At 36.4% G+C, this 144179-nt stretch overlaps 1 protein-coding gene across 1 annotated transcript; it reads right to left on the reverse strand.

Annotated features, from left to right (window-relative positions):
* Positions 1-596: 596 nt before the first annotated feature.
* On the reverse strand, positions 597-55444 carry COL3A1 (collagen type III alpha 1 chain). The gene is made up of 51 exons (XM_013960568.2): positions 55247-55444; positions 37279-37490; positions 35133-35171; positions 34441-34557; positions 31525-31596; positions 27954-28019; positions 27260-27313; positions 27026-27079; positions 26251-26304; positions 26040-26093; positions 24569-24622; positions 24031-24075; positions 23778-23831; positions 22736-22780; positions 21987-22040; positions 21389-21487; positions 21220-21264; positions 21003-21101; positions 20156-20209; positions 19912-20019; positions 18629-18682; positions 18408-18506; positions 17331-17384; positions 16888-16986; positions 16673-16726; positions 16506-16559; positions 15917-15970; positions 15508-15561; positions 15276-15320; positions 15089-15187; positions 14878-14985; positions 14291-14344; positions 13213-13266; positions 13054-13107; positions 12357-12410; positions 11972-12079; positions 11738-11791; positions 11168-11221; positions 9527-9688; positions 9301-9408; positions 8212-8319; positions 7759-7812; positions 7458-7565; positions 6779-6832; positions 6559-6666; positions 5271-5324; positions 4953-5060; positions 3990-4272; positions 3279-3466; positions 2839-3081; positions 597-1756 (listed from the first exon to the last, which is right to left on the reverse strand). Exons 1-51 carry the CDS (start codon positions 55323-55325, stop codon positions 1610-1612), a joined length of 4389 nt encoding a protein of 1462 aa, XP_013816022.1. The 5' UTR covers positions 55326-55444; the 3' UTR covers positions 597-1609.
* Positions 55445-144179: the final 88735 nt, after the last annotated feature.

Raw genomic sequence — 144179 nt, forward strand, 5'->3', positions numbered from 1 at the left:
ACCACCAAAAGTACTGAGGTGATTGCCTTGCCTTGAGATTGGGCTAAGATCTGCGGATGACTGACTTACTTAGTAGTACCTCTCCAGTGGCCGTACACAATATCAAGGTGATTTGACTGGCAGCTTTGTCCAAATGGTAGTGCCTCAGGGCAAGTAAATAGTGTAGTAGACTCTTAGGCCATTTAAGCTGTCATCTGGAAAGATAACAGCCTGCTTATTTAGATCAAAGCAGCTTTTTGTTGTTCTTGTTGTTGATGGCATCTTTTTCTTAGGGCGATTCAGTTCTTCTACTCCCTCCAAATAGCTCTGTTCAGGTACACGGTACTATTTTGGATTTTGCTGTCAGCGCTGAATCTATGATGATAGTCAGAGATGCTCATCAGGCTTGAAAAGATGAGCTTCTGGAGGGAGAGGAGCAGCAAGTAAGAAAATTTCACTATATGATGCCATAAACTGCTTCCCGTCCTTCAAGTAAAATTACCTTAGAAAAAATCAGTGAAAATGGTGCCAGTGTTGAGGCCTGCCTTATTAATATGTTTGAGGAAAGAGATACATACAGCAAAATTTTAAAAAAGTCAGTTTTATGGAACAACAAGGAGTTTTAAAAAGATATTTTATTATGTGTCTCTGTAAGGAATAGACCAACAACCATATAAAAGCTTACAAAGATGGTTAACCTTCAACACTATAAATGTGTTAACGTGACAAAAGTAGTTCACAATTTTTGCACCTTTTATTGACTTTTACAGAGTGAAGGGAGAAAGTTCTCAAATATGACATGCCAATAACAGCCTATGACAGGAGACATTTACAATTGCTGTTAATCCTTTACTTTTTTTAAAGCAAGTCAAATAACCCTGACTTGCAGAGTTAGGAGTGAAAAATACATTAGCACCATCACGTTAGTCTTTTACACTTCCCTAATTTTAGTGGTCTTGACCAGCAATGACAGGAAAGTAGAGAAGCACCTTTGATAACAGAATACAATCCAACAATAAAATTATGGTGACTGTTGACATTAAGGTATTAAACTCTTAAAATACACTGTACTTTTTCACAGCTAATCAGTACAGAAATACACAATTTTGTACCAAATGATTCCACCGAATTGACCAATAGGTCCAATATGTTTTGATTGATTTGTTTGATTTTTGGTGTGAATCGTTAGACACATCCCAGTTTCTGTCCATGTTGAGGTAGTTGAAACAGGGAAGTCTTTCTAGCTTTATGGACTGCATCTTAGAAAGGAGGGTAAACTTTGGTACTGGGAGCAATCAGTGCTTTATAAATTGGCTAACATTCAACTAATAGAACACAGTGTTGTTTTATTGAGTGTTGAAGTTTTTTTATTATAGCACCACGGAGACATGTTTTGAAGATGGAATTTGGTGTAAAAAAAAAAAAACAGCAAAAAGCATTTTTATTGTACTTTGTGTAATAGCAAAAACATTAACCCTTGATATCAAATTAATTTTTCCCCCAGAAATTTTCTTAATAAATAACTGGGATACGGATGGTCACCTGTACTAGCTGACAAGTTTAAAACAAAGGAGCACAGTTGGAATGTGAATTTGTTTGCTGGGGTTTCAGAAAGAGCAAGATCTTTGATTTATAAGAAGCAGACTGGGCCAATGTCCACACCAAATTCCTGATCAGGACCACCAATATCTATGGGTGCAATATCAGTCACAGGCAACCTCATTGTCTTGCGTGTTCTGTATTCAAAGACTGTTTTACCCCATTTGCCAGTGTGTTTCTGTGAAATTAAAGAGAAAAAAAACATGTCAGAAATCAGAGTTGGGCCATATGGAAGTTATCGTACAGTTTACTGTATTCCATACTTGTTTTTCCCCATATAATGTGCTCTTCCCCACAATATGAAAACTTTTATGCCCGTTAGCTCCTTAGAAATGAATACGTTTATAACCATTCTTCATTTCTGGTCAGCCACTGGACCTTTTATGCGAGACATTGTGGTGTTCTAGCCCCTCGCTGCTCAGAAAAGATGTGTGCCTGTGGGCAGCAGAGTACTCGAGCTGTGCCAGCTCTCTGACTTAGGATCAAAATACACTGTGTGCTGGGAGACTGCACAGATGGTTACTTTCTTTGGAAAGTGGTTTTGCTCCTGGGAAAAAGTGGTAGCAGTAATGAGGTAGCTTTTCATGTTCATATTAAAGAAATGGCCACAAAGTAGATACATTCATGCATCCTTAAAATGCAGTTTTTGCAGTATATGTTGGTGTCTGTTATGCTTTTGGAACCTTATACAACACCATCTGCAATTTCTGCTTCCTGCTGTTTATTTTTTACAGAAAAGGCTGCAGATGCTCCTAGACAAGCATGCTTTTAGATTTGACTGTTCCTCTTTGGTACTTTCTGCTGCAGTAAGCAAGGCACAGTGACTAGCAATGTTCAGGGCTGAAAAATGCCTGTTTTTGCCCCTTCCCATAGTCATCATCCATGTGACTGGTTTGAAGCAGCTAGCCTTGATCTTTTTGCACAGCTTGATTTACCTACTACTGCTCCTAGTTTTAGAGTTGAGATGGGGTTTGGATCAAAAATTGGTCACTGTGACTTCATTGTAGGCCTCTGTCTGACTTGGGCTCAAAAGAGAGGAGATAACTGTAAAGCACGGATTTAAATAGCAGCTCACCTCACTTTCTACGGTTGCTACAAGAGCCACACTTTTGGTGTAACGAATCTACATAACCCCAATTAGGTGCAACTATGTCCTTTCTTTACCCAGGTCATGCAAAGCTCTCTCATCGATTATTCAGGGTCTAGTCCTCTAGAGGAAATCAGTTATTAGATTATCATCCTAAAATCTTGTTTACTTACGGTACAGCCATCCTCCAGAACAGCATATGTGAATTTGCTGTTTCCTTCAGCCTTGATCTCACTTTCCACAGAGCTCATCAGTTTCAGGGCTTTTTTAACATTTCCACTGTCTTGATCCATGTAGGCAATGCTGTTCCTGCAGTGGTAAGTGATGTTCTGAGAGGCCCGGCTAGAGAGGATCCTGAGGAACGCCAGCTGAACTTCCGAGACGTCCTCTGGAAGCTCAGGATCTCCATAGCTGAACTGCAGAATACAACACATAAGCGAGATCTTTGATTTAGTCATGTCTAGGGGCTGCTAGTGTAGTAACTATTTCACCCATTAAATATTAGCATGGTTTGATTCCATAATATTGCTTATTTCTTGGTAAGTTACAATGTATGTGAGTAAAATATATGTACTACCCTTTGGGCTGCTTACTGTGGTGGTATAGTTCTTACCTGGAAGCCTCCATTCATAGCTTCTCCAAACCAAATATGTTTCCTTTCACTGCTTTGACTGGTCCACCAGTTTTTCCTTGGCACAGTGCTGGGGTTAGCATTGAGGCATGTCTCGCCAGTTTCCATATTACAGTATACTTTAATAGCATCCATCTTGCAACCTTGGTTAGGATCAATCCAGTACTCTCCTATGGGTGAACAAAATATTGAAAGGCTTACAATATTTGGAGAGAAATTCAAATGTATGATGTGAGGATTATCTCTCTTCCAGATTCCTGAACCAAATTAGGAAGTATGTTATTTTTGACAGAAGAGATGCCACAGAAAAGAGTAAGATGATATACAAATAAACAAATATGCTCATTTGAGTAGTGTAAGGTGACTGACACTTGAAATAAATATAGAACTTTATTTTTTATAGTTCTTATCCAGAAAAGGATTTAAACATATACTTATATATATGTATAATATTATACTTACTTATAAGCACAAAAGGAGCAGAATTGAAGTCTGTGCATATACTGTGTATATGCATAGTCACTTGAATATGATTATTATATCTATCATCTTTATCATGACATTTTCAAAAAAAAAAAATCCCCAAACCAAAACTTTTTTATAGCAGATCTCTGCATTCCAATACTTAAGGACAATAGTATTCAGCAAAAATCAAGATCTGCTGCCATTGGTATAAATAAAAAGCTAACATACCGCTCTTGAGCTCAGGATGGCAGAATTTCAGATCTCTGCAGTTACGAGCTGGATTCTTCCGTGACCCATCAGGACTAATGATGTTTTCAATCTGGTTGTTAATTGATTTCATTGAAGATATAATGTCACCCAGGTTTATCTCATTTTCTTTTGGCTCATCTCGATATTCATACCCATAGCCCGATGGACCTTTTTCACCAGCACCCATGCCAACCACACCGCCGCCACAACATGGACCAGGAGGACCAGAAGGACCAGGAAGACCGGGTTGGCCTGGTGGACCCTGAAAAATAAAGAACATGATGCTGAGTAAAGAAAGATCACAAGTTCAAATTAGCAGTCTGTGTGGACCCTAATATTAAAACACATGAGAATTCTCACAGAAACATTTATTTTACTTACTAAATAACGCCATTTATTAGGTATGAACATTTGTTAGAGATCCTGTCTTCCTAAACTTGAAATTTTCTTTTCCTAATTTTGTCAGACTGTGACTGGCCTTCTTCTATCTGGACTTTGGGAAGGAAAAAGAACCTTTTTCACGAAAATCCAGAGAATGGCCATTCCTTGGCTTTAAAAGAAGTACCATGAGCTGTGCTAATGACCTTTGCAGTGTTGGCTTCCCTAGAGGTGTGTGGAAAACTGTATCCCTGTTCTGTAGCTTCTAAAACAAAATGGGAGTCTGTGATCTGAAGTAAAGAGTTCCTACTTTCCCATTGTACATGGAAAAGGTCAACAATTATGTGGAACTAACACAAAACCCAGTAAATCAATAGTTACACTGAGCTATAACTGATTTGTACTTTTTTGGACTTGGACACAATGGGTAGATACCTCCTACCACAAACTCGATCCCTGAAGTACAAAATGCTCTGAGGGAGATATTTAAATGGGGGAGAGTCCTATTTTTAATGAGCAATGTCTAAAGTATTTGTTTACATGGAGTGTGCACAATTTACTTACTGCAGGGCCACTTTCACCTCTGTTACCACGCGGGCCAGGAGGACCAATTGGACCGGGGTAACCACTTGTACCATCTTTTCCAGGGGGGCCAGCTGGTCCTGGGGGACCCTAGAACAATGGTGAACACATATAATATGGTCAAAATCGTTTACAAGATAATCTCAATTTTAGAAATGTTTTGTGAGAGATTTCAAACATTTCTGTATGATTTATCAGGCGTTTCCTTTTTCTTCAGTAGTTGTCTGTTAAGATCACCATATTTTTTGTGTGCAAATACTCTGAATCTTACAGTTATACCAAATAGGGAGTTTTTCTTACCCTTGCACCTGAAGCTCCTGGACTTCCAATTGCACCCTGTGGACCCAGAGGTCCCTGTGAAGAAAAGATAAATGATATACTTCTCAATTTGCTAGTTTGCAGCTAGCTGGATGTACCTTAAATGAAGACAATGAAAACATCTTTAAAATTATATAAAAACACATCATTATAGAAGATTGTATCAGATATAAGAAAGAATGATTGCCATTCTTTAACCAGAAAAAAATTATCAAATGCTCTCTAAATGAAAAAATATTAGTAATGGTTCTCATTCAAAATGCAAGAAAGCCAGCTGACTTCAACAAGCTTTGGATGAAATCTTATCTATCTTCCTAGTTATACTCTCCAAATGCTGCAGTTTTAATCATACTACCAAAGTTATTTAAAGAATTTGGCAAGCATCAACATGTTTAAAAGTGCATTAAAAATTGCTGGTTTATTTATGGATGTGCCATAAAGAACTAAACCATACATTTAAAAATGATTAATCATATCACTGTCATAATGTAAATGAAGAAAATTTATCAGATTTAATTTTATTCATGATATAAATAAGACAACAGGGTATGCTGTGTTGTTAAACAGGTTGGTATTTACGGTTAACACTTCCATCTTTTTGGCATCACTGATAGAGCACTAGATGAATTTTGGTTTCTTGATTATCACTTATATGAGAAGAAGCTGTGCTGTCATTGTTCTTTTCAATATAAATCCCTCTTTAAATTTTGACCTGTCATAAATACCTACGGTGTGCTGTCTATTACCCTTCAATTATTTTAGCTATTAAGAATTGTTCAAAATGGTAATGTCTGTTTACAATTCAGTTGTTCACAAAGTTTACAGTTTCATACCCATTTGGCCTAATTTTAATTACTGTAAAAGATGTGTGACAAAAGAGAAATATTTGGACTCTGAGTAGCTTTTTCATAAATTTAGATGTATGTCTAGCATAAATTTCTCATAGACATAGATATTTCAACCCCTATTTCTATCTTTGACAATTTAATCAGGAATAACCTATGAAAATGAGTGTAAAAGAATGTTTGTTCCAGTCAAAGAGAGAAGCATAATTCAAAGGGATTTTAGCAAACCCAGCTTTAGCTCCTAGCAGCCTCTTTATTTATCCTTATTTTAGGTTGAATCAGGGAACCTGGACCTCTGAATACACTTGACAATCAAAATACACAGGTTCCTCAGTAAATTAGCTAAGCCTAATTAGGTACCTGGAACCCAAACCACAGAAGATAAGAACACAACTGTAATTCCCCAAATAATGCAAAATACTCACAGGAGGACCAGGGAGGCCAGGGTTACCAGGAAATCCTCTGTGACCCTTTATGCCATTGCTACCTCGTTCACCAGTTTCACCTTTATCACCACGAGGACCTTGAGGACCCTTTAGAAGTAGATTTGTAATAAAAGCAATATGTAAAGAAATAAGAAAAAAAAGCCCAAATAGCAGAAAATAGTGAATATATGATATCACAAATACTTTAAATAGGACTTACAGCAGGACCACGAGCACCAGCAGGACCAGTAGAGCCAGGAGGGCCAGGTGGACCCTGTGACATGATAAGAATAAGATGGTATGGATCAGTTGCCATTGCCTAGATCACCTTTTTATTTCCAGATAAGCAGTATGGTCAAAGCCTAAAGCTGTTCAGAAACTAGGGGGAGCTTCATGCACTAATTAATCAGCTTTATCCAGTTCATTTTTCTATCAGTGTTTGTTCTACCCAGCTGTTTGTCTGCACCAAAACATGCCCATGTGCATGACACGTAGTTCTTTCTGTGAGGTGCTCAGTGTTCAGGCTGTGCTGATGTCAGCATTTCTTGGAAATAACTTGAAATCTTCCAGAGTGCTTAACTCCCTTAGTTACATAACATAGCTTGTGCTGCGTGGGCATCAGATGGGATGGAAATTAAGATAGGGCCTTGTGGGACGGTGTGCTTTTTGGCATCCTAAGAAGCATGTGGGTTTTGAGCTTAATCTATGTACAGTTATTAGCAATATAAACTGCGACATCTTTTCCCTCAGCAGTCTTGTAAGAGAGGTCCTCAATGCTAAGAAACTGACAGTAACAAATGATGGTAGCTGACTATTCCAAACTTACTCACACTGCATGAAATGGACTGTGCATGTGAAAGGTAAGTAAATAACCAGTAAGTTATTTGCTTTGGTCTTACCTGAAATCCTCTTTCACCAGCTTTTCCAGGTGCACCATTGTTACCTGCAGGTCCAGGGTGACCAGGAGGTCCAGGAGGGCCAGGAGAGCCACTTTCACCACGGTCACCCTGCAGATAGATAGAGTCACGGTTGACAGGATAAGGAATTTAATAGTTTATTGAACTACAATATAAAGTGTATATTCAGTGGAGGTTAAGAGATGCAAGGAACAAGTCACATGGCACAGAATTATTTACATATCTGGATATCTCTTTATAACATTTATTTGGCAATCTAAAGATATTATTGGTGGTTCCTTACTTTGCCTCCTGGGGATCCATCACGTCCAGGCGACCCATCTGAGCCAGGGTTACCCTGGAAAAACAGGGTGGCACAGTTTATTTATAAGATGAATTATGAATAGACAGAATGTTTTCCACTAAGCTGAAATAATGCTCATCAGAACAAGAGAGTTTTCAAGGAGGAAGAGTTCAAGGAGTTTGAGGAACCCATAAAAGGTCTATCAGACTTGTATTATTTTACAAGAGTATGGGCGGGGCAGTCTCTTGCTCGCTTCCAAGTGAGACAGAGACATGGTCCAAAGGTTGTAAAAGGTATAGCAGAGAGAGCAGGCTACACCATCTTACATGAGAATGTAGGCCCTTGCCCATCACGCATTTCAGGGAGGCTTTGTGAACCTTAAAGCATATTTACTCCCTGATTCTCCTGTATGTAATTCATAAGCTAGCAGGAGGATCCAAGACATCCACTCACATCTCTACCAGGTTCTCCAGGTAGACCTCTTTGTCCAACAGGACCCTGTGGACCGGGAGCACCCCGTTCTCCTGGGGCACCATTGGTGCCTGGTCTACCGTCTTCACCCTGAACAAAAAGGAAAAGGATTTCACTGAAGATAATGTGCTTATAAAAACGCCATCATACTACACAGCTCTAATTAAATAGGCAGTGATCATAAAGGAGACCCAATATTGTGATGGTCCGGTGTGCCTTTGGTGATAGCAAGTATTTGGAAGAAGAAGGAGAAAAATTTGTCCAAGCTGGTTTCTTTCTTGTTTACACCGCACACTCATGACAGCTACAGGTACTTTTTCCTCCCCTTGGTGTTGCACACACTGCTATCTATCTGGCTCACTGTCACGTACATTAAGAGGGTTCTACACAAATAGCTAGTAAATATTCATGCAATACCATTGAAACTGGTTGCTTATTGCTTTGTTAAATACAAAATAATAAGCAGGTACTGTCACTTGTTATGTGCTCAAAAACAATGGCCAAAGCAGTTAACAAAAAATGCCAGTCTATCACAATATTAGTGATAAAATAAAACATGCCGCACACCTCCTTTTCTTGAGGGAGGTGAAAGTATTTTCATATTTGGGTTATAATATTTGGGCAAGATATATACCGAGGAATAATCAAAGATAAACAGCCAACAGTGATGAAACTATTAGTGAAAACTTATCCCAAGGAGAGTTATCGGGCAATTACCCTCTTAGTGTAGCTGATATATATAGAATATACTTCTAGATAATCTAATCCAAGAATCTTGGTAATACAGGTTAAAGACAACCTCACATACCACAGCTGTTGGTTACTGGACATTTTAGAGCTTGATTTTATGGATATAAACCCAAATAACTGTAAATTCTATAGTCTCTGAAATAATTCAGAAGAGTGATCAATTTTCACTTATCCAAAAATCCTATGAATAAAAGAAAGATTATGATCGTTAAAAAGTGCTGCACATTCATTACTTTTTGTAACTCCAGACTATTTCTAACAGCGGAATTAGATTTGTTGCATTAGCTTTGAGGATGATTGCTTCAATAAAGGCACTCTCACCTTTGCACCTGCCATACCAGCTGGACCTGCTGGACCACGCAGACCTGGTAAGCCTGTGTTACCACGGCCACCAACGATACCTTGAGGACCTGGTTCACCTGGCGCTCCCTGTTTAAGAAAAGGTCAGTTCTGTCAATACGCCGTTGAGCCTCTTTTACATTCTTATTCTTGACAAACATAATCACAATCTATTGATACAACAGTTACTGGATAGACGTGTACATACCCTTTCTCCTCGTGCACCTGGTGGCCCTTTTTCACCTGGTGAGCCAGGCTCACCTCTTGTTCCAGCAGGCCCCGGACTGCCAGGAGAACCAGCGCTACCAGGGGGTCCGGGAGGCCCATCCTTGCCTGCAGGCCCTGCACTGCCAGGCGGACCTGGATTGCCCTAAATTTTTTTTTTTTAAAAAGAAGAGAGTGAGCAATATCATCTGAACCAGTATCACATGCTTACTGGTGTTGATCTTTCCTCATGAAAGCCAGCCAGACTTGATTCATTGCCTAAAGGTGGATTTAGGGCCCAACCTTTATGTACCTGAATCTGATCTGGTTTTATATAGAGAATTAATCCCTTCACCTACAGCTTTTGAACGCCTTTTAAACCAGATTTTTTTTTTTTCTCCCTTATGTCTGGATACATGGTTTTCATAATGCAACAAATGCACATTTGGGATGCCCAATGTTTGTAATTTCCCCACCCAGGGGAAATTCTTTATCCAGGGTTCTGACACAGAAACTTCAAACAGTAGCAGTCCCAGCTGATTTCTGGAATCACTCATGCCGGATACCCCTATTTATCCAAGACACACTTTTGAGGTGGTGTCTTAGACATGTGCAGAATGAAATGTTTTTCATTAAAATTCTTAGCTTAGCCAATCAATGGAAAGAACTGCATTGGCTTTAATGGTACCTTAAATAAAATTCCTGGTTTTCTTATTGTTCAGCAGTATTCTAAATTGCATCTGTCTGTAACCGTAAGACAGAAAATAAAAATCTGTTTATTCAAATCTAAAAGTTTTCTTATTTCATATCTCAGTGTTACCATACAACAATAGAACAATTATAATTTTTATTTAAAAATGTGACAATCCATTGTACTCTTTGTCCTTTCTTAATTTTTGAAGAATCAAAAATCAGTTTCTAATTTTTACTATGTAAAAGTCAAAAGTAGGTGCATGTTGAACAAGCAAATATTATTATGGAACAGCTTTTCTTCATGAACAGATAATGCATAAAATACTGGAAATAGTTGAGGTGCAAGCATTCATTTTTATAGAAAGACACTGCAGACTAGACAGGTAGATTAAACTTCACTTGTGGACCACATCACAAGAAAGGAGCTTTCTGCACCTTATTCATTTTAAACTCCTCTGTCCCAAGCTAATTAAATCTTATGCTATTCCATTCTCCAGATAACTAAAACCAACCTCAAGAGTGATCTACAAAATGTAGTTTTGAAAACTGTATTGGGGCAAGACCCTGAAATGAATATTTCTTGCATCATAAGAGAGCAAGGAGAAAACAGGATGTCCTTGACCAACAGAAATACGTTAGGACCTGATCCAAATCCCAGGGTAGCTGGCAAAAGAACTCCACTAACTTCCATGGGCTTTGGAAAGCAAATCCTATGAGAAAAAGGTGTACCAAGATAGTAAGTGAAAGAATTGCTGTCCCAGACAAGATAAGAGGAGAATAAGCCTGCCTTTGCATTTTTTTTTTTTTTCCCCTACAGCCAAATATCATATTCAGGATACTTTTGCTTGTATTGTATTTATGTCAAGGTACATACAGCTTTTTACAGTTTAATACAGTAATATGTTTAAATGCATCTGTAATATAAGAATAAAAGAATGGTAAGACAACTTACGTTGTTACCAGGGGGACCAGGTAGACCACGAGCACCAGGGAAACCAGCAGCACCCTACAATATATCAATGCTTTTAGTTGTCAGTTTCTGAAGATCAGAAAAAAAATGTGAACAAATTAATCTCTATATGAAAGCTGACTTTGGATTATATTTAGCTGTTTTGCATAGAACCTGAATTACATTTCCTGGAACTGAACATGAACTTCAAAATTGTAACTTTTTTTTTGCAAGAGGTGGTTTTGTATGTCCCTCAAAGGTGAACTAATGGGCTCAGAGAAACTGGCAAAGATAGCATGTAAATCTAATAACAACAACTGTTGAGATAAGCCATTTTATAGCTTCAGGTCATTATCCCAAAAGCTATTTTGGCACTTCACATATATTCAAACCAATGGAAGCCAGATCACTAAATACCTCAACCTTAATTACTCCATGTGGAATATTTTGATTATTCTTGAACACTTGAATTATTCTTGATTAAAGTCACTGAAGTTCTTGTGCGTCATTCACAGAATGTTTGCTGTAATAAACAGAGCCATTTATCAGTGACTAAGTCAAGGAGATACTCACAGGTCCTCCAGGAGATCCACGTTCTCCTTTTGTTCCTTGGGGACCAGGTGGACCCTATATGGAAGGAAGCAGATACAGTAACATGACTTACTTGAAAAACAGATAAAAAAGTTATAGAAAGTGCCATTAAGTTTCAAGCAGTTCAAATGCTTGCACTCAGACATGGCAGTGACCTGAGGGAGGACTGAAGCAGCCTCTCTTCATTTGTAGCATTGAGGAACAGTCAATACTTACTGGTGCACCAGAACCACCTTGGGGACCTGCAGCTCCGGGGGGTCCAGCCTCTCCTCTTAGACCAGTCGGGCCTCTTTCTCCTTTCCCACCAGGTTCGCCATTTTGGCCCTGTAGAAAAATTAAAATGCATACAAGTTCTGATTTGTTAAAAGTCTGCTGAGATCATGCTGCCTTCCTTTAGTATCCCTTACTATGACTCAAAAAACGCAGACAATATCACAATGTGTGACCAAGTACAGAAAGAGCAGCAAATGTAGTGAATGTATGTAGTGAACATGTAAGTTAAAGTGTGTCACAGTCAGTCTTTCTAAGATGGTACTGAATTTAAGAGAAATGAAATACAACCAATAATCACATTTAATTGCCTTTAAGTATTCATACTTACAGGAGCTCCAGGGAAGCCAGCAGGTCCTGGGAGACCTTGTTCTCCTCGCTCACCCTATAGAAAACAATATGCCAATGATGGAAAATGTTAGAAAAACAATTTTCACCTATGAAGTCTGAGGACATTCTCATGCATATAGCTGAAGCTTCTCTGTCATATCAATCTTTAGAGGAAAAAAAAAGAACAGTTGCTCCTGAGCTCTATAGACTGTTCAGTAATTATTTGATAATTATCTAATATGTGACAAACTGTTCTCAGTTATACCTGTATAAAGTCTCAGTATAATCTATGGTGTTCCCCATATACAGCTCAGATTGATGTTTTACTAGTCTGAAGTATAAATATAGCAGTATGATATTTTTAAAAGTTTACTTAATTGTAAGACAGAAATGAAACAACAACAAAAAAAGACATCCCTGTGCTCTGTTCGTGAACCACTGCCCACTGCCCCTTGAACCGCTTGCCCTGAACTGTCACCCCAGCAAACTGGTCCCTTTACAGCATTAAAAGTATTGATTTTCTGAAGTTCTTAGCATCTGTAAATCCCAGGAGTCAACAGGAGCTGAATGTGCTTTGTCTGACTTGAACTCAAGCCATATATGTTCTTGATGATAGGAAAAATTTACACAACTGATGTCTGGACCAGGCTAGAGGAGCTGCGGTAAGATTACGATGGAACAGAAGTACTCTTACTTACAGGACCACCACGGACACCCATTGGACCTGGGGCGCCTGCTGGACCAGTCTCTCCCTGCAAGAAACACAAATGTTCACTACATAATTCTTTCTCTTCCAAGGAGACAGTCACTAAGGCGACTGTTTACAGCATCACACATCACTACAGAGGATATTTTACCTTATCTCCAGGTGGGCCAGCAGGACCAGGAGGGCCGATGGGACCTACATTACCCTATACAATTAGAAAATAACATGTTTTGTATCAAAATATGACAGTGTTAATTCATCTATTATGGTCAGCTTAAACATGCTGCTAGAGGTATTTAAAGGAAAGTAAATCTACAATGCCATTGTGTTATTCAACTTGGTATTTTGGATTGCCACTTTGCGATCCAACACTTTGTGATGCGAGAGATCTCTGACTGATTTCTCATTACTTTTTCCCCATACACAGTTGATCCAAAGCCATCTTAAGTTAATAGGTCTCTTTCAATGATGCACAATGAAAGTCATTCATTGGCCTAACTTGTCGTACATACACTTTATATATATTTTTATTTATTTATTTATTTATATAAAAAACTGCTCTGTATTTCTTCAGGATGGTTTAGACATCTCTTGACCAGCTCCTTGACTTTTTTCCTTGAGAATTTAATATGTATCTTATACTTTGAAACACATTTTTTATCCTCCAACTCAAAAAAGCCGAGCTTTTATATTTGTTCTCCCTCATTATTTCAATGTACTTGCATATACTTGCTTGTATGTACTTGTTGGACATATGTCTATATTTTAAGCACATATTTTATGTGTATATACACTATATGTATATGTATAAATATATCATATATAGTATGCTGTAGAAATATCCTGTATGGGAATCCTTACAAACATGATGTCTTTTTGTGCTCTACTACAACCAGCATTTTCCTCCTCAGTCAACTAGATTAAGGAAGCTAGGAGCATTTTTCCTACTTTTATACTGGTGCTTTCTCTCCAAAACAATCTCCTACTGTGTTGTAGCCTTCCACTTGCAAAAAATTTTATTTTATCTACCCAGGCAGATACAATCACAAAAACTAGTATTAAATCCGATTTAGTTTACAAACCAAATTTGTACTCCCAGAATGAAATACAATGAGATTAATACTTTACATCACCTAGATAATATTTATTCATTGTAAGTTTACTCATGTTGTAAGTGTAGACTATGTGAAGCTAATTCATAAATTGTTAGACCTTCAAAGAGTACTCACTCTCTCTCCTCTTGCACCAGGAATGCCATCAGCACCTTTGCCACCAGGTTCTCCCTATCAAGCATAAGACAAAGAAAGAATAAAAACAATGCAGAGGAAAGCATCCTAAGAGTATCACAGTAACTAGATTTTCTTACTGTGGTCACACAGATCTAAAATTGAGGATGACATTCCACCGAGTATTCAGTGTCAGATACTGAATACTTTGATGCAAAAAAACCAGTTAATTCATAAAGGTGTCCATACCATGGGCAAACAGTTTGGCACAAACTATTTTCATTGTTTATTAGCTTCATTAGTACTGTTTTGATTCACCCCCACACACACACACACCAAAAGATCTAGCATAGCAGAAGAGGTAGCATAGCATTTTTAATCTGGTTTAATATATATTTTTGAACATATATAGCCCACCTATCACTGCTAAATCAATAATACTTATGTGTAATCAGCACCTCTGAAATCTGGCCAAAAGTGAACATGTAACAAATGCAGTGCATTGTGGGAAGCTAAAACAGAGTTAGCATAAAACTATCAGTGTGTGTGTGCACACGCGTGCCAGTGTGCGCGTGCGGGGGGGTTGTTACCTTATCCCCTTTTGGTCCAGGACTTCCAGAAGCTCCTCTTTCTCCTGGCATTCCTTGTAGGCCAGGGAGTCCTGTGCCTCCAGCAGCTCCAGGGGGTCCAGGAGGCCCCTAAAGAGTGACAAAAAATAATTAGGAACTCCCCCTCAGAAAAACAGAATATGAACCTGAATGCTGCACATGATAACTGGAAAGTATGCAAGTCTGTTGGTACCTTGGCACCTTCTGAGCCAGCAGGACCTGGCCCACCTCTTGCTCCAGGAGGTCCTGGAGGGCCCTGTGCACCACGTTCACCTGGAATACCATTTTCACCCTGCAATAACAAAATATGTTACTCTTTGTTCTCAGGTTCTTAGTTTGTTAATTCATTTATATATTTATAGAAATGTTGTATAAATTACCTTAGGGCCTGGGAATCCGGGTCCTCCAATTTCACCTTTTGGCCCCTGTTTATGAGAAAATACATGTAATTCATCTATGCGCTTCACATCATAGTAAAACTGCACTGTGGTTGGCACCCTGTTTCTCTCATCTCTTATTCCCTAAGGTAGACTTGGAAAGGCAATCTGGGAAGAATTGTCTTCCATGTGTTTTTCTTCTCTTTTTTTGGTGTAGAAAAGATGTATTACTTACCGGTTCTCCAGGCTTTCCATTCTCTCCAGCTGGTCCTGGTCCACCAGGCAATCCCTATATGAAGGAACAGTACCATCTTGTAAAAATCTATGGCACGTAGACAAAATACACAGTTTCCTAACTGGCAAAATTTTTTTGACACGGAGATGCGTATCTAATTCAATCTAATCCTTTATAATGGAGGAGGCTCTAATTTGATAGCCAGAGGTTTGTGTGACATAATCCACTGAGCCAGTCCTCTCATTTGTAATCATAAAATACTGGGCAATCAATTTTGTCAATTGGTTCATCTGTCTTACATCAAAACACGACAGCATGCGTCCTAATCAGATATTTAGATGTCTTCTTTCTTTTTTTGTTAGTCCATTAAAAAAAAGTCAGAAAGCAATAAACAACAAATACGGAGTACCTGGAGGCCAGGTGAACCTGATGGTCCTGGTTCTCCTCTCTCTCCAGAAGCACCCTAAGAGGAAACAAAGAAAGAAACCAAAACCATTTGACAACATTTGAACACATAAACACTTCCACATCACCTCTACTCTAAGCATCCTTATCTCAAATGGAAGACAACATTGCACAGTCCTAAATCCTAATGTATCTTGGTGTATTGGTATGTACTCTTTTCACTCTAACCATTAGATGTAATTCAGCCAAGATATTTATCTCACAGGAATACCTGACACTAGTCTGAACTGCTAGCTCTGATAAAGTTGAAAGGAAACACTGTATATCTCAATCTGAAAAGCTGTAAATTGGCCTTTAATTTCAACTTACACCGGGCATATCTGCCTCAGTTTTCTCATAACAAAGTAGCGAGTATGTATTTATTAAAAAAAAATGAGGAAGAAGAGCTCTGCTATTTCTGTCTTCATAAAGAGATATTTCTCTATATTATAGAAAAAAATATTTTTTCCCCAAAATTCACAGACTCTTTCCATAGGTGATAGACCAGCTTGGCAATAATTGATGACTGAATCTTACTAGAGTTCTGCACTTACAGGAGGTCCAGGAGGACCTGGGAGTCCAACATCACCATTCTTCCCAGCAGGACCCTACAAAAAGTCAAAATTAGGCTGTGGTTATGGGTTGATATCATTTTTAGGTGACTGACTAAAAAAAGGATATTCTGCAATATTATTGAAAATAAATGATTAATGAAACTTACAGGTGTTCCAGGTGGTCCACCAGGGCCTCTTTCTCCATTCTTACCTGGTGCACCCTTACAAAAGAGAAAGATCATATTTAAAATACTTTTTCTAGTCAGGATACAGTAATTTAAAGCTGCAGCACCAGATTGTCCCACTGTAGAGCTACATCAACTTATTTTAACAGTTCACCAATCAAGGATAAGCACAGAATAAGTGGAGAAATCATACTAACCTCATTCCCCTTAGGACCAGGGAAACCCATTACACCTGGTTGACCACGTGGGCCTGCTGGGCCAGGTGGACCAGCACGGCCAGATTCTCCCTGCTGACCCTGGGATAAGCAGAAAAGAAATGAAGACACAGCATTCGTTAGGTGAAATAAATGAATATCCATGACTCAGGGAGCTAAGGCAAGGTCAGGCTAGCAACACTTCCACTCAGAACTTTGTATGTGTTTTGATTTTCAACTAAGCTCTTCTGTATACTCTGTATTTCCAATAATATTAAATGACAAGATTTACACAATGCTATTACAATGAGAAAGCACATAAAGTGCTTTGATAATTAAAGCAGAAAAAAGAGACAATGAATCTTACTGTGGTCCACAGCATTTGCTGTGGGATCAAGCAAGGTCAGTAAGAGGACTGGGATAAAATATTTGCACAGTGTACGTACTGGAGGGCCAGGTTTCCCATCACTTCCAGGACTTCCTGGAATTCCAGGCAAACCCTGCAATTGAAGGAAGAAAAAAAGGTATTATTATTATTATTATTATTATTATTATTATTCTTTTTAAAATGTGTATTATTAGGTCACTATATATAAAAATACAAGTATTTTAATTATATGCCTGGTTTTAAGCTCTTCAATAAAATCCTCTTATTTGGGGGAAATAAAATGGAGAAAGCTAACAAATTCATTTGTTAGGAGTTCTTTCCCTTCTCTTAGATTCATTGTAGATAATCAAGGCATCAGACATTAACCACCACACAAAAACTCTGTTCTTTCATTATTTGGGAAGACAACTCATTTCAGAGGGTAAAATCAAGGAATGAAACAATTTTCACTGTCCCTCTAGTTAAGAGCAACACATATGTTAATAGCATATTTTTAGTAACTTGTTTTATAGTCTTTATATTCTTTAAATGTGATTATTTTTGTTATATTTTAAAATTTATTCATTTTCATTTCTAATAAAAACCTGTTTAGCTCCCAAAAGCCTGTGTTCAGAATCAGTAACTGCTGACTTTCAAATTTAGATGTGCTGCTGTCAGCATTTGCTAATTCTTTGTATACCTCACAAAATGTTATTACATTCTGTATCTATTATACCATAAGTTATCTCTGAAAATCACTGAACGTGTATTATGAAAATCTGACCAACCAACATATTTGCATTATAAAAGACAAAATTTGCTAAAATATAAATAGACTACACAGAAGATCATCCAATGATAATTCACGTTAAAGCCATATTCTCATGACAGTGCATGACATAGTCAGAGAACTGTGGAACATGTTCAGCTCCATATAAACTTCCTACATTCACTTGTTACAGATGTTCTCTGAATGCTCCATGTTACTGCATGGTTATTTATTGCACTATGAGCATATGTACTTTACTTAAAGGAAGCAATACTATCACTAGAAAAATTTTATATTTGGATTTATCTATCATCTGTTGTATCAGCTCAGATTAGGAATCTCTAATAATGTTTATCAGGTGATTTTCTTAGAGAAATTTTGTCTTACTCTCATTCCTGGAAGACCTGGGCCTCCGTCTTGTCCACGCTCTCCTGGAGTTCCACTTGGGCCAGGAGGACCTGGGCTACCACGTTCACCTGCAGGACCCTAAAAAATAGACATTGAAATTCACATCAAGTAAATAGGCATCATTTTGAACCTGAAATTGTCCATTCAAATTAGCATGGATTCCACAGAAGTTTGGGGTGTTTTTAGAGGAAGACTCATACCTTTTCACCTGGAAGTCCATTGCTACCTGGTAAGCCACGGAAGCCAGGGGAGCCCTGCCAAATAACATAACAAAATAAGGATTATAGTAAATATGCCTTAGGTAATAGCAAATATTTTTTCTGAAGTATTTACCTTTAGACATATTATGAGAATTAATGAAAGAAATACATGGAAATGAGATTTCACTTTGGTAAGAAAGTCTAAAGAATATTTTTTCTTTTTGTATATAACTCTCCTGTTGAAATCATAGGTGGTCCTTCATTTTATTTCAACAGGCACTGCATTAGTTACTTTATTCATAAGTGGTTTTAAAATTCATACCAAAAACAAAACAAAAAAATCTGTCTTGAAGAATTATTTTCTTCTCATTCAATACAGAAAATAGCTGTGTTGTATTATTTTAATAACTATATTTACTATCTTCATTGTTAACAAGAAATTTAGCAATAAAATTTAATTTGCAGCCCAATTTATATATTTAACTTGATTTATCTGTTCACTGTGCATCTCTGCTTTCCTAATAGCTTCTACAAATGCTGCAACCAATTATTAAACTAGGAGTTATAAATAAGTCAGTTCAACTTCATTTGGTTTAGATGGGAACAGAAAATTAAAATTTGTATGAGGTTGTTGCTATTTATCTTGTTCAATAAATCAATTAAAAAATTCCTTTGTGAAAACACGCTTTGTAAAGTTATTGAATCTACCAGCTAAAAACAGTTGGCAATAAAGACACTATTGACATATAAGACCTATTGACAAAATTGTCATTATTGATATTTAAAATGTATTGACGATAAAGATATGTTCACATAAAGGCAAATCCTGAAAGTACAAGAATTTGCTCTAATTTCATTTTCCAGAGCTGAAATTTTGTGATAAATAATTTTTAGCTCTTTGTATTAATTAACCAAAAGAAAGTCCTTCTGAAAGCTGTATATAAATTGAAAAAAATTTTTTTTGATCTCCCTTGTAGATCTCACATTACACGGTTCCTTTTCAGCTCAAAGCTTTAGATAGGACAACCAGTTATTTAAGATCACTACTTCCGCACTATCGAAAAATGAAATTATTTTGGACTGAGACAGAACCAAGCTGTGCAATTCAGATTAGGAACTAATCTGGAATTTTCCCAAGATTAGTAAAGCAGTTTCACATCTGAAATTTGTCCAGAACATATATAGAGCCAAATTTTCCTTAAAGTACTTTGAATACCAGATTTTGATATCTCCCTATTAACTGAAAATGTATCTAGTGTGCAGCATCCTCTATAGTGGCTTACCCTTTCTCCAGGTGTACCAGGTACGCCATTCTGGCCTGGTTCACCATTTGCACCTCTTTTGCCTTCTTCACCAGGAGGTCCAGCAGCACCTGGGGTGCCATTTTCACCCTGGCAACAACGACAACCAAAAAACCACAAGTGAAGTTAGAAGTCCTCAAAAGTAAACTCCTGGTTTTGTATGGGGGAATGACTGAGGATTCAGACTTCCTGGGAAGGTCTCCGAATACATTCTAAAATCACTTACTCGCTCTCCTTTTGGGCCTGGATCTCCTTTTGCACCATTCTTACCAGGTTCTCCCTAAACAAAAGAAAATCACACTAAAATGATGGATTGCATCAGGATATTATTCTAGGGTTATTAGAAAGTGCTCATATACTAAGAAATAGATACAATATCTTTCAAAGTATTGACTCATTTTTATTATTTTACTCTCTGCAACAGAATTAGCAGACTTTAGTTGAACCTGGATGTGGAACGTATGGGGCTCTTTAAAAAGCCAGCCTAGAAAAGAAAGGATGAGATCTTAAACGCGACTATATTGACCAAGTAAAACTGCAGGTATGTTTTTGAGCAGTTTCAGAAATCAATGTGACTTTTGCTTGAAGTCACTGAGTGTTTCTCTGAGAAAGAAATTCATGTGGTGTAAAGCTGTCAGGAGAGAGCATACTGGGGTAAATGGCAGTATAGCAGTATGTACAACTCACTGGGTGTAGGGGCTATAGACTCAGGCCCATGGGAATTTACAAATTTAAACAGGTGAAACTGGGATTTTGAAATCACAGATTCTGTTCAGGGCAGCCATTTTAGACAAGTTATTGTTTTGTTTTTTTCTTTCTGATTTAGTAGGTAACAGAGGAAAGCAAATCTTATCATACTTATGTATTACCGTTATATATAATCAAGATACAAAATAATGTGTGAAAGATAAGTATGTTATACATTTATAAAAACAATTGCATATCATTATTATAAAATAATATATTAGACCATCTCAAATGAATAGGCAGATTGAATGGTGTTTTTTAATGGTATCAGAACTTCTTCCAACATATCTGTTTGTACAACCATGTAATGAGTATTAGTGACTCACCGGAGAGCCTTTTGCTCCAGGATTTCCACTTGTACCTGGAGGACCGGGAAGACCACGGCCTCCTGGCAAACCAGGAGCACCAGGAATACCAGAAGGTCCCTGCAGAGAACCAAAAGATGCCAAGATGAACAGAGCATGGCATTGTTGGATTCTACTTGGTCAGAATGGTAACCCTCACCAACATGTAGCAAAAGACAGTGACATAAAAGGTACCCACCATTTCACCCTTGTTGCCAGGGCTTCCAGCTCTTCCAGGAGGACCCTGAAAAATAAAGGAATAAATAATTGATGCTGCTAACCTAGTGCCCTTAAACCAAAGGATTCATAGGGCTTTGTGAAGAGTAGCTGGCAAGGAGTTTCCAAGTTCTCAAGTGGTGTTTACGCACCTGAGGCCCAGGCGGCCCAGCATGACCTTGAGGACCAGGTTCCCCTCTCTCTCCAGGAGTACCACTAGCACCTGCAGGACCAGGAGGACCAGCTTCACCCTATGGAAAAAACAGTGTAAGGGGAGAATGAATGCATTTTAATCTTGTCTCCAGTGCAAACAGCGTTAGCTTCATTGCTTCTTCCTCTCCTGGGGCATCTTTGGATGATTTAGGAAAAGGGCTGTTACTACCATCACCTGAATGCAAGGATCAGATAAGCACGGCTTGCATAACACTGAGGTACATGATACTAAGGCATGCCAGAGAGTACATGCTTCATGTTTCCTCTAATTGCTGACAGTTCAGTTGAGCCCCTCCCGTAATGTGACATAAAGCACGGGGTCTACCACTTAACTGTGTTTTGGGGTGGGTACTCATGAGGGTGATGAAGATAGTCTTTGTCTCATGCTACATAGGAAGATACATCAGTTCTAGCCTTGCAAACACTGCAATAGCAGCCAGAGGAGAAGAATCCATCTAATTAAGATGCATAGTAACATAAACTGGCTAACTAGAGAAAGGAGCAAATCCTATGTTAGTACACATCTTAGCTGGATACCTTAAAACCTGGAGAGCCTGGAAATCCTGCAGTTCCAGGGGGACCTGGGGGACCCTTAAAAAGTGAAGGAAATACTATTAATACAAGAGGTAAAAGCCATATGGAATTAATCTTAAGTTAAAAAAAGTCTGATTATGAGATTTTTCTCTGAATAAGGAAGCACCTGGCAAAATAGCAAATATAAATCATGCTATAGAAGATGAAGTTTGGCTAGTCTTAAAATATCACACCTGCAAGTTAGTTACCCTGACTTTTATGTGTTCAGTTAAATTTCTGTGTTTTAAAATTTAAAAACATGAAAAAAATCATTAAAGAGATAAAGTTATGAAAAATGGTCAAAAGTTGATTTTAATTATAAAAAAAGGCGCAGAAGGAAAAGAAGCCAATATAGCTGTTACACAGACACATGGACACAGTTATGTTTCTGGGCACCTGGAAAATAAAAACTTTTGCCCATCTCAGGTGCCTGATAAGCCCATTCAAAACCTGATCTGTGTAGAGAATAGCCATTCTCTTCATCAGTAAGTTCTCTGAGAATGATTTAGTTTTGCATTCACACGTTTTCTGATTTACAGCATTAAAACTGTCTTATTTTCAGTGTATGATTCAAGTGTCTTAACCAACACAGTTATGAAATATAATTCAATAAAATGTTTATTCCTAAACCAAAGCATGTCAAGTCTCAGGTTTGCTCGCTCTACAGAACACCAGCCAGAAATAAATAGTCAAACAACAGTAAGTCTTCTTACAGGTGGGCCAGCTGCTCCTGGAGATCCATCTTTGCCATGGGCACCCTATGGAAAGAACACAAGATGCTGATACAGAGCACTCCCCTTGGACACTTTAATGCCCCTGATTCACAAATCGTGTTTTTGAATCTGTACATTCCCACTTAGTTTACTAAGGCCCAAGGATTCCTGAACTGTGAAATTCTAAAATAAAAATCAACTAAATATTACTGAAGGAATGTCCATCACCTTACATGACTTGCACTGTAATGATGAGACAGCATGACATAAAAAACATATTCATATCAGATTTCTTAAGTAAATAATGGCTACAAAACAACACCTGTGTAATCGGTTGCTGAGGTTTAATATATAAGATCCAAATAGATGCTGTATATTTCAGAATAAGTTGCTTACAATTCACACGAAAGACTAAAATTTCATTGCAAGAACCTGACAGTGTTCTGATTTAAATCCTGTTGCCTATCTTGCAAATACGTTAGATCAAGAGGTCTGCTACTCAGGGTACATAACGCTTGTATAAACAAGTTGCTGGTTATTTTAAGTTAGCTGTGCTTTGTTGATTGTGCTGGAAGCTATGAAATATGACTTCCTTCAGAGCATAGAATATAACTCCAAATCTTTGTCAACACATAATTTAACCCTTTTCCTTCTAATTAATTTAGAGGTTGTATTTTTACTACCTTTGCCTTCTCCTGCTGCACTTTGCTCCCATTCCTTCTCCCTATTCCTCTCAGCTGAACCTAAGCCTTTGCTGAAACCTTGAACTTTCCTTCAAAGTGTAATACATTCATGTAAAAAGAAAATAGAGAATAAAACGATGAACAAGTTGTGAAATTAAAATGGGTGTGTCATGTGCTACTTACTGCCATCTTTAATTGGGGCTGATAAGTTTTCACATGTGATTTTACAGACGATATATAGTTTTCTAATCCTTTGCATTGGATTACAACTGTTTTAGGACATAAATTCTATGAGGCAGAGAATTCTCAGCAAATTGAAACAAAATATTTTGATTACAACAACAGTTGTAGTTACTTACAGGGCCACCAGGATTCCCAGGTCTTCCTCTTTCACCAGCTGGACCTCTTGGTCCCTACGAAACACAAGAAAACTAATCTGTGGTATGGCTGCCTAAATACATATGGTTTAGTAAAGAGACATTGTTCTTATTTGCACAGGTCAATATTGTTCATTGCCTGTGGTGGGGTAATTAAAAGAAAGATGAGTCAGTCTGTTAACAGGAAAGTACCATTGGCACTTCCATTTAAATACTAGAGAATACATATATTTACCGGTTGGCCTGGTGATCCATTTGCGCCAGGAAGACCAGTTTCACCCTGTTATGTAGAGAAAACACCGAACAATGACAGAATGAACTTTGCTGAGAACATTTTTTGCTTTATTCATGGGGATGAGCTGTAGAAACAAATTAACCCAATTCTTTGCCACTTTATGTCTGCTGCTGAGTGTACTCAGTGTGTACTGAGGTCAGCAAGGTCTGAGAAGTTTGAAGAAGTGCTGGAACAAAATATTTAAATTGAAAAAAATCGGGAAGATTTGATCTTTTTCTATTATGCAATAAAGTCAAATGATCAGGGCATGTCCTTTCATTGTAGAATCTTGTATTTGTTACAATTAGAAAATGAGGATAAGATATGGTTCTCACAGTTTGATTCCTTTGGAGCTACCAATTCTTTATATGAGATGTGCAATTAATTTCTTCAATGCTTAAGAGATTTTATAATATCCTAATACACAAAGCTATATAACAAACAATTGAGGGTCTAATTCTATCTCCTACAAAGATTATACTATTAGCAGTTATTTTACCTTCGGACCAGGAGCACCACTGTCACCTTTTGCACCATCTTTTCCATCAAAACCCTGTGGGAAACAAAAAACATATCTATGAATACTATTTATCTCACAGTCTACAAAACTTGATTCCCCATGACCAAATATTAAAGTGCATCATTTCTTCTTATCTTAAATCTGAAGGATTATAAATACTTTTAAACTGTAGGAAGATATTTTGTGGGTTCTTTTGGAATTGCAGGAGGAAATCAAGATTGCTTAACAAAGTGTTACAGGAATAAAATAGTGTAACAGAAGATGATTGTGTGCTTTGGTTAAATTGTGAGCTCCTGTTTACACTGCTGAGAACTCAGTATCAGGAATTTCAGCTTCAGTTTTCTAGCCCTGATCTAAAATTTATGCAGAGAGGAAGTTTGAAGTACTGTTGACTATCTCCAATTATAAAAAAGTTTGTTACATATGCTTAATACAAATTCTCATTGTTTCATTAGTATAATGTGTAAGCTGAGTGCTCAGAGCAGGCATTAGAAAAAAAAGCATTTCTAGAATCTTAAATAACTTTATAGCTATGTTTAATCTTTATTTTTGAAGGATAAATAGTAGAAGTAGAAATAGTGATTTTAGAGTACCTGGCTTTGGTTAACTTTTACATACATTTACTTTCTTTTCCTTTATATTCAAAGCTGTAGTATCATAAAATTAAGAAGAAATAATTTGGAAAGAGACATACTTAGTATAAATCAGGTGTTTATAAAAGAACAGTTAGCTTAAATCAAGTTTGCACAGTTATCAGTAATGTTTATACACTATAATGCTTAATTCCTCTGTTATTACAATTGTTTTTAAAATAATTATGTTTAGACTGTATATTGTCTTACACTTTATAAAATTTATATTAAAAAAAATGCTGTTACCATGGATTAGATAGTTGGCTGACATGCATTGGTTTCTTTCTGTTGATTTAGTGAAGCAGCATAAATTTCCACTGAAGGTCTGTCATTACTGTTCTTTTTTATTTATCATTAAATTAATGTTTAGCAATAACAACTATATTTTATTAAATGCTGTATTATCACTTAAAATTATAACAATATCATATTTATATTTTTAATCATCATTACTTGAAATCAGACAAATTCTTGTTAAAGGGACATACTTCTAAAAACGAGTGCTACTAGCTAGTGGAACACTTTTCCAAAGAAAATGCTGAATCCTCCATCTCTCTCTGCCTGTTAGTTAAGACTGGATGTTTTTCTGGAAGGTATGCTTTAATTCAGAGTTTGGTATAGGGCTCTACAATTCAGCTAACTAGATAAAATTCAACAGTTTATGTTATGGGAGGTCAGACTACATAGTCCAGAAATTGACCTTTACTTTTATGATTCAATTTCTTTAGCTGGGGACTGATAACAAAAGAAAGCACAAGAGTGCAGCACCACGATTCAAGTGGAGTGACAGATTCAGTTACACTCTTATCAATACTTACTCTTTGACCCTTCGTTCCAGGCATTCCAGGCACACCAGGGTGTCCTTTGTGACCCTAAATATACAAATACAGAAAGATGCATAAATAACATAAACACTGAATGAAGGGCACAAACCAATGTACATTACATGTCATGTTCACTTGACTAATTTAAACTTGGAAAACAAAACTTTTCATCAGAAGATCATTGTTACTGGGGGCTTTTTCATACCGGTATTCCAGGAATTCCTCGATCTCCATTTCTACCTGGTCTTCCTGGTTCTCCCTGTGGGAAAAAAAAAAGTAAATTTTCTGACAGTCACCAGCAAAGAACTAGTCCTGTTGGATCAAGATGAGTTGGAATAAGCAGATGAAACCTCCACAACCAGACAATGGGGAAAATTATATCAAGGTAAAGACGATTTCACTACATGAAACTACTTTTGAAAAACATTTGTCACAATTTATTAACTCTGTTTTTAATAAGATTTTGATAAGATCTAATATATATCAAGTCAATCTTTAGGAAAAGATAACAGCATCACAGAAAACTGATTTTTCATGGCGAAACACCCAAAATAGACCGAGAGTTTAGCTGATTGCCTCTCCTTGTACTATCCCTCTTCAGGACTCCCAGCTGTGACTCAAAAGATGGTTTTCATAAACAAAGTTTCAGAGCAATACTTGAAGGGAGCAGACAGCCACCACTACTATCTGCTTACCTTTATAACCACTAATTCATTTTGTATCAGATCAAAAGAGCATATTTAATGCTTAGGTTTTCTTTTCTAAAATTGTTTTAATTAAATTGCCTGCTAAAATTGAATGGACATTTACACCTAGTTTAAGCTAAATCCAGCTTCTTACAGTCATTTTGCCAAATCTAGAAATCAGGAGACATTAAAAACTCTTAAGTGGAGCAGTACCAATTCGCTCTGCTATTTTATCATTTAATCAACTTTCACTCTTCCCATTCATTATCACTGGATGAACAGTAGTGAACTTACATCTTTTCCTGGTGGACCAGATGGGCCTATCAGTCCAGGAGGGCCTGGAGGTCCCTTTAGAAAAATAATAAATTTTAAGTTTCTTGAACTTTCTACAAATTAAAAATGTATTAGGTGTTACAAAATATTAGAACATCTGACACACACAGTAGAAAACAGACAGGATGAACTGTCAAATTCATGCCTGAAAGATCAGGCCTTTGACACATATAATGATATGTAGCGTATACGTACAGAAGGGCCAGGTTGTCCTGGTTCTCCAGGGGAACCTTGGTATCCATTAGCACCCTATTATACAGAAAGAAACAGCTAATATATAACCAATTCCATGCATCATTCCATGGTGCTACCACATTTCATAATGATTTCATAATCATAAAGAAAAAATTATTCAGAACTGTCACCAAATGACCAAAGGAAGGTGAAATTGTCAGAATCAAGCAAGATATGCCTCTATGAAAAAAAGAATTAAAACTGCTTCTCTAAAAGGGCATGTACATTAAAAAACTCAAACCCTTTGTGGGCTCATAGAATGTGTACTGGGATTTCCAGTTTCCTTTACCAACCTTCCTTTACCATTTTTGTATGAATAAACATTTAGAAATTTTAACAGAAGATCATAAACAGCAGTATATTTTAAGAATCTCTAAGGGCAAAATTCAACCTCAGCTGACAACCCATGGAATGTAAGTGAGCTCAGGGGGAGCACACGTACTTAAACAAGTACAGCATATGGTCCTAAGTCATTGATTCTTGGTGATACATAGATAGTACAGCCCAAGAACAGAACATGACATTTAATCATACAATCCTTGTTCACGGTACCTAGATTTTTTTGGTTGAAAATGTTCCTAACATTTATGAGAAAGAAAAGGAGAAGCTCATACAAAGGAATGAGATACTTATGAAAAGAATTAATTTTACTTACAGGTGGACCTGCATGACCAGGTGGGCCAGGGGGGCCACTGGGGCCAGGAGGTCCTGGAAAGCCACTCTATATTGTGGATTAAAAAAATAGTCACTATATCAGCGTAGTGAATATATGAAGCTTAATGTTACTGCAATAGTCACCAGTAACTGTGAAATACAATTTTCAATGTAAATGCTTATTAGTACAGAGAAAAATCTGCAGTGACACATACTTGGTGCAGTAAAAAGACCAAAGAGCGCATGTATATTGCTACATACATTGCCTAGTATTTACAGTACCTTCAGAAAATAGACCACTGGGTTTCTTTTTGCAGTAGCATGCAGCTTTAGCTATCCAACTCCAAAAGGAGACTTTTTCAAAGCTGCAAATTTTCTTTTTGGTCACTGTTTCACTTCTCTAGACCTCTGAAAAGTTACTTACAGCTTAGCTTTACAGCTAGCTAAACTGACAGAACAGATATCTGGAACTCTTAATTTGTTAAGCAGAGTAAATGAGGTTCTGTTTCCTTACCATGGAACTGAGCTGTATTATCCTAACCCTCCACCCTCAATGGTGTAGTTAAAGCATGCTAGTAAACCTGCATGCTAGTATACTGATGCCAGATGTTGGTTTCTAAAACTAATTAAAAATTTCTCACCTGCATTTAGGAGTTACATTACATATACATGTAGAAACCATTAGAAGAATTCTGTTGGAGAAGTGAGTCTTTTGGCTTCCTGTAGCCATAATATGTTCTCCTTTAAGAGAAAGATGTGTCTTGGCAACATATGCTGTAAGCAGTTTACGACCCTAGACTTCTTAGGACTTACAGGTATACTGAATTAAGACCATATTTTTGTTACTTGTCAGCAAGGCATGTGTTTTCGCCAATGAACTCGTTTTCTGAAGTTGTACAGTATTAAGCCATAAAAAATAAATGCTGTCTGGACTAACCAAAGGATTCAGAGGATGAAACCTCATTTTACATATGGAAAAACTCAAATCATATAACTGTTCCATATTTTAGCTGGTAAAAATGGAATAAAATATAACTAAGGAAATTCTAAATTTTGGAAAAATGCTAGTATTTCTACCTCTAGTAGCAACAACCTCAAAAGTATTTGATACTGCAAAACAGAAAACATTTGAAAATTAGCACAATGGTTTATTGCAGCTACTTGTGGTCCTTTAAAAAAAGGTTTTATTAAATTAAACTCCTCATGGACTTGATACAGCCAAAACAATTGAAGATATGAGCTATGTGAAAAACACTGTATGTGCTGCAGTACAGCCAATATCAGGAATCATGTGTTTCGTGGATATTGTCATATGGTGTCAGAATATGTCATATATTACAGATGTTACATTGAGTGAATTTTCATAATATAAGGTTAATTGCAGAGCAATACTACACCAATATATGTAGTATAGTATAATACTATATGTATGCTATGTTAATACTATTTCACAGACTTTCTTTTGTCAGAAAGAGAGAATCACTGTAAAAATTGCTATTTCTAAGTCAGAAAGTACAGAAAGTGGCAGAGCAGTTAGTGTTCATTGTTAGAACTCATTTGGTACAAACTAAATCTGGACTCAACATGGATCGGAATCATCAACTCATCAGTTGCAATCAATTGATTAAATGTATGGCTAAACAAACATGACATTATTTTTTTCAAGATGCACACTGAGGAGATAAACTCATAGTTAGGAATGGTATTTGCTTGCTGTCAGTGTCTCCAGACTGTAAATAAATGAGCATACTTTAGTTAGAATATGTGCATTGGTAGAAAGAGAAAAAGCCAATATGTGAAGGTAATAAGAGTAAATGAAGAGAAACTGAGATGTGAAGTTGAAAACCAGTGTACATGGAGTGGAAAGCCACTGTAAATACAGTAATGGAGAGATGTGCAACTAATGAAATACCAGGCATGGTAATGACACATGGAAAACTTTTGATGCTATAGCTGACTTTTTTTTTTTTTATTACTCTTCCAAATTATTTCAGTTTGGGGTATTTATTTAAATTAACAGGAAGAATCTATATAATATTAATGATAAATGCTCTTTAGTTCCAGCAAGTTTAGTCACATCTGCTCTGTTACTTACTTTGGATTCATGTATTGCATGATGCAATGTAAAAAAACATATGACATGAAAATATATAATCAGTTCTTGTTGAAAACTTTTTAGGGTGCCCAATTAATTTTTTTTTAACCAAAGGACAGTGAATAAAACACAAGAAATCACTAAGCATCTCAGGAAAAAATGCCAAAATATGGAGGAGCAACCATGTTTGTCAAACTGAAGGGTATCACTGCTATCTGCCTGGTTCAGCATATCTGATATTAAGATGCCAGTAGCAAAATGCAGATGATATGGTAAGCTGTGGGCAAAAACTGTGAGGAGCTGAAAAATGAATAAATGAACAAATGAGTAAGAAAAAGAATGGCTGAAGGAGACCAATGCATGAATGACCATATTAGCAAGTGAACGAAGTAGAAATAAATGGATGAAAATAAAGGTGAGAAAATAATGAACTATAGTTCAGCAAAAACAGCTGTCGTGATTAAATACTATTTACTCCATAAGATGATCTCATGGAATCCTGACAAATAACGTTTGCTTGGAACTATCTTCATATATTACAACATGTGATACCCAAACCTTGTTATGCAGCTTGAGATTAGAAATCACAATTATACTTAATGAAGCAGCAGCCAATCTCAAATGATAGTAATTCAACACATCTATTACATAGCAAATTTCCTGAATCAAGAAAGACGCTTTTATGTATCAGTACAATATCACTACTGCAAGAGCACTCCGTGTCATTGGTGGTGAATGTCTATAAATTCTAGTGCCTAAAAGAAAAATCATGAGGTGCAACTTTCACATTTGTTTTATAGAGGAAGCATAGTTTAGGCATAACTGTTTCGGACAATCCATGTTTTGTCTCACTAAAAAGCCCATGAAAAGCTTGTAGCAGGCCTAACAGGTACATACAGCATCCTTAGTACACAGTCTGAATATCTGTGGGTATAATAATAATTTAAAGACTGAAAAGCTTTGGCTGCATCTAGGATGAAAAGAAAGGGTTTACTCACTTGTTATCAGGCAAATTTGAGTTGTGGAAGTGTACACAAGTATGGAATCATCATATCATACTGAGGAAAGACAGAATGCAGCTGAATGAATAAAAGAAGATTAGAGACAGTGGAAGAGGTAAAAATGTGGAGAGGGAAGCAATTATCAGAAGAATATAAAAGCAAGTAAGTGAGGAGGTATGCAAGGGAGAAAGATATAAATGAAGAGGAAGCACAAGAGAGAGATTAGGAGGAAGAAGGTGAGAAAAGAAAAGGAGAGAGAAAAAGCAGAAAAAGACATCATCTATACTTACTTTCTAGAATGCTATTGCAAAGCAAATTGCTGTCTCATATCACATTCCACTTGCAGGCATCAATTAAATTAAAAATTAATGTTTTAAATTCAAATCAGGATACAAATAGACATCCAAGGTATAATCTACAAGCAGAAAAATTGTTCTTTTAAAAAAGAAAGGAAAGAGAAAAGACTATCGTCTTACAATGGGCTGAGGGTAACCAACACCAACTGAACCGGCCTTCACATCATAGGAGTCATACTGTGGAGAAAAACTCTGTAACAGAAATAGAGAGAAAAAAAAGAAAGAAAGAAAAGGTGTTTGCTTTTTATTTCTAAGCCTTTTCTTACTTTGGTAAGGCAAATGTATGGAAATAACTCATTCACATACACTGAGTAGCACTTTTTTAACATATAGCTGCCATAGTTCAAAATCATCCACGAGACAAACCCAGCCAATATCTTTCTTTTGCGATCATGGCAATGTTAGCTTCCTACACTGTGTGCATTCACTTTTCATGCTGACAGCTCGGCCTCAGCTGAGCCAACAAACTACCATTATTTCTCCTCCTCTCTTTCTTGTTTGACTCCTTTTATAAGCTTTTCCCCATTTTCTTTATCAACCTCTTTTCTATCAGATTTAGTTGTCTCTCAAAGAAGTTGATGAAAGATTTTTCTTTTGGGCCAATGGTCTAAGCAATGCAATAATTTATTAATTCTTCATTTCTTCCACCTGTGGCTAGTGAATGTCTCATTTCAGAGCATTTTGTACCAGAAAGTCTCTCACCTACATGTATGTGTGTACTTCCGTGAGCTACAAGTAAAACTTTTCACCTCATAACCAGGAACATACTCATCTGTCCTTTTCTATCTTTCCCTTTCTCCTTTCCCATTCATTATATCACTCTGGATAAATCAAAAACAATCATGACTTTTGAGTCCCAGCAGCCAAGCCTCATTGCTTGTGACAATTCATTTTGAAATCAGTAAAAATTCTGTACAAAGCATGAAGAGAAAACATGTCCTATGGGGCTTTGTGACAGCAGATAGCATTTCTGATATCTCCTTTTGCATAAAATACTTCTTAAAAAAAAAAGAAAGATTTTTGCAGTCATTTATTCAGGAAACTCCTAATTTAGACTTTCAATTGACATACAGTGATTTTGTTATGCAGATGTTGGGGAAAGGAGTTGAATAATATAGCATTAATGCAGTTTAAATATCTTTGGCACATATGTGGTTGAGCAGAAAAGCTTAAATGTATACAGTGTTCTGTGTGATAACGCAGACCATTTGGGACCCAGCTCCTTCACTGGTTAGGCACAAGAAGAATCCTGCGCTATTGATATCAGCCAAGTTGTCAGGATTCAACAGTGTAAGTTCAGTAGAGCACTGGAGTAGGTGACTAATTCAACCTATAATCCTCGCTTATATCTGCATCTTCCAATCCAAAATAATAGCTCTTTTGATATATTATTGTGATGTACATTGAGACTGGTTAATCAAGCAAAGGTACAACTCCCAGAAGCTCAGTCCTTTAGTAGCAATCACCAAGAACTAAACAAAAACAAGGCATCTTTCCTCAGTTTTTGGCTTACCTGGAAGTGGGAAGAGTATATGGAAACTATGAATAGTGGCCTATGTTCACAAATAACAATTGTTACGTCATACAATTTTTAATACTTTTGTGCTAAAGCAATTACATCTTGTAAAGCCAGGCTTGCTCAATTTCGTGAGACTGAATGTGATCTCTTAACTAACCACTAGCTCTGACTCAACTCTCTTAACTAAATTAACTGCACAGAATCTTTAGTTAAAAATTTCCATGATATAGCATGAACCATTTATAATACAAGTAAGAACTCTGCCACATGTAGAAAACATTAAGATGAAGAACATGTTTTCCTTAATTATACTACCTTGCTAAGCATAACTAGCAAGGCTGGTTGTGCCTAAAAATCATGGGCCATATTCCTAGAAGATGTTCGAAGTGGAACTTGCACAGAATTTTAGGCATCTAAATCTGAAGCTGCAATACTAAAATCTTCTCTTCACTAGCCAACTAATCATGGAGGTGTCTATGCTGCATAGATATCATAGGGTTTTATATGAAATGTTCCATAGGTAGCTGACACTTCTGCTCTTTTTCTTAACCAGAACCCTGGGAGTATTTTGGAGAGATAGGGAGAAGATGGTGAACAGCTTGGTGCCTAACTTATACCTATGCACTGTCAGGAAAAAGAGTATATGTATTCTTCTGCTTATATCCTCTGCAGGGTTTTAGCCTGAGACCCAGAACTGCCTAACATATTGAGCTCTCTATAAAATGTAGTGATGGTCACTGCTTTCGTATAGCACAAAGGGGCTACTCATACTTAGCCACTGATTACAGAAATTGGCAAGGAAGTAGGAGACCCAGGTTCAAATCCTTTACCTGTGTGAAGGAATTCAAACCTGTATCGTAGACATCCCGAAATGACAACCCAGCCACCCCTTCAGTGAGAACTCATGAGCTCTCTTGCTGATACTGCACGGCTTTTCAGAAGAGAATTCAAGATTCAGTGGGCCAAAAACAAAACACAAGAAGTAGCACGATAAATAGCACTTACATGGCATTTGTCTACAGGAAGAAGACCTGAGTTTCAGTCCAGTCTTCTAGAATGTTTCTTTATTAAACAGGATTGGATAAAATATAGAAATGTAAGAGTTCCCTAACCATTAAGCTTGAATGGACATACTTCCTCCTGCAGAAATTTTTTCTGGTCAGATTAAGTCTGAGTAATATAAAGTCTTACCTGCTCTGGCCCCAAAAGATTTAAGAAATAAGATGAGACAGAGATTTAATTGCACTCCAACCAAACCTTATAAACCATCCCCCCACACATTTCTCAGCTGTATTTTTCAAAGGCACGAATGAGACATGCCATTGAAAGCAAAGTGTGCGAGGAGGTACAAGGGCTAGGTTCTCTACTGCCTTGTAGCACTGCAAGTATCAGCCCAAGGGAGCCTAATCTTTGTGCTTCCTGAAAAAGGAGAGGTGTCCACTGAATATTGTGCTTCACAATATTGTTTTGTATGCTTATGAGCAACAACACAGTAGCTGAACATAACGATTACTTACGCCTCCATTTACACTGGGACATGACTGGCAGATCCCTGGGGCACCAGGAGCTCCAGGACTCCCTGGCTGTCCAGGAGGGCCAGGGGCACCATTTCTGCCTGGAATACCAGGAGAACCCTGCAAAGACACAAATAAAACAAATACAGACATTGTCACTTGCTTCTAAGTGCAACTGCATGGGGGACAAATCCTTTCCTTTGTAATAAATTATGCAAGACTGTGATAGAGAGCTTTCTCCATTAGACATAACTAAGGTCACACCTCAACAATTTAAGAAAGATAAAGAGTGTAGACAACATTCACACAAGGAAACACTTACTAGCTGCTTGAGCCTTATTCCAGTGGATATTGAAGGAAGCACACTATAAATATTAAACAGGTCAATTGCTGAATGTGAAATTAACACTGCTAATGAAGTCCATACAATTTTTTTTTTCCTACTGGGAAGGAACGTAACAAAAAAGGTAACAAATGTAATACAGTTTGGACTGAATTCTTCTCTCTCTCTGTTTTTCACAGTTCTATTGAAGCTAAAGAGGTTACTTCAAAATAACTATATGGCACAGTCTGCAGACAGTGCAGATATCAGTGAAAGCTGGATATTTCAGCAGGCTGAATGGAATATATAGCACTGTATGAATTGGCTCTGGATTTTGTTAGTTTTCTTGGAAAAAAAATGAAGTTGCACTTACAGGATCTCCCTTGGGACCTCGGACAACGGGTGGAGGAGTCTAGAAAAAAATGGAAAAGTAACTAAATTAAGAAAGAAAATAAAAACAAAAAACAAAACTGAAGATAAATACATAAGTGAGAGGAAAACACAGTTAAACACTGGAATACAGTTTTAACAAATGAATTCCATTTATTCTCACTTCAATATTTCAAAAAGCTGGAGGGTTTGTGGGATTTTTTGTCAGTCTTTCATCTGCATTTTCATAGTGCATCCCTAATGTTATATACCCACTGTAGGTGAAAACCTGGCACTAATAAAATCAGTAGAGCTTCACCATTGACTACAATGGGGACAGGCATGCACTGTGAAAATCTGTAAGGAACAGGTTTCTTGTATCCTTCTCAGTCAATTAACAAACATATTAAATAAGTGAAATAATGGAATTTAAGTTTCATTTTTCAGACCTACTTCCCCCAATTTATTTACTTTTTAATGAATAATGCAATTATAAGGTACTATCTAGATTCTCAATTAATAGTTCAGAACAGCCTTTTATGAATTCAACTACTAATGGCAGCAAAATATATTCAGCTGAAAGATCTCGGATCTTTCAAGGTAGAATTTTCCTATACATCATCCAAAGTCAGCAGATGAGCTTCCACAGGGCTGACCAAACCTGTACATAACAAAGACAGGCTGGAGGAAGTATTCCACATCCTTTACTATCAGGAACTGGAGAACTGATTAAATAGGGTTTCATCTTGGGAACTTCAGTCCTAAAAATAACAACCTTCTATCCCAGGAGCTAAAAAAAAGCCTTTGCTGGAAGGAAAGTTTGCAACTGCTGCGGTCAACAACATAGGAACTCATGCTGAACTCTCCAGTATGCTTATATGTACCAGTCATTCATGCCTGTGCAAACTCTTCAGTGAACTAACTCAGGTAGTTCTGGAAGCACTATAGTTGCACTAGCATGGTGCAACTGATACTAGGTCAGTTATTTGTATTTGACATTTCACATTTGAGCAGATACACTAGCTATATAGCTGTAGTATATTGGATGCCACACATCCGCTCCCTTTCTCTTCCACGTACACATCTCTCTCTCTTCTCTTTTACACAGATGTAGTGTCTCCTTTTTTCATGCATGCACACGTGCGCCCCCCCCCCCCGATCACTGTTTATATTATTGCTCTGTAATTCTTAGTCCTACTGAAAATGGGGATATTGAAATACTGCGAGAAAGCTCATTCTTTGGAATTTTTTTTTAATACAGCCCAAACTTGGAAGCAATGACAATCTCAGGAGGCTATTCCAATTAAGAATCTTCAATATCTCTGAGGGAATCCATATACCCCAACAGAATCTCATGGATCTTAAACCAGCATGAAATGTTCAGGTAACCTGAGTATTTCTACAAAGTAGACCTCAGTATAGCTAGCTCAAACCCTGAAGGAGTTTAGGTGGTGGAGCCTGGCATGCACTAATATTCTTTATTTTCGAGGTTAAGTTGCTGCAACTGCTTTTAGATAATGTTGACATCTAAAAACAAGACAATGACAAATTACAGCTGTAGGGTCTGAATCATCTTTCCTTCACTGTGCATTAAATCAGTTTCATGGATATAGATTAAGCATGACTTCAACAAATAAGCTGCTTGCATTATTCCTGTGCTTCTCCTTAAAATGAAATATGTAATGGCTAATTATTGTCTTCTGCCCTTTTTTACTATTTATCTGAAATGGATCTGTGCCTGTTTTCTAAGTAAAATTGGGTTGAAGCACTCTTTGAAAGCTTTTTGTCCTGGGACTTCCTGCCTTCAGGCTGCATAAACCAAAGAAGTAACTGGTATCTTATTGAATCTGGTACCAATTCTCTGCTAGAATACAGAAGTACAGAGATATAAGGGGAATGGGGGGGGGCAGGAATGATGTTTTATGAATTTAACAAAAAAGATTTTTGAATCTTGATAAAATTCTAGTTCAAATTCAGTGAAAGTTCAAATTATTTTTATTTCATTTGGCATAATTTGCCCATCCTAAATATTTACCTGAAGTCAGAAGGTGAAAAACACAGTTGAGAGTATTTAAATGAAAATTAATTGAAGTTAACAGGGATCAAGAAGAATGCAACTCTAAAGTAACAAGTATCGAAGAGATACTTACTCTAGTAGGTTGTGTTGTTGTTTGTGGACAAACTGGACAACACTCTCCAAAGGGAATCTCTGGGTTGGGACAGTCTAACTCTTGATCGTCGCAGATGATGTCATCACAGAGAACAGATCCGGAGTCACACACACAGATCTGGCATGGCTCTGGTTTCCAAACATCCCTGTCAGCATAAACCTGGCCAAGATGGGTACATGTTTCTATGGTGACTGGAAAGAAAGACAAAATAATATTCAGTAATAGTTCAAATGGATTTTCCAAACGAAGATGCTTAAAATGAAAGCCCTTGGACAGTGTATTTTGTTTTCTACCATAATATGGCTTGTCTGTGTGAAGTAAAAGGCTAAATACTTCTCTTCAAACACTGGGAGGATCTGCTACATCAATTGCAGAGTCTGCTCTGAATCTGTATGAGATTCCTGTAGACATCAATGGAAATCTCCTGGAGCTGATCCAAAGCCCACTTAAATCTGTGGTAATCTTCTGTCTAGAGCAATTTTAGTGTAGGGCAGAGATACTGTGTAATTAGCAATTGAATTCTCTGCTGCAGATGATAAGCAAACGTGCCCAAACACTCAAATGTGTCATTGACGCCCATATGCCAACATTAACACTAACACATGGCTACAGAATAAGCAGTCTATCCAGCATGAACTTTTCTTGTTAGCATCTTGCATTAGTAAACAGATTTAAGTGTTTTCAAAATATTTTTTGAAAGCTGACATATGGGATAGATCTAAAAGAATGTTCACATTAATCGCCCAAATGGTTTGCAATAAATATGTCATCTGGACTGGTCATATGCTACACATGTCTGTATTTTCAGAAAAATGTCATTCATCTGTGATATTCATGGCATTGTGAATTCCTTCCAATAGCTATTCCAGTGATCAAATTTGTTGTAGATAATGAATTTGAAGAGGATGCTGAAGAACAGCTTCAAACTTTAAACTTTGGGGTCATATTTTCTTTGAGCAAAAAGATTCAGAAAGCTTCAGTCATTTAAGAAAGCAATATAAAAATAACACTACTTACACTTTCAAAGTTAGGTAAGTTCCCAGTAAACTTTGTAGAAATTATAAGAAGTCTTAGATTACAAATGTAAGTATCAGTGAATGTCTTGATTGATGAAATAAGAATTTTTCCATGAATAATTACAAATAATTTAGATTTAAAAAACAAAATCCTGGAGAAATAGCTATTTATGTACCTACTTGGTCCTTATAGCTTTGATAACTGAGTAAGTAATGAAGATTAAATTAATCTTTAAAAAAAAAAAAAGAATCATTCAAAGCTCTGCCATTAAAATTACCACTGGCTCCAGATGGAAAATTCTGAATACCATCAAACTGTCGTAATGGTCCTAATCATGTAGTGCAAGACTGAGTCCAAATTTATTACTGAAGTCCACTCTTATGAGTAACGTGTTCCCTTTTTCTTTTCTCACATGTGGTATTTTTCATCCCCATTACTTACCTTTTCCAATACAGCTTACAGCACATCAGTCTATCTTTTTTTCTTTACATTTTTTGCTTTGCTTCCTCTGTTTTTGTGAGTATCCATTTCTATACCCATGACCTTTGGCACTTACCAGCCTTCACATCCCACTGATATGTCTCTCCTCTGTCTTACTCCTCTCTCTTTGTTCTGTTTCTACACATTTCCTCTGTTCTCATATTTCTTTTGTTTCAGCCCCTCTTTTCTCTTTACTCATATTCATCTTTTCCATAATAGATAACTTCCCATTTCACCTTCCCTTAATCCTCTTGTCTTTTGCACCTTAACAATCCACCTTCTTTTCTACCACATACTCAACGGAACTTATTTTTGGAGACTTTGATCCCTTCCTAAAGTCACAGTCCATTGCTTTTCCTTCCTGTTAACCTGATTTTTTTCCCCTATGTCATCCATGAAGTTCCTCTCCTCCTCCTTGCACTTTATCTGAGCTCATACATAAGGGCAATGGGCAATACAGTTGAGATCTCCTGGCTATCTGAGTGGAGTAACAGAATGGGGATCTTGGAACCGGGCCCAGCATTAGACAGAGATTTTTTTTTTTACTCCATCTCCACCCCCCTGTGGACTTTCTGCTTATACCAGCTTATGTTAATTCTTCACTTCAATTATAAAAGCAGCAAACTAGAAAATATTAACTTGTCAAGACTGACACTACTTGTGGTTAAGAGTTGTTCTTGACCACTAGCTTGATTAGAACAAAAACAAGATGCAAAAAAGCTTTAAGTAACCTTTCCAGACATTTTCAAGCTGATTTTTTTTTTTCTGTGCCTCATGTTGGGGGAGTGGCCAATATTTCAGCTTCAACAACATAAAAATCTTAAAATCTAAAGCATTCCAGTGGTATAAGAAAACTAGTTCCCTCTTAGCTGTAATTAAAACTATGCTTTTTATCACTTAGAAATTCACTTATTCCTATTCCTGTTGCTTCTCCACCTTTTGGACATCACCAGAATCTTCAGATTATACCCAAGAGAGGTGGTGAGGAACTGTTTGTTATTTCCAGGATAGCATCTTCCTAACACCTGCCATGACTCAGGGTCACAGCATCAGATGCTGCTTTAAAGCACACAGCCTAACAACCACTAGTTCTAAAGAGAAGTTTAACATTTAATAAGTATCTAGACATTCTTGATCAGTCTGTCAAGTCAGATTTAGTTTCTAAATAGAGCTGCTTGGTTACCCACCTCTCGCACTGCAGAATCATTCTGGTGGATCCCAGGCAAAAAACTGATTTTCTGCTTAATTAATTGCTGACTGTTTCTGTGAGAAATGTTTTCCTCTTTTAATAAAGCAGTAATTCATGTCAGACACTTACAAAAAAACAAACTGCCCAACCTTGACAAAAGTAATGACAAATGTTTCCTGATAAACATTTTATATTCATGGAAGAAAGATGATGGATAATGTTTTTATTCATCATACACTAAGAAGGCTGAAATGTATTTTAGAAATGAAAATTGCAGCATTATGAATGAAATTTTCTTTGTAGCCTCTCTAATCACCCATGAAAAGAACTGAATTATAATGCTGCAAAAGATGAGTAACACTGTTCATGAGTCGTTCACAGTATAAAAGAAGACTCAGAAAGCATTACACTGAGCAATTTGAAAGCATTACTTTCAGAACTTGTTACCCATGTAAAAGTCAGATACACTCTATAGAGCACAGATGGACATAGACCAACTTCACTCTAGAGCAATGTACTCAGCAGTCACTCCACTTACATGCTTTCCAGCTCCACAGATTAAAATATCCTTTTCATTTACAAACATAATGAGGAAGCAAAGAAATAATTTTTCCTTAGTTTAAGGCAAAACATAGTTTACACAAAATTGTTAGAAATATCATTATATACACATAAAAGCACTTAATATTGTTGTGTGTAGGTGTGTAATGTACAGTTATATGAATTGTATACACGTATATAGAAGTGCAGAGTGTACACATATACTTCTGTACCCGTAAGATGTCTCCCTGTTTGATGACTTTATTTTTTAATGTTCAGATTTTCATCTCTCAGCATAACTCTTTTCTGCTTTCAAAACCACAAAATTTCTTTAACTGTAAGTGTTTAAGACTGCAAGGTTCTTATGAAGGAATATCCAAGAATTTCCATTTTTGTATTTCAAATTTTTCTTAATTCTTATTTCACTTTCACTGATTTTTTCCCCTTTTTTTCCAGAAATGTCATCCTGCTACCTTGCAATTAAAAGGACACCTCCAATGGGGAACAGAAAGGGACTGTTATTCACATATTTTTCCACTGATGGTTAGAAAAGATTCTCTTTTCAAAATAACCACTCTTTTCTGAAACAGAGCCTTTTCTCAGTGATCTTTTTTTAATATTGAAAAAATATTCACCTTTCCCTATTTTTAGTCAATGATAGCAATGAAAATCAAAGACATTTAAAATGCCTCACAAAATGACTGCTATAATTTTACAGTAATAAGGAAATAAAATATTTTTCCTTGTTTTTACAAGGTTGTCATTCCGTTATTCCACAATAGATGGCATCATTCAACAGAAAGAAAAAGAAAGACTAAATAGACATCTGGATATAACGACATTCATACTTGTTTCTAACTCTCTGGACGTTGTTAAATGAGTTAAGAAATAAGCTAGGAGAATTGCAGTGAAAATCATTGCGGCCTTTGGCAGAATGAAAGTATTAAATAAGTTTTCCAGAGGAAACTTACATCTGGGATGACTTAGTCTGTTCAAGACACCCCCTCTGTGCTCAGATGTAGATCTGTGTGTCAGCATGTTATGACATAATGCATTGTACATTGCTCATAAAGATTAAATATTAGCTCCAAAATACTTTGGAAAGCTGATTTGTGCTAAAGCACTGGCAAATAATAAGAATAATAAGCTTATAAAAAAGCTGACTTGCCTACTTCTAAACTTGTGGTAAAACAGTCACATATTTGCTTTAACCAATTTTTCTTACTGATTTCCAAACAGACATATTAGTCTAAGATTTCAAAAAAATATTAAAACTGAGGAGGATTGGCTTATGGCAATGCTAATTCTTATTCTACTTCTCAAAGCACTAAATATGGTGGCTGTATAGAACTTCATTTCTATGACAGCTTTTGCAACGGTTCACTGGAAGCTGTGTAAATTTCTGACTCATTTTACAAAATATTAAAGCTTTCTGTTTGAAAGTTTGAATAACTTAGCATATATGCTATTTCCTGAGCATTCACATTTTAAAAAATTTCTATGTCTTGTTATGAGTGCATTTCCCTGGGCAAGCCCAATATGAGGGGGAAAAAAAAAAGGGGGCAACACAATTATTTCCCATTTGCTAAGCAGACCGGTCAGGCGTAGCTGAAAGGAAAATTACCACTTAGTCTCAAAGGACCTGTGAAAGCAGTATATAAAAGAGTCCAAATATTTACAGGGGAAAACAAAATGGTCTTGGTAGGACTGACAGATGTCACACAGGACAGAATTCTGATTCCAGAGAGGTCAATGGGAATTTTTTGTCAAGTACACTGACCTGAAAATCCGACCTGTGTTATAGTTGCTTTTGGCTTTGTACCTGCTCAGGTACTCTGATCATGACTTAACCACGTTTATATGGCAAAAGGAAAAATCTACTAGTAGTATCCTCAAAAACCACAGGCTTTTCCACTTCATACACAGTGAAATCTCCAGCTCTTACACTAATAAAAGATTCACATATCCCATTTGCAGAGCTGTGACTAAATAGTTAGAAATTAAAGAATGTCTTGAACTTGTCTGCTTCTGTCTCAGAGAGGGCAATAGTCCACACACAGATGACTCACTATCTTTCAGCAGCAGTTTGATGATTGCTTGAGAAGCAAAACCGAGAAACTACCATCTGCTAGAATTTGTTCACAAACGCAATGAGTCAAGCAAGATTTCTGCTATTACTTAAAGTGAATCAGATCAAGTCTTTCAAGCTAATCAAAGAGAGATTTTTAAAAGCACTGAAGTGAAGGATCAGAAGCCTTGCCTCTCAATTTGACCAGATCCAAAGTCTATGGAAGCCAAGAAGAGTCTTTCTATTGCTTTTCATGGACCTTAAACAGAATGAAGTTTGTGTTTCCTTATTTTGACCTGTTTTTGGCCATTTGCTTTACAGCATGACTAATTCAAAATATGTTTTTGCATTTCTTCTATAAGAAGTACATCTCTTTATTATGTACTAAAACAATGTGGCATATATTGCTTAAACAATGGACAAAGAAGAAAGGAAATACATTATTCAGCTTCAATCGAAATGTTATAATTCCTCCATATACAGTAGTAGACTTAGGATTCCATTCCAGCTTCTGAAACATTGCTGCTTTCCATTTACCGAGCAGAAAAGAATGGCACAATGTCTACCTTGAAGCAAATGGTTTGATCTCTCTGTCTGGTATTGTGATGATGTTTATAAGAAAACCAAACACACTCATTCCATCCTGTGATCAGTAATGGAAACAATGGATTCTCATAATGAACTCACTGGCTTGCTAAGCCAAAATTGTCTAGCTTGTTTGAATTTTGTTCATTTAGGTAAGTGCTGAGAACTGGAAAAGTTTGAAATAGTTTCTTTTTCATAGGAGTCAGGACTAGAGGTGGAAATACATGAAAATAAATGGTTAAACAACATGGATTTTTTAAAATACGGAGCCCACAGACATCTCTCAAATGGAGCTTTCTTAAAACAGCCAGCTAACTAATTTAATCTGTTCTGCATGTTGCATGAGCACATAAGGGCCCATTTGGGCCAACCCATTATGACATTTTTAGATTTAACAGTTCTGCCAAAACAGCTGGCATTTGAACAATTCTGCCACTGCTCCAGTCCCAGCCATTTTCCTCTAAACTTAGATGCACAGCAAGAAAGAGGAAGCAGCACACAATAATGCTGTTTAGTCACGATGCTATATTTTTATGTCAGAGATACTGCAGAAAGGATACACATACAGTTTCTCTGGCAATGTACCAAAAAAGATGGATTCTGAAGCAAAGTATCATTATGTCATGTAGCCAAACTGTCCCTTCTCTGAGATCTACCCAATGTGTCTTTCAGATTACAAAATAGAAAAAACAGGTATACACTGGTGCAAACAAGCACTTGCATTTTAAACAAATCATTGCTTGTTCCGTCCATTCTTCCAGATAAGGCTCCAAATGCTGAAACTTTTCTGCGGCTTTTAGAAATTTCAGAATTAGGATTAAAAAACGTCCTTATGACAAATTAGCTTCTAAGTAAAACTCAAAATACTGTTATTTCTCTTTGCAGATTATCAGGTTTCTCCTGATCTTTTAAAGTTTGATTTATGTTAAGAACTATGGTTTCTTATTTTCACAAAACTATTGTTTATCTCAAAGGTAATGCCATTTAAAATAACTGAATCCGTCACAGTGTTCTGTTTGCACAGTTATGTTTCACAATTTCCTCTACTCAGTCATGCATGTTGACATTCTTGAATGATGTTCTTCATGAGACTTCTATGCCACGTAAGCATATGTCTCTATGGCACATAAGCATTGCTTTGAAATAGGGACCAGTGATATCCCACCAGTGATACTGTTACACAGTAGCCTCACTGGCTCCAGCTGGTATTCAGCATGAAAAACCATGGAAGAAAAGCCCTCTCATTTCAAAACTGCTCATGGCAAAACAAAGAGAAAGGGGTTTTTGTGTTTGGTTGGTTCTTTCTACTGAACTACTTCAAACTGACACATTCTAGGGGCAAGATAGAGCAGAATGCTGTAAATATGTATCATCTTGCTTCTTTTTTTAGGTTGCTCAGAGAATTGTTATTCCTGTTTCTGAATTTATAAATGTCGTTTAGAGAAAAAAGTATGACGGATGCAAGGGATGGTTGAACTCTTTTTGTTGTTAGCTATTCCTGGACAACATCATGGCTTTTTTTTTTTTTTTTTAGTAAGAGAGAAAGATATTCCTGACACCCATTCTGTATTGAGATGTTTTTCTGGGACTTTTTCTCTGAAGTCCTCTCTGAATATATTGACTCTGTAACTCAGATGATAATATTTGTACTTCTGCCTTTTTATTAGAGGTAGACTTGTTTAGATAAAATCTGTAGAATGTACATCATTCATGCCTGATTAATAGTAAACATTGTCTGACCAGAATTTAGGTTAATCTCCCTTGATTTTACTGGTCTTTGGATCAGACCTACAGAGCATAACTTCCAGTCATTCCAGTGGGAGATGAGGTCTTCAGTCTCTGAAAGGATCAAACATTTTAATACAGGCAACCTTTTGCATTAGAGCAGATCACACAGAAAATAAGAATCTCAATTCAGTGCCTTTAATGCCTTTAAGAAGGAAAATTGCATAATTTTTCAGTCACACTTCCAAACATTAGTAAAAGGCCTGTGAGATTTTTCCATCCCCTCTGTTCTCACATTACAATATACTTTTGGCACATCACCTTTTGTGCCATTTGGTGTCACTCTAAAAAGAAGCAGCAGGCTGAAATCAGTTTACTTGAGGCTATTCAATTGCAGTGCTGGCATAAATTCTCGCTACTCTGCAGTAACCTGATTTTGATGTGCTCCTTGTCTTTTACAGTGAATGATGCCAAATGGCACAAAGACTTGTGTCTGAATCCTAAACTAAACAGAAATTGACATAAATTCAAAGCTCTGATGTGATTGCTGATTATTTTATGGATTTGTTTATTAGTTTCTTTAAAACATGCATCCTGCCACTCCTTGGGCAGTCGATGAAGACTTCTACAGACAGAGTCATAGTGTCGAGGTAATCTTATCCCATAAGAAGCTGGCCTAACGTATTTCTAAGAAGAAGCAATAGCTCCATGCTCAACATTATTAGGAACAATTAAGCAGAAAAATGTACCAAAATGCAGCATAACATTTTGTCAGATGTTAAAAAAAAAACAAAAAACACTGAGGTATATGTTAGTGGCTTGTACTTCTGCATTCACGATTTTAGCTAGGACTACAAATAGATTGTAGTGTTGAAGAGTTTTTGCAGCATTTCTTGCAGCAGATCTAGCAAAAAGAAAGAAAAACTGGAAAAGTTATTGTGTGCAAGAAGGTTTCCCAGCCCAGTCTGACAGATTCAAAGTATTCTGAAAGTCACATTCAGATTCTTAGCCACATGAAAGTGAACCTCTTAAAACTGGTAATTGCTACAGCTTGCTCTACCTAGACCCTCATGTAAAATACTATGGAGTCTGAACTATAACTACTTAAATCAGGATACTTAAAGTTTTTTGCAAGACAAAACCCAAAGACCATGGGGGGAAAAAAAGGTATGATTTTGTTTTTCTTTGCCTAACTTTGCAATTAAAACAATTTTTATCAGGTAATTAAAATTTAAAAGGGGACATACTCTTTTTTTTCATCTTAGCTGAATGAGAGGACTAAGAATTTTATGTAATGCCATTTCTATGGTTTGCCTTGGAAGAAATCAGTTTGATTCAATACTTCTTTCCTGAGATAGAAGCAGATGGGGAATGTTATAGTGCAGGATAGCGCACATGGTAATATGCGCTATACAGTAATATGGTAATATGTCCAGATACACTGGACAAAGTCATCCCCAGTATAACTCCATGGCTGCAGTGAATTTACATCAGAGGTGAGTAAAGCAGCAGTGGGTCAAATCTTATGCTAATGTAACTCCCCGCACAATTCTATTGAATTTCATGTAACTGCAGAAGTTGGAAGTAAATGAAAGATTTGGTTCTTGCATTTTATATTCCAAAGACGGATTAAAGAATCCTGGTATATTGTCCAAAGAAAAGAATAGTATCTTTGACTGCCAATAAATTAAATGTATTTGTAATTAAGAAGTTCAGGGGGAAAAAAAGGAGATTCTGAATGCATAGCACATCATTAACCCAGTTTCATCTTTTAAACAATTTGTATTCATTCACTCCTTATTCCAGTTTGTATTAATTCACATACATCTTGGACATGTTATTGGATACAGATGGCAGTTATTTGGAATTCTTCTTAATCTGCCTCATAGTGGAAATTAAACAGCTATTTACAAAATGGCTGGGTACTACATTCTTACTGGCAACTTTCTCAGGCTACCAAAGTGAATATTGTGAAGTTTTTCTCAGGGTACCAAAAATACTTCCTTAATTTTGGGGCCACCTTCTAAGTTTCAATTTCAGTCCCTATTTTTTCCAGTATTAGCACCTAAGCATTTTCCCAGCTAATGCCCTTGTCAGGTAAAGAGCCATGCTTTTGGCATGGTGAAGCCTGTGCCTGCAAGCACAGAGCTGATCTTTATTAATATCAGAAGTCACCAGCATTGGCACTGACGTGACTGCCTGAGGCCTGGCACCATTAGCTCTCCCAGTGCTGTACGGCAACAATGCCTGCTGGCACAGACTGGGAATAAACAGTCCTGGGGAACAGGGGAGGGCTACATCGTCTTAAACAGATACAGTCAGATTTGTCAGAGGTTATCTGTTAGAGTGCTTAAAAGGTATGAATGGAAGAGCCTGAGCCAGAGAAATGTGATAAATGAAGAGGCTTTGTACCTATTTTTTTCTTCTTCACTGAAAAGTTTACAACATGCTTTCTCTCTTCAGCTGCTCTAACAGGAAAGGAATCAGTTGGATTTGAACTTCTCTTTTCTCTTTTGTATATTTATGTTATTCTGTTCATGCTAAAAAGAGGGATCTAAAGAGAGGACCACCCTGCCAACATCTAAGCCACCAAGAGACTTAGAATATTGTACGAAGAATCTTACAAATATCGGAGCAGATTTCAATTGCTCCTTCCAAAGAGTCACAATTCCCACCACACAGTCTATTGTTTGCTTTCACTAGAACATTCTTCTCTTCAGCAACTGGCACAGAAGGGCCACCACTCGGTAGGGAAACAAGCAAACACCATACAGCAGATCTAAAGCCAAATACAAAAAAATATATAAATTTTTAAAAGAGCCTCTCACAAACAAAGAAGTGTTTCTATGTTCACTGCTTATAGCTAAAGGAAAACATGGGGGATGAAGTTCATTCTCCCTTTGATGCTCAGTGTGGCTATTACACTGAACATCAAAGGAACAATGAATGATGCTTCCCGTATTTTCCATTAGCTGTATTCAAGTGAGCAATTGTTTCTGTCATGTCTGTTTGAAAAAGGAGCTGCAATTTTACTCTTGCATCCTTTCCAAAAAGAAAACAGCAAGAAGGAAAAGAGGGAGAGAGAGAAGCAGCAGCACAAAGGCAAAGAGTAGGGGAAAATAATAGACGTTTGCAATACATGGCTGCTAATGCACTGACTGGTCACTGGGTGTGATTTTCAGTGGGAACAAATTATGTCCTGAAATTTTCCAAGAATTGTTAATATTGAATTGCTGTGGGAAGCAGCTTCCAGCCACAGACCATCCTTTTATATCTACTACTGCAAACATGCACAGAGTATTCCCGTGATTCTAGTGTCCATCACACTGCTGGACCTGGGAGTAAAGCTGAGCCTAAAGCTAGCGTAGTTGCCCACAGAAGTTTTGCACACATGGAAGCAAATCTTTTACTGGCCTGACAGGAGAGCAGAGGTTTCCATGCCACCCTCCAGTGTGAGACAGAAATTAAATGAAAGCAAAAAACAGCAGTAAAGAAGGATGCTTTCAGGATTGGTCTCTTGAGGCTATGGATACCTTTGTGTTTCTCTGGCTTATGTTGAGGGCCATTCTGGTACAAAGTCAGCTACAGCCTTAAATGTACAATTTTTATCTCTCATTTCTTTAGAGTCATTGGGGTGCCCCTTTAGCTATAAGTGAAGGCTTAGTCTTTCCAAATAAGAAAACATATTCAGTCTTAAACTATACATCTTTCCATTATTATCAAACTCTTCCCTGTTTAATGCCCCATGCATGCTTCCTCCTCCCTGGCAGACACCTCTTCCCAGAGTATTTGTGTGAATCAAAGCAAGACAAAAATGTGCAGACATTATTAAAGGGGGTACTGTTTTTTTCTCATTCTGATAGTTCATGTTTAAATGAAAGATTTGACATAACTGAGGGAAAATGGAAGTAGTCTCTTAACTGAAAGGAAAGGAATCTCCTCTGCTGTACTTTCACTAAGTAAAGCCAGAAGTCCCAGAGTTGAAGTTTACCCAAACTAACGCCAACAAACGATTGTTGTTGGAGGGGGTTATATCATGTTTTCCATTGTCATTTTGACATGAAACAGGCAGAGACTTCAACTTTGACTCTGCAAACTCAGAGACAACAGGATTGATTTTGAAGTAAAAATAAACAAAATCAGTGGTTGGAAGAAGGGCTAGATTTTCTCAAGCAAAGTGGAAAGAACCTTTCCTACGAAATACAAGATGAGAAAAAATGATTATTTAAAAGTAAATATGCAAACTACAATTTACTATGCTTCTGTGTGAAAGATGTATTGCTCTACAGCCAAAAAAGGAATCCATTCTTCCTTGCATCCTTCCAGCATTTAAGATGGGGTTAGGAAACATCTTTATCACCATTAAAATTACTGAAGAGCCTTCCTGACTCCTGTAATGAATTACAAATACTCTAATTTGTTACCTCGCTGCAAAGATTATCAGTCCATCAGCCAAAACCAGGAGCAAAGGAAGGGTTAATCTTTGAAGCTATTATACTGTGTCAGAGCAACGTGAATAGTACTAATGACCTGGTCCTTACACATAAAAATGAGAATCTACACATAAATATGAGAAATTTATTTCCCCAAACTACAAAATATCTGATTCAGTACTGCATAGGGAAAGATTAGAAAATTCTGTGGGAATTCCTCAGAGATTTTCCAGGGAGACAGCATTTCTTGTCAGGAAAACCGTGGAGAGGACAAAAAGTAAAGTTTCGCAAAACCTGTGCAACGAAAGAATTAATGGAAGAAAGCAACTCCGTAGAGCTGTTCTGCAGCAGCAACTAAGCCAAACCACTAGCTCCCATACCTATTAGCAGCATGGTCACTGAAAGACAATTGCAGAGAGTCACCTTGTGGCATATATATAACAGAGAGAAGGTCAGAGAGAGCAGCACGGCCCTAAGCAACCTTCCCTCCAGCAGGAATCCCACGTGGGGATCCTGGGCTGGGCATGGGGCAGCACAGTGACAGCCACAGGCTGTGGCACACTTCCAGACCTGCCAACACTGCCCTCAACAGTGTCCGAAAGAACCAGTGGAAGGGCTGCGCTCCCAGAGAATGGAAACAAAACAACACTCTTCTTGCATCACTCCTGAAGAATGAATTACCTCCATGCTCAGCTCTCTGCATATAGGACATGTTATTAGGAATGTGTTGAACGAGGGATAGGCTGTAAAAGTACTGCTGTAACTACTTCAAGGTAAAATGATAACACTAAAATGCTTGCATTTTTCTTCCACTTGTGGTTTAAGATTATCCACATCTGCCAAAAATCAAAATCAGAAAATCTCAAGACATACAGGTAGACATACAGGTGCTATGCAGAAATCCTTTCTGCTGGGAGTAGGCCCTAGACTGAACCCTTAACTGCCTTAAAGTAGTGCAACCTACAACTTAGCAAGCTACCACAAGGAGGAGAAACAAGATAACAGCTTCACGTTAAATCAGAAAACATTTTATTCTACTCTTTTCATGTTCCAGCTTTATTTTCTAGGTATTGCCAATGATAAAATGGATTTTGCTTCATCACATAGAATTGCTACAGTTATGTTGGAAGCTAATCCAGTCATTGAAGCCCACCAAAAAATGTAGGTAAACAGCATACCTTTGGCATTGTCAACAGTTTTCATTTTCTTAGCTGTGATTTTTGCTTTGTTTCATAAACAAGCACGACTGAAACATAATAATCTGGAATATTAATAGACATAGCCATTGCATTAATTTCCATTCTGTGGGTTTTGAAGAATCATTACTTTAAACTGACGAATGAAAACATGCAACTGCTACAACAGTTGTGGTTTGTGCTCTTCTCCAGACTACTTAACCTACCATAAAAGCATTAAGAGTAACACAATTTTCATGTTGCCTGCTAGCCAGAGAAAGCATACTTTGTTATTGCTTCTCCCTATTGGTTGACTGAACCTTTCAACTCTGAAGAGATTGCTGCTAATCCAAAATGCTAAATATCAGTCTGCATCAATTCCATTACTGATCTATAGCATATTTTCCAGATTATGAAGCCAGGTATGTCCCATCTTCTGAACATTTCTGATTAAAACAAGGTTTGAACAACATCAGCACATAATCAGGATAATGACTAATAGATCCATGCCAGTCTGGTTTACCAGCCAATCTGTGAAACAAAAAGGTAGTAGTAATTCATTCTTTTCTTTCTCTTGAATAGCATTAATTAAAACTAACATGCAGCTGTCTCATTTGTCTATTTCAAACCTCAAAACTTTGGCAGCAACTGGAAGAGAAAATAGGACCTACTTCTAATCTGTAACACTAAAAAGAGAAAAAATGTAATGGCTTCAACTGAGGCATCAACAATAATATTAGTGCCAGAGGCAACACCCTTCTACCTCTGCCTCTTCTCCCTGTAATAAAACAATAGATGCTTCCAACTCCACCTCCACTTCCAAAAAATGAGTCTGCACAGCCTTAGTCCCAAATCAAAAACAAATAGGGAAAACAATGAGAGGGATATTTAATGGTCTCATTTTCTTAAGGCTAATTTCTTCCAGGGATGTGTGGTCTAGAATGTGTTTATGAAATTTGTCATATTTCCAAGAACATATATATAACTAGTTAGAGGGAGTGGATTCCCCAGGCTTTCGTTTAGTCTGATTTTTCCAAATCAGAAAGGGATTTATCACTTTTTCTAAAATTAACCTTGCTTGCAATGTACTTGGTATAAACCACTTAGCATATTTAGAGATGCAGGGGACAAGAACAGAAGACCCCTGATCTACCATACCTTCATGTAGTCCAGGCTACCTATGATGGTGTAACAATCTTTTGGCACACAGTGAGGGTACCAAACATGCGTCATCTGGCTTTACCTTCAAAAATCTGGAGGAGGAGTTGTCTATGTCACCAAAAAAACATGAGGAAAGACAGTCATTAGCATTACCCAATTACTCCAGCTAATTTATCAATAAAAATGTATGTGTACAGTGTTGCATGTAGGTAAGTGCTAAAAATATCAGGCTGGAAATTCCACAAATACACTACATGCCCATAGTACTATGCAGTACCCATCTACTCCAATAACCATCTAACCTTTTTGAACTAAAAAAAGAAGAAAACAAAATGGCTAAATTAATGGCTTACTTATTTGTAAATATTCCTAAAATAACATCCTTCTTTTCTGGGTAATTTAATCAGAAGCGGCTGTTCAGTATAAGGAATTCTTTGCACATTGGCTCCTGAAACCTACGTATGATGGCTGTATTTCACTCTAAAACTGTAATTCGGGACTCAGACTAATATGAAAGGTCACTAAGTCTTCTCAAAGATATTTTAAGATTCAATCATTATCTCAGAAATGAACTTCTTGACCAAACACCCAAGACAGTACTTACATTACAATGAAAGCACTAAATTACCTCAGAGCAGAAACTTAGCTGGAATAATAATGAAGGGTTTCTGGCTTGGCTCTCTGCCTGCTTTTAGAGCAGTAGAGTTTTTCTGATGACCTCTGAGAAGTTCCTCCCCAGTCTGTTGGGTGTTCATCTGAGGTTCATCAGGTATACGTGACTGAGATGTCCTTTTTCACTCAGCACAGGCCCACTCCCATTTCAGAGCCTAGGTGAGTGGAGCTGTGAGTGTGCTGCCTGACAAGCATCTCCAGTCTGCCTAAAACTTGTGCTCTCTTCAGGAAGTACCTGTCTTTACTGACCCTATGAACCTCAGTTAAATGGGATAAATGTAGGCCATTAGACTAGCAAATGCTTGTAGGAAATAGTGTTGTCTGGGTAGAAGATGGATTTGTTTCCTAAAGAAGTACTCAAAGTTCTTTTCTTTATTTGGTAGTTGAATATGCAGGATGTAAAATATGACTTCAAATGGTGAAACTGAAAACACATTTCTCGAATCTGAATCAACTGTAATGTTTGAAACACAGCTGTCAGCCACTAGGAGGTATTTTATCTTGAACACGATCAAGGCTTGGCAGTATCTTACACTAAGAAACTTAACACAAATCAGAAAACCTAAACTGTCTCAAGCTCCATTGCTAGCTATTATAGCAAGACAAAGAAACACATAGCCCAGAGGTACATGTGACTATTCTAAACTTAGTGTATACTGTTTCCTTAATATCTTGCCAAGTCTTGTCTCCTGGCAGGCTTTTCCAAGGAAAATTTTATATTGACTTACATTTGATACAAACCATACAAACATTTTTCTTGACAAGAGAGAGCATTTTAGCATGTCTGGAAATTCTCTTTTGACTCATGGAAAGTTAAGCTCCCCAGTCCATCACTGCACTGTACATGAATTAGCAATGTTAATAATCAACTCCTTTGATTACTAATTTCACTGTAAGAAAAGAATATTGAACTCTATGGAAAGGAACATTCCAAAGAGAGGACAGAATGTGATATATTAAGGGGTAACTTATGTTTTATCAGCCTCTCTAAGTGACTCTGTCTCTGTAAGAAGTATGGAAATTAGCCCAGTAAGGAAATGTTGCTACAGCATGAGCCAGGAATGTGGCAGAGAAATGAGAAAACTCCCTCACACTTCGCATGTATATTGTTTTACCACCCCAAATTCACCATTTCTTGAGTCAAATATGTTTTGCACTTCAGAAACGTTCAGGGATCCAACCAAAGTGAGGGGAAGAGACCTGGCACTCAGAGGACTTTGTTTATTGGGCCAGATGAAACTGAAGTTCTTTCTTACAGCACATGGTCCCTTAGTTCTCATCCCACTGAATATATATATAATATTTATTTATACATCTATGCATATTATTTGCTGCTGTAAGCAGAGAAAGGACTCACAGCATCCATTTGTTCAAGTTTTTAATTTTTCCTTCACTGAGAATTACTGAAGATACAATTTATATATTGAAAAAGCAGAAACAGAAAAGTATTACAGTTTACAGCAAATTATATTTATTCTCTATGGAATATCTTTACATGTACTTTTTCTCTTTTAAGATACTTTTCAACATTTAACCTGTGTCTATCCTTGGTGAGGAACAGTGGTATTCCAGATTCATTTGGGCTTTTTGTTGTTGCAGATTATGTTACCTGATTTGCTCATGAGCAGAGCATTCTGAGCTCCGATTGCTCCACTGCCAAAAGTCTGCTGGTAGAATCATAGTAATCTTCTAGGCAGAAGCTCCTTTCCAGGTATGCTTAGGCAGATAGATTTACCATGAAATGGCTAAAGTAATCGTTTTCATGATTTGTATTATATAAACTAGGATAGGATGTGGGTTTAAAAGCGTTTGGCTTTGCTTTACTGCAGTACAGTTTATTTGGCTGCCACTTATCAAGTTGTTTGCAAAGTTATTAATTTCTTTAATATATGAATAAATACAGTACAGATCGTTTTTTATCTATAAGGAAGAAAAATGTATCTTAAGGAAGGTCTTGTTTAAAATGTCTGGCAAGCAGGAGCAGAGCACAACCAAAAAAGGTCAGATGTACTTGTGGAATGTCATCTGTTTAACTTAAATATTCATAGCACACTTATCTTCACTGTAAGCTGAAGCTGAATATACTTGTAAGTATATTATTGTATACAAAGTTTTGTTCTTCTCTAAATTCCATGTTCTTTCATTTTTTTTGGTGTTCTTTCTGTTTCTCTCTGTAAACATATGCATACCACATTCACACAGACTCCCAGATACCATCAGCTGTTAACCAGTCTCATGAGGGACTAAAGCAGCCTGCAGATGCATGTTTGAAACTATTTTAGCTGAGGGAATTAATTTACCCTCCTGCTTTATGTCAAAAGTGAAAATCCTGTAAACTGGCTTATTTTCATGTAGCACTCATAAAAACTGTTTCATCAAAACTTATTAGAATTTTAAGGCTGTTTTCCATGCATAAATTGTTTAAAAAAAAAACCCAAAACAAAAAACATGCTGCCAGGGGAAAACATACTACAAGTACAAAGGAGTACTCTGACTAAAAAGCTGAAAGCAAAAACTTACTGTTTGTGACAAATAAGTTCCAGACTGTGCAGAGCTAGCATTTAAGATGTTATTCCAAGATTTAAAAGAAATAGTTTAAAACTCTCCAGTGTCTGTAATATGAAAACAAGTAAGAACAAGAACGAATGCAGCTGAGGCAGAGAGCACTGTACAGTCAGTCCATTTAACCACAGAAAAAGCAAAGCGAAGAGAAACCTTTGGGATGGTGATGCATATTCCTGCAACTTTCAGCTTCAATATTAATTATCTGACGCTGCTGAATTAGTGAAGGAAAAGTGTTCTGGTGAGATTTGTGAATACATTTCTTATAAGCTATTAAAATGATTGGTGAAAATAAAAATAAAATAAAAACATTAAATCATAAGAAGCTTGAATTACTCACCGTCTTGTTGTGCCAAAATAACTGAGGGTTGAAACACGGCAAGAATGAGCAAAGTTACTTTTTGCACAAAGCTCATCATGTCTAAATATTAGACATGAGACTCTCTGTGCAAAAATAAAAATGGGGGGGAAAGAAAAATCTATTCAAAGTAGCAACATCGGTTGTTCCCTGCCCTTCCAGCACCGGGCCATGTACAGAACTCAGCCACAAGCATTCCCCAGCTTTGGCCTTAAATAGGAAAAAAATTGGCTTACTTTACTTTTCCACCCCCTTTACTGAAATATGAGAAGACGACCCATCCCCTAACTGTAAATGAATGATTAATATTTCTCTTGGCTTTAGAGAAGAATAAAGTCAACTAAACAAGATAAACAGCACATCTGGAACTTTTGTGCATATATGAAATGCACACTGAGACTACATATGAACAGTTAGTGCATGCTGTGCGAGAGTTACATGTATGTGAAAAAAGAAGTTCTATGGTAACTTCTCTGTGGTAAAGCATTTTTCATGTAAATGAGGAATCAATTGGTATGGCCCAAATAACATTTATAAGTCTCAGTACTTCCTAACAAAAGTAGAAGGTAACTGATGTGGCCATAGAAACTGAAAGAATCTCAGAATTTGAAGAGCAATATTGGATATTTCTGCTGATGAGCAATCAGCACTAATGAAAGCGAGGCGTTAAAATTGCAGCACTTCTGTTCAGTGCTTTTCTCACCATCTGTGCCTCACACCATGGTTTTGTGTGACCTGGGGAAAAAGTAAACATGAAAGATTTTATGAAGAAGACAAGATCCCAAATTCTTCACAAACTAAAAGTTTTCAAATAATTCAAGTTGATGCTGTCATTACAGTATTTTAAAGGAATGTAGAACAAGTACCACCTTTTTCTTCACTGTTTACTCCTCAGGCAACAAAAAATTTCGAGACTACTATTTTTTTTAACTCAAGTTCTTTCTTTATTCCATACAACACTTTATTGAGAGTAAGAAGGATCAGAACACAAACTTATCTTCCAAATAAGACTGCTTAAGCAGGTTTTGTTAGGAAAATTTGTTGCGACCATAGTTTTATTTACAAATTTGGGAGATTTCAAAATGAATTTAGAAAGCTGTCACAGTGTGCATCTCTGCTAAACCAATGATCAACTTGCTGTGCTCAGTCAATTAATTGAAAGAGATTAACTTGGTCCAGTTTGTGGACTGTAGGAGTACTCATTCATTTGTTCTTAAGTATTGCTGAGATTACAGTAACGCAGGGAGTCATCTCTCCTATAAGGCATTTATGTTATGAACTGTCATCCCAAAAAAGGGACCTATATCTCTGTATGCATTAAAAAATATATATATCAAAGCAGCTTGAGGTTATCTTTATATCTGATAGGTACTGGACCTCATTTCAAAACCTATTTATTTGAAACATATTTGCACTTAAACTAGAAATCCCTATTCTGCCAGGGTCATTTGAGGTGGAAGCAAGTATGAAGATGTCTTAATTAATTTGAGGCCACTTATATTCTGAGTGATTCATCTGTGTCTTAAACACTCATAAGGTGCAAGTGGCTTGATGCACTTCAAAAAAATTACATGCCACTTTTTTCCATGAATTAAATACTCCCCAATTCTCTACATTGTCTGTGTTGGAATGGTAGAGTTATTTCATGGTGCTTTTGGTTTTTGTAACCAGTATCGCATTACTCAATAAGTTAGGTTATTTGATTTATAAATTTCAGGTAGCTACAACAAACAAATGGACAACCCCCTCCTATTACTCTATCCTAGTATGTAAGAAAAAATGCTTCTGATTTTCATACACATGCCTACAATTAATTAATTTATTATTTTTGTTCCAGAGTTATGCTCATGACATAAATTAGAACCATAGTACCTGTAATAATACCTGGAATGATTTGGTTGGCTCTCCAAGAAAAATGAACAAGTTTGCAGGCTTGTCCAATGTCCAAACAGAATCTGTTTGCCTACCTGTAGGAGGAAGCAGGACTTCTGTTCAGTATAAGAACATATCTATGACTAAACTGAATAGCTGTATTGCTGTTTGCAGTAAGCTCTCTGCTACTGCAGTCAAAAAGGTTTTATCTTGATATAAAGAACATGTCAGTTACAGCTTTGTTCATTTTTCTTTTATCTTTTACGGATAAGGTGAAGATAGAAATATTAAATCAAAACTGTACTGAAATCAGTAAAAACTTGAACCTAGATTCAGAATTTTTGGTCCCAGACTATCTCTGTAAGACTATTTGAACCGAGACACTGGATCCAAACCATTCTCAGCAATGGAATGATTTAATGACTTATCAAAATTGCACGCAGAGCTGCCTTTTACTTACACTCTGTTTTCTGTATTAATACTTACATGTTTGTCACAGTAATGATTTAATATACATAAAACATAATGAATATTAAGTGTTCACATTTAAGTGTCTAATGAAAAAATAAGTGAAATTAGATCACAGCCTTAAAGTCACCTCCAAAATGAAGCCTATGAACCTTTTAGCCCATTTGAGCACGCCAAACATTTCTCTATATTTCTTAAAGTTTATGCTCCCTTATTTTCACTTATGCTTCCCTTTAGTTTAAACAGAATCAACACTGGATTGTTCAATTCAAATTTAAATTCTAAGAACAGTTCTGGATTGTTCGGCTTGGACACAAGACTAGGCCCTAACTTGACTATAAGCCCTGATTTATCCATGTTATGCCTACTAATTCCTATAAGCATTGGAGTATCAATTTGAGTGTTTGAATTTGTACAGAAATTATTACAGTGGTAATTCTGAGGTTCCTATATATAAAAATAGCCAATATAGCTTAATGGATATATTCCATAAAAAAACAAAATAACCTATGGACCTTATCTTCCTTGGGTCCTGGAGTACCTTTGCTGTGATTCAGCAAATAATGAATGGCAATGATCAGCTGCACTGAAATTTCTCATTAGTGCTACATCTTCACGTGACAGTGGTTCTAGAACTGATTTCATAATTCTAGTAAAAAACAATGAGGTGGCTGCCATATACTGTCATGATTTAATTCCCTTTGACTGGATGTTCAAATTGCTTTGTTTGAACTACTTACCCTAAACAGACCGTGACCCAACTCCTTTCCTTGAACATCCATAGACACTTTATAAACAAAGGCTTCCTTTTTAATTCTTCTTCACAGAAATAGCCCCCCTATATATCCAGCTGTTGTATGCCTCAGCACTAGGATTGATTCTTGAGTCTAGCAGAATATTTTGTGAGTAGGCTTGGGTAATGCTCACCTTTTCAGGAATGTAATGGCTTGGCAGCTAAATTAGACTGTAAAAAGTTACTCATATCAGAATCAAAGCATTCATGCATGGAGGGAACCTGGAACAACTATTGAACAGTTACTGAATGTGATTGCTCTTTACAATGTGTACTATGAAAGATATGTAGACCAAAACTATTAACCAACCTCTATGTCAGATTATTCTGGAGTATTCATGCTCCTGCTTCCAAAATTAGGGATTCCTTCTGTATGTTTGAATCTTGTGGTCAAAGACTTTCTGCTTCAGAATAACAAATGAGAGACACTTTTATATATTTGTCAAGTGACTTCATGTTCACCCCTACAAATGATAAATCCTTTCACAAATGATCTGTTATTTTAAAAGTTCACAAAGTTCTGACCTGTAAAACAGGCTGGCAGCTATCTCTTTTTTTCCAAGAGAGCTTAATTTGAACTTCCAATATTCAGTATTTGTCATTGTCATTATACCTATGTCAGGAACATGATATTTATCTTTTGTTCTATGTGGATTTTAACCATAGTAAAGAACCTTGAAATTCAAAAGGAGTGTATAGTTTCACAGAAATACAAAGCTGTAAATAGCGACCAAAAGCAAGGGGTGAGTGTGGGAGGGGGAGAAAAAAGATATGCATTTAGATAAATTCCCCAAAATACCACATCAGTGAAGCCTGGCTTAAGGTTTTTAAGCAATCTTGTAAGGAAACTTTTTTCCCCCCAACATTGCACTTTTAGGGAAACAACATACACTGCTAAGTTAATGCACCTATGACACTGCTTTCTTTTTAAGCCCATTTAAAAAAATATTCGACCTAAAACAAAGCTGAATTCAGGGCCACTAAACAAAAAATAAACTAGTTTTTAACCATTTCTGTTTATGAGCTAGAAGTAATGCAAATTATGACCAAAGGACTGATGACTTATAGGACACTTTCAAGAATTAAGGTGGTCAAATCAATGGAATTGTTCTACTTATCTCCCAACTTTCCATTTCACTGAAATTGTTTCCTAAGAAGATGGGAAATTAGCTTTTGAGACACAGCCTCTTTTTCACATGCATTTTGTTTTGAGCTTTGCCCAGCTTCAATGGTTTTCACAAGTGAAAATTCTCTTCTTGCAAAAGTCCTGTGGATATTAAATACAATTCTTCATCTGAGTCACGCTGGGAACTAACTGTGTTACAGCACAGCTGTGAGGGCTCTTAAAACAGAGCCAACATTATGACTGTATATGGGTGAAGAAGACAGCACCCACAGCATTTTCTCTTCATAGCAGGAGGGACACAAGCCAAACTAGTTTAATGACCTTTGGGTGTACCAAATGCTGGGGAATTCAAAATCTGTGGACAGGGCGTGGATTTTTGTATTGAACACGTATCTACTCTCTTAGCCAATGATGAAATCTGTTAATTTAGAACATTGGCCCAAATCTTTTATGAAGATGCTCCTCCTTTTTACTGAGGTGTCAAACTTACACTGCAAGAAATATTTTCTTGTCTCAAACTCAGATTTCCATTGCACATTTGAAAAAACAGACTTCTTTGCACATTTGAAAAAACAGACCTTCACTTTTTAAAGAAATATCACAATCTTATCCACCTAAGAAGGTACTTAACGCAAAGGCTACAAGCTTTTGCTCTCTATGACTTGTGGTTGTTAGAAGGACATACATCATTAACATCCAACATTAAAAATGTATATTTAACTATTTATGAACAAACTTGTTTGGGAATTGGTGACTGATATTTAGTTTTACATGATCACACACAACCATGTTCTGCTTTACCTCTAAGTAACAAAAAACTAAGATCTGTCAGGAAAACAGTCTGAAACTGAATTAACATAAAAAGTAGGCTACTCTTCTGCCACAGAGTTTGTGCAGAAAGTAGGGGTGCATCACACAAATAAAACAGCCACTCTGTTGGCTTTGCACAAAGAATGTTTGCTGCATCTGTTGGATCTGCTCAAATTTCTGTTCTTCTGGATAGTACATGTAGTTCCCAGTATAAATCAAGTGTGCCGAACCTCGGCTATTGATTCATCTAAGACCTCAACATAGAAAGGTTCCAGAAAACAAGGTCTTAGCCTTCAGGACTAGCAATCTAGCACATTTTATGAATGCTTTTTTTTTTAATATAAAAAAGAACAATAACTGTAAGATACATCTAGGAACTACTTTAAATGATTGCTTCACATTTTTTTGTTCTCTAATTTGCTGTTTTTCTAATGAGTCAGTAAATGTTCTTGTTTGACTTTACTAAATCATAACAAAAGGCCATCCATACTCATATGACTCATCCTTTAGAAAAAAAGGAAAGTAGAAAAACACAAGATTAAGTGTTTTAACTCTTGATCTGTTCAGAATTAACCTTATTCAAAGTAAAAGAAACCAGTAGGGCAAAACAGCTGAATCTGTTGAAAAAAAAATTTTTTTTTTAATAAAGGCAACGGAATATGTGCAAGTTGATCAGAGAACATGGCAATACCAGATTTTTTCACAGAAAGTGAAATCCCAATGAAATCAACTGTCAGTCTTCAACAACATCATTAGAACGATTTTCACTGCTTGATCATACTAAGCAGGTATGATGCTCTCTTCTGGACCATAAGTTTATGTGTCCTAAAGAGCACAGACAATTCCTAGAATGGGGAAATAGCATCCAGCTGCTTTTCTGGAACCCCTGGAAGTATACCAAGCTAGGACCAGCCCTGCTGTTATTATTGTTGATGGGTGGGTAGCCTGGAAGGCTGAGTATAAGGATTCTCTTGACATTTTACAGGATTTCTTCTGATTGATGACCTCTTCTCACATTCTTTTCTCTCGTGTTAACTCTACTATATTCTCACAGAGCCCATGATACATCAGCTGTTGGAAAGTGATGGCACTTATGAATTAATCTGTCCATTGTCATGCATACCAGAAGAACTCTGCATCTTGGTTTAAATACGTGGACTGATTTCTTCTGTTTTTCAAAGACAGCTTTGAAAGTACCTTTTTGTTCAAAATGAATCTTGTCCTAAGAACGTTAAATCACCACCTAGTATTTGAGGGCCTCAAGGTCTGTACTAATAACATCAGGTATAATGGAAGACAAAGAAGATATAAAAAAGAAAATTATAAATAGGTACACAGTCATACTATTGATCTGAACCCATTTTATGACTAAGGTCTATATGGACTTGCAGGTTTTGTTTCAGTATTATAGAACAGAAAATCCCAGTTCAAATGCATCAACTCTATCTCCTCAAGAACTGCTTGGACTATGATAGGCAAATCTTGAGAAGTTTTATTAGGCGCTCTGACTAAAAAAGATGCCACAAAACCACCCCAAAGGAGTAACAACAAAGTTGTGGTGGAACCTGGTGACCAAGTTATGCAGTTAGCAAGAGTCATCTGGAAAACAGATGAAAATAGTGCATAATCACACATTCATTCTTTTTCAGCCCCACAAACTTTGTGGCACAAAGAATGGTAACAATGATATGAATCCCCTATAATGAATATGAATCCCCTATTTTTGTATGGAAACACCAACCTTTACTGCAGTCCCTCCAGCTTTCCAGCACTACACCAGTCTGTGATCATATCTTCATCACCAGCCAAAGATGCTGTAACACAACATGGGATCTCTATACAGAGTGGGGACCTTTGGTTTCAGTAATACTTTTTCTGAGACAATTCTTAAGATTTCTTCTCGCTTATCTCCCATATCTCCCTGAAGACTCATGCCTACAGCAGATAACATACTTACATAAATTTAATAGATTTACAACAGTAATACTTCCCAACTGATTAACATAATTTCATTTTCCAATAGTAGCAATGTAGTCAGATTTATACTGCTCTAAACCAGGCTTGCGTTGTTGTCAGGCAATCTGATGGCAATTGTGGCACAAACTTATTTTCTTCTAGGACAAAAGAACGCATAAAATGTTAACTTGACCTACTGCATGTCCACCTGCAGGGCCCATAAAACATGACACTCACTCAAAAAATGTATATATATTATTCTGTCATTCAACAATACTTGAAGTGCAGGCTATCTTTTCATTTTGAAAGGCATCTGATAGCAAAGATGAAAAGTAAGCTCATAATGTGCAGTCTCTCATGTATAATTTCCCTGGTACATCGCCCTCTCAATCTGCAGTACTAATTCTATTCTTAAAACAAGCCTTTTTAATTGAAATGCTCTTGCTACTCTTCTGTGAATCCAAAAATTGTTATGCCTCATTGATATCCATTTACTCCAGTAATTGTTTCCTGAAGATAATAGATATTGCCTGTCTCCTTTCCTAACCATTGTGCCTCATAGAAAAGTGGAAATAAATATAACTAAAAAGATATCTTAGTGGAACATATTATAACTTTTTTCTTAATAAACAGCTTTGAGGTATAAAGTCTTTTTACTCCTTATTATAAGAAGATATTCTTCTCAGAAGACCATTTTCTATACAAAGGAAAATTAACAAAAGTGTCTATTTTAATTAATTAAATCCATATTTGAAAAAATGAAACATCTCTTTTCCAAATGGCAAAACAGTGAATAGTCAGTTATGAATATACTGAAAATCTTGACCATGAGACTAATATTGTAATTATGGAAAAGTACAATAGCCATGATTTTGAAAATAAAGAAGTAGAGTGAGTATGCCTTTAAATGAAAATATGCTCAATCCAACCTTCCCAGCCACAACTGAACTCCCTGTCCTCAAAGGGATATTCTATCAAACTCTTGCTAGAGATCAGTCAAGTTCCAGGACCCACAATATTGAAGAACATCTTGCATACAGCAAATCAAAAGAAGCAGCCAGGGAAAGAATCTCTCAGTGAATGCCAGTATATCTGATTAGTATTTATTTTAAGAGTAGAGATTTGGTCTGGGTCACTCTTCCCTGATTGTAAAAGTATGTTGTTTGCTGCAGTCTCAGTATTTAAGTCAATTCTGTAGACACAGTAGGAGAGAAGAAGCATCCTGATTGCAAAGAGATTCCTCATTGAGAATTCAGGAATAGTCAAATGCCCCCTTTTCTGAGCAACTCTAGATCTCATTGACATGAAATGAGCACAGATTCCCCAGCCATTTACCACACAGCTTCCCCTCTGGCTCTCATTCTCGTTCCCAAAGTCTGCCAGAGTATATAGTTGCCTGGAATTTATGAAACAAATGGACACATAGACAGGACTGAAAATTTGACCTGCTGCTATGGAGCATCTTGGGTTCTTTGCACAACAGAGAATTAAGCCTGTTTCCATTCCCAGAGTTTCTGATGCTGTCTTTGATTTAGAAATTGTACTTCCTAATTTATAAAGGCCGGAGGTCAGCCTTGTTATTGTACTATCTTTCCCACAAGCTGCCTTACTGTCTCTTTGTCACTGCAAACAAAAACACTGCATAGTGTTATTTTTCCAGCTCTCAAGATAACAACCATGACCACTTTAAGTACTCAGAAAGTGGAGGAAATATTTTATTTTGAAAAACTAATGAAAATTTAAATGACTAATAGCTTTACATAAATAATCTCTAGATCTCTTAGAACTTCACAAAGTGTCATCTTTGGATTAGACTTATGGGGAGCTACAACATAAAGAAGATAGTGAGATTTCTGAGAATATAAAACAAAGGTATGAAAAGAATGCTGGTCTCTTGTCTTCTGATCCAGTGCCACATTTACTGAATTAGGATAAATAAAGATTGCCACGTATCTCAAATTTGGTCCTCACCAGCCAAATGACATTTACACTTATGCTCAGAAACATGACTGGCATTCCTGTCAAGCTCCTAATGTTTTTAGAACCACAGCAACATTACGCTGCTGATTCGTTACTCTTCTGACAATGGCCAAACAGTGCAGAATACCAGATTCACAGATCTTCTATGCTTTTGGCTGGAGTTCTGAAGACAAAAATGACATTTCTTGAATACGGGGACAGAGTAGAACAAATTTTTGGAGGATACGTTTAATTAACATTCTTATTAGAATAGTTAACATCTCTACAAATTTGCACGAGTATAGTCTACAGCAAGCTGTATTTCTGGGGATGTTTATGTTCTGAGCTAAATCAGGCATTGAAATGCAAAAGCTATCAACAAACTAACTATCAGATTTCACTGACTGATAAAAAAGTTTTCAATAGAAATGGATACTGCTTTATAGCCCCATAACTCTTCTCAGCAGAAATAGTTCCTTCCATTTTCATGATTCAAGGTCATTGCCTTAGGCAAAGGGCAAAGTAAAGGATCTTGCCTGATACTTTGTATCAGTAGCTGCTCTGACGCTTTTTAGCTGGAGGGAGCCTCAACAAGAAATTTTACAGTAGCCTTCTGTAGGTACATGCACACACATATGCCTGGGTGCAATAGAGATTTGAGAGAACGGTATGATACAAAATAAGCAAACTGTAGGTTACTCCTTATGAAGAAAATAGTGACAAAACTATGTATTTTTCTGCCTCGCAAAACAGAATAGAAGATCATTACCTTTTCAACAACCGTGTGGCTTTCTCTTACACACCCTTCACATGCAGAGCCAAGCTGCAACAAGTCCATTTCTGCCAGCTGGGGACCAGCAAGTGACAGATGCACTGAGGGTTACTGCACAGGTAACATATTGCAACAAGTTGTTACACGATATAACATTGTTGTAAGACCTTTGCACTGTGCTATAGTTACCTCTGTTATACATTGGTGAAAAGTCTCCAGTGTGTTATGCCACAACCGCATGTCACCTAAAACTTTATGACCAAGAAAGAGCATAGCCAGGATCACGAATTTCTGCTGGGGACAGACCTCCACTATCCTCAAAGTAAGAGCTGCCTCTGCTTTATATGTTCGCGTATCTGAGACACATACTCTGTTTTGCCACATCAGACTTCTAACTATCACATGGATTGTACAACTGTAACAGAAACAACTGCAAGAGCGCGAATCGTCAAGAAAAGTCCATAAAATAGAGGTTGCATGATAAATCTGGTAAGAATTCATAATAACTAAGTATACTATATCATCTAAGAAACTGATGCAGGTATCAGGGATCTTATTATTAAAATGTTTTGAATATTAGTACCTCCCATTTATAATAAAATCTCACAAAACCAGAATATAACATAGCAAACCTTTAGTGTACCTACCTCAGTGTAGATGACTTTATGACACAAATAAACCGTTAGTTTCAGTATTACTTTTAGTTGGGGTTAGGTAGCTGCAGAGGCCCCAGATGGCTCACCTTCAATGTAAAGTTACAGACAGTATGAACATGACTCTGAAAAGAGTTAAGAGTCAGTGTATACTGCCATTATTCGACATGCTCTCCATAGGTTCATAGCAAAGAATAGTGTTAACAGGCTTATTTAGTTACATCCTGTAGTACAAGATGCATGTATGTTATCAGCCAATTTCTGGCATCGTCATTTTAGTGAACAAAACACTTTTAAATTCTAGCTTAAAGCAGTTTTCTAATGAAGATTAACGGTAGCATTCAAAAATTTTAGCATTGATTCTGGTCATATGTTTTTGCTAACTTGTGAATAAAACGGCATGTAGGTGAAGGAGCAACATACATTTAAAACAGAGATAGTAAACATACAAGCAAGCTGGCATGGGTCATCTTTATTTTATTTTTTCTCACTTTTTAAAAGTTAGAACAAGGTGGCTTTTAGAAATATTCTTCAAAACTTTTTTTAAAACCTTGCTTTTAAATAAATAGCAGTTAGGAAAATTCACCTCATCAGTTTCTTTGGAAAGCTGCAAAAGTGTCAGCAACAGTACTTTAATATTTATGAGATGTTTCTAGTGTGGTACTTGTAAAAGTACACAAGTAGTGTGGTTTGCAATTTCTGCTAGGCAAAGAATAAAAAATAATTCAAACCATAAAAAAATCAAAGAATTTGTCCTTGAATAACTTCTAATGTTATTTACCTAATAACGTGCACTAGTTTTTAATACATTGACTCTTTTGGAATATAATGAGCAAGACAGTTTTAATGTATTGGTTCTCACAGAAAGAGCAAGTTACCACTCAAAAGGGAAAAATAGTTATTAGTCCTTCTTAGAAACTATTCTCAGATGGACTCTTATTGAAGTCTGAGATTCTGATAGGTTTTCAAGCTGAAAGGAAATTTTGAAGACATTCTTCTCAGAATAAGTTAGAGAGAAGTCTAAAATATGTAGGTGCACGCTATGCAAGTATTACAGCACCTTAAAGTGGATGTGAATTACATTTATAGTCACATCAAGGTCTTTTTAATGAACTCAATAATGTGAAGAAGCCAAAAATAAGAATCTTGCCCTGTTTTCTACTTTTGAAAAAGTGTCAAGCAAGAACAGTACATGAAAGAAATAATATTCTCCCACCGTAGAATTATTCCTGCCACTTTAGGAATGATTGTGGGAAATACTGTGGGATATAGAATAAAATGAGAGACTTTGTTCTGCAGTCTTTAAAATTAATGTATTATTTTCAGTGAGCTGAATAAACATGTAAGTCAGACCCCTGAATATGTCAAATATAATATAAACATCATAAGACTTATGATGTCATTACAAAGAGACCTACCACATTTATTACTGTTGAATCACTTTAGAGTCCCCAAAAGTTACACTTATTGTACCTAAGCTGGCTTGATCTTTCTGAGAATCCAGGTTCAGGCCCATCCAAACTGTCCTGACAGTAGGTTCGTCGAGACCTATCTGTGCACAGTTCCTACGCATGCCCTGGTTTACACAGCTCAAAAAGCTCCTTCAGTCTGGACAATCAGTAGATCCTGCCCAACTTTCTTTTTTTCTCTCACAGAGGACTCTCCTTTGAAAAAGACTTTTTAAAAGGTTACTATCAATTTGTCTCTTGAGAGTATCAAGATACTTGGAGGTAGGAAAAGGAGCCCTATACATCTTTCCCTATTTCCAACAGTAGGAATCTGTGGCCACTTCTAAAAGACAAGGCTTACACAAGCCTTGGATGGAATATACACCTGTTATTTTTCCTCACTGCATTTTCTTTATTAGAGACTGTGATCTGGTTTTCCCTCTTTTTACACATCATCTGATTAACAAAGAGCACCACTGAGCACAACATCTGGAGTCAAGTTGGAGGAAAAAAATAAATAAAACCCAACCCAACAATTAAGTTTAACGTGAGCTATTCAGAGCTGTGATAGCTGAAGAGTCAGCTCTCAGAACTCTTTCCCCCCATCCCCAGAGAGATATAAAGCAATACCACAGTCAGCCAGGAAGGCACAAGTTAGACACTTTGCATCAACAAGTCACTACTTGGCTGACCCTGCAGTCTCTCAGCTATCTTGAGGGAATCAAGAAATAGAAGCTGCTCTCGTTCTTTTAACCTTTCAGAGTCTCACAGTCATTACAATAATGATTTTTCTTCTTTTCCTTTTTTTCCCCTGTTTATTATATTAAAAAGCTAAGGACATCTAAATCAGTGCTTCCTCGTGTGCTGCTATTTTGTTGCAAGTACATTTGTAGCATGAACAAAAAAGTTGGCCCCAAAGACATTATAGTATCTCTTCTTTGCATTTTTCTTTGACAATTAGGTCTATTCTTAACTACTCAAGTTTCATGTTTTTAGTGTTAATTTCAGAGATAAGAAATACCTATGTTTTTAATTACTGCTTATAATTATCAGGCCATAAATATTGTTAAATGCTCCTTCCAGACTTGATATATTCACAGATTAATCAGAAAATTTTCAATTTTTTCACTAGTGATCTTTATTTTTACATTATTCTATTTCTATAAAAACAGTTTTGTCCACAATAAGTTACCATTTCAGTTAACTGGCAAGTTCCACTTTTTTGTTCTCCCTTTGAACAGGACTAATGATAACTGTTGAAATATGCAGTAGACAGAGTGTCAGCTATTCAGTGTACTAGCAAGAAGTGTAGAATAGGTCTTATTGGAATGACTAGGAACAGTGAACCTGGGACTATGAAACTCTTGTATTTCAGCAGGAACTAGATCAGACAGTTACACAGGCAGATGTTGAAATCTGAGCTATGGACTCTCTGAAAGTAAGAAAACTACAACATCAGACTGCACAGCAAGACAGGGCAGAGAGGCAGAAGGGTGGCCCCATGCCCCGCTGCCCCCGCAGCCCCAGCAGCACCCTCTGCAGGGTTTCTGCTCTGCCAGTAGCGAGGCAGGACGGGCACACGAAGGATGGCAGGGGCAGTTCTGCCAGAATCTCCTGTCTTCAAGCCTCCAGGGCAAAGCCAGCAACAAGAGCTCAGATTTTATCCTCAGCACACTACAACCTCCATCCACATGCCCCATTGAACTGAGCAAGAGTCAGCCATTTTGGCAAATCAATAAATGAAAGTTATGATGTCTGAAAAGAATTAATATAAGCACTGACCTATTTGTGCTTGCTCCTTGAATACAGTCTGGAATGAAATAACCCTGTAACAGAAAATACTTCATGGACTTCAAACCTTTGCAACTTATTGAATACAGAAGTTTGTGAATGTGTAAGTTTTAAGCTTTTTAATTTTTTTTTAATAAACAGAATTCATGAATCAGGTGTGCTTTTTAATTCCTTTGAGTTTTATAACAATAAAGTTATACACTAGAACAGCAGACAAACAATCTTGTTTTCTTAATGAACAGTACAATAACACCTTTATATTTCTATGCAATGTTGGGCACCTACTTACACCATTTTATGATTTTAGTATGTTCTTTCTGACCAGATCTTTTTTCTTAATCGTCTTTGACTCATCTACCTGAATCCTAAAATCCCTTATCTGAAAATAACATAATTGCCACCCCTTTTATCCTAGTGACATAAACTACTTTTTCATTAAATGCAGCCTCTTTAAGGTGCACCTGTCACTTCTAGGTTTTTAAAAATCTTTTTTCTGTTGACCAGTATATTACTATAAACTGGCCTTTCTTTTCAAAGGTTTGGCCTATTTCTTGAGATTACTGCCTCTCAGAAAGTGTACTTGGAAGCCCAAGTTATTTTCACAGTGGTTAGTTATCCATTCCCAAAATGTCTGCGTACTTTGAGAGACTAACTATTCAATTCGGATTGTGAAAAGCAAAAGAACCACCCACAAAATGACCAGCCAGGTATTTTAGACATGGCTGCAGCAGATGCATAGAGATATTGCTCTCTGCTAGACTTTTAGCCAGTCCTACAATATAAGCAAATTTCAGGCCTGTCTAGGAATAAAATGACCTTACAGTGAGTCTGGTTTCCTACATATGATCTTGCTGAAGCATGTGTTTATTTAAAAGTTCCTATGGTATTTCTGGAAAATTTATTCACAAATCTTGACTGAAAAACTGGCTGGGGATTTCTTTTATAGGGCGCACATACTTTTTTTGCAACACTATTTCATAAATTTATCAGGAGCAGAAATAATGTGTATGAAGTCAGTGACTGTTCTAATTCACCTGGATAAATTGACATTTTTGTTATCTGCCATGTTTTTCGAATTTCTGTGCATTTTCTCTAAAGAACTGCAGACATAGTCCAGAACAAATTCCTGATCAATGTCTGGGACAATAGTAATGCTGAGAAACTTTCATGTAATGTAATAGGTGGACATTAGTATATCTGAAAACTTTAAATTAATATGTCGATTGATTAGTTAAGTCCTAGTTACTGAATGCCTAATTAAAATCAGGGTGAAAGCAGGTTAGGTATTCATGTCAAGATTTCATTTCTTTCCATTCTCAACTTTGAAAATCCCTCTGATGTTCACAAGATGCAAAATTGAGCACTAAGTATTTCCATAGTGTATGGAAGGGGGGAAGTGTTTGCAAAAGCTCTTGCACATTTCTCTGGAATGTTTGGATTGAAGTTGCATTATCCCATCCACATCTGCCTTTTCCATTTCGCGCTGAGTTTTACACCCCTGCCCTGTTCACCATGCTCTTTTATTTCTGTCTTCCATGTTCCTATTTTATGCTTTCTATTCAGATAACACAAGTAAAGATGTAATTGATTTTTTTTAAAAAAAATACCACTAATGCACCATTTCCTGCAACCTTTTCAATAAAAATATCCCTGGTATTTTCTAATTAGAAAATTCCACACTACGGTTGACCGAGTTTTCTGAGCCAGTTAAAAAACTCACATAACTAGCTATCTATACTTCATCTGCAAAATTAGCTTTTGTCTATGCTGACAAATACAGAAATATCAATTATTCTAAGCTTAACATTTCTTTATGCCTAATAACACCCATAGCATTATCCAGCCCTCAAGTTAAGTCAAAACCCCTCAGAATCTGTTTTCGTAATTCATCACGCTGGTCTCCCCTCATACAATAATCTTCAACTGGCCAAGTTGAATAATCTTGTCATCAACATTTTTTTTTTTTTTGCCATAAAACATTTTACTGTCTTCCATACTTCCATCATAGTGTTGATTATCAAATGCCTTTTTAGTATCCTCAGCTAGCTCATTATAAACCACTTTCCAGGCTTTTTTCTTAGCTTCTGTAAAATTAAGCAAGAGAGCCATGTTTACACACAACTCTTTCAGCACGCCTAAAAAAGCTTCTAGTGAGTATATTCTTCTTGTCCTCTGTATTATTTCCACATTTTGTTATTGTACAGAATACCTCCTTTACTTTCTGAATTCACATCTACTGAAAGCACAGAGTAGCATCGAAGTCCCAGTAGAGCCAGCAAAACTGTAGGCTTCATCAAAGCAAACAAGGTAAAGTTTATAAATTCCCATGAAAATTGATACATATGGAAAATTTATTGTTAATTAGGTTCAGAAGACTTGTGCAGAAAGAGACTTGAATCTTCAATGTTATGTTTATCTGTTACTGAGGCTTTAGTGTTTACTTTGCATCGGTCTGTTTACAATGGGTTTGTGGACATTAGATTAGATAGCAAAAAGATCTGGAAAAGCCTGGGAAAAAATGAACAAGTGACTTTTTATTTCTAGAAAACACTGTCAGTAACTTTCTAAGTTTTCTATGTTTTCTGTGACTACAAAATAGATATTATGAATAAGGTGGGACAAACAAGATTCAGCTGCTGAATAAAAGAAATCAGACTGAACCAACAATTTTTTTTCTTGCTATGAGATATTCTTTTTAAAACACTTACATGCAGGATAGTTCCTGCCCCTTTTCCCAGAGTCTGAAAAAATACATTAGAATTTTTTCTTTGACCTCTTAGATTTATGCCCTAACTCAAATATAAACATAAGACATTTTCATTACTATAGCTAATATATTAGAAGATCAAAGTTCAAACTTGCTTTCTTCTTGATTCACAGGAAATATTTGAACTAAGGTCTCCCACCTTCTGGGTAAATGTTCTCAAGGCCAACAAAGTATTTTGAGATAAGCACTCTCAGTTCTTCCCACTGGATCTGTTTCACTTGCTCTCATCAAGACAAAGCAATCAAGCCAATCTAGAAATTAGTGTTGGGAGAGGTTGTGAGCAACCAAATTCAAAATATAACTGTTTGTGGAAATTAATGTTTATTTCTGTTGTATACAGTTAGTTCTGTATATAAAGCATATTTTAGTTTTAACATCTTTTGACGTTTAATGTCTTTTCTATCTGTATGTAGAAACTGTGCATTTAATTCTGTAATTGTGCTTTGTATAATTATGCATTCATGTTAGGGCTTTTTCCTCCAAGGGCTTTGACAATAGTTAAAGAGAACTGAAATACCAGGTGTTAATGATAGTATGCAATAGGTGTTCACACTGTTAAGTAACTAATTTTGTGGATAAGCTCTAATGAATAATAAAATTTATCAGAGGACAGCAATTCTTGAGATTTTATATCTTACTGAGTCTTAAAACAAGAACAAAATTGTTCAACGCCCCAAACAGAACCTGAAGAACTCCTGAGAGAGCTAATTTAGTGATTTCTCTGTCGTGGAACAGATATGTTGAAGCTCGTTTGGAAATGCCTTAAAAAAAAAGATGAGGGAAAGATGAAAGACCAAAACCCTGGATATCTAATGCAGATATTAATTTATCAATACATTAATCTTTGACTATCTAGAAAGGTTTTTTTGCAAAAAGAATTGAAAGTAGCGCAGCAAACTACCCATTGTATGATAGCACTGATAGCTCTTCTGAGGATCCTTAACTACTTTGTACTTTGCTGCCTTGACCACAGGGACACCGGAGCCTAGTTCAAAAACAGATTCTCATAAAGATTCTATCACTGAAACAGGAATGCACAAATTGTAGAAACAGTCACAAGCCAAAAAGTATTGGCCCTAGTATAGGAAAGGAAAGCTGAATCAGGAATGAGATAGTGTGGGAAATAGTCCATACAGCTTTATTGTTAAATAGTTATGACCTCCTAAAGACAATGAAAGTTATGGTCTGGGGACTATGTCAGCAAAAGTAAAGCTTTGCTAAAAAGGAGTAATTTTCATGTTTCTGAACAGTTTAAGCTCAGTAAATTTTACCCTTTACCCTGTTCTACCACCTAGAGATTAAACTGTGAAAGCTATAGTGCAAACGGATTAGATGAAGAGTTCAGCAATAGCTTCAATCACTTTTTTTTTTTTTTTAAGTTTTAATGTAATTTAATGCCAAAAATACTGGTCGTGGTTTTGGTCTGACAGGAGAACAAGCAAAACCAGAAGTTTTCTCTAAACTGATAAAACCACCTTCTCTTCATGCATTTAAAAAGCCATTGGCCACAGAATTAAAAACTGCACTGTAGTGAACAACCATACCCTGGCAGACGGGTAAACTGGATGACCTAATAAGCCCTTACCGCTTCTAGTGTCCAAGATTATATGAGTAAACTCAACAGAGTATGTTTTTTTACTAAAATGCCAACTGAGGATGAGCTTATTTGGAAAATTATCATTTTTTTTGTAATAGAGAGGAATAATTCTTCATTCAGGCTTCTGAATTGTTGACACAGAATTTGATGGCACCCAGAGAAGTAGGCAGTGCCTACAGGCAGACCAAACCAGAGAGCTGTTTTGACTACATTTAGCAAACCCAATAAATATTTTGCCTATATGCCAGGGACGAAACAACGGATAACAGCATGGAACATCAACTTTTTCAATCATTTTAAATAGTCTGGGTCACATTTTGTGATGGTTCATTTCATATTTGATATAAATTTAGTGTCCTCCCTCGTTCTACTACTTCTATTAGAAATTTAAATTTATTACTATACTGTTATAACAGTGTGTGAAGACTGGTCACAATAATTCCTTACTAAGCTACTTGCCAAATTCCATCAAAATGCTTATTTCTATACTTCTTTACAGTACACCAACAAGATGTAAATGAAAGTCAAAACACCTTACAGTGATTTGGGAACTGCTATTTAGATTTGGAGTGTAAAATCAAATTAAACTATCTGTTTACATTTAGCTTAATTGTTTCACTGATGCTCTTGAGCAGCTGTTGTACTATTCCAACTGAACTTTCCATTCAGAAAGATGCTGGGGGTGTTCTAATAGCCTGGTTTAGAATCCACAGACTCACCATTTCAGGTAGCATTACATGGTAGATGTGTCAAGTCTATTTCTTGCTTCGTATAAATTTTGCTCCCCAAAAGAACTGTGCCTTCCTGAAGCCTAGGAAATCAGCTAATATTTACTTTGGATAGCTTTCATTGCAAATAAGTGATGTGGAAATCTTTAAAAAAATTTTTTTGAAAATTTATTAGATAGCAACTCCTTCAACTTTTGCTTGCTCCCTGATTTCTGAACAGTCCCGCTACCACAGGTGGATGTGAGCTGGCTAACACTACAATGGGCTCTCACTGGCACCTATCTCAATGTGAAGTGGAAACATTGCACCTGAATGAAAGAAATGAAAGTCTGAAGACCATTAGCAGGTGACAGAAAAGTGTGACAAATGTACAGTACTATGAGAATGGTAAATTAATGCAGTAATATTTTTTAGGTAAATATGCTCTAATTCAGCTCAACATTGTGTCATGGATGTTTTGTTTCTCTGAAAATTTTCTACCTGCTTAAACATACTGAAGCATTTCATCCTCAAGCACACAACATTAGACAGAGAGATGACTTGGAAAGGAGAATACTCTGGATTTCAGCAAGAGGGAGAGTCTGCAAATAAAATGTTCCACTGGCTACCTAGAACAAAACCTGCTTTCAGCAAAAGCTTATAGCGAACGATGTATTTCTGGACTGCATGACTGCTGAGGAAATAGCCCATCAGTTTTTGTTCCAAATGTCCAGAGTTTTACTAAAATAAGATGCTTTGGAACTGCTTGTGTCCAGTATGTTCTACTGTCATAATACTTCCACTTCCTACTGCCTGTATAGATAGTACTGGAAACATAAATTGAATGTTATAGTACTCTAAGGTATAACAGTCAGAATTCTGACCTCTCCCCTCAAAGGTCAGACAAGAAAAGAGCTACTAATATAGAATGTGCTATGGCTCATTCTGTAAGTGGTTTGGCTCAAAACGGGTGAATAACTTATTAGGCATTACCATTCCCAATTCCTACTTGCTAATTTTTTTCCATACTGCTGTAAATCAACAGTTTGGTGCCATTTTTCATATGTAAGCTTGGTGACATTGAATTACAACACCATATGCTGTTGGCAAGAATAATCATCTCCCACAAAGACAATAAACGGGTTCCTTTTTACAGATCTTAACATCCAACTGCCTTTTTTTTAAGTTTCTGTGCCATCATTGGGCCCCATGGAACAGATTCTGGATTGGAAGACATCAAGGTGAAGCCAATTTGCTCAGATGGGGCCATTCTGCAGTTGTGAAGAGCTACAGTGATGATAATGCCAAGTATAAAGTGTCCTCTCTAGAGACTGAGATGTGGGTTGTCAACATAAAATATGGCTACAGAAATAGTTGCTGCTGCTTGGTTTGGCAAGTAACATATTTACAGCCAAGATTTCTCAAAGATACTGACTTAGAAATCAAGTCTCAAAGTTTCAAAGTAATATGTTACTCATGTATCCTATGAAATAAACAGTTTAATTAATGCTGCCCTTGATGAATTTAAGGCGATATGATGTGGTCCTAAGGGACTGTAGTTTTAAACCCACATGGTTTCTTAGTGGATGTGAGATCCTACCCAAGGGAAAACATATTTTCTGATGCTGTGGGTAGCCCTAGATTTTATACTGAACCTTTTGTAAAGTTCTGTGTTACAGAAGCCAATTAAAAAATACATGTCTCAGCTTTGCTAGATAGTATTCTCACTCTCTTTGTCTCCATAGCAAAATAGCAGCTCCTTCAATTGGTACTTTTTTTGTTAGAAAACCCTTCTTCACAATGAATATAAAATGTTCAAAGAACAAGATATTTATTTATGATCACTAATGTAAGTATGTAAGAGTTGTCTATAAATTATACACAGATGCACACTTTATGGTCCTGAAATCAGGAATTGAAAGTAAATAAACAAAGAGGGTCACACATTATTACAAGGTTACTTACTTATCCAAAGTTCCTTAATGGGATAAAAGACATTAACTAATCCAATGGGTGATACTGCAAAGCATTAAATAGAGTGTCAGCATACCAAAATGAAAGGTGATATGCTACACTTCTAATTCTTGACTCCAAGCAGCATTACAGTAAGTGCTGATAGGTTAGGAGAAGAGATGTAAGCAATTCTAAACTAGAAGTGAGGGCAAAATAACAATTTGGCAATGGAAGAAGAGAATATATAAATAGCAGGGAATGGCAGACAATGAAAAACCCATTCCCTTAAAAATAACTTGTCACAATCAGTATTAACAGTCTCAACTAGTTATAAGGCTTATGTCAGTCTCCCAAAAGAAATGGAGCAAATTTTAAAACACAGACATGATATAAAGAACAAAAAGAGCCATTCCAGTGTCTTCTATTCAGGCAGATTAGACAAAAGTTTTAAAGCAAAATGTACTGATTGGTTAATTGGTAAGGAAACAGAAAAGGACTCTTAACTAACTTAGGAATTTCAGGGTATGAAATGCAGAAGTAATATATAACTGTTACAGCTTAGATACTTTTTGGAACAAGAATACATTACTGTGGAAAATTGAAAGGGCTGAACACTTTCATATTCTCAACTGCACATCATTTAACCAAAGACTGTTGGTTAGAAACAAAGAAAGCAAATGAATTACAGTAAATCATCATTAGCACTTTACTCCTGTACAGAATGAAGAGTATGAAATGGGTCCATTTAGAAAGTTAAAATAACAGACTGAAAAATCTATGCTGAATTACAGCCTTTGGAATGAATTAGAATAACATACTCTACATGTTTATGTGGTCTGTCTCTCGCTCTCTCTGTCTCCATAGCAAATTTCATCTGTTCTTGGCTTCTTTGCAGGCAGACTACTTGTCCGTGCCCTAAGCTGATGACACAAATTCTTCATTAAAAATGATTCTCCTCTCTTCTTTAACAGAAAGGGCTACTATTTTATTCTGTTTTTTTACATATTTTATTCTATTCTATTTTATTTTATTTTTATTCTATTGTGATGTCAGGCAAACATAATCATGAAAAACAATACTATGTGTTATATCTAAGCACACCAGTAACAGTAATAATGATCCTTTAAATGCACTGGTCTCATTTTTTTCACTGTAACTGTGCTGTACACAAGACCCTATGAAACTATAAACCTACTGCATGTTTTACCTCTGCAATCACAGATATATATGGTTACTATATTATATGCTTATACATATACTGTATAGCATATAGCTGATTTCCTTCATTTTCCTGTTTCCCTCAGAGTATTCTACAAAATGATCTGCTGTCATGAGACTTTGATTCCAGTTTTAAAGAACTCCGTAGTGAGAGGGACTACTTCACTGTGCTTGCAAAATATTTAATGTTCTTTGCTATGATAACTATTTATTTTTTATTTCTATTTTCATGTAACCCTATAATTTCCCAAAGGAAGCTATTAACATTTGTAAAGTTAAGTGAATAGTAAATACTAGATGCCTGCAATTTACAGTATGAATCACCTAATTCATAAATACTTCTAGTCATTTAACACTAATACAAACAGACTAGCATTCTCAGTGTAGCTTTACCTCATGAGGAAGCGAACATTGCAGGGAATCTAGGTCACGGGTTAGGGAAAAAAAAAAAAAAAAGCACTCTTCAGATAAAACATCCTTGTAAATACATGATGCAGAAACTCCAGCTCATGTATTACGTTAAGAGATGTTTCTACAGAATATCAGACAGTTGTGATTTAGCACTGAGTTAATTCATCTAACTGCTGGTTCACTACTTCATATTCCAGGTTCTTTTCTGTCATTGAATCTGTTATCTAGTCAGAAAAATATTTAACTTAACACTGACTTTTTACTGATGAACCATTACGCATCACAGATTTTTCTACAACATACAGTATGCGTTCCTTGCTTAATAAAAGACCATTATTTTGCATACACTGGATCAGACTAAACGTCCTTTTAGCCTGCTATTCTAATCTGAGCAGTGAACAATAGCAGATCCCTTGGGAAGAATGTAAGAACAGGGTAATTATAAAATGATACTCTCCCAGAGTAAAATCGCTTTTAGCAATTTACAGCTAAGGGATTTCCTGAGCCACATGTGGTGTTCTGTGTTTAATAGCTTCCAATTCTTTTTTTTTCCCCCCCCTCCTGTGAATCTTCTAGGAGCTTTCTGAATCTATGTAAAAGGTTAGCATTTGGAACATCCCATCGCAAGGTCCATGGCCTTGACAGTTTGTGCTGTGTTGAGCTGTGTGAAGAAATACTCCTTTTGCTTGAAACTGCCGTTTGCTAGTTTCATTCAATGCCTCCTAATTGTGGGCAGCACACAGCCTGCCTTTCTTTATCTCATCCATTCTACTCATTATTTTATAAATCACTACAATATCCTCCTTCACTTGTCTTCCTCTCAAGAGGAGGAGTGCTAGTGAAATCACTGTTTGACAATATATGCTCCAACAGCCTCCTCTTGCAACTTGGAGACAAAGGTATGAAATTGCTCTGTGCTCAAGTAACAAGGACCTGGAAAGCAACAGAACATTTCCCTTCCCTTCTTCCCCAAAAGATTTCACCTTGTCATCTTTCTGGTCAGTGTTTGGTACACAGAACACTGTGCATCATGCCAGGAATGAAAACTAAATTACACCATGACTTTAAAATAAATTTAGAACTTACCTTAATCAATGACAAGGAGTTGGGTCAGAAATGGACACAGAGGAGAAATGCCAGAATTTTTCATGTAAGCTGTGTTGGAACTTGTTCATTTCAGAATATGGAATGGTGTCTTGTGACTTATATTTTTATGTACTTTTAAAATTATAATGTAAGATTAAATATCCAGAAGTTCAGAACCTTTAAAAAACAGAAAGAGCAGTTTGGAACCATAGACAATAACCACTGGAAAAATCACTAAGTCCAGAATATTTTCTCTTGCAAACATTAGCTATTTTGGTTTTGACTGTTGGAAATAATTGGGCTGAAAAGGAACCAGCTAACACAGTCATCAGAAGATACTGAAACATAAACAATAATTTTCTAAAAAGAAAATCTAGTAAAATATATTAACATCCTTCAATCACATGCCTGCTGATAAACTATGAAGAGCAGAGGAAAATGGTCAGCTATATGAAATAAAATTACTCATTTAAAATGGACCTAAAGGTCACCCGCATGCATGTAATAAACTTTTAACTTTTCAAAATATAATCATACAAGATAATCTTGCCAGTATTAGCTAAAATAACTTCACACTTTTATATCATTAGGAAACTCATCCAAGATTAATTGGCTTGCATGATGGTGTATCTATATAATTTCTCTGTAATCTCCCTCTAGTAACTGGTCTTTGTAGACAGCACTTGCTTATGAGGAATACTGATACTATCTTAGGCAAAATACCCGAGGTTAGCTATCTAAGACATATTAAATTTGTTTTGAGGAGGATGAGGCAGACTAGCTCAGGCAATCCCAAAGTTCTGAAATTAGTGTGCACACTGACCTTCTGCTTTTATAAATGGATCTTTTGTGCAATGATTAAAAAAAAAGAATGTCCCCAAAATATGTGACTCTTGTTTTCTCTTACTACCCTCACCAGATGACATGCTTTTTCCTTTCCCTGTATTACAACACTTTAAGAACAAATTTGAAGATCATTTAAGCAGGATTTAGAGAGCTGTTTGGTATGGGGATCAGAGCACATTTAATTGTTGCCTGCTACATATTTCAGCATCATATAATCAATTCTTATAATCTATTTCTTTCAAATTGTTTTCCAGTACTTCATTTATATCTCACTATTTATAACTTCAGCCAAGTCATAAGTTAGAGCCTCAGCAAACTTCATTCCACCAAAGAATGACAAAGCTGTCCTGTCATGCCTTGTGTCTGTGAACCACCTCAGCTATATTAACTGTTGTGTTCACAAAGAGATACGGACATTTCAAACTCACAGCTTATCTATCTCAGCTCAGTTCTCCATTCTGGGCTCCACTGCATGCTCAGGGTAACAGTTTCCTGAGAGGTTTAAAGATAAAAATACTACATAATGGCAAAGGACTGCAAATTTTAAAGAAGCACAGAATCACCACGGGCTGCAAAAGCACAGCTCATCACAAACTAGTCAGCCAACCCCATCGTGGCTGGGCTATATTTTTATACATTTGGCAAATTAGAAACCAGAATATACAGGAAGTACAAGGATTTTCAAATAGCTGAATGAACTATCCAGTTCAGATATCTGTTAGAACATGGATTTGTTTCTATATACATTTAAATCCTAAGAAGCATGAATTATAGTTTTAGAATTGTTTTGTTCTTCCAAGGCTGTCAAAAGTTCAAAGTTGTTTTTGCTGAGATTACTTATAGTAAATGCAAGAGAAAACTACCCCATTGTTCTCAAAATTGAAAAATAAGATAGGAAGTTATATATGGCTGAGATTAAATAAAGATGCTATAGGAGTGTAATGGATTGCAGAATACTTGAGCCTTGCCCTGTGAAATTGGGAATAAAAGATTACGATACTAGAAAAATAACGTAGGAAAGAAAATATACAGGTGTCCCACACAGAAAAGCACCATAACTCCAGCCATCCAGTTTCATGTGTCTAGATGAGCTTATTTACAGGAGTGAAAAAGTTATTCAAAATTACTATATACTATATAAAAATTAAGGGTCCACTGCAACAGGATACTTTAGCAATCTTAACTCCTACTTTCTTTAGAAACCTTTATTCTGTGGTTGTGAGAAAGCTTAGCCTTACAGGCTTGAGTCTTAGTTGCAATGTAGATTAATTGGGGCAGGAGGGAATTTTTGTGACTTGTAATATGGAAATTGTTCAAAAAGAATTTAACCAGCTCTTTACTCTCAAATAGGCTTTTGGATTTAATGTTAACAAGAAACCTGGAAAACATCTCTAGCATACTAAAAAGCTCTCTGCACAACCTTCAAGAGAAGTCTTTTACTCATATTCACCTTGAATTCCATTTCTCAAGTGTTGTTTCTGGTTTTGTTTCTCTTCTCAGTCTACAGATATTCATATACCAGAGAAGTTTCACAGATCTTGTTTGAGGTCATTTGGTTTAGCTTCCACGTATTTCCCTTTAACTCTACAAAAGGAAGGAAGGTATTCTGGTTAAATAAAGCTCTAATTCACCAAAGCTTTTACACTTAACACTAAGTACATGGATAATCCCACTTAGGTCAGGACAACATTTCACCAAAATGCTCTGCTGAATCATGGTTCTAAACCCCTGCTTCCTGGATTTTCACCTAACCTATTCAGTGTAAATTTAACATATTCTACTACTCTAAACTTAAATCATACTCTATATTTAATCCTTATCGGGATATGAACAGTTCTGTGTAACAAGATATGTACTGAAGCAATGGGATTAAAATACTGCATGATGATATGGCTTTACTAAATATTTCGATAAATTTATCAGTGACAAAATGCGCAAGAAGAAATACCTCAGTCTACAGGAATATTGTGCTTTTCGTGTGCAGGCATCCCTTGACAAGCAACAGTGCTGGACTATAACCGAAATTATCAAGAAAGTTATCCCTCTGAGCTCATTCAAACAATGTTTGCTAGGTATGACCCCGACAATAAGCAATAAACTATAAGGACATAATCTAACTAGTAAAACATAACCTTTTACACTATTATCATCATCATCATCATTACTATTATTTATCATGTATCCTGGCAACAAGAGACTAACAAAGGGGTGGAATAAAGAACAGGGATAACTATTGGTGTGGTAATTAATGAATGAATAGCAGATAGTTTGGTATACAGCTTTTGAGGATTTATCTAGCATTCCAGTTTGGTAAGTACTAGAAACATCACAAAGAAGCTGTGGCAAAGAAATTAAACCTTATGGATTTCTGAATTACAAATGAACATCCAAAGTAAAAAAATTTGCACACAGTAGGCAAAACAATTTTTTTCTCCATATAGCTCAAGCTTTTTTGAAAGCATGTTTTGTGAAGAGCAGGAGGCTCTTAGTGGAGACCAAAAGGAATGAATGGAAAGATCAGTCATCTGCCGTGGCAATGGCCTCTTCTGAGAGCCTCCCATTTTTGTAGGAGTCATTACCCTGCTGTCTCTGATCACAGTCTGTCAAGTCAACCTATGTCAGCTGCATGGCTGCCTTCCATATATTCTGGCTCTGTAGGAACAGGGGTTAGCTGAGTTGCCAAAGACATGAGCTGAAGTTGTGTGGGAAGGTTTGTGTCCTATAAAATAATTCAACTGTGCCAGAGAAAAGTAGTAGCCAAAACCAGAGGAGTCTGTATTTTTTAAAGTGAATAAAGCTGTGAAATACCTATTGGAAAGACTAAGAGCCCTTTACAGGCTTGTTCAGACAGAACCGTAAGGCTCTGTGATGTGATATGGGAAGTTCTAGCCATCAGGATGGTGGCGTTCCAAGAGATACCGGGCTATTATACTTATTCCCTACTGAGATTCTCCTTGAATGATTTTTATGCATTGCAGATGACAGTTAAAATTAATCCATTAAAAAAGCATTTAATAATGAACTAAAAAACTTTGCAGTATCGTTAGCCTTCTATGCTTTAGTAGAGACAAAATTTGAAAGACTAGGGCCTCCATAGTGATCTTGCATTTTCTTTCAAAATGTTTTCATTGTAGAATCTCAAAGTACATATATAAACATTTGTGCAGTAATTCTTATGAACGTCTATGTCAGGTAGAAACTGACAGTATCCTACTTGAGAGATCAGCTACTGGAAGATCCAGAAAGTTTAAATGATATGTTTGCATTAACACAAAATATCAAGCAGAACAACAGGAATAGATGCCAGAACTCTTTCCCCTCAGTTATGCACTTTATTCCTTGTCAACTCCATCTTAAAACACATGAAATTACTTAAGATGTAGTCTGTGGATCTCAGCTGAAAGTATATACAAGTGCTTCAAATTGAATTTAGGGCAATCAGTTATTTATATATAGATAGAAATACCTTTTCAAGCTGATAGCTACCCAAATATATTTATAATCAAAATGACTGGAGTCTAATAGCTCAGTCAGCTATTCATGGAACCAGAGAAATGATGAATTGGACTTTCTGGTAGTGCAAAGGCAAGACAAAATAAAATGAAACTATAAATATATAAGATATAAGAAATGAGAACATATTTAAACTAGTCACAGGAAAACTTTGGAAAAATTTTCAGGTGACCACCATTACCATGTGGCATATTTTTTCCTTCTGTATATCTAAAAATCAAGCCAGAAAACATGCTCTTCAATTTGCGCTCAGTATGAGTGTTACCTTTGTAACATTAAAAAATATAAACTGTATACATATGGACTGCTCAAAATATTTAAAGAACAAAGTTTATGTGCTTCCTGAACAACTTCATAAACTCAGAATTTTTAAAGGATACTAGAAGGACATCTATAAAAAAAAATTTTTAGTTGAGAAAAACAAGCAATTCTTTCCATTCATTATTAAGTATGTCAGTTTTCTCATCTAGAAGTCTGTCAAGACTCTTTAAGGATGAAGTTTACCAAGCAGTTTACCTGCTGAAGTTAATAACAGGGTCTGAACCTGACAGATATCTTACACGTTTTAGAGAAAAGCTTGTGAGTTCAGTATCTCTTAGGTTCAGTCCATCGAAAGCTAGTCTAAAGTAGTTAAAATTGCTAAGAGAAAATGCTTTCCAAAGAGCATTCTGAACATAGTGAGAAAAAAGTGATTTTAAGGAGCACAGGGATCTAGAGAGAAAACTAGAAGCATAGACAAGAGTGAAGGATAAGAGACAAGGAAATCTGAATTATTCAGAAGACTTTTCTCTTTTCCTCTACACACTTCTGAGAGTAAATTAAATCTTCTACATTAGTAATCAATGGGACATCTGTTACTTTTTGGCTAAGAGTTTGCAAAATCAGGACAGAAGAAAGCACGTAGAGACAATAAGAGGAAACTGAAATAAAAATATTTTAAAAATACATATCTAAGTTTGAAATAACAACATGGTGGAGTGAATGAATAAAACACATTCCTCCTCCTGTACTTCATAAGTGATTGGTGGATTATAAAAGAGGTAGAAGATACTTTTAGCATTTATAAACAGGCATAAATAATTTAGTCATGAAAACAGATTACTCATGAAAGTACACAAATTATAGTATCATTTGTTTCAGCTAGTTTCATAACAGTCAACTGTTCCATAAAACTCTGCTAGTAGTCCAGTTCCACCTTTTCTTAGTCTGTCTCCCCTCAGGCATGACCAAAAACTGGGCAATATTGAATCAAACTGTTTTTTGTGGCAAAAAATGGGTATCACAATAGGATGAAATATCTTATTTTCATTCATGTCCTTGTCTAAAATTTGCAGCTAGCTTCCCAATAATGAATGATGAGCATAGTACCCAGCTCAGCTTGACAGATGTTAATTCTGAGTAGCTTGGTACTGAATGATATTCTACTGTAAAAGTATGCAATTGCAGCAAACATCTAATGTCTGTCTCACTTTGCGAAGAAATAAAATACCTGAACAGCTTGCCTAATGTGAGCAGAGCCAAACTTCAGCCCTCAAATCCTTACCTCTACATAGATTTCCACTGACATCATTGGACTGTGCAGGTAATTGTCCATGCAAACAGATTTACCTGCAGGTTATGGGCCAGAGTTTGTGTCTGATGGATGTCTGGCTTGTTTTATTCATCTGGGAGTCTTTTCAGTTTTGGATACTAAACTTTGCTTCTCAGTCCCCAGAAGTTTTCCCTTCTCATTTGTGTCTCCAACTGACTGCTGAACTCTTGGGCTGGAAGATGCTGAAGGACAAAGCAGGGGAGAAAACCAGAGAGAACAACACTTTCTGAAAGTCATACTTTGTGAAACAAGACATCAGCAAAATTTTAGTAGGCATAGAATAAGACCAGATATATAAAGGAAGATAAATACATGAACACAAAGAATTAAAATCAGATTTAGAATTAAAAAAAAATTGGAGAGAAATGATATATGCTATTAAGGCTGTTTCTGTCTCTAGGCTTCATCTCTGTGAAGAGTGAGTCCTGAAAGAAACTCCAGTCCTATTGTTCCTTTGTACGTTTCCAGTGAAGCAGTAAATCAAAATGTGCTACTTGGAAAGTTAGTTACAGATGTCCAGATTATTTGATGGCACTAACAGAGACTTGGCTTATACTTAAATTCTACACCATATATAAGTAAGTGTTTAGTTATGAAAAAGACAGAGATTTGTGCCATAGTACAGTATGATTATAAGCAGTATTAAAAGACAAAGGTGATATTTAAAACAAGAATTCACTATGATGTTCATAAATTTGGAAAATACAGTCTCCTACATCACAAAATAATGTATCAAGCAACCTTGTATTTCATTTAAGCTTATAAAGAACCCCACAACCAAAAAAAAAAACCCAAAACTTAAAAGCCAGTCTTCAGGCATAGTTACTTATATTACTTGCAGTCAGATTGTTCTAATGGGAGAAAAGAGAAGAGAATTGCTTGACTTTGAAGATTTGATCACTTTTATATTCCTGAGCATTTTGTATTTTGAGCCTTGATTTTGTATTTTGATCCTTTGATTTACTTTAAACAATTTCAGAGGGAAGGTTATTTCTAAACTAGTTTCTTTTGAGTGCTTTGTTTCTGTTCTAGTAGAATATCACCAGAGTATGTTCCAGTTTCTCACTATGAGACTGACAATTTCAAATGGGAAATTAATGAGCAATAAAATGACTAATACATTTCCATTACGCCTTCACAGACTTATAGGGACAGAGAGAAAGGCCGCTAGGAGATAATCAGAATCTGGTATCCAGCATGACTTCTTCTGCAGCACAGATCCTTGCACATTCCTTGAATGAGTATTGGGTCAAACCTAATACTTGCCCTGAAGCTGTGATACTTTTAGGATTCACAGACACCTTGACAATCTCTCAGATACTATGCCACATGGATCACTTTGAACCAGGAAGGGCTAATGTGCCTGAGCTAAAGTTCACCTCTTGTATATAGAGCAGACAGAATTTACATCTTCTTACTCTGGACTGTTACCATGAGTGCATGACCTGTAAGGAAGTTCATGCTCCCTATGACACTACTGCCAGAGGCTGCCAAAGCAATGCATGCCCACCCTGGCAACACTGGCCCTCTGGCACAGAATGAGGGGACTGCTCCTCTTCTACAAGTCCTGCTGTTCTTGACTCATTCCTGTCTGGCATATGAGTTACAAAGGCTCAGCTTGCCAGAGCAAAACTTTGTGCTGTAAAAACATGTTTTTTATATTTACATTATTTGGCCAAACATGTCTGTCACTATCCAGTCTTGATAACTGTTAAAGGTTGGAAAACCAGAGCATAGAGCTGATGGTTATACATGGCTGATGTAAGAGCTTTCCTTTACCTCTGCAATAGTCACTTCTAGTAGCAAAAAAGCAATAAAACATGCAGTGAATGAAAAATCACACATAGAGATGGACTGAAGCCACGGGATTCAGGACTGTTTTATGTTTCAGCGCCTTTCCATACAAATTTGAGAACATTTAGCTCTGTGGTTTAGCTCACGGCAGAGCAGAGAAGAACCATGACTTTCAGTTTAAAATGCAACAGTCAATATGAGATCAAAACTCAGTTTTCATCTTGATCTCATTTGCAGTAAAAAGGCTTAGTGCAAATTAAAGTAGTGCTGAGCATGTAGGCATTGTGAAGCCTGAAATTAATATCTATTCCCTCTCTCTCCCCACATATGAGGACACTGAGACCTTTTAAAAAAAATGCATTCCCATAAACTCCAGTTTTCAATAGTAGCATGAGGGAAAGAGTGAAGCAAAGCACATGGCTACAGATTTGACAGAACTATTTTGTCACAAAGCTGCATATCAAAGCAGCAACTGTTGCTTCAGCCTAACTGTTTTCCCTGTATATTTACTTCTGACATAAAGAGGGGCGGGTTACTGAAATCCTTAGAGAAATGTGTGGTATTAGTTTGCGACAGTCTCAGAGAAAAGGATATTTTTAAAGTAATGGAACCTCTTAAACAATTTTTTCCTCTTCCCAGATGCTTATTTTCACTGAAATATTTTTAAATTGTTGCTTTGTCTCTGCTCTGTTTCCATCTTGCTTCATGGGAATTTCATAGGGACTGCCTAGGGCCAACATAAATCAACAAGCATCATTTCAAAGTGTCATTGTGATACCAGGGAAGACTGGCTACCGCAAGAAAGTACAGTTGCTAATGTGCATTAAAAAACAAATTTTTAGAGAAAATTTTTAAATAGGTTTTCAATGGGTTTAGGCTCTGAGGATTTAGGACACCAAGTCCTATTGGTTTCAGTCAAATCTGGGCACCTAAATAAAGTTTAAGTACTGAAAGGATCTGAATCAAAATCCTTCTGATAATTTAACAAATTTCAAAGGACTATTAATATGAACTTACCTTGCTATATCCCTTCAGATACAGCAATAGGACTGACTCAGGGACCATCTCCTAGAGGGCAGAAAGCTCTTTTCCTCTATTTGCTGCATCTTCTGATATGAAATCAATGATGACAACATCAATTGCATTCTCCTAAACAGTTGCCTCCAAACACTCTTGATGGTTCAAATCACTATCAAGACAATACTGTATAACTATAGCCCAAGAGATAGCATGGGTTTGCACATGCCAGTAAATGCTGCTGATATATATTATTCTCCCGGGCCTCCACCAGCTACAGACAACTTTAGAGTCTACAGGGTTCTCCCTGGAAGGCTGCCAGCAGAGGCAGCTAGGTGGAGATGCTTCTGAACCAGAGGCAACCTCAGCAGTGCTGGCCAGGTCTTACTCCCTTATTAGAATTCCCTACAAAAAGGGGAAATTTCAGCTCACATTAGACTTACTCTGCTAAGTGTGCTAAGTGGGGTGTAGCAAGTACTAAAATTGTCAAAATCCTCAGAAAGTTTAGTAATGATACATTACAGTTTTACTTAAATTTTTACTCCTTCCTCAACTACTTATCATGAGAAGATGAGATAAAACAGAACTGATACATGCACCTCTGCATTTCAAGTGCTAAAAGGAATGCCCTGTATGGTATACTTGGGAACTGAAAATGAAAAAGAAGCTTGATCATACTGTCTGAATATGCCACTATACATGTCAAAAATCCACAACAAACTACTGAGAAAAATTATTCAACTGTAAATATCATACTGTGTAAATAGATAACAGAAAAGGAAGAAATAAAGAAAAGTACAGAGAGGAGGGAATGAAACCAAGTACGTTTAAATAATGGACTACACTAAGCAGTAGTTGTGCCTGTTTTATGTCTGAAATTATAACCTGCATGTAATATTAAAGTCTGTTTAAAATAATTTAGTGAAACTAACCTTTTGTTCCAAGTAGATAGCTACAAAATATTTAAATGTAAATAAAAAAGAAATTATTCTGATTTATTTTAAAAAATTGCAGAATGTGAGAATGAATCACTGCCTCCTACAGGCAAAAACATTTAAAAAAGCAGAAATGAGACATGCATAACTTGAGGGAAAAGAATTGATAATGTAACTCGGATCAAATAACATAATGCACTACAAAGAATCTAGGCAGACACCTCTCTCCCTTCTAGGTAAAACAAAACAAAACAAAACAAAAAACTCTCAGTGAAATTTTTTCTATCCTACAGTGAGAAACTTGGTGTTAGGAACTTTAAATCCTGTTTTTAAGGCATATAAATTTGATTTCAGCCATTCTTGAAGAATTTCATTGGACTCTACTGACAACACTGCAGAAAAATTGAATCAAATGGTAAAGCATGCAAAAAAAAGCATCCAAGATCTTGAGAGCTGTAAGTGTTTGGATGACAATGTTATTTACAAAAAGGATTTTTAATGAGGTTTTTATTTTCAATAATGACATTGTACTACAATGTCATTGTAGTAACCTAATGCTTCTTTTTGCTACTGTTACAGATCCAGCATGACTTTTTCAGATCTGAAAAGAATGAAAACATTTGTAAGTGCATTACCTATCCATGTTAGAGAGGAGTACATATTAAAAAATATATATATATATCATTTGATGAAAATGGACATTAGTCTTCAAAGATGTCCTCTTACTTACAGAAATGGCAAAAGTATAGGGGCTGGAGTAGGAATAAACCAAGAACCTTTGGTATATACTAGTGTTCACGTGCTCCACAATTTCAGAATGCTCACGTGATAGAGTGATATATGCTTCAAGAAAGCTAGTCACTGTGTTACAGGGAATACCAATAGCTTGACTTTCTCCCCTTTCTCCCCAGATGTTCTTCTGAGAGGAGAATGCCTCATCCAGAGAGGTTGTTCTTCATCAACAAGGGGAAAAAAAAAAAAAAGGCGTAGTTTACATGTTTAGGAATTGTCTATAGAAGTCACTCAGGTATAGCTCCTGGTAGAAAAAACGGGAATTGGCTGTGAAGTAGTTAAAAGGTCTAAGGATAGCAATGTGAAAGTTTCTCTCTGGGGAATTTAAAGTATGGTTCCTTTCAGGCTGATAAGGGAAATGAAATCACATCTGCAATGGCCTACTTAACAGTTATAGCTGAGCTTTCCTTACAGCTTTTTAAAATAAGCCCATATGAAAAGAAACTAAAAATGGTCCACAGCTGCATGAGAGCATGTATATTTATTCACACATGCATGTTTCCTTTAACGATAGGTACCTCTTTTGGCCTTGTTGAAATTACCACAAACTATTAAAACTGTAAAGTTCTCAGCCTTGTAAGAATGTTTTATATATGCTCCTACACCACGTACTACATTGGGGCTGCCTTGTATTTAGTTGTTCCACTGTCTAGTTCTTGGATCAAAATCAAGTCTAGGTAGAAAACAGGCTCTGAATTATCCAGATTAAGGCAGCCCTGGACATGCATGAGAGCAATGCTCTGAGTACATAAGTAATTTTAAAGTCAAACAAAAAGGTGCCTAGATGATATAGCTGGCAGCAGTTTGGATTCTTTTTTCAAAATGGAGTTTTGATCTTAGATTGCTCAGTTTATATAAATCTTTCTTGGAGTGCTAAGCACTACTTAAGATGAGACTTATGTTCTGGTATGCATGACCGTGAGCCACCAGCATGGTCAGTCAAGTAGTGCTTGAGAAAAGTACAGCACCTGCATCAATTCTGGTCCTGTTCAAATCAAATTTACAGCCTCATTTAGATTTGGTGAAAGTTTGGCCTGCTCTGGTCCTTGCCAGCCTGTAGGATTCAGTACTCCAGGTATTCCATCCTCTTCCTGCAGCGGCAGACTAGATGTTGTGAACCTGCCCATAGTCATTTTTATGAAACACTTTTTTTCATACTGAATTCTCATTTTTTAATTTGAGCACTGAGAAACCAATTGCCTCACAACCTATTACAGGGTCATATGGGTTTTCTACATTTTTGCATGCTTTTTCAAATGTCTTCCAAACTATGCCTGTTAGCAATTTTAAAGATAATAGTAGATATATTAATATGTACAATATATGAATGAAAGAGGTGAAATAGTCTACATTTATTAGATGACTTAACAAATTCTTACATGCTATTACCGTATGATTCTCAAAGAACTCTTACCCATATTCCAAATTACCTATGCAACTGGAACATATGAACAAAGTCCAGCGTCATATTTAAAATTTGCTCACATCCAGAGCTGACTTCACAGTGAAACTGAAAAACAGGCTGTTTTCTCTTTAAATAGCCTTCATATAAATCATACAAACCTCTCAAACTCTGTAACAGGTATTACTTGTTCAGGAAGCTAAGGTGTCTATTTAAAGTTGCATGTACATACATGAAAAATTTAGACCATGATAGGATACCCTGTTTTACATTCTGCTTTGCTATCAGTTATCTACCTCAGACAAAAATAAGTGCTGATTTACTTGCTGAACTTTGCTTAAGACATTCCAGACTGAAGCTAATACCCCAACTAATATAAAAGGCAAACCAAAGAGACCAAAACCAAAAAAAAACCCAAAAAACAAAACAACAAAACTTCAAGAGTTTGCATTTGCTTCTCAAAATCTGTCATGCAGAAAATGGTGTGATTCTTGAACCATGTTTTTATTGTTTCTAGCCAAATCAACAATTTGCTTTATTTCTAGCATTCGGCATGGGAAGCAGAGAAACACAGATGTACATCTGTCAGCTTTTCCAGTGAAACTCACTAATATTTTCCTTCCACAGAAAACTAGGTTCTTGACTCAGTGTCTTACTAAGCAGACGTTATTCATTATAACACAGCACAGCTGTAATTCAGATTTCATTTACATTACTTTCTTTCAGTGAGTCAAACAGCACATTTAAATAAACAGAATATCACGTCTATGTTTTATGGAAAAGGATGGAAAACTACTCATACTCCTTAAAGGGTTCAAAGGGTTACGGAGATGGTTTTCTCAGCTTTCCTAATCTACCTACACTTTATTTAAAGATAGTAATAATGCTCGTTAGGTATATGTTTAACACCAGCAGGGCACACTGATTATAATGTTGCATATTTTATGTGTTACCCTGCACAGCCTTTACTATCACTGTGCAAACAGCAAGGCTATTTCCTTTCTACTGCCTCCAGAACATGGAATATACTGGGTGGAGAACTATTTTGGTTTTATTCCTTTTGCCAAAAGCTTTTAAGAATAACGGGTAAAATGAAAACAACAGCAGAACTAGTAGTGAAATAAGTATAAAGCTAAATCAAACTTTGCCTATTAGGTAGAATTCCATATCTCCAGCAGAACACTAGAGACACCTTTACCAATGTTTTTATTACCTCCTGTTACTTCTACATTAGAATATGCTGATATCATATAGTGGGTTCAAGATACTTTCTAACTACAGCTTCGATTAAAACCGGGGCTTCAGCTGTACAGAAGTCAAGGTACCCAACTACAGCTGTAGTGCTTATTTAATTCTGATTCAGTCTTTGTTTAGTCAAACTCTCCCTGAAGTAAAAGGAAAACTTCCTATCTAAAGTTTGAAAATCTGAATGAATTCATGAAGATTTGCCCTATTTGATGAGTGCCTTTCATACCATCAGTTTGTAACATTAAATAATACAGACCCATCTTAGCATTTGAGTTCAATGATTTTATAAGGTTTCTGTATTTCCACTTAGAAGTATGAGAGAATGTTGTTTCACCTTCTTGAAGCAGCAGGGTAAGGGTATGAAAACGATGCTCCAAAAATGGTTCTGAAAGGATGGACTGTGGAACTCATTACCAACATTACAATGTGTACAAAGGGGAGAGATGTGTACTGCATGAGCTTAGCTGCTTCAGAAGATACAGCATGAGGCACTGTTTCTATGAACTTCTATTAAACCTCCTAGAGGCTTAAGACACTGTATAGCATCTGTACAACAGCAACCATCACAGATTCAAAAAACTGCTACTACTTACAGCAGGGAACTGAGGGTGAGGACCAGGCAGTCTTAGCTTTGCCAAGGCTCCCAAGGGAATGCTGCAGTTGCTTCCCCCCCACACACACACTACTGAGGGTGACAGGTCTGGCTCTAAGTTGCCCCCAAAGAATATTCCCACCTTCTAGCACACTCAGGGCTCCCACACTGCAAATACTTCTCTGTGGAAAAGGCACAGTACCATGGCAAACTTCCCTAAGATTTAAGAGGAAATGAAAGGTTCATGCAATTTCAGAATGAGTTGGAGGCCCTAGAGTCGACAACCTTTACATTGCAAGGTGAAGCCTATAGCCACCACAGTGTACTGGCCTGAAGGATAAAAAAGGGGATTTGGGCCTGGTGAGGGCTAGGCAGTGTCAACTTTTCCACAGTATATCAGGCATCTCTCAGGCTCAGTGTTGTTATACTAGCCTCTCACCTTGGCATGGAAGGCAGGAGCTCTGGAAGACACCTATCAGGAAATGCAACCCTCAAGGCCAAGCACACTTTCACCTAAGTATCAAAGCACTTTCATTTAAAACAAGGGACAGAAAGGTACATTTTTAACCTCCTTGTGCCAAGAACAGTAGCTGCAGGCTAACAGGTGTGAGGGTGATTTAAAAATTATTCTTCAAAATTATACTGAAAAGTGAAAATCTGCCACATATTATCACCTTCAACTGCATACAGATGTGAGCAGTGGGTACAATGCAAGCTTCAGGTGCCCTAGATGAGGGAAAGACAGTGTTTAATCAAGTATTCATTACATCTGAAGGCTGAAGCAGCTGTGGATTATCTCTAGTATAGCTACTCATGACAAATATGAAGAATCAGTAATATTCTCAGAAGGAGCTCAGGTGGTTGATACTATGAGCAAAGATGTGGAGAGTAAGATAGCGGTAATGCCACACAATATCTAGGAGAGACAGCAACTCAGACGTGATGAAGCACCCAAATTACAAATACATACGACATCATAACTATAAATCAGTGAACAGTATGCTGAAGTTCCAGCATGCTGAAGTTTCAGCTGAACCACTGAAGTTCATAAAGGCATAAGAATAGAAAAACAAACAAACAAAAACCTCATAGCTAACATTCCCAAAACTCCACAATAAAATAGGCAAATGAAGCAAATGAATGGATTTATTTACTACTATTACTACTGTAAAAATGTTCTTTGAAGAGATCTCAACTTATATTACTTTTTCAGCTTCAGAGGCACTTTACCCAACCTTGTTTCAGTTCATTTATTTAGCCTATTTAAACAGCATTAATATTACAAGGTCTGGACATCTGAACAGATGCAATTACCCAATATTTCCTAGAGCTGACTGTATGAAGACCCTATATTTTCTGTCTTACCTAAGCAAAAGAAAACTAAACTCTTAAAGATAAAGGGTTTATACAATAAAATTGCTTTTTTGAATAATATTTGATACTGGGTCTGTCCAAACTGCAGCCTAGTTTGTGTAATTAGCTCTTACATAGGTAGCTTTAGTATATGCAATACAAATCCTGGCTTAGAAAACTCTGTTTTAATGTCCGTCAGGAGCTAGAACAGACTATCTATCCCATTTGCATTTGGATGCTAAGCTTAAATTAAGCTTACAAAAAATGAAAAGCTTATGAAGAAGGGCCATAAACACAGAAGAGCAGTCTAAATTGCACCCTGTCTGTAATGAATGTGCTATCCTTTAAAATCATTAGAAAGAATATGCAAGAGTTGTATCTTCTCAGACTAAGGTAGAACTTGTAAACACTCAAGATAATTTTTCACAGAGAAAAGGTTTGATTTGATGTGACCCTTCAGTCTTTTCTTATACATTTAGCAATGAAAGCCTGGTCTACAGCCTTATGGACTGTCAAGTAAATATTAAGTATGCTGATACCTTTTAGGACTTAGTCTTACATGGTGTAGTAGAAGGGATTTTTTTCTCCGTAGTATCTCAGGACTGTTTATATTTTCTCAGGCAGTTTCTGCAAACACAAAATTGCAATGGCATAAGAAGTTCCAGACTTAGATTGTGTTTACTTTTTACCGTGCAACTAATCAGTCTATGGTTTAGGCACAAACCAGAGATCTTCTATTGCGCCAGAAATCTGCATGTTTGGGAAGCTCTTGGGGGATTTTTTAATTATAAAAGTTAAACGAGCTTAAGGTTTCTCATTTCTAATTCACTGCAATAATTTGGGCTAAGTGGTAACCATCTGCCTTTTTATTTAATGTGACTTATGTTTTGTTCATGGAAATATTACACTCTCGTACTCTTGCAGAAATTTCACCAATGGGTCACAGCTAAACATTCTACCCAAGATGAGGAAAAAAGGGGAAGAGTAGGTTTCAGTCACGCATATAAACTGCTGTACTGGATCAGAACTCAACTAGTCTGGCTTCCATCTTCAATAGTATTTGGTATCATTTGCTTCCAAGAAAAGTATAAACATTCCTGCAAAGCTGCTACAGAAAAATAAACCCTAAAATTAAACTTTCCTCCTGACTTGTCCTAGCCAAAGGTTTGCTTATATATAACTGTATATAATTCCTTCCAAACTTTGTTTCTTCTCATACTGTATTGTAAATATTTTGATCTCTATAATTAACTTCTAAGACTGTCAGTTAAAATCTGTGAAAACTGTCTGATTCTTCAATATACATTTTATGGATATTTCAATTAGAATACTTTGGGAAGTAAATCAAAATTTTAAATTCAGCATCATGGAAATTGTCTATGGTAACATGCCATTAGTGGCTCCCCCTACATGCCAATGCTTATATATCTGAATAGTGTGCATGTGGGTGTTCCTAACTTCTATTTCAGCCATTGCCTGTTACTACATTATGCAAAGCAATTCATTCATTAAGAATAGACTACTTCAAAAAAAAATTAAGTATCCAGCACTTACTTGTGGTTTTAGAATGTTTAGAATATGTATTTAACTCTAGGAAAGGTGAAAAGATGAATATTTTTATTTTTGTAAATATATCAGACAATTTTCTACTATAATATTAAACAACACAAAATCTAAGTCTCTTTCTTGTAGCTGCTACTCTTTATTACAGTCAGCAGAACAGACGCCACTGTAACAACTCTAATTATAATTCCACTGCCTTCTGTGAACACTCCAGAGGTGGATTTGTCCTGTCACTTTCATTAAAGATGCTATGCTCCATGAGGTCATTTTTTCCCCAGTTAAATGCAACAACTCTTCCACAGACTTTTTATGCTGTAGCAGAGGAAGATATGGTTGCAATACTCTTTTACAATGACTTGGTGGAGAGGAGTGAATAAATTTCAAGTTGTATCTAGTTATGTCAAATATTGTAAAATTAACACAACCAAATTCAGTTCTTCTTCTAACCTCTTCTATGCTAAATTTGATGAAATTTACATAACAAGGAAAAGGATGAGAATGAAATTAAAATGAATTAGTTGCAGGGTACAGCAGTATATATCTACCTCTGTATGTACTTGTCTGCAATGCACGCTGACTGATCAAGCAAATTATATTCCTGACCTAGAAAGTGAACACTGAAAATCATTAGAGAAAAAAATTTTAATATTCACTGCAGAATATGCTCTTCTAGAACTGCAGATCTCAAAGGCAAATCACCCTGTTCCAGATTCTGATCCTGGGTCTACAATTTTAACTACTTAAAATTATTGAAAACTACACCAATATATGCACAGACATATATTCCTAAAGTTGCACAATGCTCTGGGAACTCTGCATTTCACAGATTCTGCTTCAAACCATTATTAAAGTAAAAATAATTATGTTTAGTTTCTGATGGATTTTCCTTCTTTCAGAAAGGAACCTGAATATTTTAAAGTAGTTAGAGATAGGTATGAAGGCAACAGCGTGACTCATTGCAAAGCCACAATGGTTGACCGCAACTATTTTGAAGCTTAGAAGCTTTAGTGATAGGGATCTGAGTGCTGCTTAGTTTCCATTTTAACATAAACAAATGGAATAAAAGATAATAAGTTTATCACTGGTTCTCTCTTTAAAGTGTTTTTTTTTTTTTTTTTTTTTTAATATATAGACTGCCATGTTTCTTTCCGTTCCCATGTTGTGGTCTTTCATTGCTTTGATGGGACCATTTCCATTTTGTTCGTTTTTGCATCAAATTCAGCTTCTTTCTCACTACTGCTAAAATGCTACAAATGTTCTCAGTCCTAATGTTCTGAACTTGGATCTACCCATTCCTTCATTCTTGCCATACTTCATTTTAGGCTAAAATGGAATTGTAAGGAAAGAGTATGGAGAAGTCAGGAATACATGAATACTTCATCCCGTTCCTCTATTATATCTGGTTGCCCAGAGAGGTTGTGGAGCTTCCTTCTCTGGAGATATTCAAAACCTGCCTGGACACGATCCTGTGCAACATGCTCTAAGTGACCCTGCTTGAGCAGGGGAGTTGGACTAGATGATCTCCAGAGGTCCCTTCCAAACTCAACCATTCTGTGATTCCGTGATATCCTCTGCCCCAGTAACTCCTAGGGATGCTAAATCAGAGATTCTTCTTCCATATCTCCTACTATTCAACATTTCCACTCTCTCTGAATTCCTCAAAAGAATCTTTCTTCATAAAAAACTCTTCGGCATTCTTCACTAAAAATTTCTGGAAACGCTTTCAGCTGCATCCTGTGTTTTTGCTGTTATTTGTTTCCCTGTACTTAAGAGGGAATGATCTCATAGCAAGTACTACACACACGTGAACAGCTACCTAGCTGACCTGCCAGAAGGGCTCAAATTTATGTGGGTTTTGGATACACTAGTAAAAAGAAAAAAAAATCAGAATAGTTTGATGATTATTGCTTTCTTTTTTTCTTTAATGGACTGGTTCTGCACAGTATCCAGAAAATGAATTCATAAAATACCTATCTACGCACAAAGTTTACTGTGAACTTTGATTGCTGCTGCAGTATACATACCATGTGTAGTATGTTCTTAAATCATCTAGGAGATCATGAGAACTATTAGCTCGAGAAGGAAAGCAAAGGAATTCTGAATAATGTTTCTGCTTTGTCATGTGAAAAAGAAATTGTTTTTTCCAACAAATCTGGGAAATTATTTTAATGTTTAAACTAGAATTTTTTTCTGAGTTTGATTATTTTGTTGAACATTCTTAATAGTCTCCAAATTTTATTTTAAAAAGTGTACAAACTGATAAAGAGTTTTCTAAAGCTAATTTTGTCCAACAGCTATGTACTATCACCCACAGAGTTGAACTGAACAATATAAATGGAATCTGTCACCCACACAAGCCAGTATGTCAATTCCACTGATTTAAGGGAGTACAATATGCTCTAAAAACTGTATTTTTAGCAAAAAGGAATTTAGACTTTTATTTTCCTCTGAAATCTAATTAATCTTATAAATGCAATGGTGATAATCTCCTTTTCCAAAAAAGTAGAGATTCTACTTTACAAATGATTTCTTGGTGAAAAAGTTTTAAGAAACTTCTGTTAATTAACTATGGCCCTATGGAAACACAAAATTTTATGTGCAAGAAAGAAAAAAAAAGTCCCTGGGGAAGGAGAAATGTTTATATTGCAGAAGAGTTGCATGACTAGTACAGTGGACCCTGCCAGTTGTCTTTCTCTTATGAGCATGAGACAATGATAAACTGATCATTCACTCTCATCTGGTATTTTCAGTCCCTCTCATTTCCTCTCCTCTTTGACTTCTGTCTTTTAGAAACTACAGGCACATTTCAGAACTTAGAGCACATTAGGGCATCTGAAATGGGTATTATTTAAATACAACTACTCTATATAACTATGCTTTCAAAATAACTCCACAGAGTTCTTCTTTTACATTTGTAAAAGAAATCCCTTGCCCATGGGATTAAATTTTTGCATAGGAACCTTTAGAATGGAGAGAATTTTTATGACTGATATTAACAAGTATTAATACTTGTTAATATCAATATATTAATACTTGTTAATATCAAATATTAAAACTGGTTGCAGAACAGCCCCTAATGCAAAATGGGAATAAGAATGCATGATTGCATTAATCAGATACTACTCCCATTCAGCCTTGTTTTGCTCTACCTATTTTAGGACCTAACTATTCTTACTGCAATTGAAAAATAAACATTGTTTGGTTTCTGTAATACAGAGAAACAAAATAATCCAGAATAAAATAATAATAAAAAATCTGGAGAATTTGGATCTAAATGTGGTAACAATGGCATACCAACATCTGCACAGTTGCTCTTTCTTTTCCAAATTCCAGCTCATCAGCTGGAGGAGCATATCAATGTACCATCTTATTCAAGATTACTCATGGCAATAGAAGTCTCACTAGATAGGATTAAAATAATATTGGATTTTTCTAATCTCATATATCTATAGATTACATATAAATATAGATTATATCTATATCTAATATAGATTATATCTAAACTATATTAGATCTTTCACACTTTGGGTTTGTATCTCTGTTGAGTGACAGTTGCTTTCTGTATTTGTAGATATTTATAAGATTCATGCTGCCCAGTGGACAGCTGGGATTTCATTTTTTGTTTCCTTCACTTAGTTTCTAAGCATCACTGACTGCATTCTTATAAGCTTTTGTGATTACCGGACTAGGATCACTCTCCTGTTTCACCTAAGTAAATTGCTTTCTTTGTGGGCTGATTTGGCCCACTCTTTTCATGTTATAGTCCATTTAGACTCTACATTGTTATACTGTAATTTCCTAAGGAGAAATTTAATGCTCTGTCATTGTTAAAATAATTTTCTTCTACCAGTTTTGCTTCTTCTGTTTAGCAGTAGTTTCCAACTGTAAGCATCAGAAGACTGCTGTATTTCCAAAAGTCTGCAATTAAGAATACATTATTGTCTGGCTGGGTGAAGCCCTGGATTTCAGAGACATCTACCACCAGCAAGGAAAAAGAGTCCGAACTTTTAACCTTCTCATTTTCTGGGAATCATATTTGCATGGCTGCTTACGTACAATAGTCGTATGGACCACAACAGTGCACGAGTGTTTGTAACACCAGCCCTTTGTAAATATTCAGAATTCCTAATGCTCCATTATTTGAAATGAACTCATCACAAAAACTACTTCAGCTGCTTTCCAATTGTGCAGAAATGAGCCAGAGTGCTGAAAAATGCATGGCTTAGTTCTAAGATGGTTTTGAAAAAATGAATGTAATAATCATTAGAAGCAATGCCTTATTCTTTGTAAGATTAAATGAGTTGTTACCTGCTGTTAGCCACTGCTAGGTGCAACATGAATTATTTTAAACTGTTTCTAATTATCTGCTGGTTCTTTACATAGATGCGACAGTCCCATCATACTGACATTATTTGTATACTTTCAGATTTCCAATAAACAGAGTCTCCTCACTCATTTTTATACAATATACCTCCCCCAGCTGTCTTTCATGAATCTTCTTTAGAACAATTGGGTATGTTTTCTTTGAAATCATTATTTTCTCCCAAATTCCTGTTAGCCTTTGCTAACAGGATTTAGCCTGCCTGTTTGGTCAATTTATCACAAGCGCTACTTTTGTACAAGCTGTGCCAATGTGATTATCCTTTAAAAAAATTCATGTTGCTGTATCTTTCTCTGATCATTTTTACAAACTTATTTTTAAACACTGGTAGATTTTGAACCTCTCCCCTTCCTTCTGAGTTTTCATCCTTTTTTTGCGTCTTACCTTTCTATGAAACTGTTCAAGAGAAGATTGCTACAGATTGTCATTCTACCAGCACTTACTGTTTTTTACATCCACTCTCCCTTCCCTCTCTGACTCCCTTCCCCAACCTTTTCTCTGACCTATACACTTCTAGAGAAGCTGGCAATCTCTGTATAAAGTGTTAAACACAGGGCAATGACATTAGTTCATTTTAAAGTTCTTTTGGGAAGTTAAAATATTTGGTTTATTTGAATCATATCTGATGATTTCGGAGATAGGATCAGAACACTTTTCTGGGTGACACAGACACATACTGAAACCATAAGTCTACAGGAGCTTGTATTCATCTATTGCCTGGCTGCCGTCCTGCTCTCCTCCCTGCTGACTGCATGATCCTGCTGCCTCACAACTCTCCAGATCCTTGCTGACAAGGTACAAACCCTTCTTAACTTGGTAAAAGATCCAACTACCTTGTGAGAAATCTCAAAGGAGGGACTCCTTGCAAATACAGGAATGAGAACAGAACCTCAGTAACTAGCAGTTAGGTTGGCCTAGGCTTACAACACTCACATTTTACTTGGAGAGAAGCAGGTTAGCTGTTTTAGTTGTGTTAGTCTGCTGACTGTCAGCTGGAAATAAACCAGCACCTATCCACAATATGAACATACCTTGCATGTGCTCCATGTCTGCCTCTGGTTAAAACCAGATGCCTCAGTTTAAGTCACTCGTGTGCTGTTTAATTTAGAGGAATATACCCTATATCCCATATATATTACTGCTATCATTTATAATGTGTTACAACAAAGCTCTTCAGAAAGAATATTAAGCAAGAAAGATTTTGCTGTTCACGGAATTTGCAATCTATATTAACTGTAATGACATTGTGTTGTTTCTTATCAGCATTCGAGATATTTAAAGAATGCATTTCTGCATTCTTTATTGTTGGAATGTATTATAAACAATCAGTAGACACATAAAACACATTCTCTCCATTAGGAAACAGATAATACCAGTGGAAAACATTTTGCAGGTAACAAAATCCAAGGCTGGGTTATTCTCAGCAGTACTCTTTCCAGCTTTTTTGTCATTCTCTAAACATCTCAACTGATGATACTTCCATCACTTCCTGATGAAGACAATTCCACCATCAGAAAAAAACCTCCAAACTCTGTGTTTTGCAAGGAGGCTAAAAAAAAAAAAAATCAGTTTGTCATTTGTAAGCTTTTGATTTGACCCTGAGATCAAACTACTGATTGAGAATAAATGCTCAAAACACTTCCAGAGCATCCATTTTATCCTTTAAATAAGTAGAATAGAACTTACAGATTGTGTTTTTTGGCTGCCCTTGCACAGTTTAAAATTCTAGCCCACTTTTCTTCCTGTCCCTCTTTTGACAAACTGCATTCCAAAAAGCATAGCAATTCCATGACAGCTCTAAGGAAGCAATCAAGAAAACATAGTATAATTTTTCAAAACACAAAAATACCTAACCTGAAAATTAAGCTACTACTGAAGAAAAGAAACTTATACTGTAATGAAGCTGCAGGAGAGAAATTCACCTGACACTGACACATCTCTCTCTACTGTTGTTGAAATGCTTGTCATCCCTGCACATAAACACCAGCTTTGTCAAACACCTCCAATCTATAAATGTACACATTATAAATACATAAAATGAACTTGATTAATGTCAGGTATGAACTTTTAACTTTGCTGACAATATTTCCAATCATTTTTCCCTCCAGATTTTCAGCTAGAAGAAACAAGCTTTTTTAAGCAAAAGCTTCTCTCACATCTAAGATTCTCCTGCATCATTAAAAAAAAAAAAAAAACAGAAAACAAAAAAACTCACAGATGCCCACATCTAATTAAATCAGGGTTAAAGAACAATTTCAAACTCATTCCCCTTTGTGGTGCTCCTCACACTGTGAGATGAACGAAACCCTGAAGTTTCATTTTTTTAGGACTGTCTGGAGCTATTTTTCTTCTATTTCAGCTTATGTGGGACTTGCTTTGCATTTTGAGATCAAATGGCCTGACTAAATCCAAAGAAAAATCTATCACAATTACATTGTTTTACACGCTTTCCAGCAAGGCATACTGTCCCTACACTGCCCTTTTCAAATTTCAAGCCAGCTGTACTGACCACTGAAATGATTCAGGTTGATTTCTGTTATAGGGAAAAGTAAGCTTAACTTCACTACTCCAAACACCTGATTTCAGCAAAGTCAGGAAAAAGTGCAGGAGAGAACCAGCAACTCACTGCAAACCTTCATATAATGTTGTTCAGGTCAATGCTCTACCCGCTTCCCTTTAAAAGGTGAACAAGGGTCAGCTTCTATTATGCATGGTGTGGAGAAAGTGGGTGGCCGAAGATTAGAAACTGGACTTCACCGGAGTATGATGTGAATTCAAACAAGCTTTATGTGGTCTAGTTGTCAAAGGTTACACAGCTGTGATTACATCCCCACTTTCCTGAGCTAGCAGGACTTCATTTTTTTTTGATGAACTAAAAAGGTGTCTTACAATATCAGATTTCAGTTTGTGGCCTGAGCAGGGTGAATTCAAAGACCAGCCGCCAGAAATTTTACTTCATTCTGGCCCACACCTGATAATTTATTTTTCATATCTATCTGCAGAAATATTTCAGCCAAGAACTTCAGGCCCAAACCCATTGACTTGACCTTGACTTGAGCTACTTCAAAAGTGATTATGCTTATGTTTGCACAGTGGGGTCTGCAAGAAGGTTATGCTTCCTAATGTTATTGTTCTTCTAAAATGTATTTTCGTCTGCATCTCCTTTGCACCGAATTTCAATTGACTGATTAGTAAGTGGTGAGTGATGCATGGCAACCACCGCAGCCAATGGCTACGCAGAACTGCAAGTTAAACTTGAAGGGTCTTGTTTGACAGAGTTTTAATCATCAACCAGCAGCTCACAGAAGCTCTGATCTATAGGAATTAAAATTACATATGTAAGATTTCACATAGTCTGCATAAAAAGTATGCTGTGTCATGTTCTGAATACCCAAAAAAGTATTTCAGTAATAACTGCCCCTCCTCACATTCTCCAAGCATCTCATTGCACATTTTTAAAACATTCTTAACTCTTAGTTCAAGGATATTTTCCTGACAATATAACATTTAGCAAAAAAAAAAAAAGGGGGGGGAGGGCAGTAGAAAGTGTAATGCGTTTACAATTTCAATGCACAAGTACACATAATACTCTGAACACACACACACACACACACACACACTGTATACCATACAGGTAGCATCAATTTATCACATTTGCTCAAGTGTCCCATCACACAACTCTATTTTCATTTTTATAACTTTGCACAGCTCTAACTCTTTTGGTTGAAGTTTTCCAGGCCAACTTTCTGTCTCACGCTGATATAGAATCAGTGGAAGAATATTAGACAAAACAGTTCTGTCACTTCTGAAAATGATACAAGGGAAAAAAAAAATCACGCTTTTTGTTTGAAAACCTTTAGTATCTCTCCAAGCTGAGAGATGAAATTTAACTGGATGCGGCCTAGCTTTTTTTTCTTGTGAAAATCCACCCAAACCTACCAAACTCAAACACTTGAAACACTACAGCCTGCACATGCTTATTGGAATTTGCCTCATCATCATAACTAAAATCTCTAGAGATTCTATCCTGGAATCTAGCCAAAGGTTCAGTGGGGATTTCCTACAACTAGAGTTCAGGGTTGCATGTGACTATGAAAGGTCTGGGTACAGGGATTAACCTCTCTCTCCCGTATTTTCAGTTACCCATATTAATAAAGTCTTTAATAGTAAGTAATAACTGTTATTATTAAGCTGATATTAAGTTCCAGCACCTGTAGAAGCAATGTAGCACTGAGCTTGGCCTTCATGATCTTAATCTGTGCAGAAACCTGATGAAGAGGAGAATTCCTATGTGCTTGAAAGCTCCTGTTGTGTTCAGAAAACAAGAACTATTGACAGCGCAAGCATAGCCCTGGATGTTGTCAGTTGTTCTTCAGGCAAGCATGGGAAGATTTACTGAGACCATCTGCACATACTCTGGTTCTTATCAAGCAGCAGAGGGTTTCTTTTCTTTCCTTTCATTCCAGTTTTCTTTAAGTGACTCATCCACTAATGTTGTTTAGCCACAGCTTTCTGCCTTTGCTGGCATGAATTTCCATTGAGCAGTACACCAAGGGGGGGAAAAAAAGAAAAAGAAAAGTCCAATTGCATCTCCAGCTTTGCATGTTTCGTGCAAGAAACCTCACTGTTTTAATAATGGGTATTCCAAAACTCCTTCATTTAGTTCCTCTAAATAATATTTGACGAAATTTCAAAAGTCAAAGACATGACACAGGAAGGACAAAAATGGGTCAAGCAAAGTTACTTCAGTAAAGAAGGATCATAACTTACTTTGAAGCTTGTTTTGTGGGGAAGAGGGAAAACTAATTAAAAAAGAATGGATGAGACCCGAAATCTGATCACTTTGCTGAGGTCACACTTAAAGAGAATCACAGGAAGAGAAGTTTTGGATTGAAAAGCAGAAAAAGGGAAAAGGAATAAAAAATTAACTAGAAAATGGCCAATTTCAAGTTAGAAAACACTTGCTCAGTGGACAATACCCAATATTATATTAATAGAAAAGCTTTCCTATCATCATAGCTAGGATGTGTCAAAATGGGTCATCATCTCATGGATCAACCGTATTATTCACTTTTAAATGCTCATGGTAATACAACACGAATTGCCCCCCACAATCAAATATTTTGTGCAGCCATGACAGTATACAGATGGAAGAAGGGAGACCATCATAATTTTTTTTTTTAGGCAAGTTGTACTATATCACATATACAACAGGCTAGAAAGCATCAGACCTCTAAAAATCTAGACTTTCAACCTCTAAATATCTAGGATTTTCCATTTTTCAGGAGGTGAGATAACACAGTAGCTCCCACTATAACTGTTAATGTTAAAAATGAGAGTCTTGATCTACCTAAGTTTGCATTTGTACAGCCCAACTTGCTTCAGTGCAAACTGACAGGACTTGTAAATATGCTTAAGGGCATATTCAGAGGGATTAGACAGGTTGGAGGAAGGGGCTCACTAAGCTGTATCAACCAAAGCACAGTCAGCAGATTGAGGGAAGTGATTATTCCCCTTTACTCAGCACTTCATAGACCGCATCTAGAATCCTGCCTGCAGTTTTGGACCTCCAGCTCAGGAAAGCCATCAATAAACTGCAATGAGTTCAGCAGTGGGCCACCAAGGTTGTCAGGGGGCTGAAGCACTTGCCCCGGGAGGAGAGGCTGAGGGACCAGGGCTTGTTTAGCCTGGAGAAAAGACAGCTTCAGAGGGCAGCAGCCCTGACATACCTATGAGGAGGTGACTAAGAAGACGGAGCCAGGCTCTTCGCAGTGATGCAAGGTTGGAGGATGAGGGACAACGGATATAATTTGAAATAGAGAGGTTCAATTTGGCTATATAAAAAAAACTTCTCATCATGACAACAGTCAAACAGTTAGGTCAGGTTATCCAGAGCAGTTATAGTATCCATCATCAGAAGTTTTCAAAACCTCACTGGTTAAACCCTGAGTAATTTGGTCTGACCTCATAGCTAGAGAACTCCTCAGGTCCCCTCCAACCTGAATTTTCCTATGATCCTAAACGTACACATTAGCACATATTCTGCTAGGAGTGCTCAGCCATAAACACTACAGAAGCATGCGTATGTAATGTAAATGATAACCTACTCATCATTAGACTTTGGCTAGCATTAAGGTCCAAGTCATCCTGAGGAATGAGAAGCCTGTGGATGACTTGCACCTAGCTTAAACTAGGGCCCTTTCTTCTCCCATGACCTAGGGTCCTGGACAGTCTCCTGGATTACTTTCTCCATAGGTTGTGCACCTCAGTGTTGCAAAAGAATAGAATATTTTCAGGGACATTTAGAAAGAAGGATGGAGATATCAGAAAATACAATACAAGGCCTTTTAAAAGATAGCCCACTGAGCAAGAGAAAACTAGATGAGTTATTTCAACATTTCCCATTGCTATTCCTGTGCCAATTATATTGCGATAAGCTTAAGACTGATCTGTTACAGGAGTAAGTCACTTTGCATGGAAGAGCAGAACCCTCTCAAATCAGATGCCCCAGTAGATAGCTTTTTCATTCTTCTAGAGCAGTTTACAGTTAACAGATGGTAATAATTTAACAACAAGCACATGAATAGACAGATACATGGAACTGGCTGTATTTATTGTGGACAAAGCATTGATTGCTACTATGACTTTTATGTTTGGGAACGTCTCTGCCTGACCCTGACTAAGCTACTATGACTTTCCATACTACTAATTATTTTGTGCCATTGCCAGAGCTTCATTCTGCTTGGCATTACACTAGTGTATATCCAATACATGGCTTCTGCCCCAGAAGGTTTGCATTTCAACTGTAAGTCAGACATAGTAATGGATTGAATCAGAGAGTTGGAGCGTTCTACAGAAATAACAGAACTATATTGTCCACTATGAAAAGCACTGGTCAAAAGGACTCAACGCATTTATTACCAAAATATTCAAGCAGACATAGTCAGGAAATTGTTTTAGTGGATCACTGGTTGTACCAGATTTAAACATTTGTATTTGTTCTTTCATTAGTGTTATTGAAGAACTAGGATAAGGGTTAAAAGCAAAGCAAAGCAAAAGAAACCCAGACTCCTGGAGAGCCAACTGTTCACCTCCATAAGTATTACGCTATCTCTACTACCATCAAAGAGATCTGAAACACCCCATTTAAATTTGCCATTTATCCACACATTGCACTGTCTCTGCATGAAAATGGTGAATCAGACCATTGGGATTAAACGTATGCCTAAGAAATTATTTGACAGTCTGTCATTGCTGCATAATTGAACAGCTCTTCTGCTGAAAGTAGATTTTAGAGGATAGTTTGGGGACAAGTGCTTTGATGATGATCAAAGCTCTGGGAATTGCAAAATAGTCTGTTCAGTAAGCCACTGTTTGAAGAGAGAAGTTTTAGAGTCTTCACGATGATGAGATTCCTTTAAATCAATAGTGCCTAACGGTGCTCACTTACACTTGAGAGTCCTCACTCATCCTAACAGCTGTTCCTAGGAATGACTTGTTATTCTTTATCATCAGCTGCATGATGATTCTGCCAGGGTCACAACACACATTTTTAATCCAAAGACACTGGTCTAGTATGCTGCAGCTGGCTTGAATACACTTCATCTCTTACTGCAATTGCGAGAAGAAAAATAGTCCTCAGGTTGGCAGGTGCCTGTAAAACATGGGTTCCAGATAAATTCCCTTGCTTGAATAGAAATTCACGTTTGTTTTTTGCAACACTTGTTCAGAAATGCAAAAGTTTGTCAGAGAAAAAAACAGTCTCATGCAACTCTGTACAGAGCATCCAAGTGAGGCCTCCCTTTTGGGGGGAACAGACATGGACATGGTGTATGTGTATTTATACACACACATAATTAACCTTTATCAGAAAATAAAAATTCATATTTCTATATAGCAAAAAAGTATAAAGAGAAAGTCTTGTTTAGTCATCATGATGGCCAAGAGGACAATGCACAGCAAGAAGGAAAAAAAAAAATTTTTTTTTAATCAGTTTCCAAGCTTATCTTCTCCCCTTCCCACCTCTGAACTCTGTCTTCCTTCTCTAAGTCAAAGTTTTGCATTTTGTAGAGCTTTTTTTATTACAGGTATTCTTTCTCCTCTGTGGTTAGATTTTTTCATACTTTAGAATTCCTAAATTTAAGCATCTTTTTAAATGACCCATGCTTACATATTTTTTTCCAAAATTGTATAAATTATATGTAAACTTGATTTTTTTTAATTTATTTTCCCTGCTTCTGGCTGCTTTGTGAGGAATATCTGTTGGATTTTTTAAACACGAAATTCTACAGTGAAGTTGTTCTTTCCTTTTAGAAAATGGTTGCTTGCAGACAGCTTTTGAAAGGAGTCTGCAGATGAGATTTATATAAACAAGTTACTGATTTTAAGGACAGATAAACAAGGGACTTGCAGCTCACTTTGTCTATGCCAAATATAGTTCTAAAATATCTTAAATGTACATACAAGAGAAATGTTTTTGAAACAGACTGGTTCCGAAGAGGAGAATTTGCTTTGGCCTTTGAGTAAGAGCTACAGTAAAGGGCATCAATGATTCTCTGTTCATTTATTGACTCATTGAAAAGCTACAGTCTCATCTGACCAGCCAGCATAAAGGAAGCCATAATTTTATCTAAGTACAAACATAACCTTGTCCATAAAACTGTACTAAATAATTTAAATCACAAATAAATAATGGTAATTTAGGTGTCTCTCCCTGTATATTCCTGATGAGAGCCACTGCAAACTTTTCTTGATGCTGAAATACAAAATACAGCTGCTTTCATTCCTAGTAATGATTCATCTTTGAATAGCTCCCAAGAGGAAGATCTACAGCACAGTGGAATCAGGAGTTACCAACATAATTATGGAAGATCACTATCAGGATAGAATTACTGTACTCCATGTACTCTCTCACATTAAAGGGAAGACAGTGTCTTTTACTGGCTGAGAACATCTTGCCAACAGATCCTTTGCAACATTTTGTGGCACTGTCTGAAGTACTGCTCTAGTACAACACCTGCACTTAATCCCATAGGTATAAATTCCATGGCCTCAGGCAAGTATTTGCCTGATATACAAATTCATGGTGCTTTGAAACAAGAGGTTCACAAGACATTCTTCTGAGATTATCATTGTGTTTTAAAATGGGACTAGATAATTAACTGATGAGAGTGTCCCCTCTGGACAGGGTGTTCTTACAGATAAGAGTCAGGCAACATACCTAGATCCACACTGAGTATCTCCTGCAAACTACTGTCCTCTCAGAGATGACATGAACCACCACTACTTGGTGTCAGCAATAAATCACCTCAAAGTCATGGCTGTGAAACTGCTTTACTCTTCAAACAATGGCATCCCTTTATTATATGAAGATACTGGAGAAAGAACATAAATTCTTCTGCTTTTATACATTAGTAACAGCTATCAGCATTGCTTAAATCTGCACATTTTAGCTGAACACAGTAAGAAATCACACACTAGCCTACTGGTTGTACTTAAGATTTCCACAGAGTGGTGAAATCTTGCAGAGCTTCATTTATTGGTCTATATTCACATTAGGCAAAATCACAGTCATCAAATTGTTTTCACCACAGCTGGAAACAATGATCTCTCTTAGTGTTGTTATACTATTCTCATGAGATGGAGCATTAAATTCATATTTGTGAACACAAATGCTTTCTCCTGTCAAAGAGGAGAGACCAAGCTGAATGCAGTCAAAGTCTGAGAAAATTCACATCCAACTCCTACCCAGTAAAGAAATAGACATAAATTTTATTTGTATATTTTATGCAAGGATGAAGAACTTAGGCAGGGTAGAAAATTTTTTTGAGAAAAGATGCTTTAAATTTAAAGATAATTTCTCCCTCAAGATGTTAGACATTGGAAAACGAGAAAAATCTACCATTTAATTCCAAAATGGGATGTTTAGAAATAAGAAGAAATAATAATTTTATGTTCACTTGGAAGGTAACTTTATGAATGTACACATTTTTTCCCCTAATTTTATCAGTATTTAAGACTTCAGATTAGTTAATACCACAGTGCTGTGACTATTTGCATGATGGAGAAGACAAGTATGTGTCTTAGAAGACAGGGTAACAATGTAGCAGACTGAATAATACTAAGCAATATTTTAAGTTTTTTTTTTTTTTTAATTAAAGACACTGATGTGTGTTCAGAACCTTAAGCAGTAAAAGCTGCTGCTAGCACATATAGAACACAGGGAGAGGAATAACAATATAAGAAGAGTGTATTATTTCACTTACAAATCCTTTTAGTTGCTGCTAAGCTCTTCCAGTGTAGAAGCCCAGTCAAGATTAGCATCTTGTGCCGAGCATTAAAAAAGCCCTAATAATATCCTGAAGAACTCAGTGTAAATGCTTGTGGCCGAGAATTCAAATGTAAGTGTACAATTTCACTTTCAGATAAAATACTGCAGTGTCCATTCTGCACAAAATTCAAGACAGAGAAAAAACTCAGACCTCCCCAAATACTTAAATCTGTGTTTTTCCCTTGACAGTTCTTTGGTTATCTCCGTTTTATGTTTTGCTTTGAGTATACAACCCCTACAGTAACAGCATAATTATAGGGTGCTGTCAAGAATTGCTGGAAAACTTTTTTCATTTTTTTAAATAATAAATCTACAATGTAGTTAGCAATCTGCAGACAACCATTACATCACATGGGAAAGTTTGAAGCAAGAAGCTGAATTCCCCAAAGAGTAACTGGAAAACACAAGAACCAGCCATATACTCATTTGGGATATGAAAACGTTTACAGCATTTTTCACTGCCAGAAAAGGACTATCTGACAGAATGAAAGAGGTGTTCCATAGGGAAGACAACCACAGTTAGTCACTAAAATATTTTCCTGACTATGAAAGAATAATGTGGTTTTAAAATGTCCAATTGATAATAGCTACAGCAATATGCTATTTGGAATATGCATGTTTTTCATGGGAACAAACACAGTCATCCTTTATAGATCTTTAATTTCATTCCACAGACGTTACTTGAACAATTGTGTAGCAACTTCACAGAAAAACATGAAGGGTACAAAAAAAATCATTTTTAATCCATATTTAGTAGCCTGAAAGCTTATAAAAAGCTTCTTTTTTTTTTTTTTAATCTTGGCTGGAAAAAAATCTTTCTGTAGAGTGGTTTAAGCAGAGCAAAGAGAAGCTGCTCCCTTCAGAGATTTTTATAGTCTCTGCAGCCATTCTTTATGAATAGCTGTTACTAGAAGGCGTGTCTTAAATTTGGATGCGGTAAAAAAACTCAGGGTAAGCATAACACTTCTTCCACAATACTTCAACTAATTTCTGGTTCTAGCTGCTTTCTCTCTTGACCAAAGCTGTAGTTTGCTTGGTATTAGAAACAGTGCTTCTACAGAAGAGTAAATCAAGTACCATCAGCAAAATTGTCAGCTAGGCGGCTGAGCCTTTGCCTTAGCAGGAAGCATGGGAAGTGGCAAATGCACATACTCGGTACCTCCAGCACAGAGCTGTAGACTGACAATAAATCGAAATCAAGCAACCTCCTCACTCTCTCCCTCCCAAACCTAAAAGCTGACCTAGATGTTATCTGAGAAAGAATGAATATCAAACCACACAGTGCTGCAGGCATGACCTCAGAATATTTTCATTCAAAACAGTGCACATTACAGCAACTGTCCTTTGCATACTCATCCCATGAGATGTATCTACGCCCACAACTGAGACCTGCAATAAACCCACTCAATTCAACATTTTTTTTTGGGGGGGGGGTAGGGAAGGGGAGGTAATGTTGCATGTTTTCTTCTCTTTTTCTATGAATTATATTCGTTTCCCCATGATAAGAGTATGTATGCCAGCAATTCTTATTCAGTTCATACTGCCTAAAGCTAAATAACAACATTTATTTATTTTTCTGGGACATGTTACACAGATGTGCATGCAGCTAACCTCTTTCCAATCCTTTTTTAGGATCTCAGTTTTGCTCAGAGCTTGAAGAAGATCCAGGCATTTCAAATTTTCTTCAATATCCAGCTAATATGTTTGATTATCAAAGACTCAACATTTACCATACTCCACTTATTTTTTGTGACTAAATAAAACACAGAGACTTACTTCATCACTTGATAAGTCATATTGTATATTCTGGAAGCAATATACGCAGGACTTCAAAAGATCATTTATCACAATTAATTCTTTTATTTCTAAAACATAAGGCGTACCTGAGTTGTTTCATATTTAGTTGTTTTCTATACCTTTGGAGCTGTTAATAAGATGACAAATAAGAAAATATGCCCATATGCTTGTAACTCCACATATATGAATCCTTTAATAATGAAAATATGTAATATTACTGCCATCTGATAAATTTTAAGTTTAAATACTTGTCTACCTTTAACAGATTAAGAAAATATATATTCTAAGTTCCAGAGGACATGTGATGCATCTGACATTTGCAAAAACAGTACAGAAATTTGAACTGTAAATTTCGTAAGTCTGGAGTCAAGAATGAAAACAAAAAAAATACTTTAAGAGAAACATCCTTTTTTAACCTACTCTATTTTTCACAAGTTATCTTGTAAACAATACCCCCATCCACCTGCTTCAGTGGATAATACCATAGTGAGATAGTGTAACTGCCTTTTTGCTACAGTCACTAAATCCCAAAGAGATTGCCGATGTCTCAGCTGATGCAGAGCCTAAATACAAGGATAACAAAATAGTAAAGACACTTTTTTAGTAAAAACTTATTGGAATTTTCATATCATGGCTCCAGAATCTTTGAAGAGAGTTTATTTTTGAAGCTGTTGCTTTTCCTTACTAGTCTTCCATTTACATGTTCAGCTAAAAGACATTTTGGTGCAATATAAGGATTGTGAATTTAAATAAATTAAGTACACCACACAAGTGATAAACATCTGTTCACACATCAGACAGACAACATCACCCAGAAAAGAAATACAGTTGGACAGCACTAAATCTGGATAAAACAGAGGTGATGCTAAAGGAAAAAATAAAATGGTGACTTTGAAGCAGCTTGAACATTCTCACCCTTACTCAAAAGCATTTCTAATATGATGGGAAAGGCAATTCACAGTTAGGCAGATTTCTGCAATATTCACTGCTCCTAAACCAAAGAAAGGCATCATGAGTCAAAATGTCTTTTACTGTACTGGACTAGTCTGAAGGATATGCTCCTTCCTATCAGCTTCCTGCCAGACTGAGCAAAACCCAATTATTTATGTATTCACCTCCTCAGGACTTCATACAGCAAGATATGTCTGGGCACAAAAGAGAATGCCAAGAGACATTTCTGATGTATAGGAAATGCAGAAAATTATTTTGTGATTAACTCAGATTACTTCACTGTCAAACAATATTTCACACTATTTTCTCATCCTTACTCAATACTTATTTTAAAGCCTTCATCCTAAATTGCAGAGTCCTCAATAGATAAGTGCCTCTTATCTAAGGACTACAAAATCTCCCATGCAACACTAATTCCCAGAAGCAGAGAGAAAAGCGACACATACTACAGTGGCAGCTGTGAAACTTGCATGAACCAAAGCTCAGATCACTCATAAACTGCAACTTCCTCAGTAATCCACCTTTTCATACTTGATTCCTCCAAATTCTTTCCCTATGAGTTAAAACAACACAGTTCCCTCCACAGTCAGATTACTCACATATTCATGCTGTGAATGAAGAAAAGCTTTCATCAAAAAAAAAAAAAGTGTAAATTTGTTTCCTAGATTGTACTGGTGCTACACTGATGTTTTCATCACAAAGGGTTTTAATACTATATGGAGGCTGGTTACAAGTGACATTCTTCAGGGGGTCTATACAAGGAACAATCTTATTTAACACCTGTGCCAATGACCCGGAGGAGATGGAATCACCTTCATGATATTTGAGGTCAAAACCAAACTGGATGGAAGGATCAGTTGGCACACTCAACAGCAACCTAGACAGGCTAGAGAAATGGGCCAAAAGGAACCTCTTGAAATTCAAGAAGGACAACTGAAGTCCTGCACCTGGGAAGGAAGAATCACTTGCACTGATACAGGCTAAGGTCTGGTTGGCTGAGGAGAAGGTCTGCCTAAAAGGCCCTTGGGGTCCAGGTCAGTAAGCTAAATACGAGTTGGCAGTGCACCCTGGATGCCATGAAGGCTAAGAGGATCCTGGGCTGTATCAACCGAAGCACAGTCAGCAGATTGAGGGAAGTGATTATTCCCCTTTACTCAGCACTTCATAGACCGCATCTAGAATCCTGCCTGCAGTTTTGGACCTCCAGTTCAGGAAAGCCATCAATAAACTGCAATGAGTTCAGCAGTGGGCCACCAAGGTTGTCAGGGGGCTGAAGCACTTGCCCCGGGAGGAGAGGCTGAGGGACCAGGGCTTGTTCAGCCTGGAGAAGAGACAGCTTCAGAGGGACATAACAGCAGCCTGCCAGTAGCTAAAGGAGATCACCAACACGACCGAGCCAGGCTCTTGGCTGCACTGCACAGCAGGAGAGACAATGCTCATAAATTGATGCAGGGTAGTTTCCAACTGGATATAAAGGGGAAAAAAATCCATACAAGCATAAATAATCATTGGAACAGGTTGCCCAGAGAGCCTGTGGAATCTCTGTTCTTGCAGGTTTTCAAAACCTGACAGGAAAAATCTTGAGCACTCTGCTTCGTATTCAGTGTCAACTCTGTTTTGAGCAGAGGGTTGGACTACAGACCTCCTGAGGTCCATTCCAGTCTGAATGATTCTGTGATTTAATGACTCAAAAAATAGATCCTATTTATTTTCTTTATGTAAACTGGCTTATCTCAGATACAAAAGTGATGGGTATTGTATGTTGTGTAGATAAATATAAGGACAAAAAAAAAAGTCAAGCCTTTTGAAGTAATGTATTTATACAGAAGCTCTAAGACCTAATAATGATAAATATTGTAGGCCTGAAACATGCTAAATGACTCCTTAGATCCTTATCATGTTCTACTAGGTGTTGTACGCTAACATTTATATGGTTGTTTGAGGCAATTCAAATATAGAGATTATTAATAAAATCATAAAAAAGAAACCTCTCAGGTTCTTGTTTTTATACTACTTTTAATCTACGTTGAAATGTTTTTCATTATAAGTTATCTACACATCTTCAAAATGCTGCAGAATTTTTCCATTACACTGTGTAACACTTCAGTACTTAATTTGTCCCTGACTCATGTTATTAACATACACTACAAGACTGTTAGAAAGACCTTCTCTCTCTAGTAAAAAGGGAAGGGGAGAGAGGATGAACCAGAGGAGAAATCTGTAAGAGCCAAAGAAAACATCAGAAAAGTGCTTGTTTAGCTGCCAGAAAAATGAATAAGGATTAGAGAGGCAAGGACAGTTGAAAAGAGTCAGGTTCACAAGGATAACAAAGAAGGTGAAATCACTGTCAAAATCAGCATTGCTCTCAGTAGGCCATGATATTGCCCTTCACTTTATAAAAATATGGGAATACCAAGCCTTCAGCAACCTTCCTGTAGTCTAGAGGCACATTAGGAAGTACAGAATACAAACACATACACAGTTTTATTAATATTTTGAAGCAAATATTCCATCTTTTCCAAAGGAGGCACAAATTGTTTAGAAATGGAAGCAGCAATGTGCTTCAGCACATCCTGTCCTTATGATCTTTTGCTGGTCCTAAGACAATCTCAGGCAGAAGAAAGAGGTTACAAGAAAAAATTGTTCAGTTTTCATCTCTCCAGAAATGCTTTGGCAAGCCAACACCAAACATATATGACTACTCACAAAAATAACTTCTTGAAGGGAAATCTTAAGGACATGTCATAAACCCAAATCCAGCTCTCCAAGGGTGAAACTCAATGCAAGATAAACCCAGGGAATTTTTCTTGTAGTAAGCACAGTAATTGGATCCAGTGACAAAGAAAAGTAAAAAATCCTAAAGGACAGCTACAAAATAGTCCTTTCTACTTCAGTGAGGCTGGATCAGACCTCTTCCTCCTTATCTTTGATATCTGTGAAGCAATTTAAGCCAGCACTCTTCATCTGCATGAAAACGTGATATTGGTAGTGCTTCCAAAGGTAGGGAACATCCTGCCTATGTCAAGGAAGCACAAGATATCTATATTTAAACTAATTAAGGAAGAAATTTTTTGAGCTGCCTCTTCCCTTTTTTACCAAAACTAAAGAGGACATGTAAATCACTCACATGTTTCTGTACCTCCCTTTACTCATGTTTGCTTTTCCCTCTGCTTTGAACACGTGCATCTTCCTCCCACTGCCTTCTCCAGTATGCCTTGTATGGGCAAGCTTCCAGAGGGATTTGTTACATTTGAAAATGGTGAATAAGTTGCTGTGAGACCTTATCTAATTTGACTGAGGCAACTGCATAGCAACCATGTTTTGGTCAAATTATGACAAAATCTATTTTAAAAGCCTTATGAAAAGTAGAATTCCCTGTCAACCACAATAAAGCTACACATTAAGTTAAACACTAAAACCTGTTTTATCTTTCCAAAGTTTGGAGTATATATTTGTATACACTAAGCTAATGTAGTGATAACAGTGGAGGCTATTCCAGTAATTGCAGAGGGATTACTTCTATGAATAAATTGTGCAGGATTTGCCTGAAATTAACAGCGAAATGGAGATTCTGTCAAGAACAGGGTTTATAAACTCCTCTGTCAATTACTTCTATCCTGAACTGAAGACTGAAGAGAGTACTATATGGAAGAAAAAGGTAATTCGTTCTTCTTAAGATCAGCTCAGAGATCCATTTTAGTGGAGATCACTGTAGAGCCCAAACAACAAATAAGCTTATTTGAAAGATTTGGCCCCTTACAAGCTAAAAGGTCCTTTAATTAGAGCTGTATTGTTTCTTCAGATACAAAAGATAAGTAGCTCCACATTCCAAATAAACTGTATTCCCACTTTTTTAGAGCAATCTCTCAATTTTAACACCTGTTTTCACTTTTTAATGACATATAGTTCTATTCTATAATATACCATTACCTTTTGTCTAAGCTTCCTAGAGATGAGGATTAAAATGTCATTTGTGTCCTGAGAGGTTGTATTATGCCTATAAAAAAAATGAAGTTATGTTCTAAAATTGATTGACACTGGATACCATCCTTCATGCTTTCTTAACTCTCCTTTTATTAGTATTTGGTCACCTAATGTAAATGTGATAATGATATTTGATATCTCAGGTAATAAGAAATGAACTAGCACAAATTTTCAATTTTTAAACAGCTTGAAATTGAAATTCAAACTGCTTTTATAGCAGTATTTGTCAATATCTAAATTCATCCTATAAGAAAAAGGTGATTGATTCTGGATGCGGAGTTAGAAACATGCAAAGCCTCTGTAATAGTGAATTACATTAAAATAATTGGTAATTGAGATATTACTGGGCAACCAGAGACTGGTAGATAGGTCTTTGCTTTTAAAATTTCTACTCAATGACCTGGCAAAATAGCATGCTGTGCTGTATGCTGTCACTTCTAACATTTTGTCTTCCAAACTTGTATTAACAAGCCAAACTACAGCTCAGTCAACCATTACAAGCAAACGTTCAGAGCAAAATACCAGTGATGGATTCACAAAAGTGACCTATTAATAATAAATCCATTAATTATTATTAATAATAATTCCATTAATAATAGACTATGCTCACTCTCTAAATTATTGGGCAAAAAAGATATAGAGAACCTGTGCCCCTGATCAAGTTAGATTTTCATCTAACACAAGTATTAGAAAAGTATGCAAGTTAAATTTGGACCTGTGATGGCCTTAAACTTGTTCCATAGCAGCTACTGGTTAAAATTCAAAATCCCTCTTATAACCCAGGCTTTTCTGTGTGGAGGGCACTTAAACCACATGATCCTTGAAAGGTCTCATGACTTGTCCTAAAACCTTGACACTGTCTTTAAAATGATCACAGGTCTGCCTCATGCAGCAGGAATTCCATAATAGAAATTTGTTTAAATGGCAATTCTGCGATCCTTGCTCCCCACTACACTGGGGCTCTTTGCAGGAAACTGGCATAGCACAGTAATATCATGGAGGAATCAAATTATCTTCAGCAAGTATTGCCAGAAAAGGCAGTATCTGGCATTGGAGTTATTCTGGTCCTACGCGGGGGCGTTAATCAGCCAGCTTGCTGTGCAGGTTCACTGAACAAACTCCCACATAGAAGCTGTACAGCTACATTAGCATAATGCTGCAGCTAAGTTAAGACCACCTGCCAGGAGCATCACACCACACTACACAGCTTCTGGCCCAAAGCTGAGTTCTGAGAGCCAGCTCAAGTAAGGACAGAGAAATTTGCGTTTGTCTGTATGCACTAGCGTAGACATGCCTTATGCCTGTGATAATAAGTCTTCTAACCTTTCTTTAATCTGTGGATACAATAACCTGAGGATACAATATTTATATCCTCATTTCTCTATGCAGAATTTTCAAAGACGACTCAGAATATGGAATATATTATTGGAACTTGTGCCTAAATCAGTGCCGGGTTGCTTTTCAGTAAGGAGATTTGAAGTGGTCTGGAAATAGGAATGCCAATGTATATTTCAAGATAGGCCCATATCGCATCTCTTTTCTTTTCTTCTATTTTCTTTCTTTTCTTTCTTTGTCCCATCTCTGATGTATGGCACTTAGATTGTCTAGCCAACACAACTGTGATACTTACTTTCCTTTCAATGATCCCACCAACATTGTCTTTTCTCTCCAAAAAATATGCACTAAAGTTTATATACAGCTAATAATACTCAGGTGTCTAGTTAATTAGCACTGCACAGCAACAGCAAAAATCAGATAAAATGAAATCTTAAAAACAGCAGCTTCTACAAATATTTCTAAAATGACACAAGCTCTTTGATTGTCATTGGCAGAGGGGGTTTTTTTATTTACAATAGTGGATGATTCCTCATAATACTGTCAGACACATCAAGGACTATAAAAAATTTCTCATGGTCTTTTGAAGGAACATCTGGGCTTGTTTATGTGGAGACATTCAGAAAAGACTCAATTAGCTGTGGGGAGTTAATGAGCATAAGTTAAAGCACATTGAACATCCAAATAGGATCATCTGCAAGGGGATTTAAGATGCTGCAGTTTACGAGCACTAATCCCACACCAAACACTGAGTCATCCATAGGTGTCCTAAATATTTCTACATGGAGCTACACTAAGTAGAATCCTGATTTCCCTTCTGCATTCTACTGATTTCCATAAAGCAAGAGCTACAGTCTGTTCAACTGCACTATAAAAACTGTAGCTTTTGACATGGGAGAGATTTACTCCTATTTTGCAAATGAAAGATAACTACCTTAAAGTCTGTATAATACTATCAGGAAGTGAGTGAGTAACAAGACATTATTTATTGAGGCACTAGTATATCTAGCCTTGACCCACTTCAAAACCACTTCACATTTTCTCTAGTGAAGCTAAACTTCCAGAGTGTTCAGAGAAGAGTGTTCACTTATGTAAAACAACTGTTTAAGAAAAGGAAAATACGTATGCATCAACCCAAACATCAAGCTTGATGGCCTGCACTTTTTGTCTTAAGGACATTTCCCTTTTCAATCAAGTGACAAAAAAAAGAACAAAAAACAAAAAAACCACTGAAATATAATATTCATTTAATTTTGCAAAAACACTAGTGTTTCCAGGAATAGAAAGGAAACCAAAAGGCACTATCACACAAGGCCACACAGATATGGAAGATTTTTTTATCTGATTACCTAACAATAAATTTCAGCTTTACAAGATAAGCTTATCCCATAAAACTCAAAAGAAACCCCAACCCTAATACATAAAAAACTTCTTAATGGCTGTAGATTTGGGGGTTCAGCAAAAAGTGTGGTGGCTTCAGGAACTTAGTACAACTAGTTATTTAGTACTCAATTTTTCTTAGAGCTTACAATTTTCTTACAGCTTTTTCTACTGCATTCTCAGCCTATATAATTTATGGTTCTGCATTTAATGCGCTGCTTGTACTGCTTTCATGAATACTTGTGTCAAAGCCTAAAGTTCATATAAATACATTAGTTTGACAAGAGAAGAAAAGATAAATGAGCTACCCAGGTCTATTTCTCTATCCCAGGTCTTTGGGATCTTGGAAATACACACTAACTCTTCTTGGCTAGAGAAATGCACACTCTGTTAGCAACAGTTGTTGGACTAAGCAGATGTAGAAACAGTTAAAGCATCAATGGCAGGGTTGTATCCCCATGTGGGATGATATAGGGAGTACCAGCAGACTGGCTAGAGAACAAAATATTAGGCAGGAAAAATGATGCAGGCTAACATTAAAGTAGATTAAAAACAAAAATAAAAACTTTTTTTTCAAGAGCCATTTGGTTCTTTCCAGCATGACAGTAATGCCACAAAAGGTGGCATTTTTTTTTAAAAACAGCATGACTAAACTGTTCACAGTTTTGCACCTAGACAGTAAAACAGACATGCAAGGATTCTAGGTTTGGAAAATTATTTCTTTTCCATATTGGAATGGAAACGGAATTGGAATGGAAACAGAACTGCTCCAACAGACAGCTAGAGTCTTATTAGACTGACCTCAGCAGTATGTGAGATTTGGAACACATTTTAAATGAATATTTTAAAACGGGGACATGACTGGAAAATGAGATAGAACATACAACAGACCTCATGAAGATATATTGCACCAGACTAAGTGGATATCTTTGATAAGACAAATGGTATTCAAGACAAATGAAATTAAATAGATCTAGCCTTTCTGGTCTCTAGAAGTATTTGATATTGCATCACATAGTACATTCTTACTCATCCTGGAATTTATATACAAAAATAGTTAGGGGGATAAGAGTTTGGCTAAATGGGAGGTGGCCAATGGCACTGCTGAAAGACGATACATCATTACTTCATCAGTGCTTGGTTTTGGGGCAAATTCTTATAACATTATCATTAAGCAAACAATGAAACTCAACCAATATGCAGCAGTGTACTATCAGATCTGATGATCTCAATGTGCAATAGAAATAGGACTAAACTATGTATTAGAAAATGTAAAACCATGCACTTAGAGAATAATAACAAGAATAATCTTGTTAGCTAAATCAGAAAGGGAGAAAAATCTGGATGCAATATTCAATCGTAGCAGGGATATGAACCATCAATGTCAGAAAAATGCAAAGGTAACTCACTTGAAGAATGAAAGACACAACAAAGACTTCTACAATACTGGAAATACATTCCTCTACAACAGAGGAGTATGCAGTTTTGGAAACTTCCCCATAATATTGAACAAGTAGAATGTGATTGTCCTTGTTCAGGAAAGATGAATTCAAACTAGGAGAGACTAAAAGATTTCTAAAATGACAGGAAAACAGTCAGCTATCTTACAGGATTACCCAAAATTTTGCTCGTTCAACCTGATGAATAAAGACTATAGAGGCTGTAATTGCCATCTGGAAGTATATCAAAGGGACTGAACACAGGAAAAAAAGAAAGGCTGTTTAGATATAATGTATAGGTTACAGGTCTAACAAGAGAAAATAGGTACAAATTACCATGAATAAATTTAGCTTATGAATTAGTGAAGACTTATAATCGTTAGAGCAGGGAGGAATTTGATCCATTTAGGAACATATTTATTTATAGTGATTGAATGAAAGTATCAAGACTGCACACACTAATTCTGGAATTCCCTTCCAGTCCTGTGCTGCATGTAAACAGAAGCAAGCAGGAATGGACAATTTTAAACCAGAAATCTGAGTTTTCTAACTGAGAAGAGATATCCAAACACCAAATACATACAAATATATGCCCCTTACAGGAATAGGCAAGATGAAGATGAAGTTTCCTGTTTTGTCTGATCCAGGGGAGATCCTTCCATCTTTATTTTACTGTAGGCAGATGCTTAAGTATGTGACTTCTGTGTTCCAGAGCACTTTTCTACATACTAAATTACTAATCCTCAAAGGAAGTTTTGTACTACCCAACCTAAAAAATCCACTAGAATAAATTATTAATGAAAAGAGCACTCTCTGCAAAGTATCTGATTTTGACAATAATACTTTACCAAAATGAAAGTATATTAAAATATTTTGATCTGTTTTACTACTCAAACATCTAAATAAAAGGGCTAAACACTTCTCAGAACTCCTAATGATGCTCACGGTGAGGGTCAAACCATGAAATGAAATCTTATAAACAGATCACCAACTTCGACACAATATATTTGCTATATATTTTGACTGGTGGCCTGCAAAAAAGGCTAAACTGATGCTAATGTATTGATCACTCTTTGTAGTTTTAAGAAACAGGGTCTGTTAGTTTAGAATCTTCCTTTTTACTTAGGCTTCAGCTGAAAAAAATGCACTTATTTGACTAATTAAATGATAATAATCTATTAGTGCTTGCTCACAAAGTGACTGCCATATATTAGGCTAATTAACTGAAAAGGTCAAGGCATACAGGAAAGCAAACTTTTTTTTTGCATTTGTGAGGCTGAAGAAACTTTAAGTCGTTATGCCAAATATTATTTCCCATATGCCTTGTTATTATATAACATCCTTGTTACAACAAAGTCAATAAACTGCTCTTAATTAATATTAGCCAAAGATCCTGTCATCGTAAGAAAAAAAAATATATGTATAGCTATAGAAAGGTAAACTGCTTTTTCAGTGTAAACCATTTCCATTCATCCTCTATGTTTCTTACTAACATCTCTTCCCATTTGCTCTGTCTCTCAGGGTTAATGGCCTATCCTCTTCATTTTTAGCTTTTCCATTACTTACATCTATGCTTATACAGAAAATCTAGATTTTCTGTTTTGGTCAATGGGTGAAAAAATAAACATAATCCTTTTTATTATGCAAAATCCTACAAAGCCATAGATGGAAATCAAGGCAGATGAACATACCTATTAAAAAAAAACAACACTTCCACAAGCTCATAGGGTTGATTCAATTCTGCTTCCTTCAAAATCACTGGAGGAAAATGAGTTGCCTGGAACCAAGCTAGGCCAATAGCAAGCATTTTCTTTATAAGACTTTACATTGAACTATATAACACAGAGGTGACTATTCTTTCCATGTTTACGCTGTGGCACTGGAGCATTATTTTTGTTTGTTTTCCTGGCTCTTTTCCTTGTTAAGGTTAGCTTTTTAATAGCAACTCTTTCTCTATGCCTCCAGAAGTATTTTCATTACTTAGAACCCAAAGGTTGACTTTATCAGTCTTGTGACTGTTTCTTAAATGTTTTGGAGTCACACTCAGATGCTGTCCAAATTCAAAAAATGCAGCTGCTGTTCTTATTCCATGATTATCAGCTTTTTCCAAAAACACTGGCATCAACTGCATAGTTATCAGGACAGCCTTTCTGAGGAACTGCAGGTATCGCTTCATTATCTGTCCTACAAACATGTACAGTACTTTTTCTTTTCTCATAAATACTATGACACTGTACTACTTTACAGTAGTACAGGTTACAGGACATTAAAATGAGAATGGAAGGCAAATGGAATTAAGAAATCAATAATGTATTCTGGTTTTACTCTGTTCCTATAAATTACTCTATATAGATTATGAGGTGCAAACAAAAGGAGGCAATGGACTGTATTACTGGAAAGAACATAATCTCTCAATAATTTTTTATTAATTTTATCTTGTTGATGTTTCTTCAGTCAGAGTATTAAAACAGAAGCAAATCTAGAAGGATTTAGGGTGGCTACAAAATTATACTGTCATATGAAGGAGAAGAGACAAGAAAATACCAGATATGGCTTGCCTGTATCTTTTGTAAGAGCTCAATGCTAGTTGCGATCACAGTGTCACAGCATCTGTCTTCTGGAATTTAGACACATGGAATGTTAATGAAAACCATCACTTGCTCCCAAGAATTTGGAAAACAAATTACTTCTTGTAGGATGACAAGGTGTTTTTCTGATTATAACCAATTTCTACTGGGCAATTTTTTGCCTGAGTAGCTGGGAGATGCTTCACAGAGTGTATACTTGAAAATCAGGGCAGCTCAGTCCAGCCCAGAAAAGAATTCTAGTATACTGTTCCTAAGGTTAGGTCACTTGTTTCATGCCTTAAGATCTCCTCTTGGTGACTTAATTCTATACATGACTTCAAGTGAACTTTGTGTAAGAGCTTCAAAATTGTATTTGGCATGAAAACACCAATTAGGAATGGAAGATGAGCATTTGACATGCTGATCAGTTTAAGGGACAAAATCAAAGACAAATAAACCCTGTCTACTCTGATTTATGAGTCATGTTGACAGCCTTGCAGAGTATGCATGAAGGAATTTTAAATGCTTTGCTTCAGTAAACACCAATATTTTTGGTTCCTTAGAACCATGGTACCATAGAATCCAAATTTTCATGTATGCAAGATAACTTTAATAAAGTGAAGAACACATGAGAGAAAGTTACTATAGAGGTTTTATGACAGCTAGAATTTACTCTACGGTTCATGATAAAACTTGGGTTACGTGACATGAAACAAACCAGATGTTTAATGTGGTGGAATTTAACAAATTCAAAAAGATTGCTTCTTGTCTTATTTCTTAGCTCCCTCTGAACTAATATGCAATTAGTTAATCTAATTCTATAAGCAACCTGTCATTACCTAAAGAGAGTACTTCATGTGAGGACAGTATTCATATATTATTTATGTATTATTGAGCCATTAATGGCAATGACTGCATTAGTAGTACCCTACAGCTGTTAGTGGATGTGCAAGAAAATGCCACATAACCAAAAACTCAACTGAAGTTTCCTAGTATTAGGAAATGTTTGCCTTGGAATAGGGATAAGAGTGAGGCTTAGTAACTACTCAGCATGGGTCGGTTAAAAAACAGCTGTTTACTTCTGTTTTGCTAAAGCAACTATGTATGAGCTTTAATGTGCACCATTTTGTAAGCCAAGAAATAACTTCAGCTGCTGATGTAGAACCTCATTTTCATACAATGCCTTAACAACAATAGTAGGTTTCTTTACTATATAGGGTATTATCCTTATCTCACAATCCTTTGGGGTTCCAAAAGGTCTATTAATAAATATTTCTTGAACATTATCAATAGGGTAGACTAGGACACTATTATGCGATTCAGGACAAAATGCTTAATGGTGGAGTATTAACATGGATAAACTGAAGTCAAGACAGGATACACAGAGCTTATACACATTGTATTTTTGGTAATACCACTTATGTGATCATGGAATTTCATTAATCAAGGTCCTGAGCCCACACAGATATAAGAAATGTGTTGCTGCTTCAGAAACAAGTCTCCTACTTGGTTATCATCTGAAGTTAAAATTCTGGTATATAAATGTAGCTGTGAAATTCTAATACATCTTAAAGAAACCTTCTTTTCAAGGCCTATTTATGCTAGTGACCATAAAAATCATTCTTCTGTTATCTGCAAAGGTCGAAGAATACTTTGCTGATAAACATGCCAAAAAAAAAAAAAAAAAAAAGGAAAAAGACTTCCTGTGAAAAGTAGCCAAATATCACAGTATATTACTGTAGAACCCTCACTTCTCAGAGTAACCTTGAATAGGATTACAAAGGTTTCTGATGACCAAGTTCAGCACTGTAGTCTATTGATAATTAAATGGAATCAATAATAAATCTAAAAAATCTCTACAGAGCTTTATGTAGTGGACTTCAAACTGGTAAGCATTGTGTCAACAGCTGTAATAAAATAAATAACAAGCTTTTACTGTTCTCTGTTGTGATTAAGCTGGCAGAGAGTTAAAAACTCTAGCATTTTCCAGAAATATCACATCTTCCTACAGTTTATTCTTCCTTCAAGCCTCCTATGCGTTATTGTAATTTTTATATTGCATAACTTGTCTTTATCTAAAATATGCTGAATAGTGCATAATTACCTCTCTGTATTGTGTTTTATATCTACTTCTGACCACCAGTATGTTTCCACAAAAATGTGAATCCACTTACTTCTGTTAGAATTCACCATATTCCATGGACTGAAATGGATTTTACTTTCTAGGTTGCCAATATACTTTTTTGCTATTGCAGGTTTATCTTCATCACAGAAATACAGATATTATTTCTTAAGTATTTGTTCTCCTTGTCTTCTTATTGCTGTTTTGTTTTATAGTAAAGTCTCTCATGCTTCTGTCTTAGCAAATAATAAAACCCAGACATTTCATATTACAAATTGCTCCTTACAACTTCAATTTGCAGAAGGAGTTTCTGTGCAAGAAAACAGTGAAGATCTCTGTTACAAAATTCTATTTTACGTCAATGCTTGCTGATAGGTAAAGAGACCAAGTGCACAGACACTTCAGAAAGCTAATACCACTTTGTGTTTACCTTCTCTGGCACTAGCAACTCCATTTGAGCCCCTGTTCCACAAGTTCAGTTGTACCAGATCTCTCGGAGAGAGACACTTCACCAAAAAGCTAAATATAGGTAATCTACAGGTTTAAGTGGTACATACCAGCAAGCTATCCCTTGTCTTCTTCCAGTATCTAGCCTTTCTCCCATGTGGACACAAGGGCATGAAAAATGAACTCCAAAGTGACAAGGGGTGAGAAAAGGATATGAGTTAAGCTTCTGTATTATGTAGAGAAAGAAGAACTCACATATGCAAAATCCCTTCTCCATAAATGTCCAACCTAAGTACATTAATTATATGGTATTTGCTGGTGGTATATGTTACATGTCACCATATTCTCCATGGATTACAAGCTTTAGCTTAATAGCTTGGAATTTATATCTTGCCTTTCTCAAACAAAAATAAGTTTATGCAACGCTAATTTTTATAAGCCATGCAGAATCTAGTCACAGTCTAGGATGAACTGTATTTCACCAGTATCCTCGTTGCTTACATAGCCCTCTGAGATTTCACAGTTGTTTTGCAACACTATTAGAGGCGCTGCTCTGCTTCCACAGCACAATGTCCAGTAATTTCCAGCAAATATTTAGATTTTCATGTAAGATCCAATAACTTTGCAGGAAAAGTAACCCACTGAGGGAAATCAGATATACGGTTGCTCTACTTCAACCACGACGACTGTGTAATACAGCTACCGAGCCGGCACAGCCTGAATACTGTAATGAATATACAGCTCCTGGTGGACAGATAGCCTGCTGGAGCACTGTCTTCTCTGACAACATACACCATTCTGACTTTGGAGCTGCCTGCATTCCTTTTTAGAGTTTTTATCAGTCAGAACTTCATCAGAAATAAATACTCCATCCCCACTTCCAAACAAATTATACCTAGAAAAAGTTAGAGAAAGTCAGGGCTTTGGTTCTCAGAGTTGGGGGTGGGGGGGCAGGAAGGGTAGCACACAGAATATGAACTGGTATTCCCTTGATATGGAGGATTTATGCTCTGCAATAAGATATCTATTGATGAATACATTGCCTCCTTGTCACTTTTCTTCTCAACTTCATCAGTTTGAACATAAAGTCTAGAATTCATTATTACCTCATGCATCCAAAATCTAATATCACTTCCAAAATCTAATATTAATGAGACATTACTGGTTTGAATAACTCTGTTAAATAAAAGACTTATTTCCTCAAGGACTAGAAAAGTAATCTTAATGCATGCCAAGAAACTCAAAGAGACAAGGAGCTTGATAATTCAAAAAAAAATTGAAAGCTTGAAATAATTGAATAGAATGGGTGGCAAGCAAAGAATAAGTTATTATTTAAAAATTTATATTTATAATTGATCTAAAAACAAGCAAAGATGGAAAAAGCAAAAACAAAGGTGTAATTAGGTGATACGGAATAACATCTAGGCCCCAAAAAACTGCCTTGATTCTTTTCTTGTTCAGCTATAAAGTTACTGGAGGAATCAGTCTTTTTTTGTATGAGTCATCTTGATTTACTAGTGCACTAATATTAGACCTCTTTCAACAGCAAAATGTATTTCAAATTGCATAACCTTTTTTCTGTATCTTTAGAAATCTACCTGGACAAAACTGGCCTCCCAGTCTACCTCACTATTGAGCAGTGCAAGACAGGTTTTGTTTCTGTTTAGGGGAGTGAGGGCTGAGAAGGGAAATGTTAGTGTCCTCCTGAACTGTTAGCAGCAAAAGACTGTGTTGTTTGCTATTCAAAAAGAGAATGCTGAAAGACTTGGTCTTTTACTAAATTTCACAGGAATAAGACCAAATGCTTGAAGTACCATTTGATGACATAGACAGAAATTTGAGCCTGGTCTCATTTTTACCAGTGCAAATCCTAAGAAACTCAGATACTTAAAACTTCATTATCCTTAAAGAAGAAAATAATGTATAAGGCAAACCAGAATCACTGTTGAAATATCTTTTTTTTTTTTTTGAAAACATTGTAAAAAATATGGCTCACTTGTCATTATCTTGTATTTCTGTTGCTACTTCAGTTGCAATTAATTATGAAAAGATTAAGGAATAGAATCATGCTAAGAAACTGAATAAAGAAGTATTTGAGAATATTTTGGAGAAAAGAATATTTAAAGTCTAGAGGAGAAGGAAGAGGACTGAATTAACACAGAGTATTACTGCAATTTATCAATATTTCATTAAATAACATAAATGTTTTGTACAGAAGATTAAATAGGTTATTCTACCATCAGTATACCAATGACATTTCAGCAAAATAATGATCCAGTAATTAAAAAACAGGAACAAAATATTAAATATCATCAAACATTATTAGGATAAACAAAGTGGTATACATACTGCTAAATTCAAATATGTATATTGTTTGGGAATTCAGCAGTTCAGCAGCATCAGCATCAGGTTTATCCTTACCATCCAAAATCTTATTTAAAAGATGAATAAAATAGAAATGCAATACAACTAAAGAATTCAACCCATTTGCTAACCCAGGACTAACTGCAAAATTTATATTTTTATATATATATATATATTTATATTTATATATTTTTATATATATATTTGTTCTGATCATTGCAGTATTACTTTTTTTTAATAGAAAATGGAAGAGAAAAATAAACTTCCTGTGTCATACTGAGGTATCTGATTCCTCTAAAAGCATATATCATCCTAGTATTGACACATCCACAAAAAAAGCTTTCCCTGAAGCTAGGCAGCCAAATGGTATAGGTAAAACAAATATAAGATTCACTGAAACATTTCTGGATATCTCAATTATCAGTTAAAGCATATATGTTGTTTATTGTGATTAGCCACAGCAGAATAATGTGAGCTACTTTTGGACATATAATAATAAGTAATTTCAGACAGCTATATGGACAAGGGGAGTTCACTGCCCATCAGATGTTTATGCATGATGATATCTAGTTATATATACTTTATCATTCACATGTCAAAGTTCATACATGTTGAAGGAGATGGATTAATGCTTTTTATGATTTTTGCTGTTTATAGTGCATGCCTAGAATGGAGCTATCTGAAATAAATGAGTTCATTTTGTGAATTTCTAGATTAATTTCATGCTATAATATCTTGAAATGCAGAGTATTTCTTATTTGAAAAGCTTCTTTCCTATCCATAGGTTACCTGTTCCACATAAAAGCTACTTAAGAAGGAGCAGAAGGATACACTCCACATGATTAGGCTACCAGAAATTTTACAATTAATGTTTTTCTCAGATTAAATCCAGCCAGATTCAGTTTGCTAGAGTGAAAAAAACTGCTCAGGCAGTTCTGTTCAGTGCGAATGTACCACAAAACTAGGAAAAAGAAATAATTTCTTCTCCTTCCTTTTTTGAAGTCAAAGATTTATTTTGCCATTTAAATAATTTTGTCATCTGTAAAGCATACAGTCTTTAAGCCAATAGCAAAAAGCCCTATACAGAGCAGCCCTGAACAAAGGTTTAGTTAGCTTTGGGTTTGTTGCCAAAACCTTTAAACTCTCAAAAGATGTTTAACATGCTAATATCAAAGAATGCAATACTATTAAAACCCTTGGAAAAGAGATCAGCTGAGTTTTGAAGGGTTGCGGCTGAAGTCTCTCTCCCTCTCTCTCCCACCACTATCTGACCTGCCGAAGAGGGAAAGGCACCTCAGCACTGGACAGTACAAATCAGAGCTAGATGCAACTGCACTAGGTGGCACAAAGATGGCATTGAATATGATCCTTGTATGGTAGGTAATAATATTAAGCTACTGTTATGACACAAAATATCTGACTTTTTTGGAGTTGCTGAAAAGACATTTTTCAAATTCAACATATTTGCATCAAATCAGGAGGACTTCTTCATTTTTCATTTCTGTGGGCTTAGCTCAAATACATTTATTCAGGCTGAGTAGCATTTTATGTTCCAAAGAGTCCTACTGAAAAATGTCTGTACAAGCAATCAGTGCTGCTGATCATGAACAGGGTTAATAATGGCCCTACATAAAAAATATCAAGGAAGCAGCCACCTTTTGGAAGGTCACCAACTCTCTGAGGTAAGCATGTAAGGCAATAGCATAAGAATCTTTACATTGGGACACTGTATAAGATTGTATCTTTTCTAAAACAAGATATGGACATGGATGTTAACTTTCTGAATGGAATTCTGTTTCTGGCAGTTTTGAAGGCCATCTTGTGGCCATGGTATTTCATTGTTGTGCGTTAAAAGAGTTTGGTTTGACAAAGGGACAAATTATGATCTCACAGTTGGTGTAAGTCAATCCTGATGCCATGGAAGGCATCAGAACAATTGGGTTCAAGTGAGGAAGCATCTGAATTTTATAAAACAGACATCCACTCAAGGTATGCAGTCATTCTGCTTCTATTAGAATTGAAGGTTAACAGGGATTTCGTTATAAATATGAAGAAGGCTTTAAAGCATAAGGGCTTCCCACCAGTAATCAAATACTGCAAGACGAGGTGAGAATGCTAGCTCTTGGCAACCCATTAAAGTAGCCCAGCACTCAGAATTAATCCTGCAGCCAAGTATTTAATGAAGCAGTTTTCAGTAAACATAGTGAAATCTCTCATGACACAAGCTTGTCATTTGCAACAGAATACTATTATAATAACAAATCCAATTCAGTTGTCTCAAGGAAAGATCTGAAAGACTTTATCTAAATCCTCAAGGTAGCTTTTCCTATATTATCTATACAATGCCACAGAAGCTAATGGAAATTTGATAAATGAAAAAAGAATTTGGCCTTGCTCTCTTTTTTGTGTAACTGAAGGAAAAAGGGAAAATACTAGAAAAAGGACTGATATGACATTAATAGGTGCATATCAAGACATTACCAAAACAGAAGTGTAGCATAATTGTCATTCTCCAGATTTCATAGCCAAAGCTTTATAATGAATTTCAGGAGAATATCAAGATGGTTGCTCTTTTCAAACAGACACAAAATTAAACACTTGTAAAAACATCAGTAAGTACAATAATGCCTGTTACTGCAGAGTCTTAGTTAAAAGTCACATCAAAATATTCATTTAATCTCACTGTTTAGATTATTTTAAATACTTAGGTTTTAAATAGAATCATATGTTGTTGAAGGTACGTGTTAAAATCATATTTTAAGTCCCACTTTGCTTTATAAAAACTGATCTGGACAGGAGAGAAACTTCTGCTTGTTCACTGTGGTTTACATTTATTTTGAGAAACAACAGGTGTGGTAACTTCTTTCTGATGATGATCCTCTTAATCACCAATTTATCTTTCCACTTACTAAAGAAAACTATATTGTGAATGTAAGTAATACCAAACATTTATAAAAGCATATTTCAATATTATACACACTGGCCTAGCTCCTTAACTAAGAGTGAGAGAGTCTCTTAGCGTTACAGAATCTAGCACAGAGAGATAGCGACTAGGGGGTCATGTCCTTACTTGGTATTCCAATAGAAATAAATCAACAATGATTTCAAAGTCAATTTTAAAATGAAAATATCTCAGGAAAATAACAAAATTTTTTCTGTATTCTAAAATGCTAAAGAAGAAATAGCATACTTGCGGTCTTGGAATTGATGAACACAGTACAGCTTTGGTTAATATTTATGTTAGTCTATGTCAGATCCTATCAAAATATTTATTAACCGGGGACCTTACTCTGCAATAACAATGTGTGCACATTTGCTGCAAGCCTGAACATAATTGGCCAGAAACAGCACCTCTTCTGACAAGGCTGGGTCTCACAAAGAACTGGCAATTCTGAAACATCTGTACCCTCTAGCACCTCTTTCCTATTGCCAGACAACTCTGACAATATTTTGTCTACATTTAATAGGCAGTTCTAAACCCAGCTTCTGCCACATCTTAAGAAGGATTCCATTTGTGTCATTGAAAGTGAACCACAAACTTCATAAAGTAACAATGTGTCCACAGTGGAACATGTGACAGGCGCTTGTGACTAAATCACATTGTGATACATTTATAAATTCACTGAGACTGATTGAAAATTTATGCTGGGTAGAAGAAACAAGAAAAAAAAATTCATCGTCACCTGGAAGTGATTTACAACACATTTCTGCAGTTGGTAACAAAATTAATATTTCCTAAACACGTAAACATTTCTCTGTGAACTGCTGAAGTCATAGGCTCCATTTTTCCATTTTCTTTGGGCAATCAGGAGAAAGCTATCACCAGCATGTAACCACAGAATAGAAGTGTACTTTGCCTTCGTCACTGACCTAGTGAGCAGTAAGCTACACAACAATGCTTTGAAGAGGGACTGCCCAGGATGCGCAAAACAGTATTTTCCCCTGGTTACTCAAGTTCTAGCAGTTTGCAAAACAGATTTCTTCCTATTAGATATAGTTTATAGCACACCTAGACTTTACAGACATATGAAATGCCCAAGCAAGATGGACAATGTCAATCAAAAGCAGAAACCTGCTTATTTAAAGCAAAGACAAATATATTTCAGCACTAGAAGGGCCAAGCTGCATAGTTATAAACTGTCAGTGATATTTCTAGATTTTCCTCAGAGTAACTCATTACATATACTGTGCTGAGGTAATTTTAACAAAGCTGCACTAGAAAAACAATTTCCTCAGATTTTAACTGTTGTAATAGTGAAACAGATATTTCATCAGCTGCTTTCCAGCCGGTCCCTACTGTAGGAGACAGTGTTAAATAGGAAAGATAAGTTTTTTAAAAAAAAGTTAAAGGTGTTGTGACAGTGACCGCTGGAAAATTGGTGTCTCTGGCTTCTTGCCAAATCACCGCATGAGAAATCGTATATTTGTTACTTCAAATTTTCCTTGAAATTTTAATTTGGTTTCATTCTCTTTATTGTTTTCAGTTGCAAGGCTGTAAGAAAGCAGATACTATATTAAGACTATCCAAACTCATAAGAAAATGCTTATTGATATATGCAAATGCTTTTTGGGCAGACGCATCTGAAAACAATTCTGCAATGTCTGATTGTTGTGGAGGTCTGAGTCCTCCAGAATCCTATAACCATGACACTAAGAACAATACTTTGTAGCAATACAGGAACACCTCTGGTAATCAAGGAAGAAAATAAATTATGAGAGACCGGGACAAAATAGTCCTTCCTTTTTCTTTAAAAGCAACAATAAGAAGTCTACAGTGGCTACTCAGTCTTCCAGAAAGCACCCTTATTGAACAATAGCTGCAGATAACTGCAGTTTGAGTGTGCCCAGATTTACTTACTGACTTGTGAACTTGAAAACCATTACCAAGTTTATACAAGGTAAACAGGGTAAAGACATGTTTATTGTCTTTTTAAACAAAGCAGAAGAGGTTTTTTTGCTCTTAAATGCATAACAGTAATCCATAGTAAATGCTAAGGTCTTGTGCTAAGTAATCATGAACATCCCAGGTATTCTGCAAGTCTAAGAATGCTTTTATAAAGTTTTATTTGCATAGTGCTCTGACAAATTCTTTGGATTCCTGCAAGTTACATTCAGTGTCCTGCTCCACTACACATTTCTTTTATGACTTCAATCATGTAACATAGGCGAAACGTATTCTTGAAAGGTTTATTGACCTGTGTCATGAACATGGAAAAGAAAAATTTATACATTAACTATTGTAGCTATACTGGCAAAAGCTCATGAAGACACAGGAACCCCAGCAGTAATTTCCATTTTCATACAAGTACTTTTGTTTTGGAAGTGCAAAGGAACTCCTATCATGAACACCATTTCAGTGCAGATGAGGCCTTAGTCTTTCTGGATAAATATATACTGTTCTGTTAGGACTGCTCTATCCACATTGGGAGGCACCCTAACAGCCTTCAAAGTATTCCATTTTTTTCCTTGGACACTAAGAATTATTCTGGTTATCCCACGCACCCCTAGGGCACCCCCCACAAAAGCTTCCAGAGGTTACCCCCCACACAGCTTTATTATACTTCTCCACATAAAGCACACTGCCTCACATGAAAAACTATCCATGAGTACCTTGTGAGAAAGGGGTTTGAAGAAAAATGTGAGCTGCAGTCCGGATCTCTGGGCCCACAACCTTCCATACAGTTCTCCAAGGTCTGTCAACATCTCCACCTGACAACTCACAGGACAGACACCAGCCAGGATTTGAACTTGGCCTCACAGGCCACAAAAGCCCTGGAAACAGAGAATTCTACCTCATGCCTTACCTCCTCGATTTAAGAGACAGGCTAGTAAGGAGTTTTTTGAAAAGGCTTTGAGTAAGATCCCTAAGACAGGTCTCTTTTGATAACATTCAGGCACTCTATCAGATAAACTATACAGCTGAGAGAATTCCAATTGGTTTCACAGAAAAACTGAATTCAAGCAAAGAAAGACATACTATTCCATATTACCTTCTAAATCAAGATTAAGGGCTAAAGACTAGGACAACATAGGATAAACTACCCTCAAAGAAAAATCCCCCCCTACCCCCCAAAAAAAAGTTCACTCAAGCCTCCCATTAGCATCTGTAGGCCTGTACTTAAGATGGGGCTTTTAAATAAACTGCCTTTGGGGAAGGTCCTATGCAGACTTGGAGTGGCCTGTTACTAGATATGTACCTGATCTAAAAACTGTGGACCATCACTTTATTCATTTCTAGATCTTTTTAACCAAAATAATCTGAGGCAAACAAAGTGCATCCCCAGATTATTCTCAAACTAAAGGTCACCTTACATTCCAACTGCACATCTCCAGAGCAACTTTGCGAGTTACAGAGAAGAAGCGTCTCTATAGCGGAGGAGCATCTCTTCCGGTCTTCTCCCAGCATGACAGCCCAAGCAATTAACATACCTGAAGGAACACAAGACAGGATCTTGGGGCATGGGGCAGGTTTAGGGACTGGTACATGGTTACCTGCTTTGATTGCATGTCTGTCCTATCACTTCCTTCAGTTCCTAGACTTGCTGAGCATACCCAAAGAGTTAATTCTGAGCAGGCATGGGGAACCAGAACATGGAATATAAATGAGCTGTAGTGAAGCCACTGATACAAGAGAGCCATCTTACTCCCTACCATGTCCAGTGCTCCTAAGGTCATGGGAGTTTGCAAGAAAATCCAAAGTATTTTCACCTCTGCTTTCCCCTGAATATCAAGGCTACACTACAGAAGCTGGTGTGAGGACTTCACCCATCTCCCTCAAAGCAGTAAACGAGCCTCAGGCAAGCTATGAATAGCCTCAACAGAGATGACTGCTATTCCAAGAGAACTTAGAGGCATGCCATGAAGATGTGGGCACTTTGCCATGCTGCTTTGTGGCATTCATATTAACATATTCAGGCTGTTCTCAGCCAAGGTGCTCTCAGCTTTTCAATTCCAGGTACAAATATTTTTTCCTATAATAAGAAAAATGTCAAAGGAGCATATTCTCTTATGACTACTACTTCATATGCACAAAATAACTGCTATTCAGAGCAATCTCAGGATTTGGTTTGCCCTGCATTTTCATAGTGTAATGAAAGAGATGAAGAATAAAGAAACCTCCACAACTTTGTCCACCAGAGCACTGAAAACATTTTCAGTTTTTACCTGAAGCAGTTTCACTGAAATCAATACAATTACTTATCAGGACACATAACATGGAGAACTACTTTCCCGAGTTGGGATCACATCCAGTTCTTCAAGGATAACATCTTTCCTGCCTTTTGGCCAGCTTCTTTCCATGTCTTAACACAGAGTGATTTAAAGAAAAATCCATGTACAGATTAAATACGTATAGTAAGCAAGGGGGAAAAAAGAAAGACACAGACAGGATTTAGTTCTTTCCAGGAAGACTTTGAATGATTTTATTACCATAACGTTTGTTATCCTAGAAAGCAAGGAACAGAAGAAGGAGGGAAATAGTTCTTAAGAAGTTGAGCCCATTTTCTCCCTCCTGTTTCTTGGAGATTTTAAGTACTAACAACATTCTTCTTGTTGAGCTCAACTATTTTTACTCAGGGTGTTAAGTTTTACAGCCTCAACTAGAAGCTTCTGAGCAAAATGGGAATTTTTCAATTACTTTGGCATTTCAAGGTTTTTCTGATTTCTCTGACACACTCACAATTAAAACAGGATAGCTGAAAACCATTAAAAATTTTTGTCCTCTACAGTGATTTGTATAGGTATTTCATTTACTTTATCATTCCTCTTATACAAAGTACTGATATAACATTTATTTGAGCACACACATATTCTTCCTTAGACACAGCTGGAACTCCTTTAAGAAATTTTATCAAAAGGTTGCTATATCAAAACCAAAAAATCATTTCAGCAAAACTTTTCTTACAAAGAACTTTATGGAGGACACTTGTGAGTCATGGAATATTACTTTGGGACAGAAGGGTGGATTCTCCCACTCATTTTGGAATATTGCAAACTATGTCAAACTCCTGGTCTAGAAAAGGGGAGGCAGACTCTGCAATATTCTAATAAGCCCACGTGCATACACTACAATACAACAAGCACTAGATGCAACACTAAAAATTGAGATTAACTCTAGGGAGCAGAAGCTAGAACACACATCAGACATACAAGTTCAAATGAAGCAGACACTTAGACTTGCCAAGTAAGTGTTTTAAACATGAACTATGAGTTAATAAAATATTTCATTCTAGCATAGAAACAGCTTTTCATTTTCACAAAATATTGACCATGTTCTCCAGACAGTTCTAAGATACACATGAAGGTAAGCATATGCAGGAAGAAGACAGAAAGAATATGAGAACACCAGCAGGAAAGAGACATAGGAAAAGAAACAAAGAATAATGCTAGCAAGCATTGAAAAAGTTGCCATCTGTTACAAACAGATGAATAAGTTGTACAGAGGGAATCACTGAAATTAACACTGATCTCCAGGTATCAGTGAGGCAAAAGTAACTTTTCCACAAGATTTTAGAACAAGAAAGGGACCTCAAAGCGCTGGTTTGTTTGAAACTTCCTGGGAGAAGTATTGGTGCTAAGCTTATCCTGAAAGTTACGTGTTTATTTTTTAAAGAAATTTACCACCTAAAATTAAGGCACCATTGACCATTTTGAAAACATGAGTAGATGTCACTTTGTTTATACCTTGTGGCTATGTTGACTTGTTAAAGCTGAACTGTTTTATCCTCAGATAATTAGTTTCAAAGGATGGGATAAGGAGAGAATGGTAAATCCTGTACTAACTGCAGGCAGGCAATAATGCAGGAAGTGTTTCTGTAAGAATCACAACTACTTGGTTGGCAGTGTTCACAACAGAGAATGTGGGCATTCTCTAAGAATCTGGAAAGTATCATTAATAGCAGCAGGAAAGTCTAAATTTTTTATTTCATTTCTGGCAAAAGATGCAGAAGTTCCCCTTTGAATTCAGCATGTCAAATCATCCACAGCCAGAGACAGGTAGGAGAAAGGAATTAACTAACTTTTTTGCTTTTTGGAAGAGTAAATTATCTTTTTGTAAGTGATTTTTCTCTTCTGTGAATGAAAATAAAGGGAGGTGCCAGCTCACATCCCCGCCCTGTTATTGCTCAACCTTGTATTCACTTTCCAAGAACAGTATTGCTCGACTTCCTCTAAAGAGTCACTTGATCATTAAGTTTTGAGGGAGAGTTTAGTGGAGTATTCTTCCATTCTAGAAATGGCTGCAAAATTCCCAGAGTTGTGTTGTCAGAATGCCTCCTACTAGCATTGGTGAGACTGATTATTAATTTACATTAACCTGCACATTCGAAAAATGTCATCTGAAGGCTTGCAAGGATCTCCTGCAGTAGAACACTGCTTTCTCTGATGGTCTTCAAGATCATTTATAATTTACTAATATGTGCAGTTTGTCAGTGAAATCAGGGGATAGGGGACAGAAAGGGAAGAGTTCATTTGTTAGTAAAACTGTGCTGATTTTGACAAAGATTGGAATTTCTACTTGCTTGGGCATGAAGGTTTTATTGAAATAAAGACAAATGGAACAGAGGCATTTACTATCTAAAAATAATAGCATCATATTCTATTGCCTTTGCTTACTTTGGATAGATTTTGTTCTTACTCATTTGAGTCCATAAACTATACATGGGGCAAGGAAGGAGAACATGACTCCTTCTGCTTTCTAAAGTCTTGGAGTCTCTTTACTTATTTTCCTTTGCATTTGCTTTGTTATGACCTTTTTAAAAGTGGAAGAGAATCAGTCTTTTCTGCATTGGTAACACAGTTCTTCAGACCTAATAGTTTCTCTATGCTGTCATGAGGATAAACAAATGGCTTTCCAGATGTCAGAAAACTGAAGGACATTTAATTGGAAATTGTGTGGACCAATCAAAGAGATAGAGGGGAAAAAAAATGGGTGAAAGAAAATGGGGGAGGGATGAGTATTACACTGACCCGTAGACCACAATTACCTTATTTTATTAATGCATTACTACAGCAGCTAAGGTGACATAAGCAGGGAAAAGAGATAGCATTAGAAAAAGCAATGGAAAAAATTAAAGTAGCTGAAACAGATGACCACTACTGCAAAAGGAAAATTTGGAAAAAAAAAAAAAAAAAGAAAAAAAGCTCAACTGCTCATGAAAGATTTCAAAGAATTCCTGCAATTTTGTTGCAAGATCATGACAGTGTTAACACAGAAATAACTATCTTTTCCCCTTTATCCATTCATTCCCATTAACTTATTTCCATTTATTCAGTACTTCCAGGTAGCAGAATCCACTCAAAAGTGAAACTTAGTAAGATTTTTTTGTTGTTGTTTTTGCTGCTGTCTTCCCTGGAAGAATGCCATCTACTTTTCCAGCAAACTTACCACAGTATGAATACTGTATTTTTTCCCCCCAACATCTCCAACATACTTAGATATTTTTCTTGACATGAAACAACATCAGAAGAGCAATGCACTATTTCACATTCTGCAGATATTCTGTATTAAAAAATAAGTATATAGGATTTGAAATAGGTGTCTGGATTTGCAGATGAGTAAAGTATAACTACGGTGCATGCTGTCAGATAGAAGACTTCTGTCTGCAAGGGATAATAAACATACTAAAAGAGTTAAATAATTATTAGGTAGGTGGCCCATTCATTTCTACAAAATTAATGGAAACAGACACCTATCCCGCCCCCCACCCCCCATTGCCCTTAGTGTAAACTTGAAACAGGTTAGCTGAAAGGAAATACATACAGAATTAATTGTAGGTGGGGCAATGAAACACATGCCATTGCCCTGCTTACCCTAAAAGCAAACATACTGAGTAGCATTCATTTACACAGTTTTAAATTCATTGGTAATATAGGATAATTTTCTGCCAGCTAGTTATCTTTAAGAGTATAGTGATTGCAGACTTCTCCTATAATGTTACTTCTTCTATACATGGTAGACAACTTTCATACCACTTAAGGTGTTGTAATGTTATGACATTCACTATATTTTTACTAGGATGAGATTGGGTTCAATTTAGCATTTTGGTGAGAACAGATACTTGGCTTCACCACTAATTTGACCATCCCAGACATTTGTTCAGAGATGGTCAAAGTTTTGGCAGGACAATAATTTGATCTTCGGAAAAAAGTTCAGAACTAAGCTTTCACTTGTTTTAAAAAAAAATTGGAAGACATATTAAGACTAAATTTCCTGAGCTGCTGATTCATCTTGGTGGAGCTCCATGCATGCATGGAGAGTTCCAAAAACATCTTCCCTGTGTATACAAGCACTAGCCAACAGCATTACAGAATCCAAACTTACACTGACAGCATCCAGAAATGTTTTGCAAACCTGAAACATTGCACTGTAGAAACAGACAGAATCGCAAACTGAATGTAGATAATATACTGTGCCCACAAAACAAAAAATTATTCTGTTTTGAAAATATATGGACCATTTTCTCTCCTCCAGTTCTTTTGCACCACTTTGGGGCACTGTATCTTCTCTAACAAGGTTTTCCCGATGTTGGCTCCTGAAGACTTTGGAAAATCCTAATATCCCAGTGTCATGCCACAATACCTTGAGACAAAGAAAGGCAGAGTATACTGTACTCCAGCAATGCTACATTCAAGACAGGTTAGTTGAGAGACAGCATAGTATTTTAATATGGTAAAAGTCTGAATTAAATTCGCATTATAATCACAGATGCAGCAACATTTCTACAGTGAAAGTAGTTAATATGTAACGAAAATTAATGTTTTTAAGTAACGTAGATTATTATCTATAAGCCTTTCGTAAAATGTCACACAGTTTTCAGAGCCTTTTTACTTGTCTTTTAACTGCAAAGAGTTTGTGACTGGAAAATAAGCTTGTCTCATTCCTCAAAGCAAAAATCACTTGTTCCATTATTCAAGCTATGTACTCTGGCCAGATCCAGAAGAACGTGTTTGCATTTGAATCACTGTGGACATGAAAAGAGAGTTCACAAAGGTTCTGTCTACCCGGTTCTCTTCTATAACTAATAAATTCACTGAGAACAGAGTTTTATAAAGGAAAACTTGGTACAAGCACTAAAGCCAGCAGGTACAACAAAATAGAAGTATTTCTTAGGTAAGAACTTGATATGCTATTTCTTTATCCTGGTAGCAGGCTTTGGAATTGGCAAAGACTAAAGGGATGAAATGTAAGAAGGCAGTGGGGGAGGCTGACTCTAAGAAAATATTCTCAACATTTATGAAGAATCAAGAAATTTACTTATTAAATATTTATATTCCTGTTATTGATTCACTTTGGATTTTACTATTTAAATGTTCAATTAAATTTTTAAATGGTTAATCTCTCTTCGAAATTCTCAATTCTTCTTCTAAACCATAATTTTATTATAAAGAACACTTCAAATTACTCCATGTTTCCAAGGCTCTATGTAATATTCACAGGGAGTACAGAATTTACTGTAAAAATCTAAATGTTGTATTGTACCAATCTGTCAGTCAAACCCAAAGCAGAGAAAGTTATGTTGAAAGAATTGCACTACAGTGTAGATTTGCTTTATTTTTCCCAGTTAAAAAAACTTCCAAAACAAAAATGGAAGTGATAAGGTTGCATTTTGCCCTCATGTTTTTTTTTTTGGGGGGGGGGGGTGGGGGGGAAGACACACTACAAATGGCAAATTCATTCTAGTAATTAACAGTCAGTCTGGTAGTTTTCCCTTGTTTTCCTCAATCTTTTATGAATCTCTTCCCAAATATGTCATATCTGTATCCAAAATGGTTTTCCTTATATTCCGATGATTTGGTGTTCCATGAATAGGTCAGCACTACAGCAGATGACTTTCTTTATCTTATAGTACAATTCTGACTTTTGTTTAAAAGATAATTTGACTTTTCTGCAGAGTCAGTAACTTCCTAGCATACTGTTCTACTGAAGTGAGGCCATGCATGTTTGTTGTGAATATGTATGCATGATTAGGACTAAAACAACCCCTTCATTTCCAAATCTACACCATTAAAGAAACTCAGGAGTATTAAGCAAAAAACATTTATGACTATAGCTCGGATAAAGGTTTTATCAGCAACTGAATTCAAACCCATCTATTCTAACCGCAACCCTTTTAAGAAGTGAACTACATGAGGGTAACTGCCATTTAAGCAATTTTTGGACATATCTTCCAAAGATATGAAAATCGTCTACAAGAATTTTGCCACAAATTACCTTCTCAAGTTTATAGCAATATCACCTTAGCCATATCAAAATGGAATTGACATCCTTTATTCTCATTTTTCAGAGCAATACATGTGATCTATGACTCGATGCATTAACACAATTTTGGCATCCTCTTGCTTTTTGATATAACTACTCTGCCAGAATGCTATATGAACACATTATTTTAACTTTAATTTTCTTAACTAAAGAAACTATGCCTTTTCACACATGGAAATAAAGCTTTTTTGGCTGTGTTATTGACCCTATACCTAAGAATACTTCATTACTTGGATTGCCTGCATATAACCTTCTGTTCCTTGGCAATTTTCCTTGCTTGGAAATACCTTGCTAAGACATCTGGGCTCATGGCAGTTGCTTTAGCCATCTGATCTAAAAGGATAAATTCAGATTTTGTAACCTCTCAATGCCTGAAAATAACTGCCTTAAACTTCTCTTTACTACAGCAGGCAATTAAAAGTACTATTTTTTTAGTGCTGCAACCAGGAGACAGAAGAAATGGAGCTCTTAAAGATGTGAATGCAGAGTTGTTTTAAATTGAAAATAAGTCTATTTTTCATTCCTTGGTATTTTCCGTTACTATATTTCTGCACTGCAGAAATTAGAAATCTTTCTTTATAAAGCAGAACAGAGTAAGACTCAAAGTTTACTATGCCAACAACACAGATCTCAGTGTGATGTTTAACTGATGACTAACCACTAACAGTAAAAAACAGATTTTGCCACAGTTTACCACGAACTGGATATAACACATGTTCTAGAATGGGGCTCTGTGCTGAAGAAACACAGAAGGGCAGACCTACAGTCATTGTATTTCCACACAGAGCATGTCTCCACCCTTCTGGAGCACACATGCATGCCTGGAGTAAAATTTTGTTAAAGTCACTTAAAAACCATGGCACCTCCCCAAACATATATCCCTTTTTAAGTGTTGTGTGAAATAAATACAAAGGGATGGAGTATGCTTTTATGTAATAGTATTGCCACGCCACTTTCTCATGTGACAAAAGAAAGTTTCCCAATAAAAGGAAAAGAGCAACAGACAGGACATGTAAGGCACTCCCAGAGGCAAGTTTCCAGCTCCTAATACCATCCAAACCAAGCAATCCTTTGGGAACCTGTTGGATTGGATATGTATTTGCAATTACCTATTAAATATGACCAATGCATAAAGAATTATGAAAAACAGACCTAACAAGATATGGAAGAGAAATACAATGTACGTATACATTACTCATCTTTATTATTATATAATAAAGAAGAGGGAGATTTTATTAAAAAAACACTCATAGAATATACTAATGCTGTAAAATTTATAAGGCATTACAATTTAAGGAAAATGAAAGACAAGTTAATTTAGTACTTTGATCTTATTAAAATAGAAAGAAAAATAAAAAAATATCATGCCATCCTCCAATATCAAATTACCCAAATTCCTAGCATACTTACTGCAAGAGAAGATAATTCAGGCATCTGGGGAAATTTATACATTAATCTACTCTCCTCTGGCCTAGAAACTGAATTACTTCACTTCTCAAGGATCCACAGTATGGCTGAGGTCAAGGACAGTGCAGGCCTTTCGAGCTGACTTGATGCAAAGTTATGTTAAAGACTGCCATTCTGTTCAGACTCAATTGAAAAAGGTAGGAAATTTAATGTAAGGGAACAAACCCTGAAGTACAGAACTTGACACAGTAGCAAGCCTTAGGTATTAAACAGGTTTACTTAAACATCACCTTCAAGTCAGATTAAAATTTTTATTCTAAAATATTCTTGCTTGAAATGAGACATTAATTGTATTTAACACCAAAAACCTAGTGGAAAAAAACAGCTGGAAGCTAGCCTCATACTCCATTTCAGACACTTGCTGGGAAACAAATACAAGATACTTAAAGTGTTGTTCCAGCAGAGTGGTTTGTACATAAGAGAGCAATAAGTATCACTGTACAGCCAAACATTTCTGTAACAAGGATGCAGACTAAAACCCTGTACTCAAACATTTCCCTAACTGGATGTAATTTGCAGTGTGTCCAGAATGTTAACAAATAAGTGCTACAGCAGACCCCAGGTGGGAAGCACATCCCTGGGTCAAGGATGGTGGATGGAAAGTCCCTTAAAAGGCCTATTGACACTAACCTGCCTTTGTGTGCAGGAAGTGTCAGTTCTGAATGCCACTCCTGCGTGCAAAGAACAAACCATGTAACCAAGAGTGGTGACTCAGATAAGCCAGAACCAAATCATTTATGGCTGAAACATGAAAAACCAGTTGAACTCCTCCTGGCAAACACAGTAGACCATAATGCAATGGTACTATATTCTCCCAACGAACATACAGGCAAGTGACTCTGGAAGCCCACACTGAGGATGCAAATAAGATTATTTCCAGCAAAACCACAGAAGCCCAATGAAACCAGTGGGATGGCTCATGTGAGGAAAGAGTAATCCAGTTAAGAATTTCTAGGAATCGCCCAACCTTGTCCTGATTTACAGGATAGTACTTTTGCATTATAATTCTTGGCTATGCCAGTTTAGTCTCTTCAGGGGTGTCCAATCATGTATTTCTTTA

Source organism: Apteryx mantelli, chromosome 6 (assembly GCF_036417845.1).
Source record: "Apteryx mantelli isolate bAptMan1 chromosome 6, bAptMan1.hap1, whole genome shotgun sequence".
Lineage (NCBI taxonomy): Eukaryota > Metazoa > Chordata > Aves > Apterygiformes > Apterygidae > Apteryx > Apteryx mantelli.

Excerpts from the sequence above, each read along its gene's own strand:
- COL3A1 (XM_013960568.2), bottom strand. The coding sequence starts at position 55,325 with ATGATGAGCTTTGTGCAAAAAGTAACTTTGCTCATTCTTGCCGTGTTT. Across the intron at positions 24,076-24,568 it reads GTGGTGCTCCTGGTCCGAAG|GGTGAAACTGGTCTTCCTGG; the intron begins GTAAAATAACTG and ends TCTACATAACAG. Across the intron at positions 14,345-14,877 it reads CTGGACCAAAAGGGGATAAG|GGAGAACCTGGTGGCAAAGG; the intron begins GTAACAACCCCC and ends TATGCTTGATAG.